The 124,952-nt window shown below is 47.1% G+C and overlaps 4 protein-coding genes, 1 long non-coding RNA gene, 1 other non-coding gene and 1 pseudogene across 18 annotated transcripts; 3 read left to right on the top strand and 4 right to left on the bottom strand.

Annotated features, from left to right (window-relative positions):
* Window positions 1-8,829: 8,829 nt before the first annotated feature.
* On the bottom strand, window positions 8,830-8,902 carry TRNAA-GGC (transfer RNA alanine (anticodon GGC)). Its single transcript has one exon. It is a non-coding gene; the product is annotated as a tRNA-Ala (tRNA).
* Window positions 8,903-12,910: 4,008 nt separating this feature from the next.
* LOC102535667 (large ribosomal subunit protein eL34-like) lies at window positions 12,911-13,306 on the bottom strand (annotated as a pseudogene).
* A 2,751-nt stretch (window positions 13,307-16,057) lies between these two features.
* SAE1 (SUMO1 activating enzyme subunit 1) lies at window positions 16,058-77,204 on the top strand. Of its 2 annotated transcripts, none has more exons than XM_006208520.4 (9): window positions 16,058-16,264; window positions 26,798-26,909; window positions 31,297-31,470; window positions 33,577-33,719; window positions 35,103-35,202; window positions 46,015-46,120; window positions 64,677-64,821; window positions 72,524-72,593; window positions 76,148-77,204. In XM_006208520.4, the coding sequence occupies exons 1-9, from the start codon at window positions 16,167-16,169 to the stop codon at window positions 76,238-76,240; spliced, it is 1,041 nt and encodes a 346-aa protein (XP_006208582.1). In that variant the 5' UTR covers window positions 16,058-16,166; the 3' UTR covers window positions 76,241-77,204. The 2 variants fall into 2 exon arrangements, with proteins under 2 accessions (XP_006208582.1, XP_072822891.1); XM_072966790.1 differs by lacking the exon at window positions 16,058-16,264 and adding an exon at window positions 20,856-20,874.
* On the bottom strand, window positions 21,792-27,390 carry LOC140698047 (uncharacterized). Its single transcript, XR_012075448.1, has 3 exons — window positions 26,997-27,390; window positions 26,268-26,377; window positions 21,792-22,029 (listed from the first exon to the last, which is right to left on the bottom strand). It is a non-coding gene; the product is annotated as an uncharacterized lncRNA (long non-coding RNA).
* A 6,376-nt stretch (window positions 77,205-83,580) lies between the features above and the next one.
* On the bottom strand, window positions 83,581-102,349 carry BBC3 (BCL2 binding component 3). 7 transcript variants are annotated; one of them, XM_072966784.1, is made up of 4 exons: window positions 102,326-102,349; window positions 88,396-88,684; window positions 86,798-86,988; window positions 83,581-84,684 (listed from the first exon to the last, which is right to left on the bottom strand). In XM_072966784.1, the coding sequence occupies exons 2-4, from the start codon at window positions 88,667-88,669 to the stop codon at window positions 84,568-84,570; spliced, it is 582 nt and encodes a 193-aa protein (XP_072822885.1). In that variant the 5' UTR covers window positions 88,670-88,684; window positions 102,326-102,349; the 3' UTR covers window positions 83,581-84,567. The 7 variants fall into 7 exon arrangements, with proteins under 7 accessions (XP_072822885.1, XP_072822884.1, XP_072822886.1 ...); XM_072966783.1 differs by lacking the exon at window positions 102,326-102,349 and adding an exon at window positions 92,551-93,037; XM_072966785.1 differs by lacking the exon at window positions 102,326-102,349 and adding an exon at window positions 91,361-91,674.
* An 8,395-nt stretch (window positions 102,350-110,744) lies between these two features.
* On the top strand, window positions 110,745-122,689 carry CCDC9 (coiled-coil domain containing 9). Of its 6 annotated transcripts, none has more exons than XM_072966780.1 (16): window positions 110,799-110,882; window positions 111,830-111,909; window positions 112,591-112,664; window positions 112,816-112,920; window positions 114,562-114,663; window positions 114,845-115,093; window positions 116,554-116,637; window positions 116,733-116,906; window positions 117,222-117,403; window positions 118,923-118,969; window positions 119,074-119,206; window positions 119,583-119,673; window positions 119,760-120,144; window positions 120,480-120,572; window positions 121,605-121,654; window positions 122,213-122,689. In XM_072966780.1, exons 3-16 carry the CDS (start codon window positions 112,662-112,664, stop codon window positions 122,228-122,230), a joined length of 1,716 nt encoding a protein of 571 aa, XP_072822881.1. In that variant the 5' UTR covers window positions 110,799-110,882; window positions 111,830-111,909; window positions 112,591-112,661; the 3' UTR covers window positions 122,231-122,689. The 6 variants fall into 6 exon arrangements, with proteins under 6 accessions (XP_031537821.2, XP_072822880.1, XP_072822881.1 ...); XM_072966777.1 differs by lacking the exon at window positions 110,799-110,882 and adding an exon at window positions 110,996-111,041; XM_072966781.1 differs by lacking the exon at window positions 110,799-110,882 and adding an exon at window positions 111,287-111,308.
* Window positions 122,690-123,108: 419 nt separating this feature from the next.
* On the top strand, window positions 123,109-124,015 carry INAFM1 (InaF motif containing 1). Its single transcript, XM_072966782.1, has one exon. It carries the CDS (start codon window positions 123,248-123,250, stop codon window positions 123,680-123,682), a length of 435 nt encoding a protein of 144 aa, XP_072822883.1. The 5' UTR covers window positions 123,109-123,247; the 3' UTR covers window positions 123,683-124,015.
* Window positions 124,016-124,952: the final 937 nt, after the last annotated feature.

The raw sequence follows: 124,952 nt of genomic DNA, 5'->3' as shown, positions 1-124,952 counted from the left end.
GAGGATGAAGCCGAACAGGCCCGGAGCTGACGTCATTAGTGACCTCGGTGAATGATGTCATCCTTGGGCGGTGCGAGAGGGAGGACCTTGGCCGTGCTTTGGGAGAATTTAAGAACCTAGAGCATGGTAGGTGCAAGACTCTCAAATGCTGGATTTGGCAGCAGTGACAGGGTGCAAGCAGTATAGAAACGTAAAATCTTTTGACCCTAATAGCTACTCTAAGGGGAACTAAGTATTATGCCCATTTAATGGGTGTAGGCTGAACCTCGGTGTCTAAGTAATTGGCTCAAAGTCATAGGATTAGCCGTAAGGGGCACAGCAAGATTTTTAATCAGAGCTGACATTCCATTGCCTCCTGCAAAAATTCGTTCAGTCCTATTTACGTGAGAGGATCTTCAATGCTTTTATGAGCCTGTTGTACAGTGCCAAGTCCTGTGATAGGCCATGGGAACATACTTTCTTTTTGGAGCTTAAAAACAGATAATGGCCCAGGGGAAAGAAACTGGAAGTTAAAGAGTAAAAGGGGGCTCCTGTTTTACTGGGGGGCAGGGTTGTTTAAGCTGGGACGTGAAGAAGAAGAGATAATTCCAGGCAGAAGAAATAGCTTATTTCAGGCCCTGGCAAGACAAGGACCATTTAAATTCCAGGAAGAGAGAAAACCGCTGTAGCGTGAGAAAGAAATGTAGAGGCAGAGGTGCCAGATCACCTGCTATATTAATCCTACTATAGAATTTAAAAATATCCCAAACCTGGTCTGGGACACAAACTCTTCCTGAAGGTAATTTACATCCTCCTTCAGGGAAAAAAATTAGCATTCCTGATAAAGTGAAATGAGTAAACCATATTTGAATGAATTTTGATGAAATAAAACTTGTTCTGGGAAGTCAGTTAACAGCTGACTGCCAGCCAAGAATCTCCTGATCTTTAACCAGATCATCTTTTCTTCTAAGATCTAATCTGTACTCTAGTGATGGTTATTTAATGATTCTCTTTTCCTATAAAATGCCCCTACCAAGAGAAAACATTTCAGTTGAACTGCAAGAGACCTTTTTCTTTGCATGTGTGATTATAATAAGATGTTGGCACGTGCTCAGAACTAAATGGTCCAAAAAAGGTTTCTTTAACATGGAGAGCTAGTAGAGCAGGGTTGTGAGAATGGAAAGGAAAAATAAAGTGGGTCATTATGTGTAATTGTGAAAGGTGTCATTCCCCTTCTAAGCTTTGATTTCTGAACCCAGTGTATTCTAGTTACGGATGAAACAGTACTGGTTAAGACCACAGACGATGTCTAGGCAAACAGCCCCCTGTACTTTCAAAGTGTGGCCTCCAGTTGGCACTTTCTGAAACTTAAGCGGGCCGTTCCACAATTCTAGAGGGCTGTTAAGGGGGGAGGGTATAGCTCAAGTGGTAGAGCACATGCATTACCATGCATGAGGTCCTGGGTTTAATCCTCAGTACCTCCTTTAAAAATAAATAAATAAATAGGCCTAATTACCTCCCCCAACAAAAAGAAAAAAAATAGAGGGCTGTCTGCTTTTAGGTAATGAGGGAAATGAAAAAATCAGTAAACCCCATGAGGCAAGATTTCTTCCATCCTTTTTCAGTGTCATACTACAACATTGTCCAACATTGTCCACCAAGCCCTTCTGACATTCTAGATGTCACATTGACTTATGAGTTAATTTTTGATTGGGGTCCAGACTCAGTAAAGTTATGGAAGATTCTCAAGTTTCAAAATGATTTTTGCCTGGCAGAAAAGACAATTCTGAAAGAAGTTAACCGGTTTTGTTTCAAACTTTCCAACCTAATTCCGCATTCTTTTTCCCACCATCTGTACATAACCATTCTTCACATCCTTCCTTGAACCAGCTGTGTTTTTCTGTTCATTCCTGAATTGATGAGTTAAGTAACATCTTTGACATGTGCTCACCATGCTTTTGTATGAGGCTGATGTTTTTAACTTTTAAGAAATTACACTGTGGAAACAGTAAAGTGCACATATGGTAATGCTGGCAGAGGCATATAGAGCAGACAGAGGCAAAAAAAAGAAAGAAAAAAAATCCTGACAACAATTCCAATGAAGGGGAATTGATGACCCCTCCAATTGGAAAGAATCCAATGTAAATAACCTGCCCCTAGCGGCTGGGAAGTGGGACACTGGATGAGGCACACCTTATTCACACAACTACTTGTGCCTTGAGAACAGGCTCAGGTTCAGTCCCCAAGCTAACACTTCCAAGTGATGCTGGGCCTGCCCACTGTATCAAAAAATGCAGCCCACTGTATCAAAAAATGCACCATCACCGGGAGTTCTGTGGCTGGTCATTGGTCTTCATAGAACCTATGAATATGCCAACAGCTGATTCTCAGTACAAGAGGAATCAATTACCAGACATGTCATGGCTTTTTATAAAACCTCAAGGTGTATTATCTCCTTGAGGTTTACCAGAGATTTCCAGCCTACCCCTATTTTTTTTACTTTTATTTAATAATAGCATACATACAGAATATAATCATGGATACTGTGAAAATTAATAAACAGAAATCTCATTTAAGATGGAGTCCAGGCACCATAAGAGGGGCTCACATGCCCTGCTACTTAATGCCAATTGCATACCCCAAAGGAAGAACTCCTTGCACACCCAAACAGGAAGTGCAACTACTTTACTATACCCAAGGAAGAATTTTTCCTGGCTTAGTAACAGCCCAGCCAATAGGAAATGTCACAGCCCAGCCAATAAGAAGCCACTGCCACTCTGAACTCCTACTTTCCTCCAATTAAGTTTCATTTAGAATAGCCCCTCCCAACTCCCCCCTTTTCCCTGTAAAAGTGGGCTCCCTTCCTTTGCTCTCTGGACTTGCCTTTGGTTCCTCACAGATTACAAATCATGAATTGAAATTCTTTTGTTCCTGAGTAAACCCATTCTGGTGATAAAAATAACCAGCTATTTTATTATTTTGGGTTCAGCATTATACAGCTTGATAGGTTGACACCAAATGAATATGCCATGTAATCAACACCTAAATCAAGAAACACAAATTTAACCTTATAATTATAAACCTTACCAGAGCCCCTTCCTGTCCCCCTCTAGTCACTACTCCCTCCCAGGGTAATCACTCTTCTGACTTACAACCTCATAAATTAATTTTGCCTTAATGTCCTCTTCCAAATGGAATCGATAATATGTACTTTTTGGTATCTAGCTTCCTTCACTCAACATTAGATTTGTAGTTGGCATGTAGTTGAAGTTCATATTCATTTTTATGTAGTATTCTTTCATGTGACTAAATCAGGTATTGGTGCTGATATGGAGCACCTGGAACTCTCCTGTACTGCTGGTAGGATTATAAATTGGTCTAACCATGCGTATTATGATTTATATTAAGAAATACATATTTTATCTTTGTCCCAATACCTTGCACTGAGTTCCTAAAATCCTAGGAATTTCCTAAGTGATAAGACCTACAGATAAAGGTGTCTTTTCTTACTCATTCACACTCCTTTCAAACCACACCTGAGTTTATGTTAATGAAGTGACTTTTGGAAAGCCAATAAAGATAGAAGTTGGTTCCCAGGGGAACCAAACAGGAGATTCGATTACAGGAATGCAATTTTTAGTCCCACTCCCTAACCCCTAGGAGAAGGAAGCAGGGAGCTGGAGATTCATTTAACCACCCATGGCCAATGATTTAAGCCATCATGCTTATATAATGACACCTTCATAACAATCCCAGGGTTTGGAGAACTTCTGGGTTGGTGAACAAGAACACATCCATGTTCCAAGAAGGTGGCGCATTCTAAACTCCAAGGGGATGGAAACTCATGTGTTCTGTGCTCCGGAAGCTTTTGGACCTCACCCTAGGTATGCCCTCATCTAGCTGTTCTGTTAGCATCCTTTTGTAGCCTCTGTAAAATACTGGTAATCTTATAAGTAACTTGCTTTCCTGAGTTATGTGAGCCACTCTGGGGAATTAATTAAACTGGAAGATGAGGTTTTGGGAACCTCCAATTTGCAGCCAGTTGGTCAGAAGTAATCGCAAATTCATCTGAGGTTGGGGGTGGACTAAGCCCTTAACTTACAGGCTCATGCTAACTCCAGGTAGATCGTGTCAGAACTGACTTGAAGTGTAGGACTCCAGGTGATGCCTGCCAGTCGGAGAACTGCTTGGTGTGGGAAAACCTCCGCGAATTTGTGACTGGAATATAGAATTACAGAGTGTTCAAGAAGAGGAGAAACACAGGAGTTCCTTTAGAGACACTTTGGAAAATCTCCTGACAGTATCAACTACAGCTGAACATACAGATACACCAAGATACGACAATTCCAACCAGTGAAATAAAATTCATATTTTAGAGGGGAGGGTATAGCTCAGTGGCAGAGTGCATGCCTAGCATACAGTAGGTCCTGGGTTCAATCCCCAGTACCTCCATTAAAGGTAAATAAATGAAAAGCTAATTGCCTCCCCCTCAAAAAATTCATATTTTATGGTAAGATAAGAAAAATTTAAACATAAAAAAATTCCCTGCACTTTAACCTCCTTTCTTCCCTCTACTGTGCCTTCTGTATCTGCATTGTGCACGGACCAAACCTCCCTGTCATCAGAAAAGAGCATGAAAACTCTTCTTTTTATTTTGTAATGTATTTTTTTCCTTTTTTCTTGTTAATGGAGGTACTGGGGATTGAACCCAGGACTTCATGCATGCTAAGCAGGTGCTCTACCACTGAGGTATACTCCACCCAACAACTCTTTAAAAGATAACATTCCTTCTTGATCTCGTAAGGTGTTATGATGACCCACCACTTTGTACTTCCAGATCTGGATTGTGCAAACTATCTACATCATTTAATGTACAGCCCTCTGTCTCAAAAGCTACATAATTGTAAATAAAATAAAAAGAAACTACAGGGAGGGTGTAGCTTAGTGGTAGAATGCATGCTTAGCATGCACAAGGTTCTAGCTTCAATCCCCAGTACCTCCAGTAAATAAATAAATAAATAAACGTAATTACCTCCCAAAAAAGCAAATAAAAAAATTTTTAAGAAAGTTAATAATAAATAAATAAACCTAACTACCCCCCCAAATCTATATAACTGTGCTTTGACTTTCAATAGGTGGAACAGTTCTGCGTTTTCTGAGAGGCTTTCCCCAGGTTATAGTCCTCAATTTGGCTCAAACACAATTTCCATCTCTTTCCAAGGTTGACTGATTAATTTATTCTGTCAACAAACCCAAAGTGTACCACATACCACAAGGCACGAACAAGAATGCTCACAGCAGCACTATTCAAAATAGCCCCTAATTGGAAACTACCTAAATGCCCATCGATAGGAGAACAGACAAGCTGTAGTGTATTCACCTTTGAAAGCCCCTGGATGGCTGGATTATAAGACCCAAATGGCAGAGTCCTTTGTACTTGTTGGGGCCCAGGGCAGGCTGCCCCAGAATATGCCTCAGTAGAATACTGATTATTTTGAATGAAAGCTACTGAAGAAATGACTGGTATAAGGGGAGCCCTTTGACCTTCCTGTCTGTCTTCCTGAAGCCAGGAAATAAATCTCCCATGTGAAAGGTGTCCTCCTGTACCGGGAAGTAGAAAGACATCCTTATACCAGAGATTGGGAACTCAGGGCTAGTAAGTCTATATAAACAATATAAACAGTTACTTCTTTACAAATTTACTACCCAAGCCCAAACTTTGCTTAAATTCCTTACTAATGAAGCACCCAAACTGAAGTTTCTTTATCCTGTCAATTTCTCTCAATTTCTTTCTCTAAAAGGAAAAATTTTTGTTTAGAAGCTGCCTGTTTTGGCCACATCTTAGGTTCCATTTCCATGAGACCTCTATGGGCATGAATTAAAATACGACTATTTTTCTCCTGTTAATCCTTCATGTGTCAGTTTTAATAGTAGTCCAGCCACAAAAACTCAAGATGGGTAGAGAGGGAGATCTCACCTGCCCGAACATACTAAATCTTGGACCAGCTGGAGAACCTCCTCTTGCACAGGGCCCAGATGCCTTAGGGCTTTCTTTGCTGATGAGTGAGAGTAAGTCTCCCTACCATGATACAAGCTGCCTCTAAAACTCCAAGAGGGCATCCAAACCTTGTGGATTTTTTGTAGTGCATGGTGGGGAAGGGGAAGGGCATTGGAGGGGGCGCAGAGGGGCGAGGAGATACAAGTTTCAGCAATTTGCCCCTTGTTTGGGGAAAAATAAATCCACTATACCTCTTCTCCTCTTCTTCTGGATGTCCCAACCATCTTTTTTTTTTTTTTTTTTGGTGCCAAAACAGGAGAATGAACCAAACATCTATGAGCTGGCAGTTCCCTGTATTTTTCTGAAATGGAACCTCTTGTAATGCCCATAAATCTAACCAATGCTTCCTTGGCATGTGTTTCATTCTGCTCTTGGAACATCATAATTCTAGCAAAAGATTTTACTTTTCTAGTTCCTGGGGTGGCTCTCTGGTGGGTTCTTTGCGCCATGGGTGAGCAGTCCCTTAGAGAGAAAACATAGGAGCTTGGAAGCAATACCAGAGGCTGGCTCCAAGCTCTGGAAACCCTGGGGAAGAAAGGAGATCATTGGCCAAAGAGAGACAGTACGGTGTGTTGGATCCTACTGATTGCCAGTGCAATAGCTATTTCCATCTTCTTCCTGACTAATCCAACCTTGGATTTGTTGGGGAAGTGGAAGGAAAGTCTAGTTTAGGAGATGATCATCGGTTTACCTGGTTCTTAAGGAGATGATGTCGCCCCCTAGAGGACATTTAGAAAATTATGGGAGGAAATATTTTTGATTGTCAACTGGTTCTCAAGAGGACAATATTGTTCTCTTGGGGGCATTTTAGAAATCTGCGTGGACTTTTTGGAGCATCACGATAATCAAGGGGTTCTTGCTGGCACTAGAGGCCGGGGAGTAGGGATGATAGGATGCCTTGCAACGTTTCATTGGGAGTGAATGATTACCTGATGAACAAATGATAGTTCTTAAATAATAGAACAATTTATGCTGTTATATTAAACTGTGATGCTGAACTTTTCCAGTTCTTTTGGAATTGTGTGCATATCAAAGTCACGGTAGACTTTTGGAAATTTACAAAATGTACACCACCATTTTGGGGGTAAAAATCTAGTTTTGGAACTAGATAGAGGTGATGGTTGTAGCTAGTGACTGTACAAATGCCACTGAATTGTTCACTTTAAAATGGTTAATTTTATATTATGTGAATTTCACTTCAATAAAAAAAAGTTGAAATATATATATCTAGCACCAAATTTGAGAATATACCATTACATTAAAATTTCTCTATGAGCTTTAGAAAAGTATAAGGGGGAAGAGGGTACAGGGGCCTTTTTAGATGTTGTCAGTGCAGGAGAAAATAATTTATAGAGCAGTTAACTTTATTTCCAGAGCTCTTTTTCGCAAAGTGATCAGTTTACAAGAGGTACTGCATACTCACAGGTAATGACTCAGATCACTCCCTAACCAAATGCAAATGAGTTTGTACCATGGATCTTTAAGGTCACTTTCAAGTCAGTATATTAACTAATAAATCATTTAATGCGAAGGATCTGTTTTTTTCGGGTTTTTTTTTTCTTGACGAGAGACGAAAAGTATGATATAAACAAAATTTTTATTAGTGAAGAAAAAAAAATAGTGAAAGATAGTACACTCCTGAGAATTGGGAGTGGGCCAATCCAAGAGAGGAAAAATGGCCTGAAGGATCTGTCTTGCTCTTCAAAATAGTTTGGTTCCAGGGGAAGCCATAGCTCAAGTGGTAGAGTACTTGCTTAACATGTACAAGGTCCTGGGTTCAATCCTCAGTACTGCCTCTAAAAATAAATATGTAAACTCAATTATCTCCTTCCCCTACAGGAATAATTTGACTCCTTTATTTTTCTTTCTATGATCCGTGTAAATTTCACTTTAATAATATAAGGCAACTCAGCAAAAGTGTTTCTTTCCAAAGGCTTATCCGAAAGATACTTGATATAGCCCTCTGCCACCCGGTTTTTCCATGACTTCTAAACTTCTTTCCTGCACAGCGGATATTTGATCCTGTCATTGGCATTTTTCCTTGCGATAGCTTTAGATTCAGAACTTTAAAACAAGGTTGAAAAAAGAAAAAAGCTTTTTACTATAGAAAAATTCAAAGATGATGTGTGAAAATAGAAGGGAGAGTAAAATGAACGCTTATGTACCCCTCACCCAACTTCAACAATTATAAACTCATAGCTAAGCCTGATTCTTCACTCACTGAACACCTCCCAATTCTGATGATTTTTAATTAAATCCCAGACTTAGTCCATCTATCCTGCTAGCTAGGTAGCTAGAGCCACACAGATACATATATTTATTTCTACATATATCTCTATATATTTTAGAATAGGCACTTGTACCTCTACTGGGTTAAATAATGTTTTCTTCCCCCCAGATTCATGTTCTTCCTGGAACCTCAGAATGTGACCTTATTTGGAAATAGGGTCATTGAAGAGATAATTAATTAAATTAAGATAAGGTCACATTGGAACTGGAGTTTGGTGGGCCCTTAATCCAAAATGCCCAGTGGCCTTCTAAAAAGAGAAGAGACACAGGGGTAGACACATACAGGGAGAAGGCCATGTGACAAGAGAAGCAGAGATTGGACTGGTGCACCTACAAGCCAAGGAAAGCCAAGGTTTGTAGGCACCCACCAGAAGTTAGAAGAGACAAGGGAGGATTCCTTCCCTGGGGCCTTCAGAGAGTTTGGACATTCATTTCAAACTTAACTGTGAGGTAAGAAATTTCTCTTGTGTGTTCTTTTTAATTAAGAAAATTTTTTTCTTTAATGGAGATACTGGGGATTGAACCCAGGACCTCAATGCACGCCAAGCATGCGCTCTGCCACTGAGCTATACCTCCCACCCTCTCTTCTTCTAAGCCACCTAGCTTGTGATACTTACTTTTGGCAGCCCTAGGATACTAACCCTTACCCATAACTCTTATTCCAATCCAGTACCATAGGGTTTCTTCCAGCCTCCACCTTTTCTATATTTGTACCTTCTCCAACAGTAAGACAACCTGACTTCTGCTATCCCTCAAATATTGGATGGGGTTATAATTAATCTACTCCAACAACATGCTTAAAAATTGGAGAAATAACCACTAGATGAGTTTGACTCCCACTGGCCTAATCTGAGGAAAATTCCAGTTAAAATGCCGTACATTATTTTATAGGGCTGCTGGGCTGCCGTCATATAGTAGCACCAACTGGGTGACTTAAACTACCAGTTATTGGAGGGGAGGGCATAGCTCCGTGGTAGAGTGTGTGCTTAGCATGCACGAGGCCCTGGGTTCAATCCCCAGTACCTTTATCAAAAAAATACATAAACCTAATTACCTTTCCCTTCATATTTGTGGAGGCTAGAAGTCTGAGATCCAAGTGTCTGCAGGGTTGATTCCTTCTGAGGGCTCTGAGGGAGAACCTGTTCCAGGCATCTTTCCCCTAGCATCTAGTGAAGGCCAAAAAACCTTGGTGTTCTTTGCTTGCGGATCTACCCCAGTCCCTTTCTTCACCTTCACGTGGGCTTCTTCCTGGATGTCTCTGTCCCCAGCTTTCCCTCTTCTTATAAAGACACCAGTCCTATTGGATTAGGGCCCACCCTAATGATTTCATCTTGATCACATCTGCAAAAATCCTATTTCCAAGTAAGGTCACACTCATAGGTCACAGTGATTAGGACTTTACTTGGGGGACACAGTGTGACCCATAACACTTTGTACAGATATGAGCTCATCAATCTGTATAGTGAAATGTATGTACTTTATTATAGGCATTAGACTTTTATCCAAACATACTAGTTTTTAAGACTCCAGTTAGTTAAATATATAAGTAACCAAATTACCTCCCCCCATCAAAAACAACAATGCTCCATTTATTTGTTTGTTTATTTATTTTTAATGGAGGTCCTGGGGATTGAACCCAGGACCTCATACATGCTAAGCACACACTCTACCACTGAGCTATACCCTCCCCCTTCCAATGTCTTTTAACATGGTTCTAACAGGAAGAACAGGAAAAGAATTCAGACTAGAATGAAACAGTACACAGATCTTTGTTCCATGGGTTTCCACACTAACTGCATTTTAGAATCATCTGGGGAGCATTTTGTAAAAATCCCAGTCTCAGCTCAGCCCCCGACCAATTAAGCCATCTCTGAAAGTGGGGCCTGGGCACTGTATTTGCTGAAACGCTCTCCAGATAATCCTAATGTGCAGGTGGGATTTCAAACCAGGGCCTTGGTTAATGGTAAGCAGTCACCTAGGTGGAGGTAATTATGTAATCCTTAAACCCAGGAGCCTGATCTCCCGAATAACTGCTCTCCATTTCTTTGAAGTTACACAGTCTCAGTGCAGGCAGCTGTTCTGATTAGCTGTTGCTAAGAAAACAAACTGCCCCATGAGTATATATCTGAGAAAAGTGAAACTGTGTCTCAAAGAGTTATTTGTGCACCCATGTTCACAGCAGATGAAAAGGTGGAAGCAACCCAAATGTGTATTGCTGGATGAATGGATAAACAAAATGCGGCATGTACTTAAAACAAGGCATGTACTCACAATGGGATATATTCAGCCTTAAAAAGGAAGGGAATTCTGACACGTGCTACACATGGATGAGCCTTGTAGATCTTATGCTAAGTGAAAGAAGCCAGTCACAAAAAGACAAATACTGTACGATTTCATTTATCTGAGATACCTAGAGTAGTCAAACTCACAGAAACAGAAAATAGAATGGTGGTTGCCAGGGGCTGGGTGGAGGGGAAAATGGAGAATTGTTTAACCTGTATAGAGTTCCAGTTTTGCAAGATGACAAGTTCTGGAGATGGGTTGCACAACAATGTAAATAAACTTGCCACTACTAAAGTGTACTCTTAGAAGTGGGTGAGATAGTATGTTTTATGAGATACATATTTTACCTCAATTAAAAAAAATTGCCCTGAAGTTTTGTGACTTAAAGCAGCAACAATCATTTTATTATTTTTACAGCATCAATGAGTCAGGAATTCAGGAAGGCTGGTTCTGGCCTGGGATTTCTCATATGGTTGCAGACCGCATGACTAGGACTGGAATAGTAGGGGCCTGGGCAGGCATCTCTCTTTGTGTGGTTTCAGGGCTTCTCCACATGGTGTCTCCTTCTGGGCTGATTTGGCTTCAGGGCAGTAGGACTTCTTTCCTGGCAGTTCAGGGCTCAAACTAAGGGTTTCTCATGAACAAGGTGGAGGTGGCCTCCCCTATTCTGACTTAACTTGGAAGTTAAGCAAGTGTCCCCTTCTGACACACTCTAGTGGTCAAATAGTTACCAAATCCAGTCCCATTTCAAGGAAAGGAAGTAGGGTCAAAAGGATGTCACAACAAGAGCATGTAGATTAGATAAAGAAGGTGTGGTATATATCTTTACAATGGAATACTACTAAGCCATAATAAAGAATGAAACAATGCCATTTGCAGCAACATGGATGGATCTAGAAATTATCATACTAAATGAAGTAAGTCAGACAGATAAAGGCAAATATCATGGTATCACTTATATGTGGAATCTTAAAAATAGATACAAATGATCTTATTTACAAAAGAGAAATAGACTCACAGACATAGAAAACAAACTACATGTGGTTACCAAAGAGAAAAGGGGGGGAGGGATAAATTAGGAATTTGGGATTAGCAGATACAAAGTATTATATATAAAATGGATAAACAACAAAGTCCTACTATATAGCTCAGGGATCTATATTCAATAACTTGTAATAACCTATAAGGAAAAATAATATAAAAAAATATATAACTGAATCACTATGCTGTACACCAAAAACTAACATAACATTGTGAATCAACTATACTTCAATTAAAAAAATAAAGCATGTAGGATGGGAGATATTGTTGTGCACACCTTTATAAAACACAATTGGCATAGTAATGATCAGGAGAACTTAGTGAATCTCCTTGTCACCATAATTATTTCCTTAGTTGGCATCATTCAACCCTGGGAACATTTGAAGTTAAATATAGAAATGTTCAAGTGACTCAGACCTCAGGAATTAATGTTTTGGTTTAAGGAATTTGTGCATACTTGGCTTTTTATATACTGGAAATGTTTAAGAAAATCTTGCCTTCTAGAGTTTCCTGGTGAGATCTGTGATTCTCAAAAAAAGTTCTCAAAACTTTTCCCTGCCTTGATTTAGAGACCTGGGATGAATAACTCTAAAGTGGCTGAGCCAAAAAATATGTATATATTTACATATGTTAAATGTATCTATATTATTTTTTTGACAAAATAAATTTTTGTCAAAAATTTTTTAATTCATATTTTTCATTGAAGTGTAATGAGTTTACAATGTTAGTTTCAGGTGTACAGCAAAGTGATTCAATTATACATATACATATGTATGTATATATTTTCAGATTCTTTTCCACTACAGCTCATTACAAGAAATTGAATATAGTTCCCTGTGCTATATAGTAGGTCCTTGTTGTTTACCTATTTTATGTATGCTAATGTGTATCTGTTAATCCCAAACTCCTAATCTATCCATCCCCCTGACTTTCTTCCCTGGTAACCACAGTTTGTTTTCTATGTCCATGAATCTATTTATAGATTGTAAATAAAATTTGTATCTTTTTTTTAGATTCCACATATAAGTGATATCACATATTTGTCTTTCTCTGTCTGCTTATCAAATTTTTGACAAAATAAAATTAACATTACCAAATGGTGTCAAGTATTCTCATTCTGTCCCTGAACTTCAGACCATCTGGAATCTCATCTCATCCTCTGGAGTAGGGTAAGGGGATAAAGTCATGATTGGAAGCTGAATTGGGGGTCAGGACAGCAGTTAGGACAGGGCCTTTTTTTTTCTTTTTCACTTTTATTACTCAAGCTTCATCTTTTTCTTTAGCTTTTTGACTCTGTGCTTGGGCTTTCAATACTTTCACAACGATTTTCTGCTCCTCAATAAGGAAAGTATGCTTGACCCTGTCACGGACACATTTAGCACATGTGGAACCACGAGAAGCCCAGCTGACATGTTTTTTTGTTTTAGACAGTCTCATAAGAACTTTAGGTCTCACAGCGTGAACTCCTCGAAGCTGGCCTGGACACACGCCACATGCGGATTTTGCTGCTTTCCCAACTTTCTTGGTATAAAGGTAAACAATTCTATTACCAGGGCTTCAGGACAGCCTAGTTTTGTTAGAGGCTGTATTATAGGACAGCCTACGATGGTATGTCAAACGCTGGACCATTCTGAATGCCTCTAGATATGGCCCCTGGAAGAGGAAAAAGGAGGACAGGGCTTTTTTTTAAATCACGTTTTGTATTCTGGGTTCTTTCACTTAGTGTAATGTTTTCAAGGTTTATCCAAGTTGTGACATGTATCAGTATTTCATCCTTTTTATGGCTGAATATTATTCCACTGTATTGATATATCACATTCTGTTTATCCTTCCATCCCCTGATGGATATATGTGGTTGTTTCACCTTTGACTAGGGTGAATAATGTTGCCATGAAAACTGACATTCAAATAATCTGTTTTAGTCTCTGTTTTCAATTCCTCCAGGTATATGCCTGAGTGGAACTGCTGGATACTATGGTAATTCGATGTTTAGCTTTTTGAAGGGGAGGTGGCCCATTTCTCAAGGGTTGGACCCAGAAACTGGCCCAGCATTCTCTTCTATCATATTTTATTGATCAAGCAGTCATAGAACACAGCTTCAAGGACAGGGGACATAGCTTCTCCCCCAACTCCTCCATACAAATGAAGAATATCACAGGGCTTGAAGACATGTTTTAAACTTCCCGCAAAGAATCTGGGAGCTGGGGGGTGGGCCCAAGGAGAGACCCTCAGGAAGGCAGAGTCAGACAAAGAGAATAAACTTCGACTGTAGGTCCTGGAAGGTGCAGGGTCGTCTCTGCCTGGGGTCCTTCCTGGCTTTACTAGTTTTAATCTTCATTTACTCTGTGAAGCTCAGCTGAAAGTTTACATTCTCAGAATATCCTTTCCTAACTCCTACACTAAGTCAGACACTGTCATCACTTCCTCTTCTCCATGACAACACCTCTCAATGTTTTGATCTGTTTTTATGCCACTATTTTATTTCTCCCACTAGACTGTGACTGCCCCTAAAGCAGGAGTGTGTCCATTTTTATCATGATTGTATCCTTAGGGCCTGGCACAAAGTCCAACACATAGTAGGGATTTGACAAATATTTGTTGAGTAGTTGAATTAGTGAATAATTCTTTGGCTGATGAAGTAATGTCTATTTCCCCTACTAGACTGTCAGCACCACCCCGGGCAGATCCGTTTCCCTTGTTCACCTGATTTTTCACAGGGCATGTGTATGCATAGCGAATGTGGTAACTAGCCTTCAAGATGGTCCCCAAATGATCCTTGCCGCCTAGTATTCACACCCTTGTATCATTCCCTCCCATAATGAATAGAGTGGACCAGAGTGTGGCCAATAGGATGTTGGTGACAATGTGGAGGCTGAGGCATAGAAAGCGTTCCTGCTTTCAGCTTCCCCTGGAGGATCATTTGTTCTGGGAGATGTCACCCTCTATGTCATGAGGACACTCTAGCAGCCTAGTGGATAGGCCCACATGAAGAGGCATTGAGGTCCCCAGCCATCAGCCATCATTAACTTGCTAGCCATGTGATGAGTCACTTTGGAAGGGAAGTGACCCCCACCCCACCCCACCCCACCCCATCAGAAGATTGCAGCCCCAGCTGTTATCTGACTGCATCCTCATGCGAGACCTTGAGCCAGAACTGCTCAGCCAAACTGCCCCTGAATTCCTGATTCACAGAAACTATAAGAGAGAATAAATACTGATTGTTGTTGTAAGTCCCTAAATTTTTTTCATAATTTATTATGTATCAATAACCCATAGAGTAGGCATTGACCAAATGTGATTTTTTTTGAATGATAATTTGAACTTGGATGAATTGCTACCGTTTTCTGAGTCCTAGAGTTGTACTGTAAAAGGGGAGAAAAGATCTATCCCTGAGGCTCACAGAGTATGTAAGATTAGAGCATGTAGTAGGAGCTTAACATACCACCAGCAGTAGTATAACCTCCTGATGAAATATATGGGCCATACAGCCTGGGTTTGAAGCCAAGCTTCACTGCTTCTAAGATGTAAGACTTTGGTCAGTGTACTAACACTTAACTTTGCTGGACCTCAGACTCCTTAGTTATGAAGTGGGAGTGTTAAAGAATTTATCTGCACTTACAAGGGTTAGAGAAATAATCCACATAGGGCCCATTGAAACTCCACAAGAGGGCAGCTTTTTTTTTCTTCACTGCTCTATCCTAGTACAGAGATCGATGGTTGACAAACAAGTTCTCGATAAGTATTTGTCGAATGAATAATAAAAAGGCATCTTGCCTAAGGAAAACACATATTAACTATTACTAGCCTACAAGGTTCTACATGATTCCCCACCTGCTTCATATATGACTTAATCTCTTATCCCTTGCCATCCTCTCAGTTCCAACCACCTTGCCCTCTCCACAGTGATTCAATTCTGTCAGCATGCGCCAGCTTCAGGGCCTTTGCACCTGCTGCTCTCTGGTTCCAGAAACGTTCCATCTCCTAGTTGTCTACGTAGATTGTTTCTGCAGTTCCTTCAGATCTCTGCTCAATGTCACCTTCTCTAAGAAACCTTCCCTGACCACTCCTGTCACCCTGTAGTCCCATATCTTGTTTTAATTTTCTTCCAACATTTATTGCATGTCTGATTTATGTATTTTTTCCTTTGTTCTATTTTACAATACCCCCACTGCCGGGATTTCAGCAGGCGCTCCATTATATTTGCTTAATTAATAGCCTCATAAAAGGCCACTCGGGGTAGCCTCGTGGGGCCAGAAGCGGCGCGGATTTTTGGCCAGTATTGGGAGGAGCCTCCACCACGTGACTGGCTGTCGCCCGCCCGCCTTTGAGGCTAAGGAGGTCCACGTGGTTCCAGGTTGCAGGGGCGGGCGGAGGGGAGGAGGTACTGCGCAGGCGCAGCCCCTGGCGCAGGCGCAGACGCGGCCCGGGCGCGCAGCCGGCGGCAGTTGGTGGCGTGTGGGGCCGGCGGGCGGTTGCCGTGAGCCCGACCCGAGCGCAGGCGGCGAGAGCCGGCGCCATGGTGGAGAAGGAGGAGGCTGGCGGCGGTATCAGCGAGGAGGAGGCGGCGCAGTATGACCGGCAGATCCGTCTCTGGGGATTGGAGGCCCAGAAACGGTCAGGGCCGGTGCGGCTTCTCAGGCTGAGTGTCCTGAGGGGGCGTCTGGCCTGAGGCATTGGCGGCCCTCGGGGAGCGGAAGGGTTTAATTTGAAGAGGGGAGGCGGGAATCATGTACCCGAGCATGGTCGCCCTCCTGGGAGGACTGGAGGGGTTGATTTGGGAAGCGGGGACGTCCTAGGGTGGTGGGAGGGCCGTTCCGAGGGATTGGCGGCTTCTAGAAGAGGAGGTGGGGAAGTCCTGGGGGGTCGGGAGGATTCTGACTCAGGGTCTTGACGCCCGAAGGGAGTGATGTTGGGGTTTAGATCGAGGGTGGGGGCTTAGGGAATAGGAGGGGCCAGGAATGCATGGAAAGGATGAAAGTGGGAGGTGGGGCATAGTCCATTCATTCATAGGTAGTAGGAACCTGTTCTCTGCTGGACGCTGGAGAGCCTGGCCGACCGAACAGATGGAAGCTTACATTAATTCTTGTGGCCTTTAAGGGGTGGGCCAGTCTGAAAGAATGAAGATTTTTGAGGAGTCTTGGAGCAAGGTTTTTTTCAAGTGGGAGTCCTGAAAGGCTCGGAGAGGCTCGGCAGACTGGAGGTACCTGAAGAGGTTGTGTCTAGTTATGGAGGTGTGTCCAGAGAGGACAGGACTGGGTATACCTTGGGCATACCCACGGAGGGAGTAATCATCAGAGGGGATGAGGTCTTTGAAAGGGGTGATTGATTTGATCAAATATTTATTGAGCACCTGCCACAGGCACTATTTTAAACACTGGGCATATGTCAGTGAACCAGGCAGACTCTTTGCCCACATGGAGTTTACACTCTAGTGAGGGAGGCAATAAACATAAATAATAAAATACCAGATAATGCAAGTGCTAGGGAGAAAAAGCAGGAAAAGACGATCAACAAAGGATGGTGAGATGGAAGCGCTGTTTTGATAGGGTGCCCAGGGGGGCCTCTGAAGAGGTAACATTGACCCTCAGACCCATATGAAAAGAAAGCTGTGTGGCCATCTGGAAGAACCTTCCTAGCATAGAGAGTACGAAGTGTAAAATCCTGGAGGCCAGAGCACGCTTGGCAAATTGGAGTCACAGGGTGGCTGGAACCAAATGAGTTGAGTAGCTTTTTTTTTTTTTTTCCCCGTGGATAGATTGTTCTTTAAATGTTAATTAAGTCAAGTTGGTTAATAATGTTCATATTTTTTACCTCTTTACTGATTTTTTTATCTTTACTGACTTTGTGACTATTCATTCTTTTGATTACTGAGAGTTTTGTTCAAATCTTTGTATTTATGGATTTATTATTTCTTTCAGTTCTATCAGTTTTTGCATTATATTCTTTAAGGCCCTGTTATTAGGTGTAAAAACATTTTGGATTGTCTCGTCCTCTTGATTAATTGACCTCTTTGTAGTTGTATTTATTTATTTTCTAATTGAAGTGAGGAGTAGCTTTTTTATTCTAAGTGTGCTGGGAAACCTATTGGAGAGTTTTGAGGGCAAGAGTAACAATCTGATTTGTGTTTGAGAAGGATCACTCTTGCTCTGTGGAGAATAAATTGAGGTAGGCAGAAGTGGAGATGAGGATTCCGATTAGAAGGCTGCTGCAGCAGTCTGCTTGAGACATAAATAATGGTGTCTTGGAACTCTAGAGAAGGGATCAGATCTAGATTCTGGATATAATTTGAAGGTAGAAGGGACAGGCTTTGTTGAAGGATTCAGTGTGTGGGGTCTGAGAGGCAGAACTCAAGGATGCCTCCAAAGTTTTGGCCTGAGCAGGTGGAAAGATGGAAGTGCCTTTAGGGACCGAGATGGGGAGACTGTAGGTTTGGTGGGGTGAGGGAGAAATCAGGAGTTCTCTTTTGGACTTATGTTTTAGATGCTTACTACACATCTAAGTAGAGGTATGTGAGTGGTTGAGGTCAGAGGTGAGATCTGGGTGTTGGGAGGTGGTTATGTGATGAGATTGAGTACAGAGTGTAGAATTGATTGAGCTAAGGGTTGAGGAGGCAGGCAGGTCAAGAGAATTTAGTGTGAGGGGTGGGAGCTTCTAGAATTTTTTTGGTGAGAGAGTGTGTGCGTGGTGGGTGGGGTGAAGTGGGGGCTACTTCAGTTCCTTTCAGGTCTGTAGGGTCTTCTGTGATTGGGGAGGAGGGTGCATCATGAGGCATTAGCAAGCATCTGAGGTTTGAAGGCATCTGAACTAGAAGATTGGGAATTAAATGATGAGAATGAACACAAAAGTGGGGTTGATTGGATGTAGGGACTGCCATTTGAAGGATTAGAGTGTTGGGGGTCCTAAAGGGTTGGGAAGGGGATCCTAAATGTACTGGAAGAGTTGATCCAAGGGGTTGGTGGCAGTAGGTAGTTTTGTTCACGGTGGGTTAAGGTTGGTGAGGATTAAATTGGAATCAGAGGGTTAAGAATGAATGAATGATCTGAGGAGCAATAAAGAATGGATGTGGGCGGCTCTAAGGAGCAGATGGCCTAAGCTGTAAATCAAAGTCAGAATCTGGAATTCTTGGGAGATGGGAGTTATTCTGAGGACGTGAAGATGTACTGAGCTCAGTGGAGAACCTGAAAAGGATTGGCTGAGGGTCCTGTGAAGGAAGGAAGGGGTTACCTATAATTTGAAATCTGCAGATTCGTACGCAGTCTTGCAGAGTTGATTAAAGCGCTCTCATGTCCAGTTTTCAAATGAGTCTCATAGCAGCTGTTTGGAGAAAGAAGGGGAGTGATTTCCTCCTGTACAGGAAGGAAGGCAACACTACAAAGCAAATTAACTTGCCCGTAAGGAAACTCCAGAGGGTTAAGGAGAACTTCAGGGACTGGGGTTCCTTTGTGAAATGGAAGGTGGCCTCGGAATCGACGTTCTACATTCTGGCTATAGTTTTGCCTCTGACTCTGTGATTTGGGCCAAGACTGTCAGAGAATTGGAAAGGAGAGAAATAATAATTAAAAGGGCCTTCAGGGGAACTCATATAGGCTAGAGTGTTTTAATTTTTTGAAATTAATTGCCAGCATTTAAAAATCTAGAGAATTGGCCAAATTGCGGACAATTTGAGCATTAAAAAGAATAAATCTACTTCATTTAGACATAACTTAGTAACTTAGAATTCATAAAGCCAAGGTAGTATTTTAGCAAAAGAGAAGTAAGACATTTGTCTCCTTTGGAGGTGATTAGTAATGAAGTGTCTTCTGATTTGGTGAAATAAGAACTTCATTGCACCATCTTCATTGTGTTCCTGCCAAATATCTTTTACCCTAATCATGCTTTTAGAGACCAAAGAAACAAAGACACCATTGAGGTAATGATAAGATGTCCAGAATGTGGGACATTTTACAAGACTACTGCCCTGGTTCTCTTCCAGAAGTCAATGTCATGGAAAAAACAAGTGAAGGGACTGTTCTAGAGTAAGAGAGTAAAGAGGTGGTGTCAGATGCAAGGTGTGACCCCTGACTGGACCTTCTTTCAAAAAGCAAACTCCTCTTAAAAAACAAACAAACACATCTTTTACACGGTAGGGGAAATTTGCATTTTCATCCCTGTTAGATGATATTTGGGAATTATTTTCTAGATATGATAAATAGTGTGATTATGAAGGAGAATGTCATATTTTTGGTGCTGCATGCTAGAGGTTTGAAGTGCCGGGATGTAGGTATATGGGTAAGGCCAAAAGGGCAAAATGTTAATATTCTTTCTGTTTTTCTGTATATTTGAATTTTTTGTTTTTAATTGCAATATAGTTGCTTTACAATGTTGTATTAGTTTCCGGTGTATAGCAAAGTGGTTCATTTGAACATATCTGTTTTTCAGATTCTTTTCCATTATGGGTTATTACAAGATACTGAGTATAGTTCCCTATGCTATACAGTAGGTTCTTGTTGGCTGTCTGTGTTACATATGGTGCTGTGTATAGGTTAATCCCAAACTTCTAAATTTATCCCTCTCCTGAAATTTTTCATAATGAGAAATTGAGAAAATGTGTGTGTCTCCCTCCTAAGCCCTATTCCCCCTGCCGCCATGTGGAGATTTCAGTTTCTGATTTCTCTCTTTTGAAAATTAGTAAGATCAGACACCCCCACATTGATTGGAGCTAAGTAGAGGCTGCCTCTTTTACACAGAACATGGGCTCTACTTTGCCATCATCTCCATCAGCTCTGATTCATTCATTGATAGAATTGCCTGGCCCCAGTAAGCCTGTGAGTTTGTATCTCTTGCTGTGGTGCCTAGCCCATTTTACGGGTGAGGTTCAAGGAAGGAAGCCAGCTCTTCAAGGTCACGCACCAAGTAAATAGAAGAAGTAGGACTTGAATCTAAGCCACTAACTTCAGGTTCACTGCTATTTCCATGGCAGCTCATTTGCCACAACCAAAGCTCATTCTTTCAGTCAAATGAACATAAAGGAGAGTGTTGAACCTGGCAGCTGTGTATGTTCTCAGATTGTGTGCTCCAGCAGTTTTTGCACTGCCTTTCATACCAAAAGCATGTCTAATTTTTCTTCCTCCACTTGACAGTGATTTGTCCCGTATGTAGGTGAGCAGAGAGTGTGACTGGGAGGAGAGAAGTAGACGATCAGCTCCATGAGGACAAGCACTTTATAAATGTCCAGTGACTAGGATGTGAGTTTTGACTGATCTATATTAAATTTCCAGTGCTTGCATGTGTGTAGACATTAAAACATGTGTTGAGTAAAGGAAATGATTGTACACTGCAAAGATCTAGGACGTCCATCTCTGCCAACTAGCTCTCTGACCTCTGGTGAGGCACGGTTTCTTGGCCTTACAGTCCACATCTGCAAAAAGGAGGGGTGAGTGTGATTACATCTTTAAGGACTCTTTAAACTCTGAAATTTTGACTTCACAGAAAAGCCCCTGTTTTCAAGCACTCGTTACCCAACACTGCTGCCTTTCAGAAAGCACTTCAGTTGGTTCCCTAGGCACGTATTTGCCATGGAAGTGACTGAGCGGGTCCTGGAGGCCAGTCCTGGTGGTTACATACAAGGACCAATTTTTGCAGTAGTTGATAGTGGTTAACAGTTGAGTTCAAATCTCAGCTCCAGAACTTCTTAGTTGTTTAACCTTGTGTTCGTGTCTTAACTTCTCTGTGCTTCATTCAGTTTTGACACCATCAGATGGAGATAACAGAATCTACATTATAAGATTATGGAGAAAGAAATGAGATAATGCATGAAGGGAGTCTAGCACAGAAAGCATTCCGTAAATTATAGCTGCAATTATTTGACAAGTATAAATCACCAGCAACAAAAGAAGGGAAAGTAAATAGGTTGAGATAAATGAGATAAAGTCAGTGGGATGAGTGGAAACTCCAGATGGAGGAGCAGATTTGCCCAAGCAGATCTAGGTGCGGAACAGTCTTAAGTTCTAGCTTGGATTCTGACAAGACATTTAAGTGAATATAGGGAATAGGCAGTTGGGTGGAGCAGGACTGTAGATTTAAATGAGGAGTATTATACTGTGAAGTGAAGACGAGAGTATTTTTAAAAGGAGAAAATAGTCAAATTTGCCAAACGGCCCCATCATTTATCTGGTTGCACTGACCAGAAACCTAGGAGTTCTTTATTCATCTCTGTTCTTTCTGTCCACATTCAGTCTGTTGGGAAGTCCTGCAGGCTCTGCTTCAAGCTTTATCTCATCCATTTTTCTTCATTTTTTAGTCCAGGCCACACCCATCGTCTCAGATCACCTCAGCAGTTCCTCCCTGGCCTCCCCTGTTCACTCTTGACTTTATAATCCATTCTCCACAAAGCAGCCAAACTGATTTAAATAAAAAAACAGAACAAAACAGAAAAACATCAGATCACAGCAGTCCTGCTTAAAAGCCTTCCTATGATTTCCGATATACTCAGCATAAAACCCAGACCTTTTGAAAAAATCTTGCCTTTCCTGCCCTGCCTTGTCTGACCTTGCCTCCCTGGCTCCCTCCATTCAGGCTACTTGAGTCTTGTTCTTCAAATATGCTAAAGGGCCCTCCGGCCTCAGGGACTTTATGCTTGCCCTACTTCAGTAAGTATACAAGATTTTTGCATGACTCACTTTCACGCCTTAGACTCTCAATGGACGTGGTTTGAATGAGAATTTGGTAGTCTTAAGGATTTTTAAGCACGAGTGGACTTCACTGGCTTGACTTAACTTGCAGTCTGAATTGTGAATTCAGATTGTGGTGTGAAGACAGGTTCCTTCCTTCCTAGAAATTTTAAAGTTATTTCCATGACAGAAGAAGTTAAAAAGGGAAGAGTAAATGAGCAAATATTTATTTAGAACCTACTGTATGCAGGGCAGCATGGGGGAGGCACTGAGAGAGGGGAAAAAAAACACAGATCTTGATTAGAACTGAATTTGGAGCCTTAGCTGTGGGAGCTTGGACACCTTTTCTGAGCCTCAGTTTTTTCCTTTCTCTAGGCAGACCTGGATCCTTTCCTGAGGAAATGTGATGGCCCACCGCAGGGCCTGTGGAGCCCTTGGCCTTTTAGGAAGAGAAATTGTATGCAGTATTTAGGGTGTGGGTGCTTTTTTCTGAGAGAAAAATGGTGAAGAACCACAATCAAGGTTTCAGTGAGGTGCTGTATGCAATGTACCCAGCTCAGTGCCTGGTACTTAGTGAGCCCTCTGTGGATGCTATTTACTGTCATTTGTCACTGGTGGACTTAATACACAATCTGTCACAATGTACTTTTACATTTACTTGTGATACTGAGAGGCAATATAACTAAGAGCATCAACCCTGGAGCAATGTTGCCTGAGTTATCTGCTTTGCCAGTTGGTAGCTGTGTGATCTTCAGCAAGGTCCCTAGGAACTCTGCACCTCAGTTTGTTATTTTCTTGTTGGCTGCTGTAACAATAACCACAAATTTAGTGGCTTTAAAGAACACAAATTCTGGAGGTCAGAAGTTTGGAATCTGTTTCACTGGGCTAAATAAAATCAAGGTGTTGATAGGGCTGTGCTCCCTGCACAGGCTCTAGGGAAGAATCTGCTTGGTTTTTCTAGCTTCTAGAAGCCCCCTGTATTCTTTGTCTTCTGGCCTCTTCCTTCATCTGCAAAGCCATCAGTGTAGCATCTTCAAGTCTCTGTTCTCTGACTGTGGTCTTTGCTTTTGTTAGCATGTCTCCTTGTCTGACCCTGACCTTTCTGCCTCGCTCTTATAAGGACCCTTGTAAGACCTACTTGAAAAATCCAGGGTAATAACCCCATCTCAGAATCCTTAATTTAATCACACCAGCAAAATTCCTTTTGCCATATAGTGTGATTTATTTACAGGTCCCAGAAATGAGGGCATGGACACCTTTGGGGGAGGGGCATTATTTTGTCTATAACAGTCAGCTTTCTCATCTGTAAAATGAGAATAGTAGCACTACCTACTTTGCAGAGTTAATACATATAAATTGCTTAGAATTGCTTAAAATATAAATTGCTTTGGCATTCAGTAACTGTTTCATAAGTGTTAACTGCTGTTATGTCATTCTTTTTGATGGCTGCCTAGTTTTCCATAGTAGGTGTGTACCAGGCCAGTGTGGCCTCAGCCCACCAGCTCAGACACTCTACCTTATTGCTGCTCTCATTAGCTAGCTGGTTATATCAGCCACTTTCTAGCTGTGCAAGCTAGTTCACCTCTTTGTGCCTGTTTTCTCAGTTGTAGAATACACATAACAAGGTACCTGCTCATAAGACTGTCATGAGGATTGAATAATATAATACATGTGAAGTTTAGAACAGTGGTTGTTGGCATACAATGAGTGTTCCGTGAGTGTTAGCTATTTTATTGTGTACCAAGGTTATGTAATTCTGTGGATGGACACTTAGGTTTCTTTTGGTGTATCTATTAATTCAACAGCTATTTGAGAAACAGTGTAAGTGCCCAGCATAGTCATAGATGCTCAGGATACCATGGTTTCTGGAGCTAACATTCTAAGGGAGGAACAAGCAATGAATGCATAAGCAAGTAGCATAATTCTGGATAGAAGAGATGTGGACCTGTTTTGGATTAGGTGGCCTGTGTGAACTTCTCTAAGGAGGTGACAGTTGAGCTGAGACCTAAAGAATGGGTCAGGTGAAGAGTTAGGGGAGGAAGCAAAGAGAAAAACTAATGCCAGAGTCCTACAGCAGGCATAGATGTGGTGTTTTCTAGGATCAGGGAAGGTCAGCCTGTCTGTAGCCAGGTTACCAGGGAGAGAGCCGGATGAGATGAGGCCAGAAGGGTACGCAGGGCTGTGGGTAAGGAGCTGGCATAGGGCACCATTGAAAGGTTTGAGCGGGGGGGAGGGTGTAGTTCAAGTGGTAGAGCATGTGCTTAGCATGCATGAGGGCCTGGGTTCAATCTCCAGTACCTCTAAAACTCAATAAATAAGCCCAATTACCTCCCCCCTTAAAAAAAAAAAAGGTTTGAGCAGGCCAGTGGCATCTGGTTTAAAAGATCTCTCTACCTGAGATGGGGACAGTGGGTTGTGGGGGGGCAGGAATGGAAGCAGGGAGACCCAGTTTTATACATGAGTAATGGTGGTTCCGAGTAGGGTGGTGGCCGTGCAGGTGGAGGGAAGTGGATGGACGATGCTGTGAGTATCACACTGTACGTGATTTTTGTGCCCTCTTGAATATTTCTGTAGGATTGATCCCTAGAAGGGAATTGCTGCATTAGAGTACGAGTCCTAATAGCCGACATTCATTAAGTGCTGACTGTGTGCCAGGTACTATTTTAAGTGCTTTTCATGTAATTGAACCATAAATAAGCAGTAGTCTCAGGGCCCCTAGAATGCTTAAGGATTAAAAACATAAACATGATATTCAGTGTTGTTGGCAGTTGAATAAGAAAACCTCTAGAGCAGTCAGTCTGTAGGATGTAGGGGTCATGGGGAGGCCAGGTGGCTGCGTGTGATTTATGTCAGAGGCATTTCTGTGGACCAGTTGCTGAGTTCAGAGGGAGTACTTGCTTGAGTCTGCCCTGATAAGGAAGGTCTTTTTGAGGAAGTGGCCTTCGAGTTGGGGTTTGAAGTCTGGAGGAAAGGCTTGACTGGGCAGAGAGAGGAAGAACAGGTGCATGTCAGGTGGGGTGCGGAATGCTGTGATTTAAAGTCTGCAGATAGGAAACTGAAGGCAGGTTTGGGAGTAATCTGGGAAATGGGAGAGAGCCCATACGGAATGGATTTAAATGCCCACTGTAGATTTTTTTCTCTGTCAGATTTTGTTTTTGAAAATCAGAATCAAAACCCGTCACTGGGCTCTTTTCTACTTAAAACAATGGGTATTGAAGAGATGCTTAGTAAGTTAAGTAACTTTTATTGAGTGTCTCTTAAATGCCAGGGACTGTGCTAGGTGGTTTTGCCCACATATTTCACCAGGTGGTCAAGGACATTAAATGACATGAAGTCAGAATTGCTATCTCCATTTTGCAGATGAATAAACTGAAGTTTAGAGAGATTGTGCAGTTTGTTCGGGTCACTCAGTTGGGAAGTGGCGGAGCCAGAATTCAAAGCTGTCTTCCGACTTGGAGTGGGTGGCGACGGACAGCGCCTGTTGCTTGAAGGAGCGTCAAGGAGAACAGAGCCTGAGGAGAAGTTAGTGGGGTTGGAGGTTAGGGGGCCACTAGTAACATTTGAAGATACACATTTCCCAGAGGCCAGCTGGGCCACTGTAGCTGTATCTGTGTGGTAATCCAGCAGCCAAACAGGAAGAGACCCCATCACTCAGACTGAAAGAACATAGAACCTGGAATTCCAGACATAGCAGTGTTGGCCAGGTGACGGGAGGGCTCGGAGATGAACGCTGACAGCAGAAGCCTAGAAGGTACAGCTAAATGCAAGGGTGCCCAACCTTTCTGATGGCGAAGGTTTGATATGTGCACTATATTCTCTGTGGAAACAGCTTCTGAGGTGTGCTGCTTCTCAAGGGGTTGGAGCGCCTCCGGAAAGCTGCACAGCCTCCTTCCTCCACCTCTCTGCTGCTCTGCTGCTGTCAGTCTGTGATAAGAGGCCTGCTCCTTGCTAGCGTCTCTGTCACTTACCTTGCTTGTATGTAGTAAGCCCTCTTCCCAGTCCCCTCTCATTCTGGTGAAGTGGAATTGTCACTTGAAAGGCTCCTGCCTGCTAGGCTGTGGTTGGCAGTGGAAGGGCCCTATAGGAAAAAAAAGCAGTGATGGAAAAGCTGAGACCCAGACATCCTCCATCATTCCTGATCCATATCATGCTTGATTTTCATTACTTTTTGACATAATATATCTCTCTTTGTTTGTTTGTCTCCTTTACAAAATACAAGCTCTGGGAGGGCAGGGATTAAGTCTGTCTGTTCTCCACTGTATTGCCACACCTTGGAGGGGTACTTGGCATATAGGTGCTCAATAAATATTTGTTGAATGAATTATTCTCTGCAGGATGGATTGGAGCCAGTCTTTTTTCCCTAGATTTGAGGCCTTGATGCTTCAGTGCAATTAGTGAAAACCAAGATTATTTCCCTGTTTTTGTCTTATTTTGTTCTTGAATGATTTGGGGCATTTCCACTGTTTCCATCATCCCATTGACAATGTCTGCCTTGTAGGCTGCGGGCCTCCCGGGTGCTTCTTGTTGGCATGAAGGGACTTGGGGCTGAAATCGCCAAGAATCTCATCCTGGCTGGAGTGAAAGGACTGACCATGCTGGATCATGAACAGGTGAGATGTTCGCTGCCTCATCACTCTCCTTCACAATCTCCCCTCCATCAGTATAAACACTCGCAAATTTTGAGAGTTCCTACTTACCGTTCAGGGCTATGAAAGAGGAGGGCTGGTGTTAAGGGCACTGTATTGGAGATTGACAGCTTCAGCAGCGGGTTTGAATTCAGCTCCACCATACCCTAGGTGGTCAGCCAGTGGGGACTCGCGTCTCCTTGTTGAGCTTCCCTATTTGTAAAGTGGGGTAAATGTCTCCCTTGGAGGGTGATTGTGAGGAGTACAGGAGTCGTTTTCCAATTTGTACCCATAAATCCCCTGAATAACTGATTTAAAATGCAGAATTGCCCTGGGGCATTGTTACAGTGTAGCTTTCACCCCCAGGGATTCTGTTTTAGAAGGTCTCAGGTTAAGGCTCAGGGATAAATACATTTAATCATATTACTATCATTTTCCTGGCTGGAATATATACATTGAACAGGTATCTCAGGGAAAAAAATTTGTATCTCAGGAGATCTTGATGTAGATATTTCACAGACATTACCTTGTAAAACATTGGATCAGAATGTATGTGGACCACTTAACACAGTGCCTGCATGTAATAAGTACCCAATAGTTAATAATAATTATACAATATAATGCTATTTAACTGAAAATATAACTGTGGTGCCCAACTCCTGTGTTGCTTTCTCTGACCTGTCTTTTCTCCAAGATGGGAATAACTGCTTCTTTGTTTACGTTCTCATGACTCAATGACATTTTGGTTTTCTTTTATAGGAAATTTGAAACATATTCAAAAGTAGAATAACATTTGACACCCCACTTACCTGGCTTCTACAGATAGCAGTATTTTGTTACTCTTTTTTGTTATCTTTTTCTCCTGTACTTTTTGGGATAGTTTTTTAAAGCAAATTCCAGAAATTATGTCTGTTTTTAGGTAAACTATTTCAAAGATTGTCTTTGATGTCACATGATACTATTTGTGCCTTTCTTTCCTTTTAAGCAGTGAGCAGGGGTCTTGTCTCATGAGAAGTAGCTAGCACACTCAGTGTAAGGTGTAGGCTCTGTAGACAAAAAGTAAACATTAAATGACATTTTAAAAAGCTCACCCCGTCTGGTGTATCAGGAGAAAATAATATCTGGAATCTTTTTTTGTTTTAATTCTCCTGAAATATGAAGAGAAACATGGGTTGACTCGCTTAATATCTCAGTCACAAATGGATTTTGACTTGAATTCAAAACCTTCTAAGGAAAGAAAATCCCTGCAAGCAAGCTGCCAGATAATTGTAACCATCTGTACCCTGACATTCCCCCAAGAACAGTGCCCCCTAGCGGCAAGAACACCCCATTCAGAGGAAGATTTTTGTTGTTGTGGAGAGGGTAAGACCTGAGGAAGAATGGTTCCAAAACTTTGAGGCCCCTGGTGTAGAAAAATGAAACTGCAGTGGGGTGGTAGCTTCCTAATCTGGTGGGTAACCTGAGAATGGGGGATGAAGACAGCACTGAGGGTGTGTGCTGTGGTTCTGCCACCACCTCAGTACAGGGCTCGTGCTCCAGCGTTGGAGTGAGCAGGCTGACTGTCAGCCCTTACCACTTCACTTTAGGGACTTGTAGTGCCTCCTGCTTGCCTTCCACTGCAAAGCCTGCCTCCTCTGACTGGGTTTCAAAGCCTAACACAGGGCTTCTCAGTCCCATCTGTGCTTTAGAATATTTGGGGAGTTATTTAAAAATAAAAGTTCTCCAGATTAAGTCTAAAAGTCAGGGAGGATTGAGAACCACTGGCTTCATATAACCTGGTCCCAGTCAATTTACCCAGCCTGACTCCCAGCTCATAAATTTAAGAGTTCATGAACACTTTCCGGGTGGTCTGCCTTTTGCAGTTTGCTTGTGCTTTTTTCCTGACTAGGAACATCCCAGGGAGATGGTGCTGTGTAGTACAAAAGCTCTGGAACCATGCAGACTTGGGCTCAGATCCCGCCTTCTTAAGTCTGGGTAAGGGAGTTAATCTCACAGAGTCTTAGCTTGCTCATCCATAAAATGAGGATGTCAGTTCCCACCCTTTAGAGTTTTTCATTTTCTTTATGTCAGCAAGCATCCAAGAGCATCTGCTGGCTACCCTGAAGTATTTTAGGTACTGACGATACAAAAAGGCACAGGATTTGATTCTCATTCTTATTTTTTTCCCAGAAAACAGAGCAGGCTACGAGACTCAAGTTGTGGCAGGGGGACATGAGAGGCTTCCTGGGGTGCTGAGCTGAGTTTTAAAAAAACAAGTAGAGGTTTATCAAGTTTTGAGGAGCTGTGTTTTAGACAGGTGACGTTAGCACAGAACAGCATGGTAGAAATGGAATGTAACAAGCAGTTTGGTGTTTTTAGAGTATGAAACCCAAAGTAGTAGGGGGCAGGGGCAGGTTGCAGGTACAGTCCAAGTCAGGAAAGGCCTGTTTGAAAGCTCTGCTATTAGCTTTTGCTTTATTCTTCTAGGTGGTGAGGATTCATTGAAGAGTTTCAGATGGGGGAGGGGTGGCTTCAGCTTTGTCCTTTCTGTAGATCACTAGTTACTGGGTAGACTATGACTGGCACAAGATATGGAGCCAAAGACTACATAGAAGGCTGCTTTAGTAGTTTAGGTAAGAGGTGAAGAGGGTCTGAGGATGGCGGTTGGTGAGAGAGTTGGCAGGAAGTGCACAGAGGTGAGGTATACTTAGGTGGTACAGTCATAGGACAGCATGTGGGGAAGCAGGGCATAAGGACGCAGCTGACACTGTAGGTGCTGAACGCTGTCCTAACAACTGTAGTTATAGGATATCATTTAGTCCTCAGAACAGCTCTGAGATGTAGGCAGCATCATTCCTATTTTACAGATGAGAAATGGTGGAAAAGGAAGTGAAATACTGGATCCCCAGGGTCACAGTAGTTAGTGGTTCCACCAGGACGCAGACAGTCTGACTCCTGGCAGAGCCCAGGCGCTTAGCCACCTCCCCTGGTGGCTGCAGTGTCAAAGATACAAAGACCAGGTTTCTGGCTCTGGTGATGGGATGGGTGATTAGTGAGCTCATCAACCAATCGCATATGGTTGGCTTGTGGGATGTCCAGGAGGCAGTATCTGGTGGGCAGTTTAATATGACTCAGATGGATCAGGAAGCAGTACCAGTCAGAGCAGTTTGAAAAATAACAGCAGATTTTGGTAGAAATGAGAAGGCATTGAGTTGGTGTATGGAATTCTCCAGAGTGAAAAGGTGAGTGGTTCCAAGGTGGCATCCTGAGAACAGCCACACCTCAGAGGCCCGTGTAGAGACTGGAATGGCTGATGAGAGAGGAGGAGAGCTGGGAGGAGCGGAGCACAGGTGATACTGACTCACGCTGCTGGAGTGATGAGTAAGTGCGTTGTGTTTATCACCGTCCGCATTGTACATGTGGTCCCTTATACTCGCTCAAGTCCCCGCATTCAAGTGGTTGAACCAGGATTTGAATCCAATCTGAATCCCAGGGCCTTGTTCTTAAGCACTATGATGTACAACATCTGTGTAATGAGATCCCTGAGGAAGTGGGGTGGGGGGTGGGGGGGTCAAGGCTACTGTTAGAGGGCTGGCCTTGAAGGGAAGGACCAGCTCGTTTTCTTGGAGGAAAGATAGTAAGGGAGAGTGTCTGCTGCGGAGAGTTGGCAGGAGAAGAGGGAGATTACTTCTGTTGAATCCAGTCTTAGTGAAGGTGGCGAGGTCGTACATGGAGATGAATGGTCACATTAGATGTTTGATGTGTGAAGAAATGCATTTTAAACAGTGGAATCTGTAATCCCACTGGTGGCTGTCAGGTGATTATACATCTGTCTTTGAGGCTCTCTTCTGCCGACATCCAGTCTTCTGGGTGAAATATCCCTCTTCTCCAGCCCCTGCTCGCCTCTCCTCCTTTCTGAGTTTTAGTTGAATTTGAGTTTGTTTCAAACATTCTTAATTGTGTCTGATTTTTGCATTGGTCTGACTTTTAAACCACTTATAGGCAGGAACTACATCCTTTAAACTACTTACATATTTCTCTGAATGCTTAGAATTGGGCACATGGTAGGTATTTGGTTAATTCTTCGTGTTGACAGTTACATTTGTTAGCAGTTACAAATTTTGTAGAAGCATGGACTGTTTAGAGTGAATTTTCTTTCTGAACACAAGGGGGTGCTCTTTAACCATTGTTGCTCAGTTTAAAAAAAAAAAAGTTAAACGTATATTTTAAAGCCTCAGAAGGAAAGTGTGTAAGGAGTCTGCATTGGGCACATTCCTGTAGGGATGACAGTAATACAATTAGGTGGTGATATTTTAGTTATTCTTTAAAATGGAAAAGTTCATTTGCTCCCCCCCTCCCCAATTCAAGTATGTAAAAAAAAAATTCTTCCTAGGTGTCTCCAGAGGATCCCGGAGCTCAGTTCCTGGTCCGTGCTGGGTCTGTTGGCCGAAACAGGGCTGAAGCCTCTTTGGAACGAGCACAGAATCTCAACCCCATGGTGGATGTGAAGGTGGACACTGAGAATATAGAAAAGAAACCCGAGTCGTTTTTCACTCAATTTGATGCTGTAAGTTTCATAGGGAATGTAAAGTCTGCTGCAGAAACTAAGCAAATTAAAGCACTGGTTATATGTATACCATGTATACTTGAGGGTTCGACTCTCAGATCTGAGATTTTTCCCATGTAATTTGTGAGCTGTTCTGTTCTTTAGTTTTAGTGTATTGCCTTAGTAGATTGAATGTGTTGGTAGGTAGATCCAGTCTGCTGAATCTGCTGCAGCTGCCAGCAGATTTCTGTCTTTGGGTTTCTTCTTTGGGCATGTTTTCCCCAAGACCAGCTTTTATCATTGGTGTCTTATCTCCCTTTCAGACTCTTTGCACATAGCTTCTATACGTTTTATTACACACGTTTTCTCCAGAACACCTAACAAGTTGGTGATTAACTTATGTAGCAGAGTCATTTGTGTGTGTGTGTGTGTGTGTGCTAGAAATATCAAACTACAGCTTGTGTTTGTCTTTACAAGAGCACACCTGATCTTGGTCTCCCTGTGTCTCTGTCTTTCACGCAGCCGCTTTGGCCTTGTTGCCGCAGATAACGAGACAGAATCACTATAGTCATGAGCCAGATGAGGCATAGCCAACCTCATCTGATTTCACTGCCAAATCTATGCAGAGGTGAAAGTATAAGTTAAATTCGGTTTCAGTATCTGTGACCTTTTAGGCACGGTTCCTTGTACCCTAGAAAAGCTTAACAAATGTTGGCTAACTGTGAATTCGTCACAGATAATCTACTTGTTTTTTAATTGAAAAGCCTATCACATGAGAGGTTAGAATTTGGGTTTGGTAGTTTGTTTTTCCCACTGTTATATTTCTTATGTGCATCTGTTCAGATGTGGGCTTGGAATGATGGATCATCTTGCATTTTGTTCTGTTAAAAAAATTCATTCTATTTTGTAGATCCAGATATTGGAACATTTTCCATTTGGACATGTCATCTTTGTTTCTTTATCCATAGTAACCACATTTGGTTTACTCTAGGTATCCCTTGAACTTCTAGCAACTAGAAGCTTTATTAGAACTGAAGCATGGTTAAAAAAAAAACAAACAACTGAAGCGTGGGGCCATTGCTGGTATATACAATGCATGTGCACTAGGCAGGCGTGACTGCCTCAGGTTTGCGCCGTGTTTGACTGGTCCTTGTAGGTTTTAACACTTGCCTTTGACCTCAGGGCTCCATTTAGTCAGTTGATTACATGTTCAACTGTAGCTGCCTTACCTTTTAGATTTGATTTTCCCTTGAGTGACTGCATCCTTTGAATGGTGCCAGGGGCTCACATTTCCCTGTGAATGTTATTTCAGACTGCCAGACAACAGCAAAGAAGTTTATCAAATGAAAATATCCTCCCTGTAGTTTCTTCTCCAACTTACTATGTTCAGAAGAAAACATGTGCAATTTAGAAGTCATCTTCTTGGCCCTGATAACAAAGCTTCTCCTGAGAAGATGGTGTTTTATGCAGTAAAACTTAGCCATTTCCACTACCTCAACTTATTGGAACACAACCTAGAGGCCTCAGAGCAACACTGATAGTTGCACCGAGTGAATCACCAGCTCATTGTCTAAGTCTGAATGGGAGGTCACTTGGTCTGTAACCTTTTCTTTTGTCCTTAAATTCAGATAAAGTTTCACATCGAAAACTGTGGAAAAATAATCTCAACAGGACTTGTTTATCTTCTTTATCTTAAATTTATCAGTCAAAAGAAGGGGGAAAAATGCCCTTGTATTTAAACATGACCTTTGGGTAAATTTAAAAATGGTTTTGTTTCTCGCTGTAGCCTGTTCTTTTCCTTTTCATGAAAACTATGAAATGTGGTTTATATACGTTCCTGGATTAGAGGAAACAAATTCCTTGGATGGCTTTTACTTTATAGCTAAACACATTTCGTTTTGGTTGCAGAAGATGAAGTGATGGTCTCATGATTTACATTTTCTACACACTGAAACTTGCAACTTTTCTTTTGTCTTCTAACCATAGGATCCAAAGAACCTGTTGTACCAGTTTGAAACTGGCTCTAGACATGCCCAGAGAGACTGTTCATTAAGATTTATTTAGACATCAGGGCAGTGATTCACAGTCTGCACAACTCATACCCAGCCACTTTCTTTCTTTCTGCAGGTATGTCTGACTTGCTGCTCCAGGGATGTCATAGTTAAAGTTGACCAGATCTGTTACAAAAATAGCATCAAGTTCTTTACAGGAGATGTTTTTGGCTACCATGGATACACGTTTGCCAATCTTGGAGAGCATGAATTTGTAGAGTAAGTTTTGGGAGAGGAGGAGAGAACATAGCATTTTGAAAATACTGTTTTATTCATTGGTAGGAAATGAACCATGTAAAGAAAGTATTTTCCTGTAATACTCAGGCCTTTGGGAAACCAAATCATTAACAGCTTACTGAATATGTAGATTATGTGTTTGGACTTGTGGGCGATGTGGCCCCTGCCTTCCAAATTGATGGTCTCCTCTGGAGCATGAAGAAAGCAGTTCTGAGGCAATCAGGGCACACCACGTGGGTATTTGATCAGCCTGGACTTCAGGTGATGAAGCCTCACTTTCTATTTAGATAAGGCTTGCTTGGATTGTAAACATTTGTTCCCCATCTTGGGCATGTGTGTGTTCGGGTTGAGAGATAGTAAAATGAGTACAAAATAGTTAGATGGATAACTCTGGAAGCACATTGAGCCGAATCCTACCTTGGAAAAGCTCCAAGGTCCCAAGACTGCTCTTGTGGAGCAGACAGGCCTCCTCCTCTCATTCTGAACATTGAGGTTTCAGACCAGGGTGATTCTCACATGATGGGACCTGCAGTGTTTTGAACTTGTTAGCTTCTAGATGAAAGATGGCAGATGATACCAGTACTGTAAGACTATATGACTTGGTTTTGGGGCTGTAAGTTTTGAGCACTCCCCCTTGCTGATGAGAGGTAAAGAGAGACCCTGTGCTGTAGGTGAAGCCTCCAACCAAGAGTCAAGAACTACTTTCTTTTGTTCAGCTTCTCGGACAAGTCTCTGTAATTTCTCCAGTCTGCAAGTTTCTTGCCTGTAAAGTCAGGATGGAGGAGGGACAAACATGTTCCAGATCTCTTGTAACTCTAATGGTTTATGACTAAAAATCTAGTTCTTCGGGCACATTATAAGTGGATAAAGAAGTCGGAGTAAAGACCAGGTCATTTTAATGTGTGCTCCCCATGGTTGGGGGAGGAATTAAGTTCAGCTCTTTATTTCATGAGTCAAGTGGAACGTTGACAAAGTTTACTGAGAGCTTACCGTGTGCTAAGCAATTTCTTATTTCTCTTTGAATAATCCTGCAGGGATTATTTTTCCCACATAGTGGGTAAGTGGGTAATCAGTGGGTGGGCTGAGATTTGAACCCAGATCTGTGTGAGGTTTTTTTGGGGGGGCATTCGGTTTATTTATTTGCTTGCTTGTTTGTTTGTTTATTTATTTAAATAGAGGAACTGGGGATTGAACCCGGGACCTGACGCATGCTAAGCACATGCCCTACCACTGAGCTCTACCCTCCCCCTGTATGAGCTTTTGCTCTTAACCACCATCCTGTTCATTGAGCTCCTGATGCTCTTTTTGTTCAAAGGGCATGATTTATAGGATCGAACTTGATTCCCTCCTCTCGTCACCCTCTAGGGAAAAAACCAAAGTTGCCAAAGTTAGCCAAGGAGTAGAAGATGGACCTGATACCAAGAGAGCCAAACTTGATTCATCTGAGACCACCATGGTCAAAAAGGTATGTGTCCTGGGGGGCGGGGGGCATGTCAAGAGTCAGAAACCCTGGGGCCTTCAAGGATACAGGCTGCAACGATTTGCAGCAAGGGCAGCTAGTGAGGAGGCTAGACAGACTGGGCCAGTGCTTGTCTCATTTAAAGTGGGGGCAGCTACGCTTAGTGTCATCCAGCTGTTGCCACAAGGGTCTGTGGACCTAGTGATGCCAAATGTGATTTTTTTTAAGAGAATCAGAAATGTAGATTTTTTTATATGTTCTGTCCCAAACTTTTTAATACCGGAAACCTCACCTTGAAACCGACACCTTCCATGCAGTTCCCGTCCACCCTGAAGAGACTAAAGAGAACATGCTGCAGGACCTACTTGCTCGGTGGGCCACCGATTTGGACTTCGGGGTATGGAGTAATATCAAAAAGACTGTTTTTGAGCACAGGCCATTACTCTTATAGAAAAAAAAAAGTTTCTTTTCCCAGATTCATAGACAATTCAGTAAGGTCCTAAGTGGGCAGGGAGACAGTTTAAACTTGAATTGCCTAATTGCTTTTTTAAAATAAATTTTTTTTTCACCAAATAACCTTTTAAGAAGAAAAGTCTCAGTGTTGACAAGTGTTATCAGATGTGTATGTATTTTTTTTTTTTAACATAGTTTGGGTTAGGGGTTTAGTCTCTACTGGAATCGGTGCCGGAATTCAGTTTATAGAAAGAGGAATGGGAAGGGAATCAGAAGAAGATAGTTTCGTAGCTTGTGTTGGAATCTGAGAAGGGAATTCATGCAATGGGGAAAACGAGGTGAAGTGGCTAGAACTGGTTTTGCTGAACCGAGAGGAAAGACATGGCCAAGCCCATATTTACTCTTTGCTTTGTAGATTTAAATGTTGAGAAAGAAAAACAGCTGATGAGGGCGTCGAGTTAAAATTGCTCTAAAGGGGGGATTCTAAGAGTGCAGAAACCACAAAAGAGACTGCAGAAAACCACAAAAGTGGAACTCTGAGTTTCCCGCAAGGCTGCTTTGGAGATTTTCTTTTTCTTGCTCTTTATGTTTGTATTGGAATAGTTTGATGCTGTGAGTGTGATACAGGGGAATTATTAAGCCCTAATTTTAGGGTCTATTCACAGGACCGTAATTATCCAGAGTGAACATTGATGTTTTGGCCAAAACTTGGGTCCTTTTCTTTCTTCCTTTCTTTCATTCTTTCTGAGGCCCAGTCAAGCTTTATCTGAATAGCTCCGTGAGTTTGGTGGGGGGAGATAAATTGTTAACTAAGGAGGAGTACAAAAGCAGCTTTGTGGGTGCTGTCAATTTATAAATCACACCCTCTTACAAGTGTGACACTTGGCCTTGGTGTGAAGGGCTTTATGGCTTAAGGGCCTTCTCTGATTGGGGCGGGTCTTTCACATTCAAATTGAGAGAGCCCAGCTTTGTTAGCCCTTCACAGCTGGAAGTTTCCTGGGAGTCAATTCTGCTGGTGCCCACTGGGGTGGATCTGGAGACCTCTTTTGGGAGCCACTTTATCTAGCTATGAGGAGAATGTGGGCAGCCCTGGCAGGCACTCGGCGGCCTTCGCGTACCATTCCTAGGGCTCTCCAAGTCACAGCTCTTTGTGCAGCCTCTTCCTACATGGGGCAGAATTTGAAGGTATCAAAATATTCCCCAGCTGACATTGTTAGTCAGCTGTTTCACTTGGACAATTCAGGCTTGGATTCCAACCCCGAGCCCTTAAGGTTGCGAGGCATTCAGTGCATTCCTGATGACAGCCCCTGGGATTCCGAACCTTGCCTTTGTGCGGCCTCACCAAGCGCGCTCAGAAGGACTGGGGTGACATGGCTGGGCCCGTGGCTTTGCCACCTTGTGATGACATGCCGTCTCCATTTTGGCACTGACTGCTCCATGATTTCGAAGTTTTCTCTAATTCAAAAATTCCTTGATTTAGATTCTGCTCTTTTGCCTAAGGTGTACAGAATAACTAGTTGGATTATGTTCAGAGTGCAGGATGGGGGTGGGGAAGCAGCCATTTCCTGTTTCCTGTGAAAGGCTTCTGGTTAGGGTTCCCTTCCCCTCCCCCCTTTCCTTAGGTTCAACCAAATGTTGTAAAGCCACTTTTGCTTCAAGGTACACATTGTGCTCCTAAATTAGAAATGTTAAAAAACAAAGAGGAAAAACAGCTTGTGGTTTTCACACCGTCTAGGAAGGTGCTGGCTGGGCCTTTCTAGCACCGGTGCCGTCATGCCCGGACAGTAGGTGCTCAGGAGTATATTGTTTGCTTCCCTTGGTGCCCAGAGAAACCAGGAGAACAGAGTTCATGAGAAACAAGTCTTGGGCACAACCCCAACATAGGCACGAACACACAGGAGATGAAGGAGATTGCAGTGGTTCTGTGATGAGGAAGTGCCCAGAGAGGTTTCCCAGAGGAAGAGTTGTTACAGTTGACATGTGAAGAATGAATTACCAAGCACCTAAGCCAGGACTGGCATTTAGTCACGGGGAAGAGGATGGAGAAAAAGCACAGATGTAGGGGCAGAGGAACTTTGGCTTCCCTTGCTCTGAAACAGCCAGCTCTTTCTGTATCTATGAGTTGTAAAATACCTACTTTGTGCAAGGCACTGTATTGGGTGCAGGGAAGCACATTAATCTCTTTGTTTCCATTTACTGCTGACAGTAAAGCTAGAAGTTCAGTGATCCATCCAAGATCGTGCAACTCTGTAAGAAAGAATAGATGGGGAGAGAGGGTAGGCAGTGGCTGAGGGCACAGGCTCACCTTATGACTCACAGGGTGAATCCCTTTGGAGTTTCTAGGATAATTTGAGATTTTATGAGGATGGTGGGATAAAATATGTGAAATTTGGAACTATTCCAGAAAACTTTGGGGATAAAAGGCCACCGTCGTACTCCCATGTTCCTGCCCCCCCCCATTGTTAGGGGCTAGATGGTGGTGGTTACTCTCCATAATAGCTCTTTAAAGATTAAACATAAAATAGGATTTGTTTCTGACATGCCAAGAAATACAGATATAATTTTACCACAGCTTCTGCAATAGTAGGTGACTAATTTGGGCACTGGTAACCCTTTTTACATGAATTAGTTGTGAAATTCCACAGTTGAGTAGTGATTCATTATTTTGGTCCCCCTCTCTGGGCAATTTGTTGACAATTCTATCATCCTCCTCTCACCCCCATCCTTAAAGAAACATTCCTGATGGCTGACTAGTTTAATTCCTCCCCTTTTATGTGGCACCTTTTTTTCCCCCCAAGTTTAGTTGATGTACAATTTTGTTAGTTTTTTGGTGTACAGCATAGTGATTGCTATACATATATATGTGTGTGTGTGTGCATATATATTCTTTTTCAGATTCTTTTTCAGATTCTTTTCCATTAGAGGTTATTACAAGATACTGAATATAGCTCCTTATGTTATACAGTAGGTCCTTGTTTATTTTATGTATAGTAGTGTGTATCTGCTAATCCCAAATTCCTAATTTATCCCTCCCCCTTCCCTTTACCCTTTGGTAACCATAAGTTTGTTTTCTATGTGAGTCTGTTTCTGTTTTGTAAATAAGTTCATTTGTATCATTTTTTTAGATTCCACGTATAAGTGATGTATATTTGTCTTTGACTTCCTTCACTAGTATGATAATCTGTAGCTCCATCCATGTTGCTGCAAATGGCATTATTCTTTTTTTATGGCTGAATGGTATTCTATTGTATAAATATACCACAACTTCTTTATCCAGTCATCTGTTGATGAATATTAAGGTAGATTCCATGTCTTGGCTACTGTAAATAGTGCTGCTGTGAATTCTGTGGCACCTTGACTTGTAATGCTGATTGCACTTCAGATTACTTGTCAGTGTCTCTCCCATTAGAGTCAAAGCTCCTTGTGGGCCAGGCAGTTTTGTTCACTGCTGTGTTCCTAGTGCAGTGCTTGGTATACTCCTGTTGAGATGTTTGTTCAGTGTAGGCGTGGCTGTTTCAGCACCATCTCCCTGGAGGAGATAATTGTTATAAAAAGGAGTTATTCAGGAGGGTGGGTATAGCTCAAGTGGTAGAGTGCATGCTTAGCATGCACAGAGTCCTAGGTTTGCTCCCCAGTACCTCTTCTAAAAGTAAATAAATAAATAAACCTAACTCCCCCCACAAAGGAGTTATTCAGTTAACTGTTTGTGATCAAATAAATGGATTAATATTATAGTATGTTAGTTCTCATAGTTAAGGGTATTTGAGCTCAGCTGACAGGAGGCTTTTAAAGACAAGGGGCTTGGCTAGGAATATTTAGAAGTAAGTCATTGGGTTGCCTATACCAGAACCTGCAGGCCAGAGAGGTTTAACACTCTGCTGATTGTCAGAATCACTTGGTTTGGGGAGAGAGGGGCAGGCAGGGAAGCATAGGGTGCACATTGCAGAGAATTTGGTGGAATGCTGAGTAGTAGGTTTTGCAGGTAAGACAGTTGTGGAGCGTGGGGTGGGTGCTGGTGGTGCCTTGTCTCACCCGAGAGAAGTTTCTGTGCTCTACAGATGAGGAAAGGGGGTCCCTCCCAGCATCACAGCACAATCCAATCTTTTTTGTGTGATATTTGATACACACAAAAATCATATGACATCAATGCAAGTTATGGATTGTAACAAAACAAACATTATCCAATTTAAAAACCAAAACGTTTCCAGTATTATCCGTACCAATCTGTGTGTTCCTTCTCTGTCTTCTCAGGGCTGCTGGTACATTTGTATGGATTTAATAAGGTACCAGAAGGGGTGGATATACATAGCCCTGCTTGGCATGGTGTTTACCATGTGTTTGTAAATCTAAACAATGGAATAAAGATTATTACATGATGTTGTAGGTATAAATCAAGAATGATGTAGCTGACCACCATGTACCCACCATCCAGTGTCAGGCATAAAACATTACTAATGTAATCCAGGCCCCCGGTTACCCTCCCCAATGCAAGTGACCACAGTCCTTATCTGTGGTTCTTATTCTCGTGCGTTTCTTCTTACTGCATACGCATGTATTTCCAAGCAATATAGAATTGTTTGGTATGCTTTTTAACTTCTTCAGAATTGATTTCATATTGTATATATGCTGCCACGTGCTCTATAAGAGCAACGTTAGGTTTGTGAGGCCCTCTGTGTTTATATGTAGTTCTGGGGCTTCACTGTTCATTCTTGTTGCCTCTGGCCCTGTGTGGCTATTTAAATTAAAAGGAATGAAATTTAAATTAAATTAAAAATTCAAATCTTCAGTCTCACTAGCTACATTTCAGATGCTTAGTAACCACACGTGGCTGGTGGCATCCATATTGCAAAGCACAGATACACAGAATGTTCTTGTCATCATTGGAAGCTCTCTTGGGCAGCAAGCACTGCAGGACAGTTTTTTTTGTTTCTTTTTTGGGTTTTTTTGACCATACAGTATTTGTTTCATGAAAACATGACTGTTTATTTATTCTCCTATTAATGGGTATTTAGGTATGTAAGTATTTTTCTTTTCCCCTTTTCTCTTTTTTTCTTTTTTGCAGTGCGGGAAAGTAATTAGGTTTCTTTACTTTTAGAGGAGGTATAGGGGGTTGAACCCAGGACCTCGTGCATGCTAAGCATGCACTCCACCACTTGAGCTATACCCTCCCCCCAGGCATGTAAGTTTTTGCTGTTACAAATTGTGCTGTAGTCGGGTGTGTATGTGTGTGTGAGTGCACGTGTGCCTGCAGATTATCTCCTAGGGTAAGTGTGTGATTTCTCTAGGGTAGAGGAGAATTAAGATGTGCACATCTTCAACTTTACCAGACCCTGAAAAATAAATTTCAAGTAGTTTTATTAATTTACATTCCAAACCCAGCAGCATGTAACAGTAACATTTGGTAACGTCAGGCTCTTTTGCCACTCTGCTGAGTGTGAAAACTGTCTCAGATTGTGGTTGTCAGTTGTTAGAATGCTTTTGAAAACTATAGTCCCCCATGAGTAGGTGTGGAAATTAGACCTAGAAATCTGTAGTTTTGAAAGTTGTTTCAGTCCTGATTTACATTCAGCCTTACATCCAGCACTGTTTCACTTGTTATAGATGTTCAGCCTGGTTTAAAAAGGGAAATAGGGTCACGGTCCCAAAGGTGGAAAATAGAGACCAAGTTGAAAAAATGTGAACCCTGCTACCCAATAATGACTATAACATTCCTGCCAGTGTTTTTTTTATGCATATACATGATACATTGGAGTACTAATTAATATATATTAATACATGTAAGACACATGTAATGCCCTGTTGTGAAAGACATATATGTACTATCTTTTCCTTTCTTTGCTCAATATATTTGTATAAGCAAATGTTTATGTCTACTGTGGAGAGCATGATTCTATTCTAGTCTAGTCTGTTTATCTTTTTGTGGAAATGTAGTTGGCATACAGCTGGAGAACACAACGTTAAATGGCTGTGTGGGTCTTCCTCTGATTGCCTTCCCGTGATCTGTTGAGCCAGTTTCCTTTTGCACAGAAGTCACTGCACTTTCCCACTATTCTCAATGGCTCAGCTCAACCCCTTAATTTGATGGTGATAGACTGTGTGGAGAATTCGTCTTTCATATTTACTCTTGGGCTTTTTGACACATGAAAAGCAGGTGGGTCCCATCAACTCGGGGGTATTTATTGAAAATCTAGTCCATTCAGCGCTGTGCCTTTCTGTGGTCCCTGCCTCAGGAAGCTGATACCCATTTGGGGAGAGATCATTGAACAGCGTAAGAGGGCTTGTTATTAGTCTTAACTAGACTATCAGATTGAAATGCTTAAGGCCCGGAATTGTCAGGAAAGACAGCAGATGGTGGAGGAGAGTGGGTTAGGCATTCTAGGCAGAGGGACCCGGGAGCCAGGGGTGTGGAGCAGGGGAGGGGTGAGGGAGGGGAGGGTTCCTGTGGAGTGTGTGCATTCAGGTGGATGTGGGTGTTCCTCCCAGCAGACACCGCTGGCTGCTTCATCCAAAAGGTTCTTTCCCCGAAAGTACCATCGAGCATGTTTTTTTCTTTATAAGCTCAGTACCAGTGAGATGGGTAAGGCAGGCACCACCTTTTGCATCTGTTCTACTACAGCTTAGGCAGCTTGGTTAAGTTTGGTTTTATTTTTAACTGTCATGAGCCACGATAATGGACTTTGGGTATTTTGAACGAAGAAAGGGGACGTTAATTGGAGTCAGGCTGGAGTGTCACTAGAAGCATTAAACACCACTGTGACCCAAGACAGGTAAAGACCAGGGCAGCTGGGAGCCTCGGAGGCAATAGGAATTTGGCCTTTCTCTTTACAGCTATGCCGTGAATGTATCTCCATTTCCAACTGTTCTATTCTCAATTCCCAGGAGAGAGACTCCGATTGGTCTGGCTTGGGTCATGTGCCCACCTTTGTCTCTGTCACCTGTGGCCGGAGGGCTGGTACACATTAAAGTCAAGGCCACTAGGGCCTCCTCATATACCAAGAAACTTCCCTAAAAGTTGTCTGCCACAGACAGACCCAAGAGAGGTAAATCCATTTGCCTAAGGTCACAAGTTAGTGGCAGAACTGGGAATGCTTCTGCCCTTAATGTTGGGGAGGGAAAGGGCCTCTGTCCTTGGCCCTGGAGCTCTGGAAGGTTCCCTTCACAGGATCAGGATTCCATGGAATCAAGGAGATGTGTCTGCCTGGACCCCATAGCCTTCCCCGCAGTTCTGGAGCACATTCTATATACTAGGACCCCTGGAATCTCCTGCCTGCTTAACCCCAGGCTTACTTCCCAGGCTTTTGTAGGCTTCTTCCCTGATTGGCTCTGGGTTGCAGACCTTGCCACAGTGTCTGCATGCCTAGGCCTGAGAGATGGATGTTTTGGTGGGGAGGGATGGACAAAGCCTTCGGCAAAGTCAAGTGCAAAGCCCCTTGCATTATGGGACAGAGCCAGAGGTGGGACAGGAAAGGGGAATAGGAGGGGGTGGCCTTCCCAATGTGTTTCGTTCTGGCACAGAACTCCCAAAGAGTGTGAGAATTCCAAATTTGAACCTGGTCTTCCGGGTGGTTATGAAGAATGTTTATTTGTCAAGGCAGGAGAATACAATATACTTTATTTAATAGCTTATTAGGGTGATTTATAACTAAATAGGTAGACATGATATATGGGTTTTCATTTGTTCTCTTACCCTCAGGCCCTGAAAGTGTTAGAGACAAGCCTGCCTGGGACTAAGACTCTCAAAACCACTTTTTCCCCCTTGTTCATTATATAATGGCATAATGAATCAGTGGATTCTTAGCATTGCTCTTAGCCAGGCAAACTACAAAAATCCTGAATTAAGGTCTTGGTAGCTTTTGAAAGCCAGTAAAACTTTGTTTTCTCATCATGATGGCATTTCCAGACCATACTGCTGATGGCTTGACCTGTGTTGTAAGACTTGTTAAGAACAGTCTGGCAAGTCTGTACCAGGCACTACATGTCACTAGGCTGACTACATGACTTACTTTTAAGGTCAGACAGATCCATTGACCAAACGGTTTGAGGGCGGACAGACATCTTGTGTACACGTTTTTACAGTGGATCCAAACCCCAAAGGAGTGACTATGAGGAGGCAGAAAGCCACCTTAAAAACCGTGACTGTTTTATCCTCACTAGCAATTTGAACTTCATCTTTCAAATCCATTCTGGTCGTTAGTAAGCTGTGTAAACTGCCTGGTAGCTGCTAGGTCTTGGTTGACTTAGCCTCCTAAATTGTACCATTATTATCTTTCTCTTTTCTTTTTTAAATATCTGATGTATGTATGTGTATGTGTGTGGTGTGTGTATGTGGAGAGAGAAGAAAAGAAGAAAGACGCACACCTCTGTAAGTTTGAAATTATTTGTACACTCACATACCATCTTTGAAATTACTTGTACACTCATATACCATCTTAAACTTAGCAGAAGCAGCTAGTACGGACAGCCGTTTGAGAGTAAGGTGCCAGGACGATGCCCCATCCATCACTTTCCTCAGATATTTCAGTCTTTATTTTCTCAAACAAGACATTCTCCATAATCAGAAACCAACCATCAAAATCAGGAAATTCACATGGGTGCACTGTTGCTGTGCACCCCATTCAGGTCTTACCAGTTGTTCCAATCATGTCCTTAACAGCAGACGGATCCAGTTTAGAATCATACATGCATCTAGATTTTCGTGACACCTGAAGGTTGCAAGCCAGTTATTTTGTAAAATGTCCCTTAGTTTGGGTTTATCTGATGATCCCTTACAATTAGCTGCACATCTTTGGCAAAAATATCATGACGTGGATGCTTCTCGTTGCATCCTGTGGTCTGGTGTGTCATTGCCATTGCCATCTGCCCCTTAATTGGTCGTGTTAACTCTGGTCATTTGAGTAAGATTATGTTTGCCGGACTGCTCCTTGGACATCAGTTCCTCATTTTCCTGTTGACTGATAGACTAATAGGTATTTTGTGGAAAGGTATTTTGAAAATGTGTAAATACCCTATTCCTTATCAGACTTTATTAGTTAATTTTAGGTCTATGGACTAATGGACTATAGTTTAAAGTATTATAATCTATCATTATTATTTTTACCCTCAAATTGTTCCAGATTTAACCAGTGAAAGCTTCTTTTTAAGCTGGCTCCTGTTACCTCTTTACCTGTCCCCGTCATTCTTGGAGTACTTGTCCTTGTTTCAGGCTCCTTGCATGCTCGCCCTGCCCTACCCTTGAAATCAGCCATTTCTCCGAGGAGAAATGTTTCTCTTAGTGGTGACTAGAAACCAAGATCTGGATGTTAGATGTGTTCACTGCTACCAGAGTATCATTGCTTTTAGACCTTCTTAGTGGGCACAGCTAGTTAACATTTGTATTTATACACATACACACATTTGCATCTACATTTATTTCTTTATCTATGTGTGTGTGTGTGTGTGTATACACATACACACAAAGTTTACGCAAATAATTCTCACCACAGGCTTCATTCTAACTTTCTCCCTTTCCGTGTTTCTCCTTCTCTTCTCTGAAAGTGAGAAACCTAGCTCCCCAGATTCTCAGTGTGTTTTCTGGTCACATCAAGTCCTTGGATGTCACTAGTTCCCCATTGCTGCCCTCCAGGGATGCCCTTTTTCCCTGCTCTGCTCTGTCCCCTCCCGCCAGGCCACTCAGCCCCTCCCCACACACACACACACACACACACACCATTTCCCTGCCCTTCCTCAGTCCCAGCAAATGGCTTTTGGGCTTAATTGTTTAGGAAAGGGAAAGGAAAGCCATTTTCTTATTCACATTTAGTTGTTTACATTTTAAAATATAACTATACTAAGGTCTGTTTTTAAAGAAAGTTTGATTTAGCTTAATAGGTCTCAGCCATATTTCCTCCTAGCACAGGACTTCTGCAAATGCCATTTCTGTTTCCACAGCCTGGAGCTTTTGTTCTGCCCCCTTTGCTTGTTTTTCTTGCTGTTATTTATTAGTATTGTTGTTTGTTTCTATTTACTAATACAAATAACATTTTATTGACTGTCTTCAGACACACGTTCTTGGTCACTTGTGCAGGTATTTCTGCTGCGTAAGTACCGCCAGAGTTAGAGAGTCAGAGGGAACTAGGTCTTTAGCTTGCTCTGTCTTCCTTCAGTGCAGGGAGAGAGCATGTCATTGATTTCTGTGTCCCCAGTGCCCAGAGCAACACACAGTAAGTGCTCAATAAACATTTATTGGATTTGAGTGGGCCAAGTCTTCTTTTAATGAACATTAAACCGTATATAATGACATTTCTCCTAGAAATGGTGAAGAGCGTCTCCCTGGTGACTTAAAGCTAGCATATTTCATCCTTAAGCAGTTTTGTCTTTTTTCAACAGAAGGTGGTCTTCTGCTCTGTCAAAGAAGCGCTGGAAGTGGACTGGAGCAGCGATAAAGCCAAGGCGGCTCTGAAGCGCACAACTTCGGATTACTTTCTCCTTCAAGGTGAGGACTTGAAGCTGAGCTTCCCCATGAGCGCTTTGTGCTTTGATTTCTGCGAATGTGGCTGCAGAGTCCAAAAGGGTGCTTCAGGTTTGTCCCGAGTTAAGTTCCTCATTAGCTGGTTCTCAGTGGCCGCTTAGGAACAGCAGGATGAGTGGAGACGAGGCCCAGCATTGAGCTCTGGTTTCTTACTGAGTTTTGTTCTTTTCATTGTTTGTTGACATGAACTACCCTCTAAAGTGGAGCCTGAGAGAACGGTGTCATAAATCCAGCTACTTTCATCATCACTTCTCCCTCTTAGAGTTCTTGGCCTCACACCCAGCCTTCCTCTCCTGAAAGGGTTTTTCCCCCTCTCACCATCATTGCTGGTGCTCAGGGGGCTCTTAGCTAAGTATTGCTTGCCTTCTTGGTGTTCTTGGGCCTGGGCCTTTAATTTTTTAATATTATTTTAAAAATAATAATCATGAACATTGAATGATTACTAGCAAGAGCCTTTGGGAGTAGATACTGTTCCTATCCCTGTTTCACAAACAAGGAAACTGAGGTGCAGGGAGACTAAGGCTACTCCTGTTCTCAAAGTAAGCAAGTAAGTTATAAATAACATCTGTTTGTTCATTAGTGTGAAAGTCATCCATGTCTGTTATAGAACATACCAGAAGAGCATGCAGAAGGAGAATCACCTTGACATTTTTGTGCTTTTCGAGATGTCCTTCCCAACTTTTGTTCCCTATGCCTGGCACTTAGAAAGCCCTCAGTAAACAGCTATTAATTTGCAGAGGTTTGGGGTATAGCCTGAGCGTTTCTAACTTATAAAAGTAGTCAGCCTTGGGGGAGGGTGTAGCTCAGGGTAGAGCACGTGCTTAGTATGTACAAGGTCCTGGGTCTGGGTTCAATCCCCAGTACCTCCATTAAAAAATAGATAAATAAATAAACCTAATTACCTCCCCCTGCAAAAACAAAAAACAAAAAAGGAGTCAACCAGTATTTGAGTTTACCATAATCTGAAGATTCTCAGCTGGGGGCAATCTTAGGGAACATTGACAGTGTCTGGAGACATTTTTGGTTGTTAACGACTGACAGTGGATTGGGGAGAGGGCAGGGATGTTGCTTAATATCCCTTGACTCATGGCACAGGACTGCCTCCAGCACCAGTAGTGCCAAGGTGGAGAAACCCTGATCTGACCCTTTGCAATTTCTGGAGTATTTTCTTGTCCATCTCATCATCACAGCACCCTTGTGAGGTAGACAAGGTGGGAATTATCCCCAATTTGGTTTCTTGGGATGAGGAAACAGAGACCCAGAGAGGCTCAGTGTTTTGCCTGAGAGGACACAGATCACAGATGGGTAAGGAGGTGGGACCTGAGTAGCCCAGGTCTTTGGAGTCTTAATTTCTTAAATACTGTGTGGGGTACCCAGGACTAATAGCATCCTGGCTCCATTCTCAGCGCTCTGTGGGCATTAGCTTGTGTGATCCTCACCACAGTCATACGAAGTAGCTGCTCTACCCCCATTTATAGGTGTTTTAAAAGGCATAGACTAATGAAGACACAGGCCTCTGGTCCTCTCTGCCCTCAGGCGCCCATCATTGAGATGGGGAGGCAAAACTAGTGCCCTGGAGACAGTGTGGGAAAATGTATATTTAATCCGGGTAGACTCTGCTGAACATCACCATCAGCAGTTACAAGAGGCCGGGAAGGAGACGGGTGGTGAGGAAGAAGCAGGGGCTTTACATGACCCAGATGGTGGGCAATGGTACACTGTTGTTCAGAGCTGGCACTTTGGAATCAAAACAGACCTGGCTTTCAGTCCTGCCTCTGCCAATTTTTTAGGTGGGTAATTTATATTCCCTGAGGCTTACTCAGATTCCCCTCTGACCGTGGGAGTGTTAACAGCATCTGCCCCAGAGGGCTTTTGTGGGGCTCAAGTGATACACGTGCAGGAGACTTAGCACAGAGCAGTCCTGGGCCCTGTCTTATCTAGTTAAATGCTTTTGGTGTAGGGGAGTAGTGGGCACCTTGCACCTGTGTAGTAAAATTTTGGGGATTGACTGTTTACCGTTAATTCCATACTTGTGTAGGTATTATCACAGCAGCAATCTTGTTGGGTTTCAGTTTTCTACCTGTGACACTTTGATGGATAATATACTCCATTTGTTTACTTCTCTCTTCTAAATGGTATTTATTTTTTTAGTTTCAAATTCCAGGGCTTTGGATTTGGTGATTAATTCTGTGTTCATAGTTAATAGTCATAGAATTTCTTTATTGTGGTAAAAAACACATACCATAAAATTTCCCATCTTAACCATTTTGTGTGTACAGTTCTGTAATAGAGAGTTTTACAAGAAGGAGACAACTCCATGTATCATATATCGTCTAGGCCAAGAATGGCCGATACGTGCTTCCCACTCTCCCTCCATCCCTCACCTGTGGCAGATGTGGCTGATGGAGCCTCCTCATTGGCTGGTTTGTCTAAATCATTGGGCCACTCTTCCCACAGCCTCAGAATCCTTTAAACAGCACTGCCTGCAGTCACTGTCTGATTTGACATACAAATGAGCCCACTTCTCAGTGCTAATTAAACCTTCTCTCTCTCTCTCTCTCTCTCTCTCTTTCTCTTTCCCTCTCTCTCTCTCTCTCTCTCTCTATGAGGCCTAGAGGGGAAGTGACTCCCAATGGCCGTGCAACAAATTAGTGGCAATCTTAGGTCTAAAACCCAAGTCTCCCGATTATTTCAGGAACCCAGGAACTGGTTCTTTTACACCACACCTAGTGCTCTTCCTGCTTATTTTTGGATATCCAGCATAACCTTTCCTGGGCCTTTCTCTTTGTAGCAGATGACATGTCCCAACTTTTCTTATGCATTATCATGTATGTATTTCTGATGATTTTTCTTTTTTGCCCTCTTCAGTCTTCCTGAGCTCTTTTGTGTCTTTCCAGAGGTACTGCAACTGGAACTGTAACGAGTGTTCCAAATGCAATGAGCATGAGGGTCTTGTTTGCTTTCTGGGAGTTTCTCTGTTGGTGCATATTTGCTCTCTGGGAGTTTCTCTGTTGGTGCATATTTGCTCAACTCCCTTGACTAAGGACTGGAAGTGGAGGGAAATGGCTCTCGTGGTCTCTTCCCCTGGTTCCTCCAGCAGCTTAGAATTCTGCCAGAATTCAGCTTGTAAGTATTAAGCTGACTCTGAGTTTATCACCTTATTCTCATCTTCAGAGAAATTCTTTTGATTTTCTGATTGGCCGTTGATATAACTAGCTGTGATATTCTCCTGTAATTTGACTTCACTGGTTATTTATCTAGGAGATCGTAGCAGCCTCCACACATAAAGTTGCCTTTTGCCAAATGTATTTGCCATCAGCCGTCTTTGTGACCTTTGCCAAATAAGTCAGTTTGCCTCTAGACTTTTGTTTCCTTACCTGTAAAGTGATAGGACTGTTAGCCTGCCTGTCTCAAAATCTCGTTCTGAATAGTCACTGACTCTAAAAAAATATAAGTTCTTCCTGTGTTTTGTGTTTCTGTATGTTTTATTTTTGTACTTTTTAAGAACTTTATTGAAGTGGGGTTTATGCCAGAAAATTTACTCATTTTAAGTATATTTCTTTTAAAATTTTCTAGAAAATATTCATTAATTTGAACAAAATGTCCTCCAGTTAGTCCTAAGGTCTAGTCTTGGTTGGAACTGTATTTTTGCCCAGCCTGTTTTGATAGTCAGCCACGGCAGTAACAGTAGTCCGAACAGAGTAGTGGGTAGGCTTGTGTCAGGGGAAAAGACAGGCTTTGGAGGCTACCAGAGCTGAGCGCAGCTCCCAGCTCCCACCTGAAATTGATAAAGAAGTGGCCTTAATATTGTTATTATGAAGTCAGACATTAGTAACATTCTATCTTTGGGATGCGGGTTGGCCTTGGGGAATATCCAACTTTTTAGACGGTTCTCTAGTTTTCATGTTGGCGCCCGTGAGCATGGTTATTGTGTGTTGAACACTGCTTACCGCCTTACCTGTGCTAGTGAGCATCTGACATGTTCTCTTACAATCTTTCAAGTGTAGTTGTTATCCCATTTTGTAGTGCAGTTTTTAGTGAGATAATTTGTAGAAAATTTTAAAAGGCTGAAATTGAGCATGCATATGACTTGCTCAAAATTATGCACTTGGTTTTATAGACAAAGCTAGGATCTAGACCACAAGGTCTGTCTGCCCAGTAGACTGTGCTCTTCACCTCCGTAGTATGCATATCTGAGTGATTTTGTGACATTTCAGATCAAGAGCTCTGCATGTTATGGAAACAGAATTACCACTACACTACACAAAACCCTGGCTCAAATATTTATTAGACACAAAGATTATCTGAATTCTGACCCAGACAGTCATCTCCCCCAACCCACCCCTGCAAGAAACACTTGAAATTTATTTTTATTAGGAAAATATCACATAAAAAATTTTCAAATAATTCACAAAGGTGTAAAAAGTAAGCTTTCTTCACTAAATCATCCCCATTTCCCCCATTCCAATTTTCAGGGGAAGCTACTGTTAAGAATTGTTTGAGTTTCTTCTTGAAAAATAATGATAACAATTAAAAATTATGCACATGTGTGTAAGCAAACTGTTAAACACAGTTTAGCAACTTGCTTTTTTTCATTTGATGGCCTTAAGTGCTGCAGAAAAGATCTTGGAGAGCACGTGTCGAATGACCTTTTTTGTCTTATTGGCCGCAGAACGTATTTCTTTGGGTGAACTATCATCTGTGACCAGTCTTAAAAGGCACGTAAGTTGTTTTCAGGTTTTCCCAGGCCTTGGAATTTTTTCCCAAGAGCCTTTCCAGGAATGTGACTAATATTCCTGACAATGCTTTAGGAATTCTAGTGAGGTCAGGGTGCTTGGCTGGGACGCATATGTGAGAATACCTTGTGGAGAACCCAACTTTGTTTCACCTTTGCTTAATGGAATTCTTAATACGTGCTCAGTAAATAAATACTTTTTGCATGAGTGACTGGCTTGCTGGTCTGGTCATTTCTTCACCCTGGAGAGAGGGCAGCAGCCTGCCCGCTGGTATCCCCACAGGGTACTTTATTCTGCTTGCTCCCCTGGGGACCCATCAGGCCCAGTGTCACCCTGGTCCTGGCCTGCCTGGCACACATAGCCAGTTCTTACTGCCCCATTCATAGTTCAGCCTCTTCTGAAGCAGCTGCCCTGCTGTCCATGTGTGTGTGTTTGCCTTGTTTGGGTGCTGAGTGTTTTTCCAGTTTACTTAATAAGGTGGTGGCCAGACTGAACGCTTCCTGCTGCATTTTTCCGCTATCTTGAGAGTTGGCCTCACCATCTGTGAGCAAAAGGTCTCATCTTTTTATTATTCTCCCATGGCATGTTGCAAAACATTAAGTGTGAGCTGGTTTCCTGTGGCAAAAAGTTGACTTTGATTTGTTCTTTTTGAGGTTACTGTGAGTTTATCATAACAGGAGTGCTAAAAATATCAGGTCTAGTATGGAAACAGCATTCACTTACCAGCATGAACAATAACATGCAGGTTTAGCCCAGAGCAGGAAGAAATGGACTTCATCTCAAGATGAGAATTACTTAACGGAGACTCCTTGACAATCTGAGCTTTCTCAGTCTGTTCTCATGAGTCATGGAAAAGTACTTAGGCCATTTTTGAGCTGCAGGGTTAAAGCTACAAAATAATCCTAGACCAAACATTTTTTGTGCACCTGCTGTATGCCAGACCCCGTGCTTGGGAATCATTAAGGGAAGAAGACTAAGTCTCCTTGCCAGTGGAGAAGACAAGCACAGATAATTCTGCTCCTGGTGAGGAGAGCTGTCACAGAGGGCTAGTGAGAAAGCCATCATGTTGTGCTGGCCTGTTTTTCAATGTGTGTGAATTATGCCACAATCAAGAGCAAACTGTTATGGGAGCTCAGGGAGCTGAGGGTCTTGGCTGTCTTTTTTTTTTTTTTTAACATTTTTTATTGATTTATAATCATTTTACAATGTTGTGTCAAATTCCAGTGTTCAGCACAATTTTTCAGTCATTCATGGACATATACACACTCACTGTCACATTTTTTTCTCTGTGATTTATCATAACATTTTGTGTATATTTCCCTGTGCTATACAGTGTAATCTTGTTTATCTATTCTAGAGGTCTTGGCTGTCTTTAGGGAGTTGGAAAGTCATCGCAGAGGAGGAGGCATCTGAGCTGGAATTTAAAGACTAGGTATTTGGCAGGTGGTAAAAGGGAGGTGGGAGTATTGCCAGCAGAGGAGCAGGGCGTTCAGATGGCCAGCAGTGCAGGGACCATGTCCCCATGAGCCTGGAGCTTGGTGGGAACTGGCCAGAGATGAGATCAGGGCCCTGCTTTAGGTTTTTATTCTTCTAGCCAGTTATTTCCCAACTTGATAAGATATCAGGCTGACTCAGGGAACACTTGAAAAATGCAGATTCCCTGGTTCTAGCTCAGATTTACTGACTAGAAATAACTAGGCGCGGCTGACGTCTGCATTTTTGTAAACTTCACAGGTTTCTGAAGGATCAGCCTATTGGAAGGAAACCACTGCCGTAGGAGAAGGGGACCTGTGTCCTTTGTCAAAGGCTTAATTTACTCATGTATGTTTTTATTTTAAAATGTGTTAGATACTGTATTTCAAATGAGGACATGACTGAGGCAGGGTTAGAAAGGAACTACCCCATATAGCTCTTGAATAAAGTATTTTGACTATACACCCTCAGACTAAAGGAAAAAGAACTGCAGGCAAATCTTGAACTCTAGTTGGTAGGTTTGTTTTTCACAGGGACATGGGTTAGCAATTCTGAAACTATTTACTGTTTATTCCAGGGTTGAGCAAATAGGCAAATATATTGTGGATAGTGAGAATCGGGGTTTTTTTAATTTCAGAAAATGAAGTGAGTTAGTGCCTGTAAATATGGAAGGTGGGAAAGGCTAGGAGGAATCCTGTGGGGTTGGATTGGAATCGGAGTCATCCAAATGAACTTAATGGTTTTTTATATGTGTGTATAGAAACAGATGTATGTCCATGTATTCATGTTTATGCATATAGATTTCTGAGCTCTGGTTTTGAGAGACTTAGAAGCAAAGACATTCTGGTAGCAATGAACTTACTTCATGCCCCGATCATGGGTGTTAATATCCAAGGAGCCAGGACTCCTTGGAGAAGTGGCTGATTCTGCGACTGAGCTTGGAACATCCTGCTATGCCAGAAAGTAAGGAAGTGCTCAGAGAATGATGGGTCATGTCAAGAGGTCACGAGAGTCAACTTGATGGGGCTCCTACTAGTCAAATCTGGGACAGTGTGAGGATCAAATAAATAGTGATCACAACAGATTATAATGACCCATAGAATAAAATAAGAACCCTTGAGTCTACTGATAGATAATAGAATAAGTAAAAAAGTGAGGGAGAGGGGAAAGTTCTTTTTTTTAACAGAATAACAATAAATAAAGCTGGAACAATGAAATTTTTTTTAAATCTGTGTTTGACCATCATCATAGCAGTAAAAATTATTTCAAGTCAAGAACCACTGATGGATGCAAAAACCAATGGAAAAGTTTGCTGTGAAATAAGATAGATGTCCTCCCAGGATACTTTTTAATTAATTACCAAAAGAGACTAGAGAACCCTTGCAGATTGTGCCTCAACCAAGAGATCACAGTTAACATTCCAAGTAGGACAGATCGGTCTCGTGCCTCCTGACAGGGCGCAGCACTGCTCTGGTCTCCTGTCCAGAGGGGTCATCTCAGTCCAGTGATGAGGAAGCATCAGGCACACTTGAATTGAAGAATATTCTATCAAATAAGTGTCCGGTACTTGTCAAAAGTGTCCTGAAGGACTCAGTAACTCCATTCCAAATTAAAGGAGAATAAAGAGACATGAGAACTAATGGAACATGGAACCCCAGATTGGATCCACGGGCAGAAGATTCTTTTTTCTTTTGCTCTCAAGGATACTAGTAGGACAGTTGGTAAAATTTGAAAAAAGGTTGTAGATCAGATAATAATACTCCATCAATGTTAATTTCACAGTTTTGATCATTAGTTTGTGGTTATGTGAGATGCTCTTGTTTTGAGAATATACACAGTGGAGTATTCAGTGGCAGATTTAAAATCAGTCAGAAAAAATGCGTGTGTGTAGATATAAACATAAAGAAATAATGACAAATGTGGTAGAAATGTTAGCATTTGGGGAATCTAGGTGGAGTTATGCAGGAATTCTGGGTATCTTTTTTCTGTAAGTCAAAATTAAAATAATGAAGAACAAAAACAACTTCCCCAAACTCAGCACCTGGAAGTATTTGACGGCTGATCTGCCAAGGGCTTTATCTGTCCTGGGCCCATGGGAAGGGCACGTATAACAGTACATCCTCATCATCTCATCATCTTTCAATGGACAGTTCCTCTGGCAGGAAGCCATATAGGTTCCCCCAGATTTTCAAGGGTGCCTAGAGACCTCTGCTGTGAGAGAAGTACCACCCCTCATGACTGAGAACAGAAGGCCCTGATGCTCCGGCTAGGAGACAGTATAGTGAATACCACCCTGCTGCTCAGCCAGGCTGGGAGGGCCTCCACTTGGGGCCCTTGCTTTGCAAAAGGAATTTCCTCCTTGGGCAGTAGTGTTAGGCCAACTGTAGGGGGTATATTTGCATAAAAACCATTAACTAACTGCAAACCAGTCTTCAGCTTTCATCTGGAGCCAGACAGGACCTTATTAGAGATGACTACAAGTGGCGGCTTGGAGGCGGGTCCTGGGGTGCACAGAGGATGAAGGTGGTGACTTCTTGCAAGTCACTTTCCTCTGCAGAGCCTCATGGTTAGTTGTTGGGTGGATTAAAGGTGAGCTGTGAGATGTCTTTATATGCTGCCTGTGTGGGAAGCCAGTGCTCCGAGTGGAGCTGTTCCAGCCCATTTGCCGTTTTCTTTTCTGCAGAGGGTTTATTAAGTTCAAGAACTTGACTGGTAGTACTTTTCATCCAGAGCCCCAGACAAGCACTCTGTGGGGCTCTGTGGGCCTAGAGTCCAGCCTCGCGTGACCAAGAGTCCTCCCATGGGACCGCCTTTCACCCTCAGCCCTCATCAGTGGCTTAGCACCATTACCAGCCTTTGCATTCAGGTGTCTTCCTCCTAATCCATTTTCAGTTACCATACCAATCTGTCTGAAAACTAAAACCCTTCTGGGATTCTCTTTTGCCTTCAGGACAGAATTGAGACTTCCTGGATTGGCATCCCAGACTTGGGGCCTGTTGACCTCCTTTTCTCCTTTCCACTGTCTTCTGCCCTCCCTAAACCCTATGCTCACATTGATCTAATTGCCGTCCCTACACATCTGTCACCCCTAGCTGTCAGCCCCTTGTGTCCACACAGGTGTTTATTCCTTCTGCTTGGAATATCCTGCCTTGTCCCTTCCTGCTTATCCTCACTGCTCACTCTGATGTGACCTCCAGGAATATCACTCCCCTGATCTGAGTTGGGTTTCCTTCCTCTGTGATACCATACCACCCCTTGGACCACAAAGTCGACTTAATGGCAGGGACCACAGTTTGCCATCTCTCGACTATCCAGCACAGGCCTGGCGCAGAGCAGGGACTCCGCAAGTGTGGACTGATTGATCACTGCGGCCACATGTCCCAAGTTGGGAGACTCTTGCTGGTTCTTAACCTGTGGCTTCACTAATTTATTTTAGGCCCCTGTAAAGCCATTTAGATGATGCTAATTTTCAGGGTAGGCCTTTTCCCCACTGTACTACAAGACAGGCAGTACCCCTAAGCCCCAGATTTGGCTGTAGAACTGTGCCTAAACCATGCAAAGTATTGGGGAACCCTGCCACTCTCTTTTAACGCCCCATGTACAAGGAACAAGGGCTCATTAATAACCAGCAGCTCCTATCTCCGCCAGGAGCTGGCGAGGTCAGACCCAGTGCCCTCACGGGGAATTAGTGTCTTTTCTAAGGTAGCTGATTGTTCTTGGTTCATAAATCTAGTCAAGCAAGTTTGGAGTTCATGTCTAATTTCTCCTGCCAGTAGATCTTTCTCAGTTACCTAAGCCTTGATGTCTCCAGATCTGGCTTTGGAAGAAAGTTTTTGTCCTACTTTGTCACATACTCCCTGGCCTTGAGCAAGTCCCTTCACTTTGTGGCCTATGTTTTCTCATATAGAAATGGGGGTAATGTTGATAGTCTCCTCCTCCTAGTGATCATGTACAGGAGACACTTAGAAATAGTGCTATTTTCTCCTTCTTTTAATTGTAAAAGTAAGATGTTTTCTTGGTAAGAGATTCAGATACCTCAGAGGAAACTGCCATTTCTTGTGTATTCTTCCAGAACTTTCTAGTATTTTGTACCTCATTCTTTCTCATCATTATATGGATTCTTTCATGAGGTTTCTTAAAGATGGACACTTTGTACCTTTTTTACTGTTACAGATAGACTTTGGAAAACTTCATTTCTTTGGTTCCTCCTTCCTCAGCTCTCCCTGCCCCCAACACCCTCCCAGCCTACCTCTTTGTATGATTTTTGATTGACTTTGTCTCTAGACATCAGCTGGATCAGGTGATCAGTTCTCTTTAGAGGGAACTTCTTATTTTAGAACTTGTAACCTTTGCAAACCAGGCCAGAGGCCGCCGTGGCTTCCTGGGCCTGGCGTTCCCCCGAGGTGTTTTGGTGTCCAGTGATGACAAGAACTGCCCAGGAAGGGACCGCCACAGGGGAATGGGTTCCGATAACGGGGCAGCAGCTGAGTGCTTGTTGATTTGCTGCTGTCATAACCACAAATGTTTAAAAATAATTGGTAGGAGGGTGAAAGAAAAAAGCAGTGGGTTTTGTTGTGTTTTTTTCTCGTTGGGTTTTTTCTGTGCCCCTGTCTTATCAGTGGTAGAAGACGCAGACCACAGTCATTCAGAAAGGAAGAAGGCACTGCCACACAGAGAGGTGAGGGGAAGGGCAGAGGTGACCCGTAAGTGCAGTTTCGTGCTTTTCCACTGTCAGTGGGTCAGTCGAGTCTGGTGAGCGAACCGACTCTGGTTAGGCACCTGCTCCACTCCTCACCCTGAAAAATAAGTACAACCAGGCATAACCCCAAGTCTGCTGCATGGGGCTACAGGGAGTAAATGAAGGCCAGGCACATGTTGTGCCTTGATAATTGTTGATTAAGTGCTTTATGTGCGTCGTGATCACATTAAATCTTCACAGCACCCTCATGAGAGCAGATCTTCTTGTGACCATCTCGTTTTCACAGGAGAAAAGTGAGTTTGGAGAAGCTAAGTCATTTGTGCAGGGTCACCAGACCTATAGTAAGTGTTTAAGCATCGCCCAACACTGCGTCTCTCAAAGTGCTCAGACTTTAATTGTTAGCCTCACTGATACTAGTAGCATTATGTCCATTTTTAAAATCTGAACTTCACAAGAGCCCCATGACATAATTCTTATTCCACTTTTGCAGATGGCAAACAGAGGCCCACCGATACCACATTGTAAAAATGGGCAACATTGTCAGCAACCTGCCCTGTTTGCTTCTTTGCAGGCCCACATCTCCCCCACCCCCACGTTAGCCTGTGTTCGAGCTGCTCTCGGTCCCCAAGCCCAGCTGCAATTCTTGTTTAAAGCCTCACATCTTTTCTCTGACTGTCAGACAACAGTCACGGGAATGTCCTGTGCCATCTTCCCTCGGTAAGAGCGGTTGGCAGAGAGCAGCAGATGCCCAGAGTCAAGGTCATGTGCCACTCAAGTGCTGGGCTGGAGAAAAGACCCTGTCTCCCTGCTGCTTGTGACCAGACAGGGTGAATCTGAATGTAGAGGGCTCTGTCAGAGTAGTACTGTGAGTGGGGGGTGTGGCTGGCGAGGCTGGAGATGAGGGGCCATGCAGGAGGGTCCCTGGATCTCTACAGTTGACCTCTATGTAATCTCCCCCTGCATTTTAGAGTGTTTCTGTCCCCTTCTTTCTGTAAATTACATACTTTTCATACTAGTCAGCATGTTCCACTTTAAAGGTGAGAGTCAAGCTCAGGAATCACTTGACTTTTTTTTTTTAGAGGAAAAAGCAGAATATTTGGCCAGACTAGAGGCTGAATGGGTGGTTTGCATTATTCTAAACTGGTGGACTCTGGGGTGGAGAGTTAAGTTCATTTGAAGTGATTTTCTTTCTTTCTTTCTTTTTTTTTTTCCTTTTTTAAAAAACCTACCCTGTCTTTTGTCTTCTCTCGGCTTCCAGGGAGGCAAACATAGAGGTTAGAAGTGTGGTGACTTTGGAGTCCATTGTGATACTGAACGTCTCTTTCCTAAGCCTCAGTGTCCCACCTCTAAAATAAGGACAATAACAATTGTACCTACCCATTTGGTTTTATTTTTACATAGTCGAGTTCATTCTGAAAGTAGGCTATTATATGCCTCATTTTTAAAACCTAAATGTTGCTTAAAAAGACAAAAAAAGTGACTAAAAACTGCTTAAGCATAATTTTAATAGCTGAATAACATTCCATTCTGTCAATATCATATTTTATGTAATCATGCTGTTATTGGATATGAGATTAATTCCAGATTTTCTGCAGCATAAATAACATGGCAGTGACCATTTACAGAATTAACTCACCGGCCAAGGGGCTTGACCTTTGGTGAGGACCCTCAGGACCACATCTTCACATGGTTTACTGGGCATTCACTCCCACCAGCTCTGGGTGACAGTGCCGGGCCCTCTGCCCCTCGCTCAGGTTGAATAATCTTGATCTTTCATTTGGTAGGCAAAAACTGGCATCTCACTTTCAGGTCATTTCTGAGAAGTAGTACCCCCCTTTCTCCCATCAACAACTTTCATCCAGCTGCCTCAAGTTCTTTTCAGAAGAGAGTGAGATGTAAATAACAAGAGACAGCTTTCTTTCTCTGTTTCGAGCTGATCTGTGATGAGGTCAGAGACTAGCTTTCATTGGAGAGGTGAAAGGGTGGCCGGGACTTGGCGCTCAGAAGAGACGTTTCAGAAAAAGTCTGTAGGGAAGGCAACTCTGGAGGTGACCCTCTCTGGGGAAAGAGATCAAAGTCCTGTGTGGCTGTGGTGACAGATGGGGTCTTATGAGTGTGCCCTCTGTGGACTGTGAGCTCTGCCTTCGAGGGCAGGGCCTGGGGCTGTCTGGGTTACTTCTGGGCCCCCGGCACCGCTCAGCACAGGCTGTGGGGGTGGAGTGCAGGTGCTCAGGAAATGTCTGTGGATGAAAAAAGTGAATGAATGAATACATGCACAAACATACTTTGAAGTTTCTGGGTTAAAGAGAAAAACTAAGAGTGAGGTCGGTGAAAGGGACAGCGGTGTGGAGCTGAGCTGAGCAGATGACCAGATGCCTCGAAGGTGAGAGGCCAAGAGCCCCCAGAACTCACTGGGGCTCCCCCTGTCCAGCCCAGTCCCTCCTTTGAGCTGCTTCAGTGGGCCAGCTCTTTTGTGCCTTTTGCCCTCAGATATGGCCTTGAAAGCCAGGCTTCTATCTTGAGGGCAGAGTGGTTCACTGTGTATCCTTTTTCGTTTGTTTCTTGCTGGGCATTTCATGTCAAGCATGTTTCTAAATACTTGATAAGAAACAGATCCATCCTGGGTATCTTGAAAACATCATTCAGTTCGATTATTAACAGAGTGGGCCTGGTTGGAGTCTGTGAGGACCTCCTGTCACTTTGTCGCGAGCCTTCTCCCCTCATTTGTGATTGTTTCCCTTCCTTCTGCAAACACCGAAGCTTCCTATGGAACAGATATTTCCTCAGTGCCCTACTGTGGGGCAAGTCCTATGCCTGGCATTAAGTAGGTAGTGGTGAGTAAAGCATACAGTCTCTGCCCTATGGGGCACCAAAACCTGGTGGAGAAAGGTCCATGCTTGTACAAGTGAATTTACACTGATGACTGTCAAAGTCACAAGTTGAGATCAGGACAGTGAAGGGGAAGAGCAGGGTGCAGGGAGTGTCGGAGTATATCGTCCAGGGCCGAGGCCCTGCGCCCCAGCGCTCACTGCTGAGTTAGAGGTGGTAACACAGTCAGGCGGAATCACAGCACGCACGGGCCTGTCAGCTGCTCTAAGGGGCCTGCGAGCTGGGGTTAGGGGATTGCGGGAGAGCAGTGACAGTTGCGGAGTGCCTTTAGGATTCCATTTGACAGAGGAGGCTCAGGGACGTTGTCCCTTGTCCGAGGTCACAGTGAGTAGGAAGATAGGGGGTCCCGAGCTGTGCTCCCCACTGCTGTGCTCTGCTGCCGGCCAGTTCCCAGTTCCCAGACCTGGGAAGGGCTTCCAGAGAGAAGGTGCAGCAGGCCCGAGCGAGCAGGAGTGCGCAAGGTGAGAGGTGCCGGGGGCCAGCGTTCAGGGCTGGGGGCCTGTGAAGAGGACGAGGAGGTGTTCTGCCTGGTGGCAGGGTGCCTGGCTGCTGGATGAGGCCGCCCCGTAACACCCCATCATGCTCTCTCAGAGCTCTTCTTCTAGTTCCTGCCCTTCGTTACCTCATGTGTAGTTCTTGTTTGTCACCCTCATGAAGTGCCCTCCCCTGCCCAGCCCAGGGCCTGGCACAGAGTCGGGGCTCAGTGTATATTTAGTTATTGAATGAACAATTGACTGGTTGTGAGACGCAGTGTCTTGCCTTAGAAGATAGGCTGCTGGTTGAGAGGATAGCTATTTTTTCTTTTCTTGGAAGTTCATGTAACCCAGGAGTGGATCTGATTCCCAGAGATAATGAGCCTCCACTGAGTGAGCCACTTTGGGGAGAATGGGTCTACAGTAGGTCGGGGAGCACCTGAGAGATGGGAACAGGGTGTCTGGCACAGAAGAGCTTTAGACGCCAGGCAGGCAGTTTGGTACAGACTTGGCTTTTTTTTTTTTTTTCCTTCAATAGACTGTTTTCGGGAACAGCAGTTGGGTTGGGGTTAGTTTGCACCATTGGCTTCATTTTTTTTTCCTATAAAAATACTGGCGTTTTGGGATGGTCTTAGTGATTATGCTAAATATAATCATGCTATTTAAGTGCAATAAGAACTTTTTAGAAAGAAAGAGTGATTAATAATATGGCTTCCCAAATTCTTGTTACAACACTAATTCAGATTAAATTTGAATTAGAGTTAATTTCTTTTTGCAAAAGTAAGAGTTTATTCACATGTGCACAGTTTTCCTCCTAATATGTAAAAAGGTGCTTGGTCTCCCCTTTTCAGAGTTCGTTTTGTCCGTTACGTGGACAAATCCTGAACTCAAGCAGAGACACCAGCCTTTCCTCTGTAGCAATGCATATCAGCCCCCTGGACTCCAGCAACTGAGTTAATTAAAAGGCTCACAGGAAGTTAATCAAGTTGGGGACTCTTATTTTGTGCAGTGTTTTGATATATTTCGATGAGTCATCTTGGGCAGGGTAGCTCTCCATCCCTGACAGTATTTGATCTTAATGGAATAGTTTCATAGTCTGAAAAGTGGTGGGGAGGTGCTCTTCAGAAATGCAGAGTCAACAGTGATGTGTGTGTGTCTGGCTGTTTGGGAGGGCAGACAGCAGAACAAAGAGGAGAATTTAATAAGCAAGAACTCGTCGGGGGCTAAGGTCAGTTCTGAGGCTGCTGCCCGTCTAGAACATCGGGCTTCTTCCATCCCCCCCTCCCCTGCTAACGGGAGTGCTGACATTAGAAAAAGAGTGAAAAATACAGCTTCTGTTTGCTTTGCTGCAAATAAGTGGCTGGACTGACTGGCCCCCTTCCCAGAGGCCCTGAGAGGACTTCAGATGTGGTCAGCGAGGTATCTGGACGGTGCCAGGCTGCCGGCCCACGTCCAGGCGGCCTGCACCAGGAATAAATAGGCCAGGGGCCCAGAGAAACAGCGGGGCCAGCTGCTGGCTGCCTTTGCTTCTCCCCTTAGTGCCGTCTTGTTTCTTTCTGAGATGAAACTGGTCTCACCCTCTGAAGATTGATGGGCAAGGTTTCACATGGCCTCCGCCTCCACTTCTCACCAGTGTACTGAACTAGTAACTTAAAATTAATGGACCAGTTGAGAGAGGGCAGGGCCCATCTGGAAAACGCGTCTCACAAAAATGTGGTCAAATGAGAGTCCTCCCAAGGTGGGGGGCAAAGAGCCAGACCACTTGGACTCCTTGGGCTGCGTTCCTGATGGTCCTGCCATTTCTCCTGGATTCAGTTAGGGTTAAGAAACACAGATTCTGAATGCCAGAATTGCTGTTTCTGCTACACTGCTCACTGGCAGTAACACCGAACAAGCCGCTTAATTTCTGAACTTCAGTCTCTTCACCTATAAAGTAGAAAGCATAATAGGACCTACCTACCTCACCAGGTTATCGTGGATGTTTAGAATGGTGCCTGGCACGCAGTAAGCACTGTTTGTCTTGCAATTATTATAATAGCTTGCGTTTGCTCTCAGAGCTATGTTTTGTAACCAAAGGATGAAAAGTTTTGTGGTGAGGGCTGAAAAGAAATGATACTCTCTTCTCTGTCCCTTGTGACTGTTGGTGCTTCTGTCCCAGCGGCACTGAAATAAGAGGATCACACAGGAGGCAGCCACAGCAGGACCCCCGCTGCTGTCCACCACCCTGAGGGCTGGAAAGCAAGCAACCTCATTCAGTTTCCACGTGGTGGCCACTGGGCCTTGGAGTGTGCGTTACGAGCAGCCTGCTCTTGGCACTGCCTCCGTCGTCTTGTCTTCTCAGGAGTAATAGACAGGAAAAGTGCTGACATTCCATACAGTTGCTCGGGGTATCCTCTCTTGGCTGGCTAGCAGATTCCCAGGTTCCTTTGTCTTCACAGGACATTGTTGGAAAAGAGGCTTGGTCTAAACAGTGATTACCTGCCACTTCTGCAGTCTTTTCTCCACTCTACCCTCCAGTGCTGACTTGATTGCATTTGTTTTCTCCAAATTAGAATTCTAGCAACACATGCACAATTATAAGATAAGCTTAGGTGATGGCAGATCGGTGTTCACCAGCATCCAAATTGTCATCAGCTTTGAGTTGGCCACGAAGTGGTCAGGTGGAGTAGAGGGTTGTAGAAGCTGTGTTCTTGAAAAGAGAGGAGAGTAACATTCCCAGGCAGCAAACAGTATTCAAAACAGGTGTTCTGGAACCCCCCCCCCCCCCGCCCCAAAGAAAACCTCTGATGTGCAGAACCCTATATTGGGCATGTGAAAGTTGCCAGAGAAATACAGATCAGGGGTCTGAGAAAGCCTAGCCCAGAAGCAGGCCGCATCTTTTACCTGGGCCTCCGTGGTTTAGGATCTTCTGGTAACACCATCTGTCGTGGCTCATTTCCCTGTCCTCCTCCCATCGCCTTCAGATGTGCAGAGACTGAGACTCGCTTGCTCAACACTGGCCCTTCAGCACCCAGGTCTGCTGGGCACACACAGCACTCGCTCGTGCTGGTGAATGAATGAATTCGTGTTACTTCTTGGAGAGTGGTTCTCAACCTGGGCCGCTTGTCACAAAACTAAATCTGTGAGTCTTAAGAAAGCAAAGAGTGACACAACATTGTAAAATGACTGTTACTCAGTAAAAAAAAAAAAAAGCAAAGAGAAGGACAATGATACCCTAGTCTGGGATGAGTTCCAAATACTTTTTTAAAGAGCCTCACATTTGCCTGAGTGTTCAGTCCACCTTAATTTTTTAAGGAAGAGCCCCTTGTATTGAGAGCGAGCAGCTTGCTGAGTAAGTGCACTTTTTCAGTCAGCAAATACTGGTGAGACTCTCCTGGGGCCCCTAGATGTCTACATGTCTCTGCCTCTGCTCTGAAACAGCCTGTGTGATTGGGGGAGGGGGGAGGTGTTTGTCCTAGAGGCGGGGCTCAGGGCTGGCTGTCCACCTGCCTTGGGGAGCACACGGGGGACAAGATACCACCCAGCCAGCCCGCAGCAGACATCTGGGTGAGGTGTCACGGCAATAGAAAGTGTTGGTGTTTTGACTGGTCTTATGCTCCTGCCTGTGTCTTTTTGTTTGGGCCAAAAATTCAAGCCTTGTTAGGGTCTTGTTACCCAGTAGCTCTGATCTGCCATCATCATCTGAACCTTTTTTCTGGTTCACATCCAAAATTAAACATCCATTTCTGGAGGCTGACATAATGGTTGTACGAAGTAAGGGAGGTTTTGTTTGCAATGACCTGCCTGGCTGATGAGTCTGAGTGTTTGGCTGGCCCTTCTGGCTGAAGCAGTTTATCCTTTGAACCGATGCCTAGAATGCATGCCTTCTCCTGACCCCTCTTCTGGGTCATAATAGGGCCTTTCCCCTCTGCTGGAAGCTTTCCCTTGCTTCTTCCTACACCCACACACACTTCACTCAGTGGTTGCTTCCTCAGGGAAGCTTTACCTGACACCACACTGTAGGTGATGTCAGATCTGTGTTGTACTATCGTGGCTCTTATCACAGTAACTTTAGTCATTTTTGTAATTATTTGCTTACCTTTCTGACTATAGAATAAATGAAAAGTGTATTACTGTTCACTTGGCCCACATTGTAATTACTGTACTACTTCCTGTAGAATGAAAAAAAAACTTTGATTGGCAACATTTGTATGCATTTATTTATTATGAAAAGATTTGCTTTTTTACCTGTCTTCCTCTTCCTTTCCCAGTGCTTCTGAAGTTCCGCACAGATAAAGGAAGAGATCCTAGTTCTGATACCTTTGGGGAAGATTCTGAGTTGTTGCTCCAGATTCGAAACGATGTGCTTGACTCCCTGGGCGTTAATCCTGATCTGCTTCCAGAAGACTTTGTCAGGTTGGTTTCAGTATTTATCATAGTTTAGCCTGGATTGGTAAACATCTGTTTTCAGTATTTGCCTTAAGTTGGGGAGATGCTTTATTAAGACCAAAAGCCCTGAGGAAAGTCTCCTTTGCCACATTCTGCCACCTCCCATGGCCCTCTGCTCCTGTTGATATAACCACAGTATACGAAAAATAGAGGTTCAGGTCATATATATATGTGTGTGTGTGTATACACATACACATATGTATCTCTCTATATGTATATACAACCTATATACACTATGCTGAATCTTTCTTTTTACACTTTACATCATCTTTTGGGGATGTTTCCAGATCAGTACGCAGTTTCCTTCCTCGTTTCTACAGCTCTGTATTCCAGCATGGGAGCAAGAGTTCACTGAACCAGTCCCTCGTGGCCGGGTTTTTGTTGTTACATACTGCTGTAGTGTATGACCTTGTGTGTGTATCATTTCATGTGTGTGGAGGTATAACCGCAGGGTAAATTACTGGAAAGGGAGTGGCAGGGTCAGAAGAATGTGGTTTATCATTTGGTAGATATTGCCTGTCCTTTGGTATGTCCTCAGTCAGTGATACAATCACGTTTAAGATTCGATTGGAGAGGCCCAAAGAGTGACTAGGTCAGGAACCCCTTCCAAGCAGTTCTGGGATCATCTGCTTTCTCTCATTCTCTTTTAGTGTTTTTGAGGGGCTGCCTAAACTGGTTTGCTCTACCTCCAGCTTATAGCAATAATAATGATGGCTGTAATTTATTGAGCAGGTATTATAATACCAGGCATCATAGTAGTTGCTTTATGTACATGCTCTCTCTAGACAACAGCCCATTTTATAAGTGAGGGAAAGTTAAGTTAGAGCATAGAGAAATTAAATGACGGGTCTGAGATTATGGAGCTAATAACAATAGCACCGTGTATCGAAGACTTCGCGTGCTTTACTAACATAGCCGCGTTTAATTGTTGCAATGATCCTTGAAGTATTAATGTTTTCCCTTTAGTTAATGAAGAAACGGAGGTAAGGAAAGGTACAGTCACTCGTCCAAAGTTTTAAAAGTAGCCAACCAAGATCTCACCACACTGCTGTCCCTGGTAACAGCACACTACTGTAGTCTCTTTGCAGCAGTAAAGTGAATCAGAATCCCTTCCTTCCCTAGTCCTGTCCTGTCCTTTCCTTTCCTTGTGCCTGGGAACCTCGCTTAGTCACTAGCAAACCTCACCTGATTTAAGACCAGCAGTGGGATTTGAGCCACCTGCCAAGCCCTCAGCCAAAAAGAAGCAGCCGTCTACAAGGTGCTTTTGTAAGTTGGCACTGGAAGGTGAGGGGCTATGACACTGCAGGCTGGGAAGGGGTCCCTGTCTCAGGTTAACAGTGGGCACGCATCCCTTGACAGAGGAAGGAAGGCATGTGAGAAGCAAGTGGTGCCCGCTCTGTGCTTCACAGCAGGAGGAGGGGCAGCCTCACGCAGGACTCCAGTTTCAGCAGACCCGGCCAGGCTGGCTGGGCCACCAAGCGTACCCAGTGCTGGGTGCCGGGCCGTGAGCAGGCAGCCAGGTGACTCATTTGGGCATTTCGAGTGATGAACGGCCTGCCTCTGCATCGCCAGCCAGTGGCCGAGGCCCCGCTTCCTAGAAGGAGCAAGGCACAGCCCAGCTGCTATCAGCCTAACTAGCTGCTGGCTGGTTTTCTCTCCAGAGTGTTTTCCTTCCCCACCATCTTCTTGGCAGAAACCACTTTCCGTGTCTACACCCTTGGGTGCTCAGGTGCACCCTCATTATTGCCCTTTAAGTAAAAGGTGTTTGATGGCCTCTTGAAGTCTATCTGTGGCTGGTGGAGAGAAGGCCTGAGATGGGATGGGGATGCTGGCCGGGAAATGGACTGCTGTCTGGCAGCCGAGTGGCCCTCACAAATTGCCCACTGCCAGCTCCGAGCAGGGTGTGCTCACTTGAGGACGGAAAGCTGTGCCCAAGTCTCTGTTTCGCTCATCTGTCTGTGATCTGCTTCTCCTGTCCTTCATTTTATGTAATTTATTCTCTTTTCAGAGTGCTTTATTGCTTTTCTGATTGTGAAAGTAACAGATGCCCATTGTCAGAAAATATAAAAAAGGAAGAAAAGGATCACTCAGAGTCCTACCAGTAAGAAGTAGCCCCTGCTACTCTTTTGGGGTTTAGCCTCACAGACTTCCCTATGTTTATTCATGTTTTTTCGCTTTTTAAATATCAAATGAGATCATGCTTTTCTATGATAGCCTTTTTTCAGCATGTCATGGACCTGTTTATGTCACAGATACAAATCCATAACCTCACTTGTGCTGCATGATGTTTCATGTCTGCTTTATGGGTATTTGTTTAACCATTTCCTTATTGATACATTCTTAAGTTCTTGATAGTTTTTCATTATTATAAACATTTATGACAAATGTTAATAATTTGTATCTGTAATAACTTACTGTTTAGAAATTAAAAAAATTTTTTTTTATTAAAATATAGTTGATTTACAATGTTGTGTTAGTTTCTGGTATACAGCATAATGATTCAGCTATACATATAAGTTATACATATATATTCTTTTTCACATTCTATTTTTTGGGGGGGTAGTTAGATTTATTTATTTATTATTATTATTTTTAATGGAGGTGCTGGAGATTGAACCCAGGACCTTATGCCTGCTAAGCACACACTTTACCACTGAGCTATACCTTCCTCCCCAGTTTATTTTATTTTGATAAACAACATAAATTATGCCATTTTAACCATTCTTAAGTAGATAGCTCAGTGGCAGTAAGTACATTCGTGTCATTACGCAACCATCACTACTGTCCATCTCTTGAACTTTTTCGTCATCCCAAACTGGTCCGCATTAAGCACTAACTTCCCATTGTGCCTCCCCTCAGCCCCTGGGAACTTCTATTCTGCTTTCTATCTCTATGAATTTGATTGTTCTAGGTATCTTGGGTAAGTAGAATTATATATTTGTTCTTTTGTGAACTTAACTGGTTTTTAAATTTCAGAAGTAATACACATGTTATGGAAAAGATAGTATGGAATAAATTCAAAGATGAAAATGAGGAGGCACAAACTATTGGATGTAAGACAGGCTCAAGGATCTGTTATACAACATGGGGAATATAACCAATATTTTGTAATAACAGTAAATGGAAAGTAACCTCTAAAAATTGTGGAAAAGCAGAGAGGGTATATAGCTCAAGTGACAGAGCGCATACTTAGCATACCCAAGGTCCTGGGTTCAATCCCCAGTACTTCCTCTAAAAATAAATAAGTAAACCTAATTACCTCCCCCTAGAAAATAATTTTTTAGAACATGAAAATGAATGGGGAAGGTGTAGGTCAGTGGTAGAGTGCAAGCGGCATGCACAAGGTCCTGTATTCAATCCCCAGCACCTCCACTAAAAAATAAGAATAAATAAATAAACCTAATCCTGCCCCTCCTGAAAAGATAAAAAAATAAAATAAATTTTTTAAAAGATGAAAATGAAGATTACTCATAATTCCATTATGAGAAAAATTCCATTATGAGAGAAAAATCACTGAATTTGGTATTATATCTTCTTCAGAGCATATATAAAATCAACAAAATTCTTTGTAGATTAACAAAAACTCATAGTGTTCGTTGTTAGCAGGGGCGATTGAAAAAGGTGCAGCCTTTTTAGGAGGCAGTTTGGAAGTACATATCAGAAGCCATTAAAATGTTCCCTCTTCGGCCCAATAATTCTTGATAATGAGATTATATCCTAAAGAAATAATGTGAGCAAACAATTGTGTACAGAAGATATTCATTATCATATTTATAAGAAAGAGAAATTGGAGAAGCATTGGAGAGTTAATGTTATAGGACAAATGCAGTATTATATATGGATTTAAAATCATTTATGAAAAACATCAAATATACAGAAAAACAGAAAGAATGGGTGAACAGTAGTGAACACCTATATACCACTCAGATTCAGTTGTTAACATTTTGCTTTTTTATTTTGGGGAGATAGGCTACCGATGACATGATGCTTAAGATGCATCAAAGTTTATCTGTTGCATTTGATTTTATGTCTCTTCATCTAGGAGTTGGCAAACTATGGCTTGCCCCCTGCTTTTGTAAAGAGTTTTTTCCATACCTACTCATTTGCATATTTTTTGTGGCTGCTTTCGTAGAGTTTTTACAGAGTTTAAACAGGGACCATGTGGCTTATAAAGCCAAAAAAATTACTGTCTGTTTCTTTACAAAGCAAGTTTTCCAACTCCTAATCTAGAACAGTTAACCTACCAACGTTTTTTTCTTTTTTTTTTTTAAGGAATTTTGGCCAGTTACATGGTAGACTATCCCATGTTCTGGATGTTCAGGAATTAGAGTGAAATTCATTCTTGTTTCCTCATTAAAAAAAAAAATTACGTACAGTCAAATCTATTCTTTTCTGTTATATAGTTCTATGAGTTATTTGTGTGTTTTGTTTTAAAGTTCCATAAAATTTTACAAAGGCAGAGTTGTGTAACCACCACCACAAATAAGATACAGAAAAGTTTTATCACCTCCCCGAAAATTCCCTCATGTTGCCTTGTAGTAATCAGCCTCTTCCCTACCTGCAACCACTGACCTGTTCTCTATCTCTGTGTTTTCCAATAATGTAATATAAATGGCATCATACAGCTCGTTCAGTCTTTTGAGTCTGGCTTCTTTCGCTTAGCCTAATACATTTGAGATTTGTCATGCTGTATGAATCCATAGCTCATTTCTTCTTATTTTGGGTAGTATTCCACTGTATGGATATACCACAGTTTGTGCACCAGATGAAGGACATTTGGGTTGTTCCCAGTATTTGCCAATTATGACTAAAGCCACTATAAACATTCATGTCAACATAAGTTTTCATTTTTCTTCGATGGGTATACCAGAGTGGAATTGATGTCTCATATGGTAATTCTATGCTTAACAATTTGAGGAACTGCCAGACTTTCACAGTGGCCACACCACTTTACCGTCCCACCAGCACTTTGGTAAATTCCAGTTTCTCCACATCCTTGCCAACAAATGTTATTGTCTGTCTGTTTTAGTGCTAGTGGGTAATGAGTTGCATCCCATAGTGGCTTTGATTTGCATTTCCCTAATGACTAAATGATGTAGAGCATCTTTTCATTTGCCTGATGGCTATTTGTACGTTCTTTAGAGAAATGTCTATTTAGATCGTTTGCCCATTTTTTAATTATCTGTTTATTGTTAAATTGTAATGGGCCTCTATATATTCTGGATATAAATCCTTTATCAGATATATGATTTGTAAAAATTTTCTCCCATTCTGTTCGTCTTGGCATCCTTGGCAAAAATTAATTAACCATAAAAAAATTAATTGGCCATATATGTATTTCTTTGTTTGTGGACTCTCAGTTCTATTTCATGGATTTATGTGTCTCTATCTGTCCTTATGCCAGTACTATTACCATCTTGATTATTGTAACTTGTAGTAGTTAGTTTTGAAATTGCGATACATGAGTTCTCCAACTTAACTTTTCTTTTCCAAGATTGTTTTGGCTATTCTGGGTCTCTTGCAGAATTTTAGGGTAGGTTTTTCCATTTCTACAAAAAAGGTAGCTAGAATTTTGATAGGGATTGTGTCAAACATAGAGATTATTTTGGAGATTATTGCCATCTTAACAATATTTAGTCTTCTGATCCATGAACATGGGGATAGCTTTCCACTTATTTGTCTTTTATTTCTTTCTTTCAACAATGTTTTATAATTTTCAGAGTATAAGTTTTACACATCTATTGCTAAATTTATTTCTAAATATTTTATTCTTTTGGATGCTGTTGTAAATGGAATTCTTAATTTCATTTTCAAATGTTCATTGCTAATAAATTGATTTTTGTATGTTAATTTTGTATTCTGCAGCCTTGCTGAATTTAACAGTTCAGATAATTTTTCTGTGGTTTCCTTAGTGTTTTCTATATGCCAGATCATGTCATCTGTGAATACACATTACTTCTTTCTTTCCAATCTGGATGCCCTTTATTTCTTTTTCCTTCCATAAATGCCCTGGACAGAACCTCCAGTACAGTGTTGAATAGAAGTGGTGATAGCAGACATCCTTGTCTGGTTCCTGATCTCACGAGGAAAGCTTTCAGTCTTTCACCATTAAGCATGATGTTAGTTATGGATTTTCCATAGACCCCCTTTATCAGTTTGAAGAAATTTCCCTTTCTTCCCAGTTTGTTAAGTGTTTTTATCATGAAAAGGTGCTGGATTTTATCACATGCTTGTTTTGTCTGTTGAAGTAATCATGTGTTTATTTTCCTTTATTCAATTAATATGGCCCTCTACATTGATTGATTTCTCAGATGTTAAACCAACCTTGCATTCCTGACCTGAATCCCACCTAGTTGTCTATATGTCACTGGTGTGGTTTCCTAGCATTTTGATGAGAGAATATACTTTTAAGAGAAAAAAAAGCAGAATATTAAATTAGTATAGTGTGATCACATAGAATATTGGTGAGATTTTTCTAAAGGAAAAATGTTTCCACATTTGATTATCTTTGAGTAGTAGAATTATGAGTAGAGCACCTAATTTTCCTTTGGTGTAGATCTTGATGTGTTTTATAGTTCTGTAATGGACCTTGGAAAGCAGGAGGGAAAGTTGCCTCTTTTGGGGAACAATGGGAATGCTGGTCCTGGCCAAGGTGTGAGGAGATGGGCACCCCCGAAGCACAGTCGATGGGATTTGAATGGATATAGCCTTTCTGGAGGGCATTTTGGCATAATGTACCATGACTCAGCAATTCTGTATTTAGGAATTCACCATAAGGAATTGTTTGGACACCTCTGCCAAGATGCATGATTGCAGTCTTGAACAGCTTAAATACCCATCAGTGGGTTACAAAGAATAATAGTTGCTATTGGATTTTAAACTATGTATGTTTAGATATGTGCCTTTTTTAAAATTTATGGAAGGACTCGTACCAAACTGAGAAGATTCGAGGTGGTCTCCTGTTGGTAGAATTCCATAGGGATGCTTTCCTTTTAACTTTCCTGCACCCCAGTTTGCTCCTTTAAAAAATACCTTTGTGTTCATGGGTGGGACCCATACTTCCTCTTGGGAGCTGGTGGGAGAAAGCGTTTTGCTGTCCGAGATGAATGATTTGGAGGGGCAGGTGATAATATTAGCTAAAATTTGTCCACTGGATGCCCCATCCTGGCCCAGAAGTGTTGGTATCTATGTGAGTAGTGAAGATTATTCTCTGCTCCCGCACTTTAATGTCAGACCCCAAGTTTCCCAGGCCTCCTACATGTTAACACAGGCCTGCTCCTGACATTTGTCTGGGAATAGCACATAGAACCCACTGCCCATTGTGGGTAAAGGAGAGAATTGCGAGAATGTGACCGGGGCACTGAAACATCTGATATTTGTAGGACTGTATTTTTAGGATGCACAGATACAGTCTTTCCTTTAACTTAAAAAAAAAAAATGTGAAATAGTTCTTGTCTGCCAAGGTTCAAATGTCTTTCCCAACAACCTACTAACCTCCTGGATCAGATTTAATTTTCTCGCCTAGCTGCCAGCATTAGCTGTCTGAATTGACTCCTCGGGGTAGGAGATGTTTTCATGCAGGCGAACCCACTACTGACCTTCTCCAGATGCCCTTACCCATAAGCCTTCCTGTTCCTCAGTGCTCCATTTCATCTGTCTTCTCTTTTAGGTACTGCTTCTCCGAGATGGCCCCAGTGTGTGCAGTGGTTGGAGGGATCCTGGCCCAGGAAATTGTGAAGGTAAAAAGTCATTGCAGAGTAGAAGGTCCCTGACCCCCTGCACCATGACCTTGTCGATGTGCCGAGAACCCAGAGATGATTGGTTGCTCTGACCCCACTCATCCTTATTTCCTGCCCGACCCATTCCCTTTCTTCTTTCCCTTTTCCACCCTGCCCCATTCTCTCCAGCCCATCCAGGTGGGCGCTGAGCTAGTGACCTTTGAGTGCCTGCTTTATGCTAAGCCCAGAGCTTGACAGAGTGCCCGTAAGGTGCTGTCTGCCACCCCCTAACTACACCCATTAGTTATCTGGTGCTTATGGTATTTGCAAGGTGTTCTGCTTCTCACAGCACTAAAAAACGGGCACTGCCATGATCCCCATGTAAGGGGTAGACACTGAGGCCCGGAGAAGGGACTCCAGTTTCTCTCCATCTGTGACTGTGGCGTTGAAGCTCCCTCCTGCTCATGCACACAGTGTAGGCACGTGTGGAGAAGGGGAGACCAATCCCAGTGGGGCACATGCCCTGTGACAGGAGCCCCACAGGCTGTGGCCACACTAGGAAGTGTCACGGTCCCTCTCAGAAGGGAAGCATTTCACCTAGCCTTGTCTAACCAATAACTAGCACAGCCTTTTGAGTCTCTTCTAGAACATTTGAGTTGCCAAAACTATAGCATATCCCCAAATATATTTTACTGTCTTTGGGTACTTTGATATTTGCCCAGAGATGTTAAATTTGCCTTTGGCAAGTTCTTGACTGCTTCAGTGGACTTGCAGTAATGCTTTGTCCTTTTCTTTCCTGGAGCAGAGTCGTGCCTGGTTAAATGGTTCTCCATGTCCGTTTTCATGTCAGGTTCGAGCTTAGGAAGACGATTTAGAGACCAGCTCTACTTTGTCTTGGGGGTCTGTAAATTTGCTCTGAAAACATTTGACTCAGTTCAATGGTCCCACCGTCTTCCTAAGGCTCTTTTTTTCTCTCTTCTTTCCTGGTCATTCTCTCCAGGCCAAATTCTGTCCCTTCCTGTGTCACAGGCAGTAGAATGAGCAGTGAGGAGGTAGGGAAGGAGGAGAGGAGCATGCGCTGCCCTGCCTGTCATCTTGCTCAGGCCTTCTGCTCAGCCCAGACAGATAGAAAATTTCACATTCTGTGCCCAATCTGAGCAGTTGGTAGTGGCTGCCCAGAGGACTGTGTTGGGAAGGATCCTGAGGACTGCCTGTGGACTTGGCAGGAACAAGTACAATGATGGAAGAATAAGGGGGGATAGGAACATAGTGTATTTTTGTAGTCTGTGAAGACAACAGTGACAATAATAGGTAACATTTATTGAAAGCCCATTGGGTGCCTCCCACACAAAGACTGTGTTCTCTACTTGGATAAACTCATTTTATCCTCACACCTCAACCCTAGAGGTAGGAGCTATTGTCATCCCTGCTGTGCTAAGGAGGCACTGAGGTGCAGAGAAGCGGGGGAGCCAGGGTTGACCAGGGCCCGCGCAGCCTGGTTTCTGGGCCTGCGCTCCTCACCCCTTGGCTATCAGGCCTCCGGTGCCGCCCCTACATGCCACTCCCGCCCAGCGGCTCTCTGCACGGCCCTGGGCCACTATCCTCTCGCCCTCAGCCCATTGAGAAGCTGCTCCCTGAGTTTCTCGTGTGGGATGGAGATGGGGGGGTCGGGCGGGTGGCCTTGACCCCACTGTTTGCAGTGGCTTCCCTGCATCCCAGTCCTAACCTCTCCTGCAGCCCCCTCCTCCCTGCCTGCTGGGGACAGCTGTTGCCCAGCATCTTGTTTCTGTTTATCCCAGATAGCCAGAGCACTCTGCATTCTTGGTTGCTGGGTGTGTTTGGAATCTCCTCCTACCCCCATCTTGCTGGGGTAGCACTTTACCTTTTGCCCCATGTTCACCCCATGCCCCGCGATCTTGTCCCCACCACTCCCCCTTACTTAACACCGTTCCAGCTTCAGCCAGCTGGCAGAAGGTCTCGCAGTCTGAGGGCCGCAGACCTCCCCCTTTTCCCTGGTGGGACCATCTGATCACCGGTAAAAAAGTAAACATCGGGAGAGGGAGGACAGACGTAAAAGTCTGTTCCCCTGCAGTCATCTGTTTCCCTCCTTCCTCACACCACTCCAGATACCTCCATGTGCTCTGTCCTCATCCTCTGTCGTGTCTTAAGTTTAATCATCCTTCTTTTCTCTCCCCACTGTCCACGGTCCATCTCCCTGCCTGCAGAACTAGGGGTGACGGTGACAGCAGCAGCCATCCCAGGCTCCATGTTGAAACACTGGGTCATCTCCTGGAACTGGGCTTCTAAGGTCGAGAAGTTCCACCTGTGGGTTCTCGGGCTCTTCCACCTGGCTGCATGCTTGGGGTCCTCAGATACTGAGAAAGCACCTCTGGCCCCCGTTCTTAATAGCAGCTCCCACTTACCGGGCATCTGCTTGTGCCCGACACCTCACAACCTTGATTGTGGTTCATACTGACCAAGAGGCCTGGCAGCCAGCTGCCATTCATCTGCTATTTCATATGCAAACCCAGAGAAGCAAACATCTCTCTAAGCCTCTGACAGGCAGGGACTTCAGAATCCATAGTATCTTGCACAATGCCTGGCACAAAGTAGATGCTCAGTACATCTTCCTCAGAAGAACGGGTATTTCCAGAACAACCACTTGGAATAGGTGTAATTGTCTCCATTGTACCAATGAGGAAGTGGACTGGAATTGGCACTCAGTTCAAGGAGGAGAGGTTCAGGAGGCTTAGAACACACTCCAACCTTGTAAAGGTCCTTAGGAAAGTGCGATGCTCCCCAGAACCTAGAAACCCTGCCTAGCAGCTTGTGTAGGTGATGGTCTCCTTTTTAAATGGTAACCCTTCTCCAGTTGAGAACATCTTAGAAAACCCACTGACACCTTTGGACTTTTCCCCAGTACATACAGGTATACACGTGATTCAGCATGTAGTTTCGGGGACTAACTCCATCTCTAAAAGTGCCGTGAACTTCTGTTAACCCCACGAGATAATCACCATTTTCGTGGCTGAATAGCGTCTCCCAGGCCCTCTGGATCCCAGCCCTGGCCTATCCCGTGGAAGGCAGGCAGCATTGCCTTCTGGAAGTGCCACTTCTGCGTCAGTGTGTCCCCCCAGGTGATGAAGGCTGCAGCCTAAGACGTGTTGGAATGAATCACTGCCTTTCTCAGTTGAATAGTCATGAGTAATTATTACTGCCGTTTGCCAAGCGGTGCTTCTCCATGTTAGGCATTGTTTTAGGTATTTGAGGTGCAGCATCTCTTTTTAGGAGAAAACATTTATTTTCATTTTACATGGGGAAAGAACAGGTCAGAGAGGCTAAATGATCTTCCCAAGGACACATAGCTGATAAGGGACAGAAAAAAGGGACATGAAAATTAAAATGAAAAACGTCTCCAGACAGAGCCCAATAGCCCCTGGGGAGCAGAATCAACCTCTGCTGAGAACCATGGCCCACATTGCTTTTAGGAGACCTAGGTCTGGGGGTGTATTCTCTTTTCTCCGTTTTATCCCCTTTAAAGCACTTGAGCTGAACCTTCTTCTTTTTCTCCCCAGGCTTTGTCTCAAAGGGACCCTCCTCACAACAACTTCTTCTTTTTTGATGGCATGAAGGGGAATGGGATTGTGGAGTGCCTTGGCCCCAAGTGAACCTGAGACTTGGCAGCCCCACAGATGCTGACCTGCAGCGAGCCCACATGTGATCCCTGTCCCCTTCCCCCCACCAAGGCATCTCCAGGCGAGGGAAAAGCGAAGTCACTGAACCGATACAAACCATTTCCTGCGAGCGGTGAGGTCTTGCAGATGTGCTACTTCTCAGCACCAGCAGCTGCTAACAAGGGACATGGGTCCTGGCTGTCTCCGTGCCGGCCCCAGGCCCGCCAGCTCGCCCGAGCGGCCAGCACCTGAAAGCCCCCTCTGCCACCTCTCTCAGTCCTGGTGCCCTCACGGTGTCACCACCCCCCAGGTACCATTGGAGATGCCCACCAGGAACCAGCATGCCTTGTTGTGTAGGAGCTTGCCACCTTCTTGGACTTAGTCCCCACCTGATGTCCCACAGAGAGGAGCATGACTTCAGGAGGGGACTAAGGCCCAGGACCAATAAAACACTAGTGGAACCACCATTCTGAATGCAGACAGGTGCCTTTAGAGAGGAAAAAACATGGCAGGGGGAATGTACTTCCTCCAAAGTTTGAGACTGAAAAACAACAGGTGGCATCTGGTGTGCTGGTCTTGAGTTTTAGTTTAGGATTAGTTGAGTTCCAGCCTGGATTTTGAAAGAGAGGAAATGTTACTGAGACCTGGGGTATTAGGGTGAAACCCTGCAAATTGAATATTGGTGGGGAGCTTGTTTGGAAAAGGCACATTCCTGGGTCCCACCCCTTGGGGATTCTGGCTTATGGAGGCCGAGCCAGGGCAAGGAGCCTGCCCTTTTAACAGAGCCCCTCATCAACGCAGCGCGGACCTTCTGGAAGCTGTTGGGTTTAAGGGCTGTGTCGGTCCTTCATTTACCCTCTGAATTGCAGCTGTTTGTGTTTTTGTTTTTTTTTTTATATTTTCTATATTTCCTTGGTTCTTGAAAAGGGAACAAGAGAAATAAAGTTATTTGCTTGAGGATTTGTTTGTTTTTCTTCCACATTAGAAACGTCTTCCTCTGACAGGGAACGATCCAGCAATTGCCGTTTTTAACTGAAGGAAATTTCCCTGGAGGCTCTACCATGTCACCGAGATCCTCCCCGCCGCCACTGTTTGTCTGGGTACGCAGCAGGAGTGAGATTACTCAAGTTCTAGAGTGCGTGGAAGCTTCTGATTCCAGCTGTCGGTTGAGTAATTCAGTTACATAGTGGCTGTTCCTGTAGACAGTGGTTGTAATACTAGTGGGAAAGGAGTAAAAGTGAGTGATGATCTCATAAAAGTGACGTGACACTTAGTAATTCCCCCCAAGTCCCGCCACGGGGACGGTCAGGGCTGCGGTTGGGGCGCCGGATTTGTCCTGACTCCAGCCGAGCGTGTTCCAGGTCTCCTCACCCTCACTTAGGTTTCTCCTCCGTGGAGACTGGCTAGCTTGAGTGAATAAATCAGCTCCTTTCCTACTTCGGCTGCAGTCAGCGAAAAAGAAACTGGTCTCCTCTGGGAGGAAGAACTCAATTCCCCAGCCCTCCTGGTCACCTCTGCACCCGCCTGGGTGAGGCTGGGGCTGCGTTTCTGGGCCAGCCCCTATTGGGGGCCTGTTCATGTTGAGTCCGGAGAAATGTGAGCTAATCACACCCTTTACTTTGCAATGCGGGACCTTGGTCACAAGGGGGAGCTGGTGGGTCTGGATGTATAAAAACAAAATTGTCATTGTAGAATCTTCTCTGAGGCTTTTCAAACTTTTCCACCCCTGTACCTATAATGGCAGAGATTGGGCGATCCACAGAGGACCCCTTGGGAATCCGGCTGGTGGGGAAGCTTCCAGCTCCAGACAGGAAATGTCTATTCTCTTTGCCTCAGATTTTATGTTTGCCCACAGTACATGTTGATGGTAACATAAAAATGGATTTTCCAAGTCTCCAGCAAGTGCACAGTGATTATTATCCTATGGTTTCTAGAACCTCAGGAGATATTAACCCTCTGGGGGCGGGCGATTAGTCCATAAAGGTAGCAGATAACTGGGGAATGGTGGAGCACCAAACAAAAGGAAGTGGGTTATCTTTGGGGCTGCCAACCTTCTCCGCTCCATCTCTGGTTTCTGGCATGCATGGTAGCCAAACTCCGCTAGCTGCTTAATGGTTGAAGTTTCAGACAGAACTTTACAGTAAATAGGTGCTACTCAAAAAAAAGGAAGAAGAAGAAGAAAGCGCTCTTGGCCCCATCACAGCCCCATGTTCCATGATTTCCCTTTGCAGTGCAGACCCTTTTTGTCGGTTTCTTGCCTTTTTTTTTGGTAAGTATAAAAGTGCATCTATTGAGATATGCCCTATTTGCCCTTTACGGGTGGGGAAGTGAAGGCACAGGTTGGCAAATCAAAAGAGTTTAACAATAACAGGTAACGTGCTCACACTACCTGCCTGATACCTTTCCAAATAGTTGTACTTTAGCTAAATTGTCTGAACCCTCACAGCAACTCCATGGGGGTAGATACTGTTGTCCCCATACTGCAGACGAGGAAGCAGCCTCCCCCAACCCGTAAGGGCTGGTCTGTGGGCTGACAGCGAAGGCTTCTATACGGAATACTTAGTTAAGCACTCACTTAGTGGCACTGCTTCTTGTGGTCATCTTGAGGACTAGCCAACGCGGCCTTTGCCTTCACGAGGTTCTGGGACCTCGTAGTCACCGCTGAAAACCATCAGTCAGGCCCAGGTGCTGAGGGAACGCCTTCCGCTGAGGCCGGAAGGGAAGTGGATTTTCTTTTTCAGCTTACAGTAAGACATTCAAGCAGTATTGGTGCAAGTCTAAGAGTAAAAAGATTCCTCCACGTGCCTGTCAGCTCAGTGTTGGTCACATAGCAGGAGCAGCTGACTGCACAGCTCAACTCAGGATTTTGGAGAGAAACGAGAGATGCTTTTTGTAGATGTCAGCTATGACCACTTTCCTATCTACCTCCCAGAGAGTGCCCATGGCAGCCACTGTGAGTGAATACTTCCAGACTGTCAGGTTCAAACCCAGACTCTGCCACTTAGCCATGCAACCTTGGGCAGGTCACCTTTTCGTACCTCAGTCGCCCCCTCTGTAAGATGGTAGCAGTAGAATGTTCCTCTGATCTGTGGGAATTAAATGAATTCATACATACTTCGAGTAGAAATTGCCCAATGTTAGCTGCTATTATGCATGTTCACAAAATAACTACTTTTCTGCATTTCGCTTTTTCTCACCGTGTCTTGAAATCCTCGTCAGTTCAAATTTGGAACTAGCCTGCTGGAGGCCGTACAGTTTGCAGGTGGCAGTGGTCTAGCTGAGGGCCTCATCGCCAGACCCTCTGAACCTCGGCTCTGCTAAGCTGCAGACAGTTGGCACCGGGGCTCCAAGAGTGAAGTCCACACAGGTGACTTCAGGTGTGTCCTTTCTCTCTGAATAGCTGATCCCTTTGCTTTCCTAGGTGCCCTTTGGACTTTGCTAACAAAATGCAGCCTTCTCTAGCCTTGACTGTCCCTGGGTCTCTGCCTCGTTCCCTCCAGCCTGGATTGGTAGGGTGGAATTACCCACTTTGAGTCCTAAAAAATGGTGGGTTTGGGTCGCTCTCTCTTTCTTGCCTTCTGAGACGGCCCCACTCTGTCTATGGAGTGTGTATCCACCTTTACTTTAACCAACATCCCCCCTGCCCCGTGTACATCTGTCTACATAAATCTACTTTTACTCAAAAAAACAAAAAACAAACAAAGTAGATTTGGTTCTATTAAAAAGAAGAGACAGAAGTTCTGTTTCTGGTGTGGTGGGCTAAGTTTTTAATAGACAAACCTCCCTGCAAACATCTATATAGATAAAATATTACCCCCACAAAAAACCCCCAAAACTACTGGAAGGCTCTGGAGATTGAGCAAAAGCAACTACTACCCCCTAGAAAACAAAAACAAAAACTATTGGACAGCTCTGGAGATTGAACAAAAGCATGTAGATTCCAGAGGGGAAATCAGAAGTTACAAGAGCCCAGCACAGGATGAGTTTTCCATGTGTGTGTGTGTGTGTGTGTGTGTGTTTGCTTTTTTGTTTGTCTTGCCTGAGCTGAAGCCTGAGAGAAGGCTACGGCCCCTAGCACTGCACCAGGCAGCTCAAACTCAGGTAGAAAACCAGCTGTCTCATTGGCCTCAAGAACCAGAGGACAGAGCCCGGAGTAACCACAGCTGCTGGAAGGGAGAGCCCCAGGAAAGGGAAACTGCAGGTTATGTGGATAAATCCGGCCCAAGTCTCACGCTCACCTTTGGTCTATGAATTCATGGGGCAGACTAAGCAGGACCGAAGTGAACTGGATCTGAGCTGTCACCCTCTGCCTCAGTTTGGATCTAACAAATATAAATATCTCCTGAAACAACATTTACATCCTTTGGAGGAATATCACCGAATCCAGAATGTCTGCAACATAATGTAATGTCCAGGATACAAAAAAAAAAAAAAAAAAAAAGTACCACCTAGGATATGATCCCAAATTACCTCGTGTCAGGGAAATGTGACCCATTCTCAAGGGATAAGACAAGATGACCAAGAGAACCCAAGGGTTGAAATGAGCAGACAAGAACTTTCAAGTAGTTATTACAACTATGCTCACTGAAGTAAAGGAACATGTATGGTGATGATGGAAAATAGGAAGGCTCAGCAGAGAAACAGAAGATATTAAAGAACCAAATGGATGTTCAAGACTGAAAAATACAGTATCTGCAATTTTAAAAAATTCACTGATACACCTAGTAGCAGAAAGGAGATGACGGAGAAAAGGTTCCATGCGTTGGAAACAGATTCATAGAAATTACCTAGTCTGAAAAGGAGAAACTTTTTTTAAGGGACTTGTGGGACACTTGCAAAAGGTGTAATATATGTGTGACTGGAGCCCCGGAAGGAGATGAGAGAGAATGGGGAAGAAGAAATATTTGAGTAAATAATGGCCTAAAACTTCTAAAGTTTGGTGAAAGATATTAATTTACAGACTTGAAAAGCTCAGTGAATCCCAAACAGGATAAATATGAAGAAAACTGTCCCTAGACATTTCAGAGCCAATATGAAAACTAAAAATGAAGGAAAAATCTTGAAAGCAGCCTGACAAAAAGAACGCATTACAAAGAGGAACTATGGTTCAAATGGTCCTAGATTTCTCATCAGAAACTGTGGAAGCCAGGAGACAATGATGTTTAAAATGCTGAAAGAAAACTGTCAACCCCAGAATTCTATAACCAGTAAAAATAGATATTTTCAGATAAAACTAAGGGAGTCTGTCGCCAGCAGAAATACACTGTAAGAATTGCTAATGGAAGTTCTTCAGGCTTAAGGGAAGTTATCCCAGGAGAAGCTTGGAACTTCAGAATACACAGAAGAGCAATGGAAATGGTAAGTAAATAGGGTATTTAAGGGTATTTTTTCTCAATTTATTTGAAATACATATGACTGTTTAAAGCAGAAGTTAATATGTGTCTCATGGAATTGTAACCTGTGTAGATGTGATCCCTGTGACAACTGCAGCATGAAACGATGGGGTGGAGGGAGGGGTCACCGGCGCTGTGCAGTGGCAGACTTGCGACAGTGCTCATTCTACATAGGTAAGGATACATTTGTAATCCCTAGAGCGGTACTGAATAAAGGCTGAAACACCAGAAGATAATTTTTAAGGAATTCTTTTGTTTTTTCCCTTACTCAGCTGAAAGGGTTTCTTATTTTTTTTTCCCCTTGGTTTCTTTTTCTTTTCTTTCTTTCTTTCTTTTTTGGTGGGGGGAGATAATTTTATATATTTATTTATTTATTTTAAACAGAGGTACTGGGGATTGAACCCAGAACTTTGTACATGCTAAGCATGCACTCTACCACTGAACTATGCCTTCCCCCCAAGAGAATTCTTAAAAAGTATTCAAATAATCCAAGAGAAGGCAGGAGAGAGGACATAGGAACAAAAAACAGGACAAACAGAAAATAATAAAACGGTAGACCTAATCTAACCATATCAATAGTCCAAGAACTGTTCCTGGACAGGGGAGGCTGCTGGTCGCACAAGGAAGCGTCCTCTCCAGGGGCATAGCCTGGACTACAGTAAGGACCAAGCAGAGCTTTGCTGTGGGACATCGGGGTGGGAACACCCCCTGTGGGGCCTTGCACCCTGTGCACAAGTATTTAAACATGAAGAAGAATAAAGAAGAGGATGGCATGTAATGAACACCTAGTACCCACCATCATTCTGCTACTTGCTCTTTTTACTCACCATTACTGGTCCTGTATCATACTGATGTAGGTCTAGTTCATTCCAGTTGACTTGTCTATTCTATTGTATGATGGGCAGACTGTTTTTGGTTTTTTGTTTGTTATTTGGGGGTAATTAGGTTATGTATTTATTTTTATTGGAGGCACTGGGGATTGAACTCAGCACCTCGAGCATGGTAAGCATGTGCTCTACCACTGAGCTATATCCTTCCCCCACCCCCACCCCCACCTCCTGGGCAGACTTGATTTACTCTTCTAACTGCTGCTGGTACTTAGATGGTTGTTTTGTGCGTTGTCAACACTTGGACACGTGTCCACACTCACTTCTAAGGAAGACACTCAGGAAGGCACTTGCTGCCATAGGTATGTACATCCTCAGCTTGACAAGGCTTGGCCAAGTTTCTCTCCAAAGTGATGGTTCCTGTTTCCCACGCCCTGGCCTTTTAGGAACAGGGCCATGTCCCCTGAACTTCCCCTTTCCCCTTGAGGACAGCCAGGAGAAGGGGCAGGAGCTGGGATCTGAACCTGTGTCTGGGCCAGTCCTGTGGGGAAGACGGCACAGGGAAAGTGTTTGGCCAGTGGCCCCATTTTCTGGAAGAGAATGGTAGGGGCTCCCCTTCTTGTATTAATTCAACACAGGCTTTTAATGCCAGGCAGTGTGCTAGGCCTTCCAGTTAGTTTGCTAGGGGGGCTGCACGGGCGAAGCCTCACTTTGAGCTCAGCTGGAGCTGCTCTACCAGATGTCCCCTCTGCCTCCCTGAGGGCAGAGACAAGGTCCATCTCATGACTGACTCATTCCCCAGGACTCCTCATGGTGGTGCTTCTGAGGAAGTTATAGCTCATTCATTCATTCGGTAAATATCCAGCCCCGCTGACATACATTATCCAGTGGGGAGAAAGCACCAAAAAAAACCCTGTCCTCATGAGACCTGGTTTTTAGTGGGAGCTGAGCAGAGGTGCATGAAGGCTGGGTGCACACAGTGGCACCTAAGCCTTCCTTTTGACACAGCTACAGACACCTCAAGGTGCTCTGTGCATGCCCCTCCCTCTCCTCCCAGATAGGGATCCAGGGTTCCAACCAGGCCCCACTGCGGGGAAGGAAGGCAGAAAGAGTATCCACTGTTCCAATCTGTTTTATTGAAAAGGAAACATACAAAAATCATGTACAAAAAAAATTAACCAAACATGTACAGAAAATTCATTCCGTTATCTACAGCAGCGCATATACAGTATTTTACAAGCTGGGCCATCCCTCCCCGCTCCCAGACTCCTCCCTCTTCTGAGATTTCCCCCCCTCCCTGACTCCCCATCTTCCCCCCAGCGCTTCGCCCCGGGGACTAAGGCTGGGGCGGTTTCCGCCAAAATATCCCACCCCCCAAATGAATGCCAGTGGTCACACGTGCTCTTTCTAAACCTATGCAATGGGATTGATGGGGGTGGGGGGTGGTCGCGGGCAGAGCACAGGATTCACAGTCTGGGCCCCTCCTGGCCACCCCCAGATGAAGGTTAGGCAGGCATGTCCACCACCCGCCGGCTGGCTCAGGGAAGATGGCTGGGCGCTGGGCTGGGGCAGCCATCAGATGCACCCCACTCTCTGGCTCCAGGAGGCTAGTGGTCACGTTTGGCTCATTTGCTCTTCATGGGCCCCCTCCCCAGGAGGAGGGGGGGAAGCACCAGGGGCCTGAGGCCAGGCCCAAAGTGAAGGAGCACCGGGAGGGAAACTCCCCCCCTAGTGTCACCCCTGCAGCTGGAACGGGCAGCCAGCACCAGCAGCCTTTCCTGAGATGGTGGTGGGCGGCAGAGGCGGGTGGCTCAGTCCCCACCCCCTTGGTCACCGCCGCCTTCAGACGCTGAGTCCGTCAGCCCTCTCTCCCCTGGCTTCTCAGCCAGGGACCCAGGAGTCCACATCTCCATCAGTGCACCCCAGGCTGGGCCTGGGCTGGATCTGGAGTGTCTGTCCTGGCCCGCCCGTAGGACAGGCAGGGCTGGTAGTCCAGTATGCTACATGGTGCAGAAAAAGTTCCCCGCGCTGGCCAGGGCGTCAGGAAGTGGGAGGGTCCTGCCCCCCGTGTCCCCGACGTCCACCGGGCGGGTCCAGGCACCTAATTGGGCTCCACCTCTGGGGCTCCACGGCCCCTGGGTAAGGGCAGGAGTCCCATGATGAGATTGTACAGGACCCTCCACGGCGAGGGGCGGTGTCGCTGCTGCTCCTCTTGTCTCTAGGGGAAGAGAAAGAAGAGGAAGTTAGAGTGGGCTTGGGACAGGGGTGCAGAGGTGGCCAGGTTGAAGGGCAGTGAGGAGTGAGGCATGGTCCTAAGACTCAGCTAAGCCCTCGACCAACCCTCTGAGGCAGATGTCATTATTACTGCTAATCAGGTTCAAATCCCAGTTTCTCTGCCCACCCTGGGTCAATGTCACCTCATCTAGAACATGAGAAGGGGATGGAGAGGATATGGACAGGATGCCCTCAGCACAGTGCTTGCACATATTAGCTGTGATCTCCTATTTCCTGGTTTTCAGATGAGGTTACCCAACCAAAGGCACACTGGGCTGAGCGGTGGGGCTGGATGGCAACCCATCTGCCCTCCCATAAAAGGCTAATGAGACAGATAGAAAGGAGCAAGGAGCCCACAGTCTCAGTGATTCTAGAACAATGTATGGTAGAACTGGGAATGGTTCACCATCTGTGTGGAAGATGCATGGAAGGATGTCCAGGCAAAGCTAACCCCCTGCCCTCTCCCCAGTGGCAGGATGAAGGCTTGGGGTGCCCTCTAAGACCCTCTCAGTTCCAAAATGCCAGAAAAGTGGGAACGAAGGAAGTGAGATACAAGACTCCCCACTGATAAAAATGAAAGGCAATACTAAAAACTTGGGAATAGCTGTAGTACTCTCCGGCTCCCTGTACTGACTGCGTGGCCAGGTCCTGTGCTAATTTAATTAGCAGGGCCTGCCTAATCTCACCCCTACCAGAAGGGAAGGAGAAACCCATTTCACAGATGCAAACAAGGTCAGATAAACCAGACTACTGATCCTACTGGGTGCCTGCGGGTGGGCTGCCTGGTACCAGCATGCTTCCTCACCACTCCCCGCCGACTTTTGCAGTCAGGAGAAGATGGCCAAGGGGGCACATCAGATTGGCATAAATTTCAAAAGCCTGCCACCTTGCACTGCCATGGAGTGCCACTTGGCACTAGCCACCTTAGTGAGCAGACCAACAACCATTTAGCTAAGGCTGAGTTCTGGCAGACTACCCAGGTGTCTACTCTGGAGACACACGTATGCCCCTGGAGATGTGCATCGTTTGGAGAAGCACCCTAACCCCGCAAAAATAAAATAAAATAAAATAAAATTGGACACATTTTTGGAGAATCCTACATATCCATTAATGAGAAAATGAATAAGGATAGTCTACGTCGATCCAACAGAATGCTCCGTGGCAGTGAAAATGAATGAACTAAAGCTCCCTTGCCCATATGGCTGAATCTAAAGCATAACATAAAGGGGAAAAGTTTGGAAAGGAACACATACTGTATCGTGGATATTAAGTCCAAAACGCCCCACAACCCTAAGCATTTTTTCTGGCCTGGTAAATACGAAGTAAAAGAATAAACATCTGCAGAGGAATGGGACAAGCCAATTTGAGAGGTTTCCTTTGGAAGTGGGGAGGGGAAGAGGGTCCAGGAGGGGAACAAGGGACTTCACAACATCCGGTTTTTGTTTTCCTTTGAATAAGCAAGCAATTTGGGTGTAATGTTCAGGTTGGACAGAGCTGGGTGGTGGGCGCCCTGGCGTTTGTTATTCTATGCTCACTGCTATAGGCTGCAAATATTTTGTTTTAATGAGGGGCCTAGCTGTGGGCCATGGGGGCGGAGCCCTCGGGGCGGAGCCTTTGGGGGCGGGGACTCAAGCGGGGCGGAGCTCGCGAGTCCGCCCCCAGCCCTCCCGGGAAGCCGGGTGGCGCGCTGCTGCCGCGCGGGCGGGTGGGAGGGGCGGGCGCGGCCGCGCCGCCGCTGCTGACTCACCGGCTATAAATAGCCCGGGATATATGAGCCACTCCGCCGAGCGCCGCCCTCAGTCCCCGCGGCCGCGAGGCCCGGGCACGCCGCGGCGCTCCAGGCTGCCCCGGCCCCAGGCCTTACCCTCGTCCGGGCCGTGCCAACCGCGGCGCGGGCCCTGGGGCGGCTCCGTGGACACGCCGCCCCTCCCAGCCGCCTGTCCCCAGCGCGACCCCACCGCGCAGGGCAGCAGCTGCAGCACATCTGGCTGGGCCACCCGCAGCCCCCTCCCCGGCGGGAAGTCCCACCTGCCGTCTACCCCTCCCCCAGCACTCACCCGCCGCTCGTACAGCGCGTTGAGGTCGTCCGCCATCCGCCGCAGCTGGGCCCCGATCTCCCGGGCCCACTGCTCCTCCTCCCCCCGGACTCCCGGGGCCGCCTGCGTGGGGCCGCCCGCCAGGGCCCCCGGGGCGCTGGGCACTGGCGATTCCAGGTGCTGCTCCGCGGGCGAGAGTGAGGGCTGAGGACCTGGGAAAAGCCGAGGGGCGTGGTCAGGACCCACCAACCCTCTAAGCCCTGAGGTGTCCTGAGGGACCAGTTAGCCAAGGCTTGCTTCTCCCTTTTCCAGCCGCCCGATTTCTCTACTGCTCCCCGCCTCATTTCTTGGGATTCCGTTTCCCCGCTCTAAGAGCCAGATTTCTCAGCTCTTATCCCCATGCAAAAGAGAGGTCCTGGTCAGGCCTCCCTGGGGTTACCTGTCTAGCCAGCTACCACCCCAGGACCCCTGTTAGTCTGGAAATGTTTCCTCTTATCCGACCTAAGTACTACTCTTCCAAAACGGGGCCACATTTTGACTGCTCCGTTTAACAGACGGGGAAACTGAGGCTCACCCTAAAAAGTGGCCCAAGGTCACACAGGGATACAGTGACTGACTACACCCAGAGTCACAAGCCTCAGGTCTCCTGCCCTCTAGTGTCCAACCACAGTGAAGCCACACCCCCGGATGTGGCAGGGGCCTGGAGACCAGAAGGCCAGGCTGTGGCAGCCTCTGAGCACGGGCTTGGGGGGCTGGGATGCGGGAGATGCCTTCCTGCCCCCGCCCCCATTCTGAGCTCCTCTGACGTCTCTTCCTCCCTTCTGTCACACCAGGTCCTGGCACGAGGGATTCCTAAAACAGACCTAAAATCAGGGCCTCAGTTTCCACACCTGTGACCCTGGTCTAGCAATCGGGTCTCCTCTTGCCTCTGCTGCCAGGGAACTGAGCCAGGGAAGTTTTGTCGCTCCTGACCTCTCTGGACTCCACGGACGGGGTAGGGGTGAAGGTGGAGAGGGAAATCAGGACAACCTTTCCCTCGTCACGGGCTGGGATGGGGCTAGCCGGGCACCACAGGGTTAATAGCCTATCAGGCAGGGGACCTTTAACCCTTCCCTCCCCAAGACCCGCCCCCCCAACTCATTCCCAACACAATGGCCCCTCCCCCTCTCCTTCCTCCGCCCGGACTGCGGAGAGGGCGGACCCTGGCCAAAGAGATGCAGATAAAGGCAAAAGGCCACCCTCGACCCCTCCCCGAAGTCCCTAAGTGACAGTCCTCTCTCTGCCCACACTCTCCAACTACAGTCCTCAGGGGGGTTAAGGGGACCCGGACCAGGAGAGGGGGGCTGGGAAACAGCTGTTGCCCCAGGCCCGGAAAAGGCCGTGGGCTGCAACTCGGGGACTGCAGTCAGATTCCAGAAGGGACTTCCCACTCGGCCTCCCCCCACCCCCAGCCTCCCACTCTGTCTTCCTGCTTCTTGCAACACAAAGACCACACTGGCCACACCCTCCCCGTGGCCCGGCCGGCTCGCCACCTCCCCCAACTTGCTCCCACTACTCCCGTTCCTCGGGGGTCTCCCTTTCGGGGCTCCCAGCATCCCTGGTGCGGGGCGGGCACTCACCGTCGAGGCGCGGGCCTCGGGGCCGGCTGCGGGGACCCCCAGGCCAGCGGGGACCCCCCAAGGCGGCGGTGACGGCGGTCGGGGCGGTGGGGGCGCAGAGGTAGGCGGCGGGCAGCAGGGCGGGGACGGCGGGGGCAGCGGGCAGGCCGGGTTCGCAGAGGCCGCAGGACACGGCCGAGGGCACCAGGCGGCTGAGGGGGAAGGGGCGCGGGCCGTCGCGGGCCAGGCCCTCTACGGGCTCCGGGGAGCTGCCCTCCTGGCGTGCTCGGGCCATGGCGCTCCCTGGGGCCTGCAGGACAGGGTAGAAGGGTGCGGTCAGCAGGGAAAGGGGGGCGCCAGGACCTCACGATGCACACACCCCACCCGGGGTATCCAGGGCACCCCCACCCCTGCACGCAGTGATGAGCACACGTGGCAGGCAGAGCTGGCGCCCACAACACACACAGGGCCCAGATGAGCTTGTGATGGCCCCACAAGACACACCCCCGCCCAGGGCTGACCCCAGGCACCATGGGCTGACCAACATAGCATCCCATGCACCGGGTGATGGGCACATGGGAGGGACAAGTAGGCACGGGATGGCTCTCACAGCCAGGACAAGGGCTCACACAGGACCCAGATGGAGAGCTCTGTCAGGTGTGTGTGTATGAGGGCTGACAGCCCCACAACACAAATTCACCCAACCTGGGACTCACACAGGCCGGTGGGGCTAACTTCCCGAATACAGTGATGGGCACACAGGGAGGGCAGCCAGGCACCGTGATGGCTCCCACAATACACACAGGGACTTACACAGGACCCAAATGGCGAAGATTGGTGAGGTGTGTGGAGGGGACACAACACACACAAGGGCTCACGCAGGACTGGCCAGCCTGACCTCCCACCTCATCTCCCATTTTCCCATTTGCACAGAAGCACTGAGACACTCCCAGGCTTGGACATGGCTACTCAGTCCCCAGGACACACACACAAACACTGACCAAAACATGGACATACATATACATACAGACCATCCGAAGAGCTAGCCACACAACGCCTCTGGCTGGCACTCCATCCCCTCCATCCCACATACAGACTCAGAATCTCACCCACTGACCCACTCTGCCCACACAGACACACAATGCAGCCATCACAAGCAGACAGAAACACACATTAAATAGACTACGCCACACTTCTCCAACACACCTGCCCCTCCCTACAACACACATGCAATAGATGAGACCTACACACCTCAGGACTCACGCATATCAGCACAAAACAGTCATCCATGGACACACACAGACCAACACAACCAAAACACACCCACTTGCCACCAATTCTCGAACCCCAGGACACATGTAAAGCAGAGACACACAGACATCGTCATCAGACCCAGATGCAGCACCACATGCCGGCAACAACACACAGACACAACAGAAGACAGCAACCCACCCTCCTCCCTCAACCTCAAAATCACCAACTGTCAGCCCTGGACACACGCGCACGCGCGCACACACACACACACACACACACACACACTATAGCGAACTCTAATCCCACACTGCCCAGCAGCACGCACACCTAAAGCACCCACAGAAAACACTGGTCTCACGTGACTGACATAAACACTACACACACGCAGCCCACATGACACACATGAGCCAGCCGATCACAGAGACAAGCCCCTCAGACCCAACACACACAAACACACACACACACAGAGGCTCAGACACAGCCCCATACAAGAGGCTGCCAGCAACACCCACTGACTGCTCCGCACATACCCCACAGAGCCCAGGTCCGCAATTCCCAGACACTGATGCCAGACACACAAGCCAAACAGACTGAAACAACCCCCCACCAAACACACGCACACACAACCACGCAGAACTCACATAGACACCTGGATAGAAAACAGACAACGTCATTCAGCATAAAGGCTCAGCTGAGGACACATGCCCTGGAGCTATACAGTCAGAAACAGTACACACAGGCAAGATAACACAAGCACACACAAACAGCACATCAGGCAAGACGCACATATAAACACACAAACAGCTCACTCAAGCAGCACACAAACACACTACAACCACACACTGGAGCACAGCAGGCAACAGAGACCCACAGAATCACCCCTAAAGAGCACACACAGACAACTCTCACAGAGAACACACACATACGGAGGTACACTACACATAAACAGAGCACCCATCCCTCAGGCACGCGTATCCACACAGAACGCCACATAAACACACATGGGGACAGTGCGGACACCCCATGGGCCACAGCCCCCAACATTCCCCAAGACTGACACAACCACTCTCTGCAGACCCCAGCACAAACTCGGAGCCAGACACACGCACACACCCAGGCGAGACACCTGCAGATCCACAACCCCGCACACGCGCGCTCCCACGGCGGCCCAGACGCCCCCCTGCGCTGTCACGGCCCCCCCAACCCCGCCGCCGCCACGTGCGCCTGCCCCGCCCGCCAGGCGAGCGCGGGGCCAATAACCGGCTGTTGCTGGGGCGCAGCCCCCGCCCGCAGGAGCCGCAGACTCCACGGCCCGCGAGCCGCCCCCCCTGTCGCCGCCCCCAGCGGGCGCGCGCCCGGGGTGTGGCCGCCCCTCCACACCGTACCCCCCCTCCCCGCCCCTCCCGGGCTGCGGGGGCCGGGGCAGTCGGGGTCGACTCACTTCCCCGGGGCCGCACTGGCCGCCAGGGGGCGCTGCCGAGCCCGCACCCCATTGTTTGTAAACAAACCCGCCAGACCGCTGAGGCACCTGCGCGCTCGGACCCTCAGTGCCTACCGCCCAGAGACCCCAGGCCAGGGTGCCTGGTGGGGATGGAAGGCAGGGAGAGAGTGAGGCACAGCACGGGGATGCAGCCCCCCCCAGTGCTCTCCGAGTGCACTCCCGCCACCTCCTCCAGGGAGCCCACCCGGCCTGGCCAGTCCCGGCTGTCAGGACTCGGGAGCGCACACTCACCCCGGGGGCATGAACACGCCGGAGGGGATGGTGATGAGGGGCGGGCGGCTTCCTTCAGGAGGGCGCGCCCGCCGAGCGCCGCTCGCTGCGGCGGCGGCTGCTGCTGTGACTGCTGCTGCTGCTATTGCTGCTGCTGCTCTAACTGCAGTGGCGGCTGCTGTTGCTCTTGCTGCTGCGGCTGCTCCTCGGGCCGCAGGCGCCTCCGCGTCCTGACCGCCGCTGCTGCCGATTTTGCCGCCGCCGCCGCCGCCAGGCGCCCGCTCGCATGTGGCTCGCGCCGCGTCTCAGGCCGCCCGGCGGATCCCGGGCCCGCTCGGCGGCCGCCCCGCCCCGCCCCGCCCCCGCCCCCGCCCGGCGGGTCCCACGCCCCGCCCCCGCGTGACGCCAAGGCCCCGCCTGCCCGCCCGCCCGCCGCGGACAAGTCGGGACTTGCAGGCGCGCGCCGCTCCCCCTACCTCGGCGCGGGGGCTTTCCCTGCAGCCAGGGGCGGAGCAGGGCCCGGCCCGGACGCGGAGGCGCGCTGATCGGGCCGCCCAGGCGGCGGGACCGTCGGACACACGCACTGGCACACTGACACACTGACTGGGACCCACAGACATACACACCCAGAGATGCGTACGCGGACCGGCCGGCTGACGCTCCAGGGTACACAAAGTCACGTGCTTACAGGGCTACCGGGACAAGCCAACTCGCAGACACAGAGTCCCAGTCGCGCAAATGAACACTCTGGACACGGTAGTGGACACACAAACTCACACTGACGGGGCACACACATACACACAAGTACGAAGTCTGACTTGCTAACCGGGTCACCGGTCGCGCCGTCCCGGTGTGAAACAATGTTGCACAAACACCCACACTGTTTGAGGATACCTAGACCCACAAACCGACTGTGTTCACAAGCGTCCTCACTGAGCCGGTACCAACAACACACACACACAGTGGCGGGCCCACAAAGACACAGGCTGAGAGCTTCTCAGGAAATAGAAACTTCCTGATAGGTGCAGCCGGCCACACACACGCACACACAACACCTGTCACAGGGACACCTGGACACACGACTTGATCTAGATGACATGTCTACAGGGACACACACAGACACACCCACGCCAGCTCACAGTGGACACATTAAAACTGTCAGAAATTGACACTCACAGACACAGATCAAGTCAGACAGAAAAAAAACTGACCTCCCAACAAACAATCACAAAGTCACACCTGTGACAGGTTCCTGCTAACTGGCCCACCGATGGGACACAGTCCAGGAGCATGTACACCTGACCACGCTCGCCACGAATCTGGTGGGGGACCCGGAGCGAGAAGAAAGCCCTGGGCACCTGGCATGGACATGCCCGGGCAGCCCCTGCACTGACTCTCCCCCGGTTTTCTGTCTTTCAGTTCCCTTTCCTTTCTGCGTTTCCCATTGTCACTCCCTCCCCCACTCCGATGCGGTGACCCGTGGTGGCCTGCCCTCTCCCAGGGCTCTGGGGCTCTGTCTCCCCTGCACCTTCCATTTCCTCTGAGTCACACCGTGTCATCAGAGGGTGAGTGCCCTCTGAGTGCCCAGCTCTGGGCTGATGGGGAAGGGACACCAGATTCCAGCAAAGTCTTGTCTGGGTTCTCAAACTCCCTCCAGGGCTAGATCCTTCGTTATCCTAAGAGAAGCAGAAAATGCAGGTCTCATGTGTCATCTCCCTACTTTACATATTGGACACTAATTCAGCCTCCCTCTCATTTTCGTTTTCCTCATTCAGTCAATCATGCATTTCCCCTTTCTTTTCCTTCCAGTGTTTTTTAAACAATGGGTCAGGACCCATATGAACAAACCATGGATGGTGAAATCAACTTGCGGACCTTACTGTGTTTTATTCAAATTTACTGAGATATATTTACCTGCCATAAAAGTCACTCTTTTTAGGTGTAGCGTTTGGTGAGTTGTGACAAGTATGCACGATTGTACACCACTATAATCAAGATTTGAGCCATTTCTATCACCCCCCCACACTTTCCTTGTGTCCCTGTATAGTCACTCCTTCTACCTGCAACTGTTCAATCCCTAGTACCTCCATTAAAAAAAAATAGAATATCATTTTTAAAATCATGATGTCAAAGGAAAATATTGTTTTGTGAAAATTTTATTGATGCATAGTGAATATATATCAAGTTATACAGAAAGTGGATGTATTTCTGCCTATAAATCGAGTTGAAAAGTGTTGGAGAAATGCTGCTTTGGACATTTATTAAATGAGATCATGCATGGAAGTCATGAAAGACAGTGTCTCACATGCAGTGAGTGCCTAATCAATGTTAGCTATTACCACTGGTATAACTCAATATTGTCAGTGTTTGCTCTGTGCCTGGCGGTGATGAAGTTGGGAGAGAGGCTCATGGACCAGCCTGGACCTGTTACTGATCGGTGCCCTAAAGCTGCCCAGTATAGGTCGGGAGACCAGGAAGCCAGATGTGTTGGAATGTTCTTCTCAGAAGAAAACAAGCGTGAAGGAGCCTGGCTTGGTGGGTAGGGGTGGGAGAGGAGGACATGGCCAAGAATCTAACAGGCCATCAGCTTTGGCATCAGTCATGATCCTTCCCACTATGCAGTCCCGATCCTGTTCCAAATTCTGGCATCCTATCACCACAGACCGGGGTGTGGGAGTGTCTCCAACTCAAGAGCCAATGTGAAATAAAAGAGAGAAATGAGTCCAGGGGAATACGAAAGGGCGTGGCGGGGACTGTGGCTAAGGGGAGGAAGTGTGTGCCTGCTAGTGGCATACAAAATCAGAATTCAAAACTGTGTGGGCAAAGAAAAAGAAAGTTTGGGACTGGCTGAAGGGCTGCCTTTTTGAGACTCCCTCTACTTTAGGGGCCCAAGGAGGGAGAAGGCCCCACCTCTGTCCTCCCAGAGTCAATTCCCCTCCACCCATAACCTAGCAGGTCTCTAGACGCACCGAGGGACTCCGTCCTCTAAGTTCCTGGAGAAGCATTCTGGGCCTCCCTCCAACCCTGCCTCTGGTCCCTGCTCCCCTGGAGAGGAGACAGGGGGCTCTGAAGATCTGAGGGGATCATCGATACTTCTGATAGAGGATGAGAAATGGGTAAATGGAGCTACAAGCAGAGAGAGGTCAGAAGACTCAGATCTGGGGGTGGAGGGAGTCAGAACATGGGAGGGACCAGATGGAGCGAAAGTGAGACAGTGAGAGGGGTCCAGGTAGGGTGTCTGGGGGTAGGGGGCTGGGTCAGGCTTGGCAGAGACCAGAGTTTCTTAACTTCCTCTCTACTGACACTGGAGGCTGGATGACTCCTTGTTGGGGAAGAGGGGGCATCCTGTGCTTTGTAGGATTTTTAGCATCACAGCTGATCTCTATCCAGTAGCACCCCCTCCCTTTGTGACAATCAAAAATGTCTCCAAACACTGCCAAACATCCCCTGGAGGAGGCAAAGTCACCCTGGGTGGCTTTTAGCATTGGCTAAAAAAAATCTTTCAGGGTCCCCACAGTTTTGGCCCATTCCCTCAAAGCCTGGCCACAAAGCTCACCCAAGAGCCTGAGCTCTGGGTTTTGATGGCCTGAATTTGAATCCTCAGCTCTGCCACCTACTGGCTGTGTGACCTTGGGCAAGTGGCTGCCTCTCTGTGCCTCAATTTCCTCACCTGTGAGTTGGGACAGTACAAGTCCCTGCCTCAGAGGATTTTGCAGAGTAAGAAGGTCAATAAAATAAAGATAAAAATAAAAGCACTGGGATAAACAACAAAGTCCAACTGTCTAGCACAACTCAAATTGAAAAAGAACATTGAAAGGAATATATAGATATATAGAACTGAATCACTATTCGGTACACCACAAACTAACACAACATTGTAAATCGACTAAATTTCAATTAAAAAAATAAAAATAAAGCACTGAGGCCTAGAGGGTCCTTTATACATGTTGCCCATCATTCCCACCAGCATGGGGGTCTGTGTTCCCTCCAAGACTCCAGACAAGGACTCAGACCCTCAGGTTGGGGCATGGGTTTCAAACTGAGCCTGCGGGCCGGCCACCAAGCTGTTTCACTGGACCTGAACAGTTTCTCATTTTGAATATTACTGTCTCTCACAGTGAGGAGATAGAGAAGTCAGACTTTGAAGACAGGCTACCTGGGTTCAAATGATGACCTTGAACAAGTAGCTTCCTCTCTCTGAGACTCAGTTTCCACATGTGTACAAAGGGGATCACCACTGAACCCCAAGTGAAACGTGAAGATAAATGAGCTCCTATTTAGAACGCACGCAGAGCAGTGCCGGCGGTGGTAGCCTCCACGTGAAGCTCTGGTTAAAGACAATAAATGTCCCGCCTAGTTTACTGCAGACCCACAACCTTCCCCAATATCTCGACTGCCATTCTGGGGAAGTAGATTTCTCAGCGCGGGAGCGGGAGTTGGGAAGGACTTAACTTTTCACTGCAGGGCCTGAGTCCCGGCTCTTCGCGGTGGGGAGGGGGCCTCCTGGGTCCCCTTAGTGCAGCCGGCCTCCCAGGCCCGGAGGCTGGACTGGAGCCGGGTGGGGGCTGGGCGGGGGCGCCGGTGTCCGCAGGGTCCGAGCGGCCGGCGCGTGTGAAGGTTACCGCTCCCCGGCGGGGCGGGGGCTGCGCGCTGTTGCTGGGGTCTGCGGGGCCTGCCTGCGCCCGCGCCCCCCCTCCTTCCCGGCCAGCCAGTGAGCGGTACCCGCCGCCGTTGCCAGGGGAAACTCGCCGCCCCGTTACCCAGCAACAAGCCTGGCCCAACCAGGCGCGAGGGCCCCCCAGGCCCCGCCCGCCGCTGCCCACCGCGTGCCCAATGCCAGGCGGGCAGAGCCGGCCCGGCTCCCGGAGACGGCGAGCGCGCTCATTGGCCGCCGCCGCGCCCGCCCGCCCGGATCTGGGGGTGCCCTCGGCGCGGGGGGCGGGGAGCCGGGCCCGGGGGAGCTGCCGGGCACACGGTCTGCAAGCCTGCGGGCGGCTGGGGTGAGGCCCGGGCTGGGCACTGCCCCCAACCCCCGCACTCCCCACCCCGCCCCGCACTCGCACTCTCTGGCGAGGATGGGTACTTGGGATGGGCTGGAAACTGGGGCCGCGCATCCGTCCCTCCCCGAGGAAGGTACCGCTGGAGTTGGCCTTGTGAAAACAGGAGAAAGCGTCCCCCTCCCAGAAAGAGATCTGGGCATCCTGACCTCATGAAGACAGGGGCTGGTTGTCTGCACCCACACCCCTGCTCTCCCCCACCCCGCCGCCCAAACAGGATTCAGGAATCCTGTCTTTGAAAAACAGGGGCTGAGGATCCCCACCAGAAAGGGACTTAGGCGTCCTGACCTCATAAAAATAGGGGTGCTCCCATGCCTCCCCAAAGGACCTAGGCATGCCCTGTCCTGTGACAACAAGGATATGAGGCCCCTCCCCACCAAGGGGACGCTCGTTTCCCAGCCCTTGGAAGCAAGTGTTGAGGATAGCCCCAGAAGGGGACCCAGGCTGGTCTGATTCTGGGAAAGTTAGAACTGAGCACCCCACCCCCACAGGCAACCAGACCTTTGAGGTGTCTTAGAGCCCCTGGGCACCCTGGCCCCTCACAATATTGATACTGGAAGACCTCCCCAACAGTCACCAGACCCCCTAACTCATCCAGATTATCACCTGCCCAGCCCCAAGGGGTAGACCGGCCAGCTCCCAACCCGCACTGTGCTATTTCCCCCAAGGTCTAGCTTGTTGATCTCCCAGGACCCAGGTGTCTGACCCCACAGCCACTCCCTGTTCTCCTTGGCACTCAACCTCCTCTGCCTCTGCTGCTCCCCCTCCCCTCCAACACACAAGCCAAAGTCCCGGGAGTCTAAGCCCCAAGTCTCTCGGAACCCCTTCCGGACACGCGAGGTGATGCAGCCCCTTACAGTGGTGCAGGGAGCCCCTTCCCAGTCCCAGGCCCCTGGGATGCCCACGACTCCAGATCTGTAAGATCCAATCTCTCAGTGCCTTTAGTTGGCCACCAGGGATCCTGGACTAGAAACCTTCAGCCTCAAGGGACCCTCATGGGAGTGCCCAGGCCACTCTGGGGAGGCTTAGATTCCTCGGTCCTCAGCCCAGGGATACCCAGGCAGCCGGGACCCCAGCTCCAGACCCTGGTTGAGTCCAGGTGCACCGCCCCTACCCTGGTACCTGGGGGGGGGGCGGAGTCGAGGATTACTCAGCCTCCAGAATGAGGCGATGACATCATCCTAGGGGGGGGTTGACTAATGGCCGCGCTGGGGGGGGCGGGGAAGTTTACCCGGTAACAGCGGCTGCCGCACGGCCCCGCCCCCCAGGGAAGGGACAGGAGAGGGAGGCATAAGCACACACACACACACACACACACACACACAATCCCACTCAGCATCTCCCCCTCCCCCTGCAGCATCCCATATCACACACATCTTACTGGGGCAAAGGCAGGGTTGAGTGTGTGCGTGTTTGTGTGACTGTGTTTGTGTGCTGGACAGTTCTCTGTAAGTAGGCTAGGTCAGTGTGCTGTGTGTCAAGGGGCTGACTTATGAGAGTTGTGGTTGTGGTCAGGGTGCAGTGTGTGTGATTGTGCCGGTGTGCTCTTGTGTTGATTGTGTGTGACAGTGGGATGGTGTGTTGTGTGTCAGCATGTTATGTTTGTCTCATGGGGTGGCTGGGACTGTGTGATTGTGTCAGTGTGCTATTGTGTAATGTAAGGGTATGCTGTGTGTGAGTGTGACGGTGTACCTGTGTCTCTGTGCTGTTTTGTGTCATGTGCTGGTGTGCATGGGTAAGATGATGTGTGTCCATGTGATTGAGTTTGTGTGACATTGGGATTTTATATGTGTTGGAATGATGTCGTGTCAGCAGAAAGGTCTTAGTGTTGTGTTAGTGTGGTTGTATGCACAGTGTAACACTGTCAGTGTGGTTGTGTCATTTTGATTGTGTCTGTGTAATGCTGTGTGTTGGTGGGATTGTGTGTATACCACCAAGGTTGTGTGTGTGCCCAATGCTGCACGTCCATGGGACTGTATGTAGCACTGTGTATTTTGGTGGAATTGTGTTATATTGTGTGTGGTGGGTATGTTGTGTGTCACTGTGATAGTCTGTGCCCATGTGCTTTGCTGTGTGTCTGGAGACTATGTACGCATGTCACTGGTATTGTGTATCTGGGCATTGCTGTGTATGGTGGGATTGTGTATGTAACACACTCGTATCTGAAATCTGTGTCTATGGGACTGTTACTGAGACTGTGTGCATCTGTGCAGTGCTATGTGTCATTGTAATTTTGTGTGTCATCTTAATTGTGTGTCACAGTGATTGTGTTTGTCAGGGTGATGTGTGTCCATGGGACTGTGTATAGGTTAATGAGACTGGGTGTGTCTGTGCAAAGTTGTGTGTCTCCTGTGACTGAGTGAGTTGTTGTGATTGTGTGTGTCACTGTGTGTGCCAGGACCAACTAACTGCCTGTGGGATTAGGAGGTGTCACTGTGATTGTGTGTATCACTGATATTGTGTGTGCCAGGGATGAAGTCATGGAGATTGCATGCGTCTGGGTGATGCTGGGTGTCAGTGTGGCTGTGTGTTAGAATAATGCTGTGTGTCATTGTGATTGTGGGTCTGGGCAGTGCTGTGTGTCCTAGAACTCCGTGTCTCTGAGATGTTGTGTGTCTGCGTGATGCTGTGTGCCTGCGTATTCCTGCGACCGTGTGTTATGCCACTGTGTACGTCGCTGTGATTGTGGGGGGCAGGGGGAGGCGATGCTGCATGTCCCTGGGACAGTGTCTGTGTGGGAGCCACTGTGATTGTGCGGCAGCGTGCTTCGCTGGGTGTCGGGGGAAGGTGCGCGTCTCCAGGCCTCCTGCCCGAGAACAGCGGCGCTGCTCTCTGATTGGCTGCGGCCTCGCCAGTGAGAAGCTCCCGAATCCTGCGGTAACTTGGTAACTCGGTAACTCGGCCGCCGCCGCCGCCGCCGCCGCGGCGGGGATGGGGGGTTGGGAGGGGCCCCGCCCAGATCCCCCAGGACCCGCCCCTGCAGGCGACCCTAACCCCAAGTGCCCCACCCGGCTCGCCTTCTCCCCACTGGCTCCCCCACCTCACCTCAATCTCTACCGCCCTGACTTCATCTCCCTCACCTCTGCCTCTCGGCTTGCCCATCTCTGCCACTCTCTAGATTTCTCTCTGTCTCTGCCTTCCCCATGTTTGTCTCCCCCGATCACTGTCTCCCTGCCTGTCTCTTTCTCTTTCTGGCTCTATGTCCCACGTCCCAGCCCTGTCTATCCCTGTCTCGCCACCATCTCTGTCTCTCCTTGATCTCTTTCCCCCATCTCTATCTTCCTGTCTCTCTCTCCACCTCTGTCCCTCCAGAGACTTTCTCGGTCTGTCTCTCCTCTCCGTCTCCCCTCCTCTGCCTCAGTCTCCTCATCTTTGTCTCTTCCCACTTCTTGTCTCTGTCTCCACCCCCACTCTCGCTCGCTCGCTCGCTCCCACAGTCCGGCTCAGAATTCACTTTTCATTCTGCGGAGACAACCAGGGGGACCATTCGCTACTTCATCCTTGCCCCTCTCCGCAGGCCCAGGCTTCTGGCAGCAGGCCCCAACGCAGGGCAGACTTCAGGAAGGACTTTCCGCCCTGGTTCAGCACCGGAGTTTTATCTCTCGGGCCAGGCGGAGCCCGGGCGGCCCCGTGGCTTCCGGAGGCGCCCGGGCGGGATGAGCTCACTGCAAGTTGGCTTGGATTTCATCAGCTTCCTCTGCCGGAGTTGCCCCAGCTCCTCGTCCCGCGCGGTCCGAGCTGGCGAATCCGCCGGGCGCCTGCTGCCCCCGAGCGGCGAAAGGCGGAAGCGCAGGCGCCTCGTTAAAATCCCACCTTGGTTATTCACGATGTCACCAGCTCCCCAAAGCTGCAAATATGAACCCATTTCATCCTCACAACAGCCCCACGAGATACAGACTATTTTAAATCCCATTTACAACTGGGAAACCGAGGTCAAAGAGGAGGTCGGACGCCTGAGGTCACATAGCTGGTGGATGGAGCCCTTTGGAGGCTTACTTGGGGAAAGAAGGGAATGCTTGGAATCACCAAGATATCTGTGGTCATTTATTCTTATATTAATTCATTCAGCAAATATTTGAATCTCGGTGCCAGGCACTGCTGTAGGAACCAGGGATACAGCAGTGAAAAAAAGCAGAAAAAAATCCCTGCCTTCGTGGGGCTAATACTCCCGTCTGGGGAAGACAGACAATGAATAATGAAAGTAACCATACAAAGTGAGTCTCAAAGTAGGAAAAAGAAGCAGGGAAGGAGGCTTGAGAGTGTTGAGAGTGGTCCTAATCACTAGGGTGACCAGGGGAGGTCTTCTCAAGAAAGACATCATTGAGGAAGAGCCCAAAGGAGGTGAGGGAGCAAAGAGTGCCCCAGACAGAGGGAAGGGCAGGTGCAAAGGTCCTGAGGCCAGCGTGGGCTTGTCCAGAAGAGTGAGGCGCTACTGTGCGGCTGGAAGCGCTGGAAGGGCTGGAGGGAGTGAGTAAGAAGAGGGTGGTGGGAGGTGGGGTCTGATAAAGGATTAGATCGTCGTGATGATTTACTTTTTGCTCCGAGTGAGGTGGGAGCCACCGGGGAGATTCTGAGCAGAGGGAACGTGAGCTGACTTAGTTCTTAAGGCGCCCCCTGGCGGCCAAGTGAGAAACAGGCTGTGAGCACAGAGAGCAGGAGACCAGGGAGGAGGCTACTGTAGTGACACAGATTAGGGTGGTGGAGACTAGACTAGAGTGGTTATCGTGGGGCCAGGACAATAGTAATAGTAGTAGTAGTAGTAGTAGTAGTAGTAGTAGTAGTAGTAGTAGTAGTAGTAGTAGTAGTAGTAGTAGTAGTAGTAGTAACAACAACAACAACAACAACAACAACAACAATAATGGCAGTTCTTATATTTTATGAACCTAATATAGCCAAGCTCTGTGCCAACTCATTGCTTTACACAGCTGATCTCGTTAAATCCTTATGACCGCCCTGAGAGGCAGGAGGTGGAGGTGGGGGATGTGGGATTCTGGATTTATTTAGATTTTATTTTGAAAGTAGAGTCTACATGATCTGCTCAGTAGTTCTTTGTGGATTCGATGGATAATAACAACAGTAGTTTACACGTGTAGCGTGTGGCACTGACTCAGTGCTTTAACTATATCATCTTATTTAACCCTCACAACCTATCCTTAGCACCATTTTACACAGAGGGAAACTGAGGCAAGAAAGATTAAGTACCTTGCCTAAGCACGATGCAACTAATAATTATAATAATTTACTATAGAGGTGGTATAGTGGGCTATGGGAATCAGAAATATCCCTCTGGGTTCAAACCCCGGCTGGGCTTGAGCTTGGACAGCTCACAACATCTCTAGGCTCTGGTATCCTGCTTTGTAAAATGGAGATTGCAAGAATACCATCTGTACCCAGGTTTTGGGATGAGTTGATGAGGAACAAAAGTGAACCCCAGAGGTAGAAAATGCTCTTTAAATGTTAGTACAAACTCTAAGGTCTGGGGCTACAGAGATAGGTAAGATCTTAAAACAGTCATGATGAAAAAAATATTCATTCAGTCACCACAAAGGGCTACAAGGTTTGAGTCTTGCAACAACTCCTCCAGGCAGGACCCCCTGATTGCCTCCCTGTCTCCTCCTAGTCTCATAGGAGCTCATCTTGTCTGTACCTCAGCCTGAGCTGCTTGGGTCAGGGAATGTGCTGCCTTTTGCCTCCTATTGGGCCTGGCGGGCCTGCCCCAGTCACCCTTTCCAACTTATACCCGCTGAATCGAGCCACCACATTCCTTTTCTCCACCTGTATTCACCTGACTTGACCCCACGTTTCAGCCTGGCCTCTGCTCAGATGTCACCTCCTCAGAGAAGCCTTCCTGGACCATCTCTGACCCCTCCCTCTGCCTTATTTTGCTCCACAGTGCTTCTTTTTCATATTCATTTCTTCAGCTACTTACTGTTTGTCTCCTTTTGGAGAAAGTGAGCTCCATGGCGGCAGGGACATGCCTCCAGCATAGCTGTACCTTCTAATCCCAATTTCACCGATTGAAAAACCAGAACCAGGTTCCGCAAAGCAGGCTTCGTGGTTTAAGGACTGTTTTTTGAATGAACGCGTCTGGTTATGTAAAACGGCAGGGAGCAGGCCACACTGCCCCCTCGTGGCGAGTGGGAAACTCGCACCGCGGAAGTCGGCCGGCAAGGCTCTCAAATTTCCTGCAGATCTTTGGGTAGCCTGATACTACGTACGCACTGATGCTACAACTTAACTCCATTTCGCATTAAACACAAAGCACTTTTTACGAATTACATTTTTTTCTTTCCTTTTTAAAAAAACCAAAGTAGAGGAAATCTGCTATGGTTTTTTTTTGAACTTTCAAATTTTAATGTCAAAAAATTTTTTTTTGGTAGTGGGGAGGTAATTATGTTTTTTTAACGGAGATACTGAGGATTGGACCCAGGACCTCCCGCATGCTAAGCTTATGCCCTACCACTGGGCTATACCCCTCCTCAATTTTCTCATCATTCTGGGGGCCAGAAGTCTGAGATCAAGATATTGGCAGGGCTGGTTTCTTCTGAGGCCTCTCTCTCCTTGGCTTAGAGACAGCCATCTCACCTCTGTGTCCTCACATGGGCTTCCCCCTGTGTGTGTCCGTGTCTAATCTCCTCTTCTTATAAGGACACCAGTGATCCTGGACTAGAACCCACCCTAATGACCTCACTCTCACTTAACTACCTCTGCAAAGGGCCTACGTCTAAATGAGGTCAGATACTCGGGTTCCTGGGGGGAGGCTAGGACTTCAACATACCTTTTGTAGGGGGGCACAAATAAGCCCAAAGAGGGGCTGTTATGTTAAAGCTTCTATTAACATCTGTATATATGGCATGTCTTTGGGGGGACATGTGTATGCAGTGCTGTTGGGTAAACCCCTTGAAGTGGATCAGCTGACTCACGAGGTACGTGTGTACATTGGGCTGTAGCAGAACTTGCCCAGCAGTACCTCACAGTGATCGGAACATTTTACATCCCAACCAACCCAGTGGTGGATGAGAGTTCTGGCTGCTCCACGTCCTGGTCAGCACCTGATGTTGTCTGGCCCTTTTATTTGAACCATTCTCTTGTTGGTAACAGCAAAGTATTCTTTGCATGGTTTCAAGATAGCCTGAATTTTCCAAGAATGCAACTATTCCTTTCAAGAAAAAATTGTACCTTGTTTTGTTCAGAAACCAGTCAAGGGTTCTGCACCCTTCCTGATAATCATGTCACTACTGCAATCTCCCTTCTGGTATCAAAGTCACATCGAAGTGTCTCATCATAGCATCTTGAGTCATCTTGCTGTCCCAGCTGCTGCCTCCAAGCTGAGTCTACACACACACACACACACACACACACAGCCCTTCCTCAAAATCTCAAATATAACAAAAGACTGTTGACAATATTCTGCTGGCGATTTCTGGAATTCTCTTAAACACACTCGTTAAAGCAGGTGAAAAAATTTGACTCTATGTTTTCCAGTGTAGCTGGGTTAACGCATTTTACATATGTGTTGCTTTTTTGTGTATGGGGGAAGGTAATTAGGTTTGTTTGTTTATTTGTTTATTTAATGGAGGTATTGGGGATTGAACCCAGAATCTTCTGCATGCTAAGCACGTGTTCTACCACTGAGCTATACCCTCCCCACTACATATATGTTGCTTTAGTATACATTACTTTCCTTTAATTTTGCCTTTAGGTTGCAGTTAGGTTTTTTCAAAATAATGTATGTGGGTAGGACACACTGTCTCTGCATCTCATTTCAGGACAGGAAAAGGGGGATTATGGAAGCAGTTTTTGTCATAAAATGTGTTTGGGATCCCATGGGGTTGGGACGTGTTGGTCTAATGGGTTTGGGAGCTGAGAAGGCTCCGTGACAACTGGGTCGCTTTAGTCATTCAACATGTATTGAGACCCTACTGTGTGCATGGCCCTGTGCTGAACAGAGCTGGGGACACAGCAGTGACAGAGGCAATCCCAGCCCTATCCCCACAGGGCTCAGAGGCCACTGGGGGACACAGACTTGTCCCCAGGCAGTGAGGACCCCGAGTGGGCAGAGTTGGGATGTGGGAATACAGGACCACTGAAACAGGGATACCTGACTTAGCCTGGGGTCAAGGAGTGCTTCCTGGAGGAGGTGACATCTGAGCTGATCCCTGAAGGATGAGGACAACTTAACCAGAGAAAGAGGCTGTGACAGGTGTTCCAAGCAGGAGGAACAGCCAATGCCAAGGCTCAGATGAGGGAGAGCGTGTTGTTTTCAAGGAACCCAAAATACCTTTCAGTGCGGCTAGGGCAGGATTTCTCAGTCTTGGCTCTACTGACATTTGGGGCTGGATGAGCCTTTGTTGTGGGAGCTGTTCTATGCATTGTAGGATGTTCTGCAGATTCCCAGCCTCATCCCACTAGATGCCAGTAAGGACCCTCTCCCCAGCTGTGATAATCAAAAATATCTCCAGACACTGCACAATGTCCCCTGGGGGAGCAAAATAACCCCTGTTGAGAACCAGGGGGTGAAGACATGGAGTGTGAGGATGGGAGAAAGGGAAAGATGTGGCTGGGAGGGTCAGCAGAGGACTGGGCCCGATCGAGTCAGCTCTTTCCGTCTGAGGGACTCTGTGCAGGACGGGGCCATGTGGAGGCGGCAAGTCCTGGGGCCTGGGTTCAAATTCGGATCCTGGGGTGGGGCTTCAAGATGGAATAGAAGGACATGGAGCTCACCCTCTCCAACAAATATATCAAAAATACATCTACAGTAATAGCCTATAATGAAAAAGAATATGAAAAGGAAAATATATATGTATGTATGACCGAATCACCATGCTGTACAACAGAAGTTAACAAAACATTGTAAACTGACTATATTTCAATAAAAAATAATAAAATGGGGGGAGAATATAGCTCAGTGGTAGAGAGCATGCTTAGCATACACAAGGTCCTGGGTTCAATCCCCAGTACCTCCTCTAAAGATAATAAATAAGTAAACCTAGCTACCCACCAGAATTTTTTTTTAAAGAAAAAAAAATCAAATCAAAACTTGGTGACGAAACTATATCTGCAGGTGGAACAATTCTCCCGGAATACTTACTGAACGTTAGCAGAAGATTTTGTACAACTGGACCTACAGGGAAAAACTTCACAAAACCGGATAAACAACAAGGTCCTACGGTCTAGCACAGGGAAGTATATTCAATACCTTGTAATAGCCTATAATGTAAAAGAATATGAAAAGGAATATACAAATATATATTCACAATTGGATCACTATATTGTACACCAGAAACTAATACAACATTGTACATCGACTAGTCAAGAAAAATAAAACAAAAAATTCTGACCCTGCCACTGTAGTGGTTGAATTGTGGTCCCCAAGACATGTCCACAGTGTGATCTTATTTGGAATAAGGGTCTTCGCAGATGAGGTTAAAAGTAAGGATCTTGAGCTGAAATCATTCCGGACCTAAGAGAGGACCTGTCCTTATGAGACAGAAAAGGAGAAGACACAGAGACACCATGAGGAAGGCCTGGTGAAGGCAGAGACTGCAGTGATGTGTCTACAGTCCAAGGGATGCAGAGAATTGTTGGCTGCTTCCGGAAGCCGGGAGAGAGGCAGGGAACGGTTGCTCCATCACAGCCTCCGGAAGCAAGCCTGCCAAAACCTTGATTTCAGACTTCTGGCCTCTGGAACTGGGAGAGGATACATTTCTGCTATTCTGAGTCACACAGTTTGTGTTCATTTGTTATGACAGCCCTAGGACACCAGCCCAGCCCCTTAGCAGCTGCGACCCCTGGGCAGAGAAGCCCCATTGAGCCTGTCTTCCCCTCTCTGTGAAATGAGTATAAACAAGGCACTGACCTTTTAGGTATGTGATGCAAATTAAAGAGAGTGTCCCTGACACCATAAAATCTCCTAGAAGAGAACATAGGCAAAACATTCTCTGACATAAATGGTAGCAGTGTCTTCCTAGGACAGTCTCCCCAGGCAATAGAAATGAGAGCAAAAATAAATGAATGGAACCTAATCAAACTTACAAACTTTTGCACAGCAAAGGAAACCAGAAACGAAGTGGAAGGACAACCTATGAGAATGGGAGAAAATATCTGCAAACGATGCGACTGACAAGGGCTTAATCTCCAGAATACACAAACAGCCCACACAACTCAGTAACAGAAAAACCAACAACCCAACCCCAAAGTGGGCAGAAGACCTAAGCAGACATTTCTCCAAAGAAGACACACCAATGGCCAATAAGCACATGAAAAGATGCTCAGCGTTGCTAATTATCAGATAAATGCAAATCAAAACTACAGTGAGGTATCACCTCACACCAGTCAGAATGGCCATCATCAAAAAGTCCACAAACAATAAATGCTGGAGAGGCTGGAGAGAAAAGGGAACCGTCCTACATTGTTGGTAGGAATGTAACTTTGTGCAGCCACTGTGGAAAACAGTATAGGGATTCCTTAAAAAACTAAAAATAGAGTTACCATGTGATCCAGCAATCCAACTCCTGGGCATATATCTGGAGGAAGCTCTAATTAAAAAAGACACACACATGCCAATGTTCATAGCAGCACTATTTACAACAGCCAAGACATGGAAGCAAATGTCCATTGACAGATGACAGGATAAAGAAGATATGGTGCATATATATATATATATATATATGTATATGTACACAATGGAATACTACTCACCCATAAAAAAGAATGAAATAATGCCATTTGCAGCAACATGGATGGACCTAGAGATGATTGTACTAAGTGAAGGAAGTCAGACAGAGAAAGGCAAATATCATGAGGTATCATTGTATGTGCAATCTAAAAAAAGGACACAAAAGAACTTATTTATAAAATAGAAAGGGACTTACAGACATAGGAAACAAACTTATAGTTACCAAAGGGGAAGGGGGGGAGAGATAAATTAGGAGTCTGGGATTAGCAGATCCAAACTACTATATATAAAATATACAGACAACAAAGTTACTGTAAAGCACAGGGAACTACATTTAATCTTATTATAATTTATCATGAAAAAGAACATATATATGTATAAGTGAATCACTATGCTGTACACCAGAAACTAACACAACATTGTCAATCAACTCTACCTCAATAAAGAAAAAAGAGAGCATGTTCTTTTAAGCAGTAAGTTGGCAAACATTGGTGAAGTGTTCAGAGGCAATCAGCGGCTGTTCCCTGGCTAGGGGTGTTTCAGGGAACAGTAACATAACAGTGACAGTTAAATGCACCAACTGTGTGCTGGGCACTGTTGTAAGTGCCTCTTGCTGCTGTGAAACAACACACACTTATTTGATGACAGTTTTGAGAGTCACAGCTGCAACATCAATTTCACAGGGTCAAAATCAAGGTGTTGGCAGGCCACGCTCCCGCGGGAGGCGAGGCTTGAGGGAGAATCAGTTTACTAACCGTTTCAAGCTTCTTTTCTAGCTGTGTTCTGTGCATCTCTTGGCTTCTGGCCCCTTCCACCATCTTCAGTACTAGTATCTCGCTTCAGCGGCAAACAGCTTTCTTCTTCATCAAATCTCCTTCTGCTTCCTTCTTATTAGGACCCTTGTGATTTCACTGGGGCCTCCTGGATGGTCCAAGGTCGTCTCCCCATCTTAGGAGTCTTAACTTCATCATCTCTACAAAGTCCCTTTTGCCACATAAGATAATGTTCACAGGTTCTAGGGATCAGAATGTTGACACCTTAGGAAGCCACTATCAGCCTACCCCTCCTGGAGGAGCCCAATGAGGTGGGCACTGTTATTAACCATCATTTTACAGAGGAGGACAGTAAGGCTCAGAGAAGTTAAGTAACTTTTCCACCATACCCCAGCTCAGCTGGCAGAGCTGGGATTTGAACCCAGGCAGCCTGGCCTCAGAGTCTAAGATGTTGGCTGCTCTCCTCTCTGTCTCCCTGGGGTCAAGCAGCCCCAGATTCAAATTCCAGGTTGGCTGCTGAGTAGCTTGGGGCCAGCACCTTCAGCTCTCCGAGCCTGTGTCTTTGTGTCTAACTGCTATAAACAACAAGGAACTACTATATGGCACAGGGAACTACATTAAATATCTTGTAATAATCTATAATGAAAAAGAATATAAAAAAGTGTATATATGTATATGTATAACTGAATCACTTTGCTGTAGAACTGAAAATAACACAACATTGTAAATCAACTATACTTCAACTAAAAAAATTAAATAAAATGGGAGTGAAAATGTTCACCTCCTTGGCTGGCTGGCTGGGGGAAAGGGATCAGGACTGCCCATGGCTTTGCTCCAGGGAGGTGTCCAGTCAGTGGTAGTTTAGCTGACCTTTGGATTCTTCTGGCTGGGCCTTTGCATCCTCCTTTGCAAAGTAGAGATGACTGTGAACTCCCTTAGTAGCTCAGAAAGTCCTGGTAAGACTGCTGAGTGCCCCAAGGAGGGACTCACTCTTAATCTCATCTTCTGACCTCCAAGAGACAGACTGAATAGTGTTCAGTTTCACTCTTTAATCAGAGAGAGGCAACTCAAACTACCTTGAGACACACGGAGAAAGTGTAAGCGCCTGAGCTCCTAATTTCCACGGCTTCATCTAATACCCTGGGACCTTGCAGTCTGGGACTCCTTTTCTTCAAGAGGCTGCCAAGTTGGTATAAAGTTCAAGCCTCACACAACCTGGGTCACCTGTGTTCATCTTTGCTGGAAATTAAAAATGTGAGTTAACCTTTGATTCAGTGATCTGTCTTCTTAGGAGCCATAATAATGGTCTCCATTTATTGAGAGCTTACAATATTTCAGGCCTTGTGCCAAGCACTCGATTGTTATTAATTCATTAATCCATTGAACTCTGCACAACAAACCCAGTAGGGAGGTGTTATGGCATCCTACAGATGAAACAGCTGAATTCCAGAGAAGTTTCATATATGGATTGCCCAAGATCGCAGTTTGTAAGTGATAGAGCCAGGATTCAAAGCCAGACTTGCTGTGGGAGAGGGTGTAGAGTGCATGCCTAGCAAGCGTGAGGTCCTGGGTTCAATCCTCAACTCCACCAAAAAAAAAAAGCAAGTAAACCTAATTACCTCTCCCCTGCAAATAAATAAATTAATAAATAACCAAAGCAAAGCCAGGCCTTCTGGCTTCAGAGTCCACAGTCTTTTCTTTTTTTTTTATTGTTTTATTTTTAAATAACTATAGATTCACAGTAAGTTTAAAAAGAAGTACAAAGAGGCCCTGTGTATTCTTTATCCAGTTTCCCCCAATGGTAACATCTTAATAACTATAACAAAAGCAGGAAATTGACATGGGTACAATCCACAAATCTTATTCAGATTTTGCCAGTTTTATATGCACTTGAGTGTGTCTAAAGTTCTGTGCAATTTTACCATGTGTTGGTTGGTGTATCCAATTCTATAATCAAGATACAGTCCTGCAGAGTCCACAGTCTTAATCGTAACAGGAGTCCTTTTTGAGCAAGGTCACAGATCATGTACTCACAAAGATAGGTGTCCACAGAAGTTCAAGGCAGTGCATTTGGCAATCTCTCCAACTGGGAACAACTCAAAGTCCCTGAGACCAGCTGGGCCAAATTATAGCTCATCTCTAGCACAGACCATCACACAGCAGTGTAAAAGGTTGCCAACCATCATTGTTAAGTTAATTATGTACAAATTTTGGTAAATGCATGTAACCCTCTGGACTCTGTAGCCAAATCCAGCAGATCCTTCTCTGAGCTTCTTCCAGTTCCTGGAATGCACCAAGCTCACTTACCACAGTGCCTTTGCACAGACTGTATCCTCTGCTTGGACACCCAACCCTTCTCACCCTCAGCCTCTCAGCCTCTCCTCCTATCCCTCTTGCAAGACATCGCTCACTTTTCTGTTTTGTGTTATTTCACACTTACTTTTGCCTTCCTTCATGAGGACAGGGATGAGGTCTGCCTTGTTCATCACCTTGACCCCCCTTTCGTACCCCATCTCCCACAGCACAGAGCCTGGCACTCAATGCTGATTTATAGACTTGAAGGAACGATTTCATCGGTTTAAAAATGTAAGCTTCCGTAACTATCTGTAAATTTCATTGGCAGGAGGGTGGGGGATTCCCCATCAAACCCCAGCAAAAGGTGGCAGATGTGCTGGCTTCCAGGAGTCATTGCCCAATGCCTGACAACTATTTATTAGAACCAGGAAAAGAGAAGCAGGCAGAGGCCAGACATAGAAGATGATGTATCTTCTCCCTGTAAGGACGTAATTCAGGCAGAAAGTAGTAAAACAAGCTTCAGGAACTCCCTTGCACACCGGCTCTATCCACTACCGCCTCCACCTGGGGGGCGCGGCGCCTTTAAGGCTCCCGGAAACGGGCCTCCAGGACCGGAAATGACTCTCTTTAGTTCCCTTCTTCACGTGGTCCGGGCGGGAAGTGACGCGCACGGCCCGGGAGCTGCAGACGCGGACGCCGACGAAGCCGGAGTCGCGGACACCGCGGGGTCTCCGGGACAGGTGACCGGGAAAGGGGGCCAGGAGCTCGCCCGGATAGGGCGGGGCCTGACGCCCCACGTGGGGGGAGCGGGCGCGGGCGCGGGCGCGGTAGCTAGCAGCCCGCGGGGGCGGGGCCAGAGCACTCCGCGGGGGGCGGGGACTGGACGCCCACATGGGAAGGTAAAGGGGTGCTGCCGGGGCGGGACGTCGGCGCGTGGGCAGAGCCGGGGTGGGCCGGGCGGCGGGAGGGCCTGGAGCGGGGGTGAGTAGCTGGGGGCGGGGCCATAAAAGTTGTGCCCGGGTTGGGGGCGTGGCCAAGTGTTACCTGGTGAGCTGGGGGCGGGGCCGGGGCGCTGGCAGAAAAGGCTGGGGGCGGGGCCAGAAAGTTTTCCCTGTCCTGGAAGTGGGTCCAGGAAGTCAAGGGCAGATCCAGAGGCTGACGACAGGGTGAGGGAGGAGCCAAGAAGATGCGGGCAGGAGCGGGGAGCCTGGGGGTGGCTGTCAGATGCTGGCAGGGCGTGCTGGGGGTGGAGCCAGAAAGTTTTGTGGGAGGCTGGGGCGGGGCCAGAGTGTCGTGGAGAAGCTGGCCGCCGAGCCAGAACCTTGGCTAGGGGCGCCAGGGGCGGGGCCAGATATTTACGCGACGAGGCGGGGGCGGGGCCAGGGGCGTGACCAGAAGGTTGGCGGGGTAAATGGGAGACAGGACACAACTGCTGGCTGGCGAGCCGAAGGCGGGGCCGGTATAATAACGCGAGAAGGAGGGGCCGGGTTTAGGGTGTTGCCTGGGGAGCTAGGGGGCGGGGCCAGAGCGTTGGCTGGGAAAGTAGGAAGCGGGGGCCAGATTAATAACGCGGGTCTGTGGGCGGGGCCAGGGGGGTTTGGCGGGAAAGGCGGGGCCAGAAAGTTTGGCCTGTCCGGGGCGGGGCCGTGGCGTTCTCGACTGGGTGGAGACTGGAGATTTTCCCTAGAAAGCCGCGAGCGGGTGGAGTTTTGTCCGCGCCTGGTCAGTATTCAGAGGAGGTTGAGCTATACTCAGGAAGTCTTCCCAGTGAGTACCGGGCCTGTTTGCGGAATCTTTTTTGGGGGTGCAGGGAGGCAGCGGCCCCTTTCTTGGGATGTTGGGGACGGGGCTAGAACATCCCTAAGAGTAGGGGCAGCGAATAGGAGTGGGGTTTGAACTGTTTTTGAGTAGGGGTTGTAAGATGTTTCTGAAACTCCTGGGAATGAGGCACATCTAGAGTGTTAGCGGGGATGTGAGCGGCATCAGAATGGGCACAGGGAGCTGGGCCTAGAATTTTCTTGTACAGGTTCGGGGAGAGGCCCTACCTAGATCTCTCTTAGGATTAAGGCCCGGGTTACAACACCCAGTACAAGGGTGTGGGGACTGAACTAGAATTTTCATTTGGAAGGGGGCGGAGTTGAAAGTTTCCCTAAGTGCTGGGGCAGGGCCAGGACATTTTCTCAGGATGGGTGTAACTGCATTGTTTACATGGGAAATGGGTGGGTCCAAAACCTTAAGGGGAGAACAGGAGTCTAAACTTTTCCACGTAAAGGGCGGGCTAGCACTTTAAGAAGACGAAGTGGGAGTGAGGACTAGGATTCTCTTGGAGTGCAGGTGTTTATGCGTGTTCATGCAGTGTGTGCATTCAAGGAGGCCCCAGTATGGGAAAGGAGGAAACAGATTGGGTAAAGCCATTGGCCTTAGTCCTTCTGTTCTGTCTACCTTCAGGGACCCCCAGTGCTGTGTCCAGATTCCACAGGGAAGGTTTGCTGGGACCCTGGCCCCACCTAGCCAGTGAAATGGTGAGATGGAAAGTGGGATCTTTGGAATCTGAGATTTGGGGCTGGGGCCTTGGATGAGGAGACCCATGTGTTAGACTCTGACACCCCACTGAGTGGCCCTGGGGTGGGTATAGGTTTTTCTTACTGTCTCTCCATTGTCTCCCCCTGTCAGTCAGCCACACTGGACCTGAAATCGAAGGAGGAGAAGGATGCTGAGCTGGACAAGAGGATCGAGGCTCTTCGGCGGAAGAACGAGGCCCTCATCCGGCGCTACCAGGTGCCCTAGCCCCGCCCTGGGAGACCCCATCCCCTCTCCTCCCCGCAGTGAGTTTCCCTCACCTCTCCCTTCCTTAAAACCTTTTCATTACTCCTCATCACTCTCAGGATAAAAGCCAAAGGCCTTAGCCTGGGATTCCTTCTTTCATTACATCATTCATTCATTTCTTCACAAATATTCACCAGTGTCTTCACTGCACCAGGTCCTCTGCTGAGTGGTTCTGGGGCAACAGCAGTGATGGAGATGGCCCTGGGCCTGCCCTTCCAGGGCTCACAGGCTAGTAGGGGCATAGACTCGGCTTTAGTCAGTGATGACCCATAGCAGGCAAGACTGCAATGGGAAGTTCAGGGTTCTGTGGGAGCCCAGAGGGGGCTCCTTATCCAGCCAGGGGGATATCAGGGAGGGCTTCCTGGAGGAGGGGATTCTGGGACTTGAAGGGTGAGTAGACATTAGCCAGTTGAAAAAGAGAGCATAACATACTTCAAGCAGAGGGGACAGTTTGTGCAAAAACTTGGAGCTTAAAGTTGGTGGGTTAGTTGTGGGGTATGGACCTGGAGAGGTCAGCTGATGTCCGGCCATGCAGGGCCCAGAATGCCACTAGGCTAAGAGTTTGGACTTTTTCCTAAGCATACTGAAGAGCCATGGAGGGCTTTGAGCAGGAGTAGAGCCAGGTCAGAATAGCTTTTTAGGAGATACCCTCTGGCTGCTGTGTGGTGGTGAATGGGAGGAGGAAGCAGGGGTAGGGACTCTGGTGAGGGGCACGGGAAGGAGATGTGTATATGGAGAGGAGGTTCCTGGCCTGGGACAGAGCTACTGGGAGAGGCTCCGTGACCCATGGGCAGTGGCAGGAGGTGGAGAGGAGAGGGGGTCCAGGATGAGGCCCAGGTCCCTTTCACAGGTGATAGAGCAGGTGGTGAGGCTGTCCCTGAGATGGGATGAGGAGTGGGTTTCATTTATTCATTCTTCATACATTCATTCATTAAAAAAAAAAGCATATTGAGCCTCTCTTGTGTGCCAGGCAGTGTTCTAGGCACAGGGTATACATCAGTGAACAAAGCAGACAGATATCCTTATCCTCAGGCAGATTCTGTTGCAGTGGGGAGGCAGGGAAGCAAAATATACATAATACCAGGAAGTGAACAGGGATGGGTAAGAAGCTTGTGGAGAGGCTGGACAGGGAAGGCCTTTCAGAGAAGGGGAGCATAGACCTGAAGGAGGTGAGGGACTTGAGGGACTGAAGGATCTCTGGGGAAAGTGTTCCTGGCAGAGGGAATAGCAGGTGCAAAGGCCCTGGGGCAGATTTAAGGCTTGTATTTTCTGAGAACAGTGAGGAGGCCAGAGGGAGTGAGGGGAGAGAGTGGGATATGAGGTCAAAGGGTTGACGAGATCAAACCCTGTGGGACCTCCTAGGCTGTGGGGAAGTCTTTGGTTCTTACTCAGAGATGGGCACCACAGGAGGGTTCTAAGCTGGGGATTAGTGTGGTACAATCTAGGGGAAGCTGCTGAAGTGGCCAGCTTTTTTGTTGAGGGCTCAGAAGAGAGATCTGGGCTGGGGCAGACTTGGGAGGAATTCAGGGGCTGTGGGAATCTGGTTGGTGCACCAGACCTCTGACACTCCCTATCCCTGATGTCTGCCCCTAGGAGATTGAGGAGGACCGTAAAAAAGCTGAACTCGAGGGAGTAGCCGTGACAGCTCCCCGGAAGGGCCGCTCGGTGGAGAAGGAGAATGTGGCAGTTGAATTGGTGAGCTCCACGCCGAGATGGGGACTCATGAGGCCAGGGAGGGGGTGAGAGGTGAGACCTGAGTGCATTCCCAGCTGCCCCAGACCCATGCGGGCCTCGGTCCTCACAGCTGCCCTCTGGGCCTGGGGTGTCCCTGTCTCCTGGTCTCAGTGAGTGTACTTTCCCCCCTCCCCACTTCCAGGAGAAGAACCTGGGTCCCTCCCGGAGGTCCCCTGGAACCCCTCGGCCCCCAGGGACCAGCAAGGGAGGCCGGACCCCCCCGCGGCAGGGAGGCCGGTCCAGCATGGGCCGGGCAGCCCGCAGCTGGGAGGAAAGTCCTGGGGAGCAGCCTCGACGAGGAGCTGGGGGCCGTGGCCGGAGGGGTCGGAGCAGGGGGTCCCCTCATCTGTCTGGAGCTGGAGACACCTCAACTGCTGACCGCAAATCCAAGGTAGGAGCTTGGCGGGGGCTGGAGTCCTCTGGCGAGATTCTGTGTTGTCCTGTTTCTCTTCTCACTCTCAAATGGATTTTCTCCTCTGTCTATCTTTCTGTGTCTCTGTTTCTTTTTTGGCTCCTCCCTCCAGGTCTCTTTCTCCTCTTTTCTCCCTCCCTCTTCCTGACCAGTGCCTGTGTGTACTCTTCCTGTCTCTTTCTCTCTGTCCCCCCAGTTTTGCTCTGCCTGCTGTGTGCTTGCCCCCTCCACCTGCCTTCCCTTCCCCATCTCTCTTCTCTTTCCAACGCTGTCTGGTGGGCTCTGTCTAGTGCGCACGTGTGCTCTCTCTCTCTCACTCCCTGGCTTTTCCGCAGGGAGCAGTGATCTTAACTGGAACTGCTTGCTCCCGGGGCCCCGCCACACAGGTTAGCAGTGTGGGATGCTGTCTAGCGTGGTGGTTTTGAGTCCGCTGTGGACTTGGGGTCAACCTGCTTCTGTTAGTTCTCAGTCCATGGGCAGCTCACTTCCCCTCTGGGAGTTTCTGGGTTCTCACTCTTAAAACGGGAATGAAAATCAAGTATAAAAGTTATTGTAAGCATCATGTGACATCAGGCATTGAGTCCTTCAGAGCAAACATTCAACGAATGTTACTTAAGGACGTTTATTATTTGTTATGTCATTTATACGTACTAAGCTGTCGTAAGAAGACCCCAAAATGCCATGGCTTCAATCACGTGGAAGTTTATTTCTCTTTTGTGTGCTGAGTCCTGGGGATGAAGACGTCGTTTCCAGCAGCTTGGCCATGTGTTCATCTAAAACTTTGTTACTGTGGAAGAAGGGAAGAATGATGGGGGTCACCTAGCCATCTGCCAGGTTACTACTGTTATTATGTGGCAGAATTTCTGTGGCAGCCATGGTGTGTTGGGGCCCCCAACCCCTTTCCCAGGTTCTGTGCTTTGCTAGAATGATTCATGGCTAAGATTTGTTACAGTGAAAGAATACAAAACAAAATCAGCAAAGGGAAAGGGCACATAAGCTGAAGTCTAGGGGAAACCACGTACCAGCTTCCAAGAGTCCTTGCCCATTGGAAACACCTAGGCTGTGTGTAATTCCTTTAGCATCGAGTCATGATAGCCGATGTCAAGAGTTGTCTGCTAGGGACTCATTAGAGACTTGATATCCAGGCTTTTTATCCGGGTCTGGTCTTGTCAGTCCCCTCTGTCTAGTACACACGCAAATTTCAGACCCCCAGGAGGAAGACGGACGTTCAGCACACACTGTATTGTGTGCACGAACAGTCCAGGCACATTGAGCCCTCTTACCAGTTAACTGGTGACTGGAACACACTTGAGCCAGGTGCCCAGATGCCAGCCAAGGGCTAAGAAAAGAGGTTCAGATGGTAACAGACCCTAAGGTTCTTCCTGACGCCCTGTATCTCTGTCTTTGTCATCCCCCCACCCACTTCCTGCCTCCACAAGGAGTGGGAGGAGCGGCGCAGGCAGAACATTGAGAAGATGAACGAGGAGATGGAGAAGATTGCAGAGTATGAGCGCAACCAGCGGGTCAGTGGCGCGGGCGCCCCCCGGCGGAGGGATGGAGCCGTCCAGCCTGGGGAGCCCGCCAACCCCCCGCTCCCCGTGCCCATCCGTGCCCGCAGGAAGGCGTCCTGGAGCCCAACCCGGTGCGGAACTTCCTGGACGACCCCCGGCGACGCAGCGGGCCCTTGGAGGAGCCTGAGCGGGACCGCCGGGAAGGCAGCCGGCGGCATGGGCGCAACTGGGGGGGGCCCGACTTCGAGCGGGTGCGCTGTGGCCTCGAGCAGGAGCGGCAGGTGGGTGCTGGCCTCCGGGGCGCCCTGGGCCACGAAGTACTGTCCTGCAGCTGGTCCCCGGGTTGGGCAGCTGGGTGTGGGCCGAGTGCCAGGTGCAAGGCTGCCAAGACAGAGCAGGGCTAGGCCCCAGCCTTGCACCCCGTCTTTACCCCCAAGTTGATTGTCGTTTCTTGCATCAGTACCATCCTGCCTTCCTCTGATAGCTTTGTGTGACCTTGAGTGAGTGGCTCCACCTCTGAGTTTAGAGGGCCTGGGGGAGGAGATGGGGGGGAGGGTTGTGGACTGGGGCCCTGACTGCTGGTCTGCTGGGGGCAGGGCCGCAGAGCCGGCCTGGGTGGCACCGGGGACATGACGCTCTCCATGACGGGCCGCGAGCGGTCAGAGTACCTGCGCTGGAAGCAGGAGAGGGAGAAGATTGACCAGGAGCGGCTGCAGAGGCACCGCAAGCCCACGGGCCAGTGGCGGCGGGAGTGGGATGCTGAGAAGACTGATGGCATGTAAGTCTCATCCCTGCTCACCCCTGTTTGGCTCCTTGACCTTGGCCATGACTTCTGACTCCTTTGCATCTCCGGTTTCTCACCCTGTGTATCCGTCACCCATTGCTGTGTAATGCTGTGTCACCACCACCAAATCTCGGTAGTGCCTAAAAGTATTTTTTTCTCATATGGTCATGGGTCCCCTGGGTTTGGCTGATCCAGCCTGGACTAGAAGCTGTGGGTATGCCTAGGCTTGGCTTCTGCATGTTCAGCTCACTTCTGTCCTGTGTGTGTTCATCCTGGGGTTCATGCTGAGGGGAGCATCCCTCTAGCCTGTCCCCCACCAACCCAAACCCCTTATCCTGGTGGCCTTATTATCCTCAAGTCTGACTCTGTACCCTTTTGGGTCCCAGGAAACATCCTGTTAGTCAAACTTAAAAGCGAAGGCATCATCGACAGGAGGACTAACTTCCATACCAGAGACGGAGAGGGTTCTGGAAGAGCCGCCAAACGGCAGTGTTAAGAGCGGCAGTTGTAGTGTTTCCATCATCCTCTCTCCTTTGCCACAGTAGAAGTTTTCACACCTAAAACTTACTGTTGGTGCTGGCTTAAGAAGGAGGATCTTGTCATGTGTGCCTGGGGGTCAGAGCACTTATTTTTGGATTGTGAGCTCAGCGTGTGCAAGTGTGAGAACTATTTTGCATACAGCGTAGCTGACCTTTCTAAGGTATAGGCAACTGGGCTTTTGGGGAGATGTTCTCAGGATTAAGAATGAGAAAAGTAATTTTTTCTCTTGTGTCCCCAAAGCAGCCTGCGGCGAGTTTCCGTAATGCATGGCTGCATTGATTCCTTAGCTTACATTTGTTGATTCCCTCCTATGTGTCATGGAGGGTTCTAGGTGATGGGGATAGAGCAGTGAGGAAAATGCTTCTGTCTTCGTGGAACTTAGAGTCCAGTGGGAAAGATGGGTAATAAATAGATCTAATGTTAGGTCATGGAGAATAATGAAACAGGGTATGGAAATGGATGGGGGCCATTGTTTTCAACTTAGATAATATATGCAATAATATGTGATTACTTTAGACAGAGTTTAGGAAAGCCTCTAAGCCGAGGCCTGACAGAGGTTAGGGAGTGGGCCACTGAGAGGTCTGGGGAAGAGCGTCCTAGGAGCAGCGAGTGCAAAGTCCCTGAGGTAGGGGCTCCATGCGGTAGGAAGACTTGCTTAGCTGAGGAGGCAAGAAAGAGTGATAGGAAATTAGGCCAGACAGGAAGCTAGGGATTATATACTTCCAAATTTCTGTTCTGTGGTAGGGGTGGGGTGTCAAGTGCTGAAGTTTTTCTTTCTGTATTTGTTACTATGATGACACAATTGCCTCCTGTCCATCACCTGGTCCTGTCCTTTTAGTCGGTGACCCCCTCTGGCTGTCTGTCTCTCCTGTGATCTTGAATTTTGCCCCCTTCTCGTCCCTTTATCTCTTCCTGCCCCTCTTGTTCTCCCTGTACCCTCAGCTGCCTGCTCACCTTCTGTCTCTTTTCCCAGGTTCAAGGATGGCCCGGCCACTGCCCTTGAACCATCGCACCGCTACGGTGAGTGGGTGTCCTTGGGTGGGGTGAGGCAACTGGCTGGGCCAAGCATGGGGGTCGTTTGTGCCCTGCCCTCCGCCCTTGACTCCCCCTGGGTTTCGTTGCAGACGATCAGGCCTGGGCTCGGCCCCCCAAGCCCCCCACTTTCAGGGAGTTCCTGTCCCAGCACAAAGCTGAGGTCAGCCGCAGAAGGAGGAAGAGCAGCCGACCCCAGGCCAAGGCAGCCCCCCATACCTACAGGTGGGGGCGCCCCTTCCCCCGCACGTGCCCAACCCCAGTGAGGCTATGTGGCTCCACCGCTGGTCATTCTTTGGCTTGTGTGTGTAGGGGTGTGTCTGTCTGTCGTGTTGTTGCCCTGTCTGTTTCTCGGGCACTTGTCTCCCTGTGGGTCAGGAGCTTGGTTGGTTTTGGGGGCGTTGGGGCCTGGCTCTCCACTTTATCCTCATCTGTCCATTACTCGCTTCCCACCCAGCTTCTCTCCTGCCACGCGGACCCCCTCCATCTGTCTGTCCCTGACCCCTGAATTCTGCAGCTCTTTCTCTGGGGAGGAGTCAGAGGTGGGAAGCCCCTGCCTCCTATCCACCTGGGCTTCCCCCCTTTCCTCTGTCTCCTCCAGTGACCATGATGACCGCTGGGAGACGAAGGAGGTAGCGGCCTCTGCGCCTGAGCCCCCACAGCCTGCTCCCCCGGAGGAGATGCCCATGCAGGTAGGGTGGGCTGTTGTCTCCAGAACGGGGGTGTGGTGGGGCTCGGGGCCCGCACCCTCTCCCCTACCTGCCTGTGTTCCTCACAGCTGCCCGAGACCCCAGCCCAGGACTGTCAGCCTCCTGAGGACGAGGGGGAGGAGGGCGAGGCGGAGGACGAGGATGAGGAGTGGGAAGACGTGAGTGGGGACGAGGAGGAGGTCGAAGAAGAAGAGGAGGAGGTTGATGAGGAGGAAGAAGAACCAGCCTCAGACCACCCACCCCAAGAGGCTGAGCCCAGCAGGAGCCCCACCCTGGAGTGTGGTGTCGAAGAGCCCACCAGGCCCGAGGAGCCCCAGCCGCTTCCCCAGGCCCCTGCCACGCCTGCTAGCCCCTTCTCGCCCCCCGGGGGCCACCAGCCCGTGTCCGACTGGGGTGAAGAGATGGAGCTGAATTCTCCCCGGACCGCCCACTCGGCTGATGCCCTCTCTCTGGGTGAGGCTTGGCCTTTTGAAAGTGCATGAAGTGGGCTGCTTGTGTGTGTGCTCAAGGGGTGCGTGGGGGACCCTCAGGCTGGGCCCTGGGACCCTGTGTGCCTCATGGCCCCTGTGGCTAGGGAAGATGGTCCATGCCTGTCTCTGGATGCCCATCCTCAGATCCTGCCCCTGCTCTGAACCATTCAGGGTCCCCTCCCCAATAAAGAGTTCACATCCTCAAATGACATTCCCCAAGTGTGTCCTTGAACTCCCTCTGACTTCCCCAGGGCCTTCTGTCTTGGGGTTGGGGGGATGTTTGGAGAAGGGGCTTGACTGGGCCTCCCCCTTCCCCAGGAGGTGACCAGCCAGCCCCTGCCTCCCTGGAGAGTGGGCCCAGCCTCCCAGGAGCCCAGAAAACTGAAGAGGAGGGGTCTGAGGCAGCTCCAGGTGGGGGAGTGGCTGGGGCAGTGGAGGTGGCCTTCCTTCCTCTTCTTCCTCTTGGGTTGCGGGGAGGAGGGTTTGAGGGGAGTAGAATGGAGCAGAGTGGGGCCCACTATGGGTGTGTGGGGTAGCAGCGGGATGTGGGGGTGTAGTTAGACTGCTGGGACAGGGTGGCAGGGACTCTGGTGGTCAAGGGGGTGGAGCTAAAGAAAGGACTTTTGTGCCCAGTGACTAGGAGTTGAATGTGTATGGGCCTGGGGGTGAGGAGGTGGGGCCAGGTTGGGAGTAGGATTTAGAGGCCCAGCTCAGGGGGGTTGGAAAGTAAAAAAAAAAAATGAGGGTAGGCACAGTTCAAGGGGAGAAGCTAAAGGCAGGATTAGACATTTAAATAGCTCAAAAATAAGAATAGAGAGGGGCAGAGTAATGGATTTAGCTGTGTGGGTGGAATTAGGTTTGACGTGTAATTGACTGGGGTAACTTAGAATAGGAATACATAAAATAGTGGGGTAAAAAAATTGGGGTAAAATAGAATGTTGAGCCCAATGGACCTGGAGCAAGCTCCGAACCCTGTCTCCATCTCCACCAGGTGGAAACTGGGTGGTGAACCACAGACCTCCCCCAGGAGTGGGATTAGGATTTGGGGGCAGGGCCAAGGAAACTGGTTAGGGCTCAGGAGGTGGGCAGGGGAAATGCAGGGCAGGTCTTGCAGAGCAGGCTGATGGAGGTTGGTTTAGACGGGGGGGGGGGGGGGGGGGGGTTGGGTGCGGGGATTGGGATTGGAGAGGAGGGAGTTTAGAATGGAGCCCAAGCACTGTCTTTGGGTCACGTGACTGATCTGGCTATATCGGATTATGTACTCGATTGTAAGCAGGGTTCTGTTAGGGTGTATGTTGCTGCGTGGGTCCACTCTGAGGATTAAGAGTCTGAGGCTAGTAAACCGCTTAACGTGGGGACGAAGGGCGGGGCTCGAGTGTCGGGTCCAGTGGAGGGGTGGGAGGTTACTGTTTCCCTTCCGCTGACCGCCCCTTCTTTTCCCAGAGGCGGCCCCCGAGGGCCCAGAGACGGCAGAGATCACCGACTTCCAGAGGGTGCGTTTCTGCAAGGTGGTGGCAGCCGCTTCGCCACCGGGGGCCGCCCGCTGACCGCGCCCGCCAGCTGCGGCCTTAGCGCTCTGCACTAACCTGCTACCTCGCTCCTCTGTCCTCTGCTTCCGCCACACTCCATCCAGGAGAGGGTTCAATGTAAGGGGGGAGGTGGTAGGGACAGTACCGGGTGGGACCAGGGCAGTAGTCCAGCCTCACAAATGGGGGGCGCCATGGCACCGGGGTGGCTGAGACACCTCCGAGTTACTCACGGAGGCTGTGGGGGATCTCGGTGCCAGTTCCCGGGATGAGCTTCCCGCCTCCAAGAGCTCACATCTGGGGCATGGCAAATAGCCAGTGACTCTTTTGATGGACTTTAATTACTCGGCCATCGGCCCGGTCTCTATTAAACGCAGTGCTTCCGCTAACCTTTGAACTGTGTTTCTGGCGGGGGCAGTCTGGGTTGCTGTGCTTGGCGGGCTTTTCCGTGGCGGAAGAGGCGGGAGGAAGGGGGTCTTTCTTCCTCCACCCCCCTGATACGTCTTCCCTCCCCCCCTCCCGCAGGCCTCCCTGAACTCCTGAAGACGCTGCTGGGAGGGGACTGAAGCTTCCCCGCCTTGATGGGGAGGGGGCGGCAGGACGGGGTTAGTCTGGATCTCCAGGCTGTGTTCTCTGTTCCCCGGAGCCCACTCTGGACCCCATGGCTTTAGACAGAGGGTGAAATTGAGGGTGGTGGGAAGGAGCTGGGGAAGGGGGTGTGGCTGGGGTGTGGGGCGTAGTTGGAACTTCGGGGCGATAGACCTCAGGACACAAAGTATGGAGGAGGAGGCAGGTCCCGTGAGGGGCGTGGTTAGGGTGCCTGGGCGGGGCCAGAATTCTAGTGGACTGAGTTAAAACATGGGACGCTGTTAGGGTGTGGGATGCAACCAAGAGCAGATTTAGGCGGGAATCCCTAACGCTGTTAGGGGGCGCAGACAGCGGCGGAGGGCGTGGTTTATAATACGGTGTTCAAACCAGTGGCGTGAGGAGAAAAGAGGTGGGGCCTGGACTGGAGATGGAGGATAATCGAATGCTGGAGTAGAGTCTGACTTGGAGAAGGCAAGTTAGAATTGGGGCAGGACTGCGGCTGAGGGGCAGGACCTAAACAAGGCCTGAGCTTGGGCAAGAGAGTGGCGGAGCTATATGCCTGGAAGAAGTCTGAGTTCTGAAAGGAGACGGGGTTAGGACGCGGGAAGAAGGACAGGGAAAGAGGAGAGTGGAGCTACGCGCTGGGGCGCGTATAACACCAAGCCTGGCAGGAGTCGGCTGGGCCGGACCCTGCATTTGAGAAAAATCGAGGTATTACATGCTTGGGGCGGGGCCACAGCCAAGTCGGGGCGGGGTCAGAACGCTGTGGTTGTCTTAGCTTAACGGTTGGCTGGAGGCTGAGGAGAGGGCGGCCTAGAATTCGGAGGAGTGACCGTGCTCGCGGGGGCGGGGTTGGACGAAGGAGATTAAGAACGCGGAGGCGGTCCTCCGAAGGGGGCGGCCCCCTGAGGGGGCGGGCCGAGGGGGTGGGGCCTGTGCGGGCTGTGGCGGCGGGCCGAGTGGGCTGCGGGGATGCGGGGCACGAGCTGCGTGGGCGGCGGCGGCGAGAGCCCTGGTGGCGCCGGGCTGAGCGAGGGCCCGCGGGGCCGCTGGCTGCGTCTGGCCCCGGTCTGCGCCTACTTCCTCTGCGTCTCGTTGGCTGCCGTGCTGCTCGCTGTCTATTACGGTCTCATCTGGGTTCCCACGCGACCTGCTGCAGCCCCCGCCGGCCCGCCGCCCAGCGCGCAGACCTCTCCGTGCGGCGCTCGCGCGGGTGCGCTGCCTGCCCCAGCGCCCGCCGCTGCCTCGGTCTCATGCCTCCTGGGACCTCCTGGCGGGCCGCGACCCCAGCTCGAGCTGCCGCGCAGCCGCCGCCGCCGCCGCCGCCACAGCGACCCTAGCCGCCGCCCGAGCCGCCAGATGCCGGGAGAGACGCCGGAGGCCGCGGAGGGGCGAGGACCCGGGTAACCTCCCTTTCACCCAGGATGGACCGCCGGCCAGCTCCTCCACCCAGGATGCGTCTTTCGGGATTGGGCTCTGGCTCCTCTTCGTGACATCGCCTAGCGTCTCCGGAGCCATCATCCTGAAGAATGGGGGGCAAAGGGGAGCTGGTTCTGGGCCTCGCCCCTAGCAGCTCCTCCGCTGTCAGGCCGGGTCCTCTTCCATCTGGCAGACCCCATCCTGACCTCCGCCTCCTGATCCTCCCTCAGGATTCTGAGCACAGAGCCCTCAGCCCGCCCCGCCTCCTCCCTGAATCTCCGTGTTCATTGTCCGCCTGCAATAAACTCCAGCCCCAACTGCCTCGTGCTTGTGTTTGTTATGTTGTCTGCAGAGGTGCCTCCTCTCTCAGCTTTGTGAGGGCAAGTCCTTCCTGGCATCTGATCTTCGTCTTGCCCTTGGTGGGCTGTGTGGGTTCTCCCCTTCTCTAGGGAACCCTTTTCTTCTTCTATTGCCATCAGGTAGTAAATGGGTAAGGGTGAGAAGAGGCTAATCCGCAACAGGGCAGTTGAAGGTCAGACAGTGTGAAGGACTTCACAGTTTTGCATGCTTGGGACAGAGGACAAGTGCCTCTGGAGAGGAGGAAAGGATCCTGCCTCCTGTTACAGCACAGGAGGCGAGAGCAGAGGTGGGAAGATCTCGGCATGAACTGGGTTTCCAGGAGTTGTGATTAGTATAATTACAATGTCAGGGTCAGAGGGGCATATAAGTCACCTGGGGATGTCAGGGTGCTGCTGGAAAGGGATGATGCTTTCTTCCTGGGATCTGAGAGATGAACGTGGACGGGGTTGGTGGTAGGGCTTCTCTGCCTCTCTGGAAACCCCCAGAGGAAGTTATTAAAGCATCTTCTGCCTTTGAAGATGAGTGCAACCTCTCTGGTCTGCAATGCTGCCAGCCAACCGAGGCAGAGAAACTCAGGTCCTGCTGAAAGAGTCAGAGGTGGTCGAGTCCATTTTTTCACCCAGAAGACTGAGGTCTGGCTCTGGGCAGGGCATTGGACCCTACAAGCAGGAAATGATTTTCCTGTCCAGCCACCTCCCTTAAAGTGGAGACTTTCCCAGGAGAGTGAAACAGCCTCCTCCCTCAGATTGGGACATTTGTGGATATGTACTGGGCTGGGAAGATCAGTCATACTGTCACCTCCCCTCCTTTCTACTCCAGCTCCACTTCCCAGAGGTGTCTCCAGACTGAATGGAACTCAGGAAGCCAACACCTCTTTACAGTCAGATGTTGGTTAGGG

Source organism: Vicugna pacos, chromosome 9, assembly GCF_048564905.1.
Source record: "Vicugna pacos chromosome 9, VicPac4, whole genome shotgun sequence".
NCBI lineage: Eukaryota > Metazoa > Chordata > Mammalia > Artiodactyla > Camelidae > Vicugna > Vicugna pacos.
Note: the sequence above shows the minus strand (reverse complement) of the source record. Positions and strands in the feature narration are given on the sequence as shown.

Coding starts and splice junctions, on each gene's coding strand:
- INAFM1 (XM_072966782.1), top strand. CDS start 123,248: ATGCGGGGCACGAGCTGCGTGGGCGGCGGCGGCGAGAGCCCTGGTGGC.
- CCDC9 (XM_072966777.1), top strand. Junction 114,664..114,844: donor AGAATGTGGCAGTTGAATTG/GTGAGCTCCACG, acceptor CCCCACTTCCAG/GAGAAGAACCTGGGTCCCTC. Junction 117,404..118,922: donor GCTGAGAAGACTGATGGCAT/GTAAGTCTCATC, acceptor CTCTTTTCCCAG/GTTCAAGGATGGCCCGGCCA.
- SAE1 (XM_006208520.4), top strand. CDS start 16,167: ATGGTGGAGAAGGAGGAGGCTGGCGGCGGTATCAGCGAGGAGGAGGCG. Junction 31,471..33,576: donor TTTTCACTCAATTTGATGCT/GTAAGTTTCATA, acceptor TTCTTTCTGCAG/GTATGTCTGACTTGCTGCTC. Junction 33,720..35,102: donor GGAGAGCATGAATTTGTAGA/GTAAGTTTTGGG, acceptor GTCACCCTCTAG/GGAAAAAACCAAAGTTGCCA.
- BBC3 (XM_072966783.1), bottom strand. CDS start 92,631: ATGCTCCTGGACTGTGTCCCATCGGTGGGCCAGTTAGCAGGAACCTGT. Junction 88,685..92,550: donor TTGTGATTGTTTGTTGGGAG/GTCAGTTTTTTT, acceptor CCTGTCCTGCAG/GCCCCAGGGAGCGCCATGGC. Junction 84,685..86,797: donor ACGCGCTGTACGAGCGGCGG/GTGAGTGCTGGG, acceptor CTCTTCCCCTAG/AGACAAGAGGAGCAGCAGCG.